A 144,179-nucleotide genomic window follows, 5' to 3' on the forward strand; every position below is an offset into this window, starting at 1 on the left:
CGCCGTCTGTCTTCGTGTCTGGTTGTTAGGCTGTTTGTTCCCATGTGCACTGTGACACGTTCTGTCTTGCCCTTTGCTATACGGTTTATAAAGGTAAAATTCCCTCAAGGAAAAGAAAACACACACACACAACCACACCATCATTATTAAAGTAGCGGAACTTAGATTTGGAATGCAATTGTATGTGGAACATTAGAATATTTTGCTTAAAGACATAAAATATAATCATAATATATATATATATATTTGTTGGTGGTGAAAGGGCAGGGAGGCGTGGAAAGTCTGCAGGACGCAAGGGTTATTTGATGAGAGTCACTGGTGGATATGCCAAATGAGATCTGTTGTAGAAGATCTTAGCAGCCTCAGGCATGGAGGTACAAGCCTCACACAGTATTCTAAGATTTCTGGGTTGGGAAGGTGAAGAAGAAGGTTGTCCTCAACCCTTGGTCACTGTGTTGATTCAACCATCACTGTCTTGATGCTTACCCTGAAGCACTCCCAGCTCTTCCTTTTTCATTGACTTTCACAAAAGAATAAGAAAGTTCTATGTCTTAATTCCTATACCCATGACATCACCACAGAACCCAAAGTCTGTGCATAGTCATTGTAAATACCCTGGTCCATTTCTTTTTTTTTTTTTTCCCCTGGTCCATTTCTTAACCACTGTCTATATCACGAGCTGAAAGAGGCTCTCCTAGTACTAATAGCTCCCATATATTGAGGGCATATCACATGCCAATTGTTGGAGTTCACCCTTTGTGCTGTAACCTGCACAGCAATGCCATGAAAGAGGTATCATCTTCATTTTCTAGATAAGGAAACTGAAGTGTAATGATAATAAATAGCTTCATAAAATGCCCTTATCCAGGGATTCATGTCTATGTGAGGCTCTAAAACCCACACTCTTTTGACTAACACAGTATTTTTGTTTCTGTTTGTTTTTTTCTCCATACTCTATTCATTATGGGAAAAAATTTGGAATAAATTATTTAGTTTCTCTTTCCAAATCTCAGACTAATTTTTTCCTAGTTTTAACGATGACATAACCGTAATAGCCAAGTGATGGGGTTCATAATAAATTTCCTTATCTTCTTTTAAATGCTGCTGAAGTTAAGTAAAAATAGGTGCTTTTTAAAAAAAAAGACATCTTTTAAATATAAAGATCTTTAAGGGTTTATGAAAGCCTAGGATATTCAAGTGAAAGTTATCTGTGTTGAGTTCCTGCTAATGGAATATTTTAAACAGAGTCACTGATCTTGACCTACCATGATTATCTTTAAGACTCTAAAGTCCAGAGTGTGGAACCACAACAGTAGTGACAGACACAAAGTGTATAACACAGAAACACAAAGTTCAGAGACTTTATCAAAATCATAATAAATTTAAACCCAGACAACCTAGAGGAAACTATTACATAAACAAAAAGAGAAATTGCATTGAGAGAACTACCTTTGTGAAAGTGAAGTGAAAGCAGCTGAATTTGTCTTCCTATGGTACAACTGCACACGTAAAACACGTTAAAGTTCAGCCTGAATGCAGTGACCTGGATCAGACCATCCTTAGAGTCAGTTTGTAGCAGCACTTTCTTCTGTCTGTCTGTAGCCATGGATAAATAACTCCAGCAGGAAATGTGCCAGGGATGTCAAATCAACATGGGTCATCCCAGACCCCACCTCTGCAAGCCCCAAGGAAGGGTAAAGCAGATCTGAAATTAAGCCCCAAGCCTAAACCAAGAGCTTAATTGAAAGTAATTTTAAAGACTGGTTTATCTACTTGTGGGGTGAGGGGAGTCCCAAGTTTGACTCAAAGACATATACCAATGTCACTGTTTTAAAAAATGGCTTGTAATTGTCATCCTCCACCTCTTATTAATCCTGAATATTTTTTGCTTTGACAACTGAAAGTCAGTCACATAGATTCTTGTTCTTTCTTAGGGTTTTCTTGGTGAAATATTCTAATTTTTAGTAAAAAACACCTCTAACGTTTGGTGATCTTACTCCTACTTATTTTGATGATCGCAGCATCTCCACCAACTTTACAAGATTTTTCATTAATTCTGATTTTTTTTTGAAGATCATGCTTTAAATTTGCAGCATATATTCCATTCTCAACAAGTTGGTTAGAGTGAAAATTGAATTTTGGGAACTGATGTCTATCTATTCATTTTTTCATTCACTTATTTTTGCCACTCTTCATCAAATTATGGTTTCCTATATTTGACTAATACTGTAAACTCTATTTCTAATTAAGATTTACTTATGGCTATTACATCATAGATAAAATGTATTGATTTTTCATAAATATTTATTTGGGACCTTCTCTCTGAGTAGATTAATGGGTTGAGCAGCTGTAAATAAAACCTGAAAATAATGAAGGAAATATGCATTCTAAGCCATTATATTTATTGATTTTTTTAGTGGAGGTACTAGGGATTGAACTCAGGACCTCCTGCATGCTAAGCATGCACTCTACCACTAAGCTATACCCCCCAAACCATTATATTTATTAAAATTAGCTGGCTATATTAATCAAATGTATGAAAACATTCAATAAAATCATAACTATATATTTTCTTCATAGCAGGAAACAAGTTAATTTTTTGGTGATTAGACTGAAAGGTTCCTTGACTCTTAGCCTAATAGATAGTTGTAAGAATTTTGAGCTCTTATAATAAGAACATCTTGTAATCCGGGATTGCTGACGGAGAAGTTATTTATCTCTAAAGAATATACTTAGCATAAATTTTCAGTTTATTCTCGTATGAACTCTGGTGCATGGCAAAAGATGAGGAAATACACGACTTCTGAGAACTGAGTTTAACTGTAGAAATTCAGGACTCTATAGCAGAATAAGGATATTTCAGGCAAGGGGATACTAGGTAAAGAAAAAAGTGAAAAGGGATTTCATTATAATTATAGAGTTTTAAAACATAGACAAAAGTAAATAGTCTGCATGTTTTTCCCAGTCCATGTTGGGTAACCCTCTCTAAGTCCCCATTTGAAACATTTGCCTCTGCTCTGGTGTTCCCTCTTCGTTAGATGTTTCAAATAATTTCTTCTTAAGAGCACAAACCATATTCTCTGCAGTTAATGACTACACAAAAGTGGCTTACTTTTGAGTTTCTTTATGTCTTTGTATTTTATTTTCTCTGCTAGGTCGTCCAGATAGTAGTTGTTCCAAGAATCTGCTATAAATCAGTCCTCTCGTATGTCAGCCTTGGGAAGATAACCATGGTCTGCTGTTGATGGCCTTGCAAAAGATCTGACCATTACACGTTTTTACTTTTCTTCTTTACTTTTACTTTTATTGGAAAAGTATTTGTGTATTACTTCAAAGGGCAATACAATCTATCGAGCAATAAAATGGGTACTTAATATGATACACAGTGATATGATGAATAATTTCAGATTGTATACAAGCACTAAAAGTGTGCATGAAAGGATGTGGCACAAGGAGGTATGTGGAAATCATGGTCATATCATCATCTGTTAGGATAAAATTTTCTTTGGTTTTGTTTGTTTTTCTTCTTAAGTAATTAATAGTGGAAGAGCGATAGACTCCAGAGTTAAAAAAGAAGTTAGTAGTAGGGTAAATAAACATATTGCTATATTTGAGTACGTTCTATTGAATAAGTTATGAAAATTCACTGGCAATTGAATAAAAAATTGCATGTCCATTATGAAAATTCAAAAGGAATAAACACATAAACATCTCTTCTCACAGCAAGACAAGGCTTTAGAAAGAATAAAAAAGATTTCACTGACCAATAATAGATCTTTAAAATAGTTTCCAGCAAATACATAATGGAATCTGGAAATGAAATGTTATTGATGTATTATACAGTCCTTTGCTGAAATAGGTTTTTCCCTTTAGCATGAGAAACCCATTTAAGCTATCTTAAACAAAGGGTAGACATACCACCACTTAACAACTCACCTATTGGCTCTATCCACTTAATTTCCTGTCATTACAAATAAGAGTTGTAATCAATATTTTTGTACTTATATCCTTATACTGGCTATGAAATAGATTCCCCTGCAGTGAGATTGCTGAGCTGAAAATATATGCATATTTTAATTTAAATTTTAATAGATGCTATTAAAATGCTTTCCAAAAATGTGTTAATAATTTACTTTTTCAAATATAATTTTCCTATATTCTTAGCATTAATATTTTAAAATTTTAGCCTTAAAACAATTTACCCTTGTATAAAAGAGTAAAATGAAATCTATTGAAAAAATAGAATTAAAAAGTGACTATATCAAGACTGCAGAATACAAATTCAATATACAAAAATCAGTTCTGTCTTTCCGTTAGCAGTAAATAAATTGAAAACATACAGATTAAAATAGCATAAAAATCATGAACTACTTAGGGATAAGTTTAAAAACATAAATGCAAGACCTTGTATAATGAAAACTACAAAACAATTTCCCTCAAATCTATAGAGCCAATACAATCCCAAACAAAATATTTCCTTGGTGGATTTAAATTATTAAAAGAAATTTCTCATAATCAGATAATCACAACGTTAAAACGTAATGCTCCATTTGCCCTAGCAGTTAGTAGCCAACTATGAATACCAAACAATCTTTGATACAGTACAACTAAACTGATTGTTCAAAATACCTCAATATTTCTCTTAAAAGTAGGAAGTAGGATGATCTTATGTCCTGGTTAGCCAGAAATAGTTCCTATTTAAATCTTTTGTCCTAGCATAATTAGTAATAATGTCCTCTGCCACTCTCAAAAATACCTTGATTTCGATGATAAATTTTATGGTCATCTTAGTTAATAAATAAGAAATCAGTGGTTCAACTTTACCACAGTAAGCAAAAAAGTTGAGTGAAATTTAATAATTACCTGTTTTTATGTTAAATTGATATAGTCTTCTGTAAGATATTAATTCTCTTGTTTCTTTTATTTTATATATGCATACATATTATATTATATATATACAATTCTTTAGTATGGGTTCCTTTAGTTCTTTAAACATAGGTAATAGTTGATTTAAGTCTTTGTCTAGGCAATCCAATGACTATGTTTTCTCAGGAACAATTTTTATTCACTCCTTTTCCCCTGTGTATGAGCCATACTTTCCTCTTTATCTGTGTCTTGTAATTTTTATGTTGAAATTTGAACATTTGAAATAGCTTAATAAGGCAATTGTGGAGCGCTAGAAATCCAGAGATTTATTGTTTTGTTTATTTAGTGACTTTCCAAGCTAATTCTATAAGGCCTCTTTATTTTGTAGTGTGTAACGACTAAAACCTCCATTTGGGTAGCTTAGTGATCAGTTATGGATTAGTCTGCAGTTTCCTTCTACCCTTTGCTGGGGGGCTGTGTGTGTATGTGTGTGTGTGTGTGTGTGTGTGTGTGTGTGTGTGTGTGTGTGTGTGTGTGTGTTGAGGCACACTTTCAACCTCAGGCAGCCTGTTTTTATTACGCAAAAAAGGAATAATTTTTATACATTTACCTTCTGTGTCTTAAGTTAAAAACAATTTAAACTTTCCTAAAACATTTTTAAACAGAAAAACTCAACACTGCTTCTTTCTAGTCTATCCATTGCTTTTGTTTAAAAAAAAAAAAAGACTGTTTTACTATGCTCAGACATCCCAAGGACCATGTGGCAATGCTTACAAACACCTTCTTTCTGTAGCAAAATACTTGCTGTTCACAGAAATAAATGTGTCAGGCTTACATAGACTGTAAATAATTGAGCAGGCAGAAGTCTTGAACAGATTGTCTGCTTAAATATAATTGTTAGTATACATAGTGTTCTAGAGAAACCACACTCCCAACAATTCACTGTAATACTGCAGTATGCCCTCCCGCATATGGAGGGGCGATGTTTCAGAATGGCCTAAAATGATCTGTTGCATTTGATGTCTTTTTGTGTATACTCCAAAGCATGATTAGACATTTAATGTTCTTTAAATTAATAAAAATCCTGAAGACGCTATGAAAACCATGTATAAAAGCTTACTTCATCTAATTTAAGATTAAAATAAGACTAAAAGGTTCTAAAGGAAACTCATGGTTAGAATTTGGTGGCACAGCTTTCATGTTTCTTTTTTTCATATTTTTAGCACACTGTTATTGCATGGATGCTGCTGACTTTGAGTGTCTTTCTATGAGAGTCTAAGTGGGAGAATGGTTCCCTGAAAAATAAGGCATATTGTAAATATCAAACATGATATTTAACTAGCCTCAATATTTGTGATTTGTGTTTCCCACATTGCACACAACTAGCAATGTCTGCTTTAATTAGCACATGGTAACTGAATCAAAATTTCACACCAGGGGTATGTATTAGCAAGAGGAATTTACAAAGGTTTCTGAATCTCATATAAGAGTTTGGGCTTCAAGCTGAAAACATCAATAGCTATTCAATGAGTGCCTCACTGAGAAATCCAAATGTTACTTCAAAATCTGTTTTACAGTAGAGAATAATGAGGGAAGGATTTAACATCTGTGAAGAACTTTTGAGTTTTGTCTTTAACTCTGTTCCCTATGGGACACGAGCATTTTCTGATTTTTTAGCATCGCAGCAGCATCATTGTGTGCTGAGCACCACCATATGCAATTTAGCTTTTATCATGCCAGTGTGGCACTGTGTTTTTGCAAGAAATTGGGGGGCAGGGCACTTATTCCCTACAGTGTGTGATATACTTTGTCATGTGGAAATCCAAGATGTACCCTTAGTGCCTTGTGGTTTACAATGATCCCAGGGATATGATCTCTTAAGCCTATTTACAGTCTCTCTCTTTTTCCTTTTAGGATTCCAAATTTGTCAAAAAGACCAAGCTAGGAAATGAATGCCATGCTATACTCTTTTTAAAAAAATTTTTCAATTGAAGTATAGTCAGTTTACAATATTGTGTCAGTTTCTGGTGTACAGCATAATAGTTCAGTCATGTATATACATATGTATATTCACTTTCATATTCTTTTTCATTATAGGTTACTACAAGATATTGAATATAGTTCCCTGTGCTATATAGTGTAAAATTGTTGTTTATCTTTTTTATATATAGTAGTTAGCATCTGCATATCTCAAACTCCCAATTTATCCCTTCCCACCCTGTTCCCCACCGATAACCATAACTTTGTTTTCTATGTCTGTGAGTCTGTTTCTATTTTGTAAACAAATTCATTTGTCTTTTTTTTAAGATTCCACATATAAGTGATATTATATGGTGTTTTTCTTTCTCTTTATGGTTTACTTTGCTTAGAATGACAATCTCCAGGTCCATCCATGTTGCTGCAAATGGCATTATTTTATTATTTTCTATGGCTGAGTAGTATTTCATTGTATAAATATACCACAACTTCTTTATCCAGTCATCTGCTGATGAACATTTAGGTTGTTTCCATGTCTTGGCTGTTGTAAAATAGTGCTGCTATGAATACTGGGGTGCAGGTGACATTTTGAAATAGCGTTCCTTCTGGTTATATGCCCAGGAGCGGGATTCCTGGGCCATATGGTAAGTCATTCTGACTGGTGTTAATTTGCATTTCTCTGATAATTAGAGATACTGAGCATTTTTGTCATGTGCATATTGGCCATTTGTATGTCTTCATTGAAGAATTGCTTGTTTAGGTCTTCTGCCCTGTACCCTTTATTCTCCAGTCTTTCTCCCTAGACACTTGATCACTAAAACCTATTTCCTCCTCCTTGAGCCAAAACAAACAAAAAGACAAACAAGCAAACAAACAAATATGTCAACTGATAAACATTAACTTCTCTTAAGCCAGTCTCACAAGTTCAGTAAATATGCTTAGTTATTCCTAAATTACGATAGTGGACATAGTCTAGGTGCAAGCTGAGATTTTTCTTCCCTACATGTTGTCCCAGCTGGAGAGTGCCCCACCCTAAGGGCCAAGTCCCAGTTCTCCATACCTCTTCCTCTAGGTTCCTGAGGTATCAACACCAACCAGGCCTGGCTCCTCCTCAGAGGCTCTGCTGGGTCCTTCCTCAGGCCTCTAGTTTCTGATAACTCACACTTCTTTCTTTTTGCCTTTGTGTGGTGGCTGCTTCCTGGGGTTGCTCATGTCAGTTTTACCTCAGTGCCTCCTTCTGCTTTTTCAGTCCTCTAAACATGTGTTTCATTACATTAACCTGGTGTCGTTTCTGTTTTCCTGACTGCACTGCACCCTGGTTGTATCAGGGCAGGGGCACCACGAGGCGGACAGGAGACAGGAATCATTGCCTCAATCAGGATGAGAGACCTTTGCTAGGACAACACCAACAGAACAAGAAGCAACGGGAAGCAGCAAGTCCTTTCTTCAGCCCCAGCTTTCCTGTCTTCCTCTAACATCTTCCATTGGCTGAGCCCAGCAGGGAGCCAGATGGCAAGGGAGAAATGTGCTTTGCTGAGTCTCGGCCCCAGTATCACAAAACAGGATTAAAAAGTGGGTTTGGAGCTAAAAGATAATCACTTTATAATCATTACACATAATTTTGACCATTTCTTTTAAATGTTAGTGACCTCAGCTGGACTTCTGACAGTATTAGGAAGTCAATGTATGACGTTAGGCACTAGAAAGAGAGGCTTTGTACACAGCATACAAAACACTCATTTTTTAAAAATCTTGAATAAGTATACAGACATGTACCTTGTTATTTCATTACTAACAACTTTTATTTAGTAAAAAAAAATATGTGGATATGTACTCATATTTTCCAAGATAATTTTATGGTTCTAAAATCTAGAAAGCCTATAATCTAGGAATCAGAAAGTAATGAAGACAGAGTTACAGAATTCAGCTGTAACATACTGGAAAGACTTGAAAGTGGGTCTGACTCTGAACAGCAGAAAGTTACAGCACTGAAATCACAATACTATTGTGTTTTAATCTTTGCTTTAAAAATATTGTTTAACTTTACTCAACCTATTTATTACATAAACATACGTTTTCTTTATAAATGTTGAATTGCATCTATTTATTCATTTGTTAATTCATAAGGTATTTACTGAGCATTTGTTATGAGTCTAGGAATGTGCAGGGTATTAAGGATATAGTAGACCCCCAAAAAACCAAAAAACCAAAAACAAAAATAACCCAGGATGTTTCTAGCTTTAATTTCCAAAGATAGATATTAAGCAAGTAATATAATAAAACTGTTGGGTTTTACTATAAGGAAAGATTGTGAGTTTATAGCCCATGTAGCTGACTATGTTGACAGAATTAGAGAAGGTCTTCCTGAAGGGGTGAAGTTTAAGTTGAAACCTGAAGGAGGAATTGGAGTTGAACAAGCAATGGAAAATAGGATGGAGTGAAGGAGGACCATGGGGCAGTGTGCGCGAATTGAGAAGGAATTAAGAGAAAAGGGAGGGGAGAAGAGGATTCTAGGTCTACAATCGTTCATATTCATTGACACTTTTGTTGTCTCTAGACTGGACTCTCCTATAATTTTATATTATTTTTCCTTTTTCAGTTTGTATCTCCAGTTGTCTAATGAAAAGTTTGTCACACAATGGTGTTCAATAAATAAATGAAAAAATGTATGCATGAATGTGTTTTCCCTTTTCCCAAAATATTCAATCTCACTGAGTTTCCTGGTGACCAAGATTCCATGACTAGACACTTCTACCTTCAGGTTTAGGCATGTTGGTTTTAGGAAACCCAGTTTAAAATCCAAAGATCTCACACCCTAAAAAGAAATAATACATTGACTTACACTTGGTCAATAACAGAAACATTTGAGACAATACTAGCATTTGAGGGTTCACAGAACTATTATAAGTTCAGGACCTCAAAGAGGAAATCAAATGTTGTCATGCTTTGGCTTTACCTAAAACACTCAAATATAAAATATCAATATTATCTCATCAGCTCACTAAAATTCAGTCAGAAAACATTGCATCTAATTCATTGAAAGTTTCTATGTTTGCATTTTAAATGGACATAGGAATAGAAAGCTGTCTATTAGTCTGCGTGGGAATTTTTCTAATACTATTCTTAAAGATGTGAGAGGTGAGATGTTATTCTAAATATATAATAATAAAAATAACAGGAGGTTTTTTCACCAGACTATAATCAAATTTCTAATTAGACTAAAGAAATAGGCAAAAACACACAATAACCAACAAAACAAGAAATATTAAAAAGCAAAACAAAACAAGTGTTTTAGTTAAATTCTTAAATTCTTGAGTAGAGTAAGTAACAAGAAAGGGAGGAAGGAGGAAAGGAAGGAAAGGGGAAAAAGGAAGGATAACTTTTATTCCTGCCACCTAGTATGATAGTAAAATGGTAAAATCAAGTCAAGGTCAAGTAGACGTGAGAAGTCAGGTGAGGAGCAATTAATTATCCATATACTAAGTAATGATAGAGATCCGAATTTACTATAATTAAAAATATTTTTGAGTCCCTGAGAATAGCAGAGTACCCTAACCAATACATCAAAGAAAAGTATTCTTGTTTGACTCTGTGTGTGTAGATTTGGTTTCTGAGGTTGGAGGGTGGGGGCTTGCAGAAATAATTAGGCAATGTGGCTTTTCAGGGCTGGACTTTGTAAACTTAAAAATGTTCCCACCTTAGACTTGTTTAATTAGATTTTAGAGGACCAGTTTCTCATGTGAAATTTGTCGTAATTAAATTAGAGTGCCTTATTAAAGTATTAATGCATCTACAGAAAACAATCTTCACATTCAGTTACAGGCTATTGGACTTAGCCAATGGCTTCTACAAGTAAGACTATAATACAATATATTCACAAATAACTAAATAAAGACTCTGGGGCAAGAAAATAGTGGAATCTGGGAAATGGTAGGGAGACAGAGTAAGGAGAGAAGTCTTCCTCCCTACTAGTATGCAAAATTGATTCTAATATTTGAAGCAAAGAAGACTTATATTCCCAATTTTAAACATATCGTTTGAGAATGAGTCACGACAATATGTGTAATCTCAATTTTAAAATAATAGCTAAAGTAAATGAAACCTTTCTTAAGATTTACCAATGTTTCAGGCAAATTGACAGTTTCTCTCTTTGTACTCATGTAATAAAGCCTAAAAACACTTGTTAGACAATTTTTTGTCTGGAGCTTAAAAAAATGTTTCTTCTTTTCATCTTGTGGCTAATGTTTTCCTATTATCAAGACTTTGCATGCTTTTAACACCCACCCAGCCCCATCACATTATTTTTTTTTGGGTGAGCTCTGAGTGACAAGTACATTGATACAACTGAATCATCCTTCTGCAGGCATGTCTTCGTTATCAGATTGGTTTTCAAGTAGATTTGTACATTTTAAAAGTGCATCCGTTGAACAAGATTAGTCTTTGCAAGATACGACATTTATCCTAGCTATGGGTGATAGAACTTTATACTTCAGACACGTGAAGCACTCTAGATAGTAAGCTGACATATTGTTAAGTAGTCCTTTATTTCTGGTTATCAGATTAATCCACCAAAATGAAGCTGAAAGAGTGTTATCATGAAAGTTTGTTAGGGCCAAGTTTCCACCCTCCTGTGATGCCAGGATTTTCCAATAACCAAGCCAAGTTAAGTCTTGCCTTAATATAAAAGAGAATTCAGAAAAGCTGACAACTGAGAGGTGAAGTAAAGAAGCAAGCAGAAGCTGATGTTTTCTTGGATTTCTATGGTGAGTCTAAAAAACATTCTGAGGAGGACTGTGCAAAAGTTGAAAGTTGCTTTCCATCATGAAATTTTCAGAAAGATGCCACCTTGCTATATACGAATAATGATATTAACTTATATTCCCTAATCATGAGGATCCATAAACATATATTACTAACATAATAAAAACATACATTGCTAACATAATAAAGATCCAAAACATTGTTGCTGGGGAAATTGTTAACAACCTAAATTTAAAGAATCTTTTTTGAAGGATATAAAGAATTTGATGACTTTTAAAAAGCTAAGACTCACATTCTACCACGTAGTAAAATGATGTGAACAACTCCAGACATGATTTATTAGCTTTTCAGGAAATGAAGTATGACTTCCCTCAATTAAACAGCAGTGGGTTTAGGTAGGGAGAGAAATTATTTGACTTGGAATTTGACCAGAATGTGGAGATATTAACATACCTTCCTCTTGAAGTAGTGTGTAATCTTTAATAAATACAAATGTGTTAAGGGCTTAGATTTTTACTGATTTTCCAGAAAATAATTCCCTTTTGCTTGATGAGGAAATAAAACCATTATGTATAAATTCTGCAGGCCTTTTGGAAAGTTCTCTCCCTCACCTTTACACAAATTCCTCACATTTCCCTTTCATCCATTTCTCTCAACTTCTCACCTTCTTTCCCATCCACTCCCACATATTCCTTTGGTATATATTGTGCAAAATATATGGTCAAGGATTTAGCCCACATCCTGATCTTCTCCCACCTAAATTACTATATTTACAAAGTCAGTGGGTGCCTGACTTACTTTTAGCACTGAGTCAACAGTCTTCACCCCCACTCCTCTAAAGCATCACAGATTCTCTGATTTGTCTCCTTTCCCTTCCAGTTAATCTGTCATTGTATTTTTGGTTCAAGGCCTCATCATCCTGAAGGTCAAAATGCTTTACTGTATCTGGCTAAATTTCTTTACTGATCTTGTCTTTTCCTGTTCCATACTCTCTTCTGCTTAAACCCCATTAAAATCTCTATTACATTTCCAATGCTTAGCTTTCTTTCAGTCTCTATTATTCGCTTTAAATGTTTTCTTGCCTTAGCTTATTATCTGATTAAAAATTGATCAACAGACCAGAGTTGCATGAGCTTTAGAAAGGACATCTAGTGCAATCTCTTCCCAAATGAAGATACATTCTTAAAATTTTCTCAATAGAATACTTCCCATAATGTGAAATTCACTCTCTCTTAAGGTACTCGGTTCCACTGTTAGAAAACTTTGCTTAAATTGTCCTAGTATTCAACTGAAATTTCTTTGTAAAGCTTACCCTTCTAGGGTAACACAAAATAAATTGATTCTATTATCCACTGGGTAGTTCTTAATATATTTGATAATAACAGTTATATCTTCCTTTGGTCTCCTCTTCTCTAGGCTAATTGATCCTAAGCCTTTCAATCATTTTTCCCTAAAGCATGGTATTCATTCTCTTACACCATCTTGGTCCATAACTCCCTCTCAGTCTTCATGTCCTCTGGATATGATCATCCTATTACCATGGTTCCCTTTTGTTGACTTCCCAGAAAGCATTTATCTCAATATTAACATTTATTTGATTATTTAACATAACTTTTGCATCTTATCTAATGTCCAAACTTGTATATATTGCTTATAAACAAGTTTAGAACAGGGACTATGTTGTTTCTAGCATTGCACTTATATAACATACATTAAAAGACAGAGAAATGGGCAAATTTTTCAATTCTAAAATAATTACCAAGATAGATATCAAGATGAGACATCTCAAACTGACTTCTACACGTGGAAATCAGCATCTGTCATATAGCTTATTATTTGCTATAATCTATACAGAGTTCCTTACAGAGTGATCAGGTCATATCAGCATTTAACATTAAAACTAGAACCTTGCTCCTATTTTCAGAACTGGTAAAGAACACTGTAAATGTACTTTCTTCTTTTACATTCAAAGATGACAGATGCTGATATTGCTGTAATTCAAGAATCAAGGAAATAATAAACTGGGAGGAAACTAACGGGTCATGTAGTACAATCTGTTTAAAAAGAAACAAACAAATGAAGGTAAAATGTGTTACCAGATGACACAGTTACTCTTGATTAGTAAACTAGACAAGAGCCAGAGCTCCTAAATGATAATCAGTTATTCGTTCTCTTACACCAAGTTGCTTCTTAAAAGGAAGCAAAATAAAGGAGTTTTTCCATGTATTTCTTCTTGACAAAGTTTTCTCTAGCCACTTCTTATATTGATAAATGAATTACTGTACTTCGGCTCCCTGAGACACACATTAAATCCCAGAAATGTGCTATGATGTGCATGACTGTGGAGTTTAGTTCTACCACAACTCAGAATGATCTAGATTCTTTCTAAATTCCCCATTTGTGACCTTTCTAGAGTGCCTGTCCTAAGGTATATCAATGATTTAAATATCTCTCCCTCTGAGATACTCTCCCCCTAGACATCAGTCCGACTCCCAAAAGGTTCTTCACCTGAAGTAGAAAGAGCCAGCAAACAGGCAGTCTTTCTGTGGACAAGGAGTTCAGAATTCATCAAGCGAATACCCCTGGGTCCACGGCTGAGAGGAAGAAAGAGGGGCCAATATAAAGGCCAGTCTATATCTGGCTCTTCTTATGTTGGCCAAACTGATTTTTTTTAAAATCATAATTTCCAATATTATTTTCCTCTCAAATTTTTTACTGTTTTCTCTTTCTGATTGACTCTCAATGGCTATGACTTACTTATGCTTACCTATACGTTAAAACAGATGTGTGTTTACCAATATGTTCTGAGTGAGGGAAAAACATTTTCACCTTTTCCATGGTCTAAAATATCTGGAAGGGAACAATTAATTTTTAAGGATTTTACTAAAGTTTTAAAAATGTTCTTATAGAAAATATAGTGTGTTTTATTTAATTTGATGAAGACTGTTTTAGTGACATAGGTCATTATACCTCGCTTGATTTCTTACTCCCTTTCTCTTTTACTACTCAAAAAAATGACTTATGGAGCAAATAGTCCTTAGGAAAAGTCTGAATCAATTATCAGCACAATCAAAACATAATAACATTGTAATAATATTTAAAAGAAATCATAAATGACCCACATTAATATTACTTGGGAAAGGGATATTTTATCAAAAGTTTCTTTGTTGAGTTGTGGTTTTTAAAAAAAGCATAAATCTTTGAATAAAATATTTGTTCCCTAAAACTTTTCAGGCAATTAATGTGTTGGGTAACATGTTAAAGAGTGGAGACTACAGAATTTCATAACATACATTTTCCAGTTAGAAAATCAAGTCCTTGTTACACTAGCTTTCCTGAGTAATTTCAGTATGAAATATCAATGGAATTGAATAAAAAGATCTTTTGTGATTATTCACAGAATACCTAGGAGGCAGTTTTCAGAATTGTGGCTAGTGATCAAAAAAAAAAAAAAAAAAACCCATACCAAAACCTCACTTAAAACAGACTTTCTAAACTTTTATTCTTTGTCATAAAAATGATCATAATAGATAGTGTTGAACATTAACTACCATTAATATTTTTATGAATTATGAGTCTATAGGTACATGGAATTCTTTATTTAAATATGGCAGCATTTATTGCTATCTCCCTTTGAAATATTTTTGGGTTAACAATTATTCTGGTTATCTGTTGCTACCTATCAAATTACCGCCAAATTTATTGGCTTAAAACCAAAAAAACCCATTTATTTTTGTTCATATATCTGTAATATGAGTAGGATTGATCAGGACAGTAGGTTTTCTCTATTCCAAGGCATATGGAAGGCTGGGGTCTGGGATCATCTGAAGCCTCATGGTTGTGGATGCCGGCTATCATCTGGGATCTAAACTAAGGCTGATGCAGGAACATCTACACATGGCCTCTCCGTGTGGCTGTTTGGCTTCTTTACAATACGTGGCTAAGTTCCAAGAATGAGCATCCCAAGAGGATTGGATGGTGGATGGAAGCTGTATCATCTCGTATGGCAGCGTAGAAGATGCATAGTGTTGCTTCCACTGTAGTCACAGATCTACCCGGTTTTAAGTGGGGACATATAACCTCATATCTCTCAGTGGAGGAGTGCCAGCATTGCATAGTAAGGAAAGCACATTGGATAGAATACACTATTGTAGACATCTTAGGAAAATATAACCTACCACAATAGTGATGGGAAATCATTAGGACTAATTGCTGCTCAATGCTCTACTTGAAAAGATTAATGCCTATTCTATTTATCTAAACGCAAACATGGCTATAAACCTTCTAGTCATATCAACCTGATTATTATGTTTCAACCAGAGTCAAAGTAACTCTTGCTTACTTAAATCATACCCTAGAATCACAAATCAGTATGTAAGAAAAGTAAGGAGAATATGACTAATCATATTGAAACTTTTCCTGGTTCAAGTAAAAATGATGAGCCAAAAGTCTCCTAAATTATCTACGGCCCAATCACATAGAAAGTTAATCAGTATCAAGTGGTCACGTCTCAGTGTGATTTTTTTCAAAACTGCTAACAGATTTTATGGGATTGTCTACAAAATCTATGATCCAATATATAGGCAACATTGTTGCATGACTTTCCCATATCCCAGTTTTCCAAGATGATCCAACACCTCCAGCCTTATACACATATCGAGATGAGGAAGAAAAAAGTGCTTCCCTTCTGCTTTTCCCATTTTCCAACTTGTCTCTCTTAAGAAATTCTAAAAAGAGTTATCCCACATGGCTTAAATGGTTTTGATAGAAATTATTTTACTCTTGCCTTCTAAGAGTTTCTCTTGATTTAGTTTCTTAAATAACATATACCTCCATACCCCCTCCTCTGCCTTTTCAAAGAAAACAGAGCATGACAAGGCAAGGAAGGGAAATTCCTCCAACAGCTCACTGTTCTAAATGACTTCTAATGACAGCCTATTTTATCTTTTCAAACTCTACCTTTTATGTTTGTACTTTTCTTGATTTAAATTTGATTTGCAAATTTTCTTTGCTTTGAATTTTCCCTTGGGATTAGAAATGCTTTGCCCTTTGACTTGTTATTAATATTCTGTTGGTGCCTTGGAGCATTTTGTACTGTGAATACACCTCTTTCCCACGGCTAAGGAGCGGTATATGTCCCTCAACTAAATGTACGTAGGCAGCATTCAAGATGATACACACAAATTGACAGTTTACAGAACTAGAAGAAGTTGTGCATATGTTAGCAATGTATGTCCAGCAAGCCTGAATTGAGACCAGGATGGGCAAATAAGCATTTCATCTCTTCACTGAAGTATTCCCACTCAACATTCTCTTATCCAGCTTTCTTCAATTTTCCAATCTGAACTAATACATTTCCCTTGGTCATTCTTTTTCAGACAATACAACAATCAAACCACATGATGTTACTTTTCTTTTTCTTTTAATTCTTATTTTTTATAGAAGTGTAGTTGATTTACAATGTTAGTTTCAGGTGTACAGCAAAGTGATTCAGTTATACATATATATACATGCATATATATATTTCAGTTTCTTTTCCACACAGTTCATTATAAGAAATTGAATATAGTTCCCTGTGCTATACAGTAGATCCTTGATGTTTGTCTATTTTATATATAGCAATGCATGTCTGTTAATTCCAAACTTCTAATCTATCTAACCCCCCCCCCTTACCCCCCTGTTAACCACAGTCTGTTTTCTGTCTGTGAGTCTAGTTCTGGTTTGCAGATAAAATTTGTAGTTTTTTTTAGATTTCACATATAAGTGTCTGACTTACTTCACTTAATATGATAATCTCTAGGTCCATCCATGTTGCTTCAAATGGCATTATTTCATTCATTTTATGACTGAGTAGTATTCATTCATTCATATATATTCATATATATGTGTGTGTGTGTGTATATATATATACCCCACAACTTCTTTATCCAGTCATATGTCAGTGGGCATTTAGATTGTTTCCATGTCTTGGCTATTGTAAATAGTTCTGCTTGTGAACACTGAAGTGTATGTGTCTCTTCAAATTACAGTTTTCTCTGGATATATGCCCAGGAGTGGGATTGCTGGATCATATGGGTAAGTCTTTTTTTAGCTTTTAAGAAACCTCCATACTGTCTTTCACAATGGCTGCACCAATTTACATTCCCACCAACAGTATAGGAGGTTTCCTTTTTCTCCACATCCTCTCCAGCATTTATTATTTGCAAACTTTTTAGTGATGGCCATTCTGACTAGTGGGAGGTGATACCTTATTGCAGTTTTGATTTGCATTTCTCTAATAATTAGTGAAATTGAGTATCTTTTCCTGTGCTTGTTGGCCATCTGGATGTCTTCTTTGGAGAAATGTCTATTTAGGTCTTCTGCCCATTTTTTGTTTGGGCTGCTTGTTTGTTGATATTAAGCTTAATGAGTTGTTTGTATATTTTGGAAACTAGTCTCTTGTTGATTGCATCATTTGCAGATATTTTCTCCCATTCTCTAGGTTGTCTTTTAGTTCTATTGATTGCTTCTTTTGCTGTGCAAAAGCTTTTAAATTTAATTAGGTCCTGTTCCTTTATTTTTGCTTTTATTTCCATTATTCTACCAAGTGGTTCAAAAAAATATTGCTGCAATTTGTGTTGAAGAGTGTCCTGTCTATGTTTTCCTCTAGGAGTTTTAGAGTATCTGGTCTTACATTTAGGTCTTTAATCCATCTTGAGTTTATTTTTCTATATGGTGTTAGAGAATGTTGTAATTTCATTCTTTTACATGTAGCTGTCCAGTTTTCCCAGCCTTCTTTATTGAAGAGATTGTCTTTTCTCTAGTGTGTATTCTAGCCTCCTTTGTTTTAGATTAATTGACCATAAATGTGTGGGTTTATTTTTGGACTATCTATCCTGTTCCATTGATCTGTGTGTCTGTTTTTGTACCAGTACCATACTCTTTTAATTACTGTAGCTTTGAAGTGTAGTCTGAAATCAGGGAGTGTGATTCCCCCAGCTCCGCTCTTCTTTCTCAAGATTGTTTTGGCTATTTGGGTCTTTTGTGTTTCCATACAAATTTTAACATTTTGTTTCAGTTCTGCAAAGTATGTCATTGGTAATTTGATAAAGATTGCATATGAATCTGTATATTGCCTTGGGTAGTACAGCCATTTTAACAATATTAATTCTTCCAATCCACTACCTTTCCATCTGTTTGTATATAATGTTACTCTTCTTATTTGGTATGTTCCCCACCACCTCTATGTTATTCCTTGTCTAAGAAACTGTAGACTTATAAACTGCAACTGCTGATTGATGCTTGATGGAGAGAAGTAAAATGGAAGAAGCTAGCACATTATTTCAGATAATTCATCCTTGATGCCTCTTCTCAAAGTAGATTCAGTTTGATGGGGTCTGTAGCATATTCAGTTTGGACTCCTTTAAAAAGAGAAATATGAAATGATTATAAAATTATTTTGAAAAGTAGATATGTATTTAGATTGAAAAAAAGATCTCAAAAATAACAAATTTATTTGAAAAACTGACGAATACCACAATCATAAAATCCATAAAATAGCATAATACACCTGTGAATTGCCTATCACACTTCTTTAATACTTTTCCCTACATTTTTACCTGCATATGATTTGATCACTTCTTTCCTTCCCATGACAATAATTTTGTGATATTTTCTGTAGAGAGAATAGGAAGATAATTCAATCTTTCTATTTGTGTAAAATTAAAAAAATTTTTAAAAGTCTATTGTGTGCCTGGCATCATGAATTACAAATATGAATTTATAGTTTGGTGAGTTCAGATTTCTTGAAAGCCTACTTTATTATACATATATGTGTGTGTGTGTGTATAATATATGTATATATTTATTGAGGTATAGTCAGTTTACAATGTTGTGTCAATTTCTGGTGTACAGCACAGTTCTTCAGTCATATAGGAATACACATATATTTGTTTTCATATTTCCTTTCACCATAAGTTACTACAAGATATTGAATATAGTCCCCTGTGTTATACAGTATAAACTTGTTGTTTGAAAATTTACTTCAAATTGTGATTTGTTGGCATTTTCAACATTCTTTCAACATGTAACTGTCAAATGCATTTATGCTTTGTGGTGGAATTCTACAGGTCTAATTAAAGGCATCATCCCTGTTAAGAGGCAATGAAGTATACATATTAACTATCAAATATAACTACAAAATAATTTCATATAAAATGTTTGAGTACTAACAGAATAATCATTGTGGAATAAATTTTTATAAAAATCTTGAAGTTGTCTTAAAAAAAGTTGTAGGCGTGGAGTGAAAAAAAGGATTGGGTGTGATGGGAAATAAACAAACAAATAAATACATAAAATACTACAACTATGTTCAATATCTTGTGATAATCTTTAATAAAAAATGAGAAAACAAAAAAAAATACTCCAGAGATAATCTTGTATGAGCCCCTTATATATTTGTGGGAAATTGGGGTCCACAGAAAGCAAGTTACTTGCTCAAGAGTCCATAACCACTACAGATTAAACAACTTCCAGCTGCAGCAAAGAGAAATCAATCATTTATCATGCATTTTAAAGTATCTCCAATGTGATTTGTTAAAACTGAATACTAGCTAGATCAATGACACTGATTGTATAGAGAACCAGTGTATGGAAGGCAGCTAAAGGAACCTATATTATATAGCAGTATGTTAGTTTCAGGTGTACAATGTAACTATTCAATATTTGCATATTTGCAAAATGATCACTACACTAAGTCTAGTTAACATTTGTCACTATACATAATTACAAAATTTCTTTTCTTTTAATGAGAACTTTCAGCAACTTCCAAATATATGATACAGTATAATTAACTGTAGTTGCTGTGCTGTACATTACATCCCCAGGAGTTATTTATTTTATAACTGGAAGTTTGTACCTTCACCCATTCCACCCTGTTCCCAATCAATCTGTTCTCTGTATCTATAAGCTTTTTTTAAAAAAATGTTCCACATATAAGTGAGATAATACAGCATTTGTCTTTCTCTATCTGATTTATTCCACTTAGCATAATGCCCTCAAGATCCATCCACGTCACAAATGGCAAGATTTCATTCTTTTTTATGGCTGAATAATACTCCATTAAATAGCTATATCACATTTTCTTTATCCATTCAACCATTGACGAATATTTAGGTTGCTTCCATGTCTTGGCTATTGTAAATAGTGCTGCTAGGAACATTGGGGTGCATGTATATATATATTTTTAAATCCATTTATCAGTTAATGGACATTTCAGTTGTGCCTACCTTTTGACAACTGTGAATAATATAAAAATGTGAACAACTTTTTGTGTGAACAGGTGTTTCATTTCTTTTGAGTATATATAAAAAAATACTTGTAATCTAGAAATTTCTACCCACAGCCTATATTTCCAAATTATCCACTCTCCTTTCTCCCTTTCTCATTCCTTAAAGTTTCTCTTTCCAAAATCCTATTGATATATGTCTCCAAAGTTATGAAATTCTTCTACATTGCAAATATATTTATTTTATATGTTATAAATTTATTCAACAATTACTCAACAAAATGTATTTTATCTATTCCAGTTTTGTACTAGCCACTATAATGGATGCTGGAGATACAAAATTAGGTAAAGGATGTCCTGCTTTTGAGGAATTTGTATCTAGTTGGGGAGATGGAGAAGGATAGATACAAACATAGACAATTAGAATATTATTAATATGTGTTATAGCAAAGACAACCAGACAGAACTTTGAGTGTCCAGAGTAGGGGTACTTGTTCTGTCAGAGTCAAGGAAGATATCACAAAATGTGTGATGCTACTGGGGATCTCCTGAGTAATATAAGAGGGCATGAACTTTGAAGGGTGTTCTAGGCAGAAGGAATAACATGTGCAAATGTCCTAGGGCAGAAAAAGCATGAAATCCTAAAAGTAGGAACTATGACATACAGTGCCTCAGGTAGGGTGGTGCAGTGGTGGCAGGTAAGGTACAAAACCAGGCAGCAGTGAAATCACAAAGGATGCCGATGTCTTTCTAAGGATTTAAACTTATTTTGTAAGTAATGTGGCTCCATTGAAAGATTTTAAATTGGAGGATTAGTTATTTCTAGAACACTTAGAACAACATGAACCTCGAAAAAGTTAATCTTATAATGAACCCTTGAACCATATTTATTCTTGTATTTCATGACAAAGTGCTTGACAGTCAGATAGCCCAGGATTGGTAGTTGAAAAAAACCTACCTATGTAGGAAGAAGGTTTTGCCCGGGCATTATTGTTTTGCTGGTATTCCCCATTGAATGTAGTTCATATCTAAATATAGAACACTTTGACTTCTATTTTATTCTTGTAGGAAATTATTCTGCCTTATAAAGTTCATGACCCCACCTTTGCTTTTTAAAGTTGTGATATGTTCTGCATTAAGCTTTATAATACCACACAGAAATTAAAAAAAATCACCTACTGAATTTCTTTGAAGATGTGATTCAGCTTCCCTGAACACCTTCTTGTTTGTTTAGTTACACTGTCAATGCTTCTGTCAAACACGGAATCCTTGGATGGCCTCAAGCTTTTTAGGGGCAAAGCCTTGCCTTGATGAGGAATCTATTCACTGGATCTTGCCAATTTTCACTCAGGTAATGTATGCCTTTAAAAAAGAGAGAGAGAGAAGGAAAGAAAGGAAGAAAGAAAGAAAAAGGAAGGAAGGAAGAAAGAAAGAAAAGAAAGAAAGAAAAGAAAAGAAAATAAGAGAAAAGAAAAGAAGAGAAAAGAAGGAAGAAAGAAAGATGGGAGGGAAGTCAGGGGAAATTCCATAGAGGAGAGTAAGAATATCAATAGCTCAGACAGAGGGTTACATAACTAATATAGAAGATCAGGAGGAAAATTAAGTCACTTGTTTATAGATTTTACAGATATTTGATGATAATAATCAAGATGAATAGGAGGAGGGTATAGCTCAGTGGCAGAGTGCATGCCTAGCATGCATAAGATCCTGGGTTCAATACCCAGTATCTTCATTAAATAAATAAATAAACCTAAATATCCCTCCCCTGCAAACCCCAAAAAGATGAGTAGATTTACATTATTAATGTGTAATCATAATCACAGAACTGCAAAGGACCATAAGAGGATTCTTCTACTCACCTATGTCATTTTATAGTTTGGAGTATAGGCCATGCTTTCCTATAATTTAATTAGAAAACTCTAGAACTTTTCTTAAATGCTGTGTCTAATGTCACAATTACAACCATCCACCCTCTCTTCCTTTCTTAACGATTAAAATCAATTCCTTTATTTCTCTTTAGGAATTACAGAGTACAGAAGCCACCATAATGTATTTGCCAAAACGCCTATGAGTATTTAAGTAGCTGCCAAGAGTAGTGGGAATTGATGCTGAAATGGATCCGTACAAACTTACTGAAATATCTCTTATCTTGCACTGGTTTTACAGCCCTTCCTTTGTCCTCTTGTCTCCAGCATACTTTTCCTAGTCACATCCCCACAACTTACAACCCATAGACCAAACCATTTGTCTTGTCTGTGTAAAATCCTTTTTATTATTCACTCCTCTATGAGTTAGATACTATCACTATCTCCACTTTCCAGAAGACAGGCTACAATATAGACATTACCCAAAAGTGTAAAATAAAGAAAGCACTTAAGCCATACAAAATTAGCAGCTATTTTTACATAAAATTTTGTCTTCGAGTTACAGTGAACAGCAATGAGAACAAACATTTGGTAGTCAGACACAAACGTGGATAAATTACATTCCAAGCCACTTACAAATATGAATTGAATTTGTATTATTATTTCTTTCCATTATGGATAATAGAAAGCCAAGTAAACTTTTAATTTATTTCTAGAATTTGATGTAAATTGTCACTTCAAAAAACATAAACTATAACTGAAGTGTAGTTTGTTCAGTATAATAAGGAGGTTGGTTTTTTACATAGCACCATTCACTTTGTGATCAAAGAAATGACATTTAGTAATAGGTTATAGATTTATTCATTAAGAACATTTATCAACATTTAAGGTCATTGCTGTGTCTAAGAAGCAAAGTGATATTCAATACTCTTAGCAAGTTACACATGATTATGTGTTCAGTGAATGCTCAATGAATCCTTCTTTATGTTGCTGCTGCTGATCATTTACATGGCTAAGGGCAGATAGCTGTTTACTAGAGGTATCAATGCAGGATGGAGCAGATACATAAACCATGAATTAGAGGCACAAATGCATGGTGACCTATTGTAGCCAGCTTCTCAACTGAACCATATAAATCCGTTTAAAAAGAGTCCTTTTCCCCTTCTAAAGCTCGGGCTAATTCTTATACCAAACGCATTCAAGGTTATTAATGCCTGTTAGTGCCTAGCGTAGGTCCCAAAGAGGAAAAGTTGTATAAAACAAGGTTCCTCCTCTTACTCAGCACACAGTGAGCTTTTTCACTAGATTATGAGAAATCAAATTTGGAAAATAATCTGGAACGGAGGTAGAGGTCGAGGATCTCTACTCGTAATATTTGCCCCAAACCAACAAACTATAAATAGCGTGATTCCGCTACTTCGAAAGCCCCGTCAGTCAACCTGTCCATGGGCAGGGCCAAGCCGAAACGCACCCACCCATGAGCGTGATTGCGCATGCGTCCTCAGGGAGGCGGATGACCCTGAGATGCTGTTATATGACCCTGAGAGGTTACCGTACTCAGATAAGACGTCGCTCATGCGCAGGAGCTCAGCGCTGAGGCCTGCCGGAAGCCAAGATGGCGTATATGTGTTCTCCAGGCCGCAGTTGGCGCCTTATCAGTATCTGAGCGGGTATTTTGTAAGGGGCTGTGGCGAACGCCCTTTCCGCCGTAATGGCCCGGCATCGGAATGTCCGAGGCTATAACTACGATGAAGGTAGGTGGCAGGGTCATTCCGGGACGTCATTTTCACCGTTCCAGCTGGGATCGCAGCGGTTTGGCGCCCGCTTCGATATGTTAGTTTCTCGTCAGTCGTGCCAGGCTGGAGTTTAGAGGAGGCTCATCTGGAGAAAATAACAGGACGTTTGGGTACTAGCTAATGGCGTTAAGTCGTGATTTTTACCCTCTAGGATTGATTTTATTTAGGGCAGGGGAGGTGCTGCAGGACGTCATATGGGAAGGACATTTGACGAGGTTGGGTTCCGGTGATACTTATGCACAGTAAGCATATCACCTCTCCCATTGTTTTCTCCCAGGTCGGCTACACACTTTCCTAATTCGAGCTCCGCTCCTCTCCTCGACCCTCCTTTTAAAAATGCCCGTGAAGCGTTCTTATTTGTAAAACACGGATTGACTTAAAGCTTACATTCAGCTGTTTTGATGTAACTTTAGATTTACACGGTTAATCTTGTGTGTTTGTTCATACATACTTAGTGCAAAACCTGGCTTGAGTTGGCTGCTTTATTTTCTGTACTTTTAAAGTTAAATTGGAAACTTAGGCGATGGTAGAAAAGATACATATTAAAAAGACCCCAAAAGTAAGTTGATTATATGATCTTGAGGTGAATACTCAGTTCTTGGTTGATCATGCTCAACATAAATGTATTTTTGGGGAAAAAAAAGCAGTATTGGAAAAAAGTGGGTTTCGAAAAGGACTTACTGAATTTAAAGATGATATAAAAGAAAAAAATGTGAATGTTGTCTAGGAGTTTACATTTAGAACAAGCACAACATCTCTATGCAGTGGTTAGTTATAGGCATCAATCACCAAGCATCATACAAACTAAAACTATAAAATGTGAACGAGTGTAGAAGTATAAAGACCTGTCACTATCACTTTGTAAAGTATAGAGCATGAAGCTTGTTTATTATATTGGTGGTTGTTATTGGCACTCCCAGCAGATTATTCTACAACATCAGTATGCTGTAATCATAGTGGAGGGGAGCTAACACCTTTTGCTACATTTACTGACTGTGATCCAGTCAGCCTGGCACATGTTAGGTTCCTGGTGTTGCCTTCAGAATGGAGAACTTTTTAAATATTGCAGTGGATGTTGGTGTTGCATGTGGATCACTATTACCAGAGTAATAACTTTAGCCTGGGAGATATTTTTGCGAATATGATGTAAAAGACATGAGTGGGCCAAATTACTGCTTATTCACTTCTTCAATACAAATTTATCATTTCATCGATCAACATTAATTGAGTGCTTAGAGAACTGTTTGAGCTTTGGGGACCAACAGCGAGGGGTTTGAGGGAGTCTAAAGATAGACATACACAGTAACAGAAGATGATGAAATGCTACCAAAAGTGCTCACAGAGTGCTATGAGAGCTACTTAAGTGAGGACACTGTTCAGAATGAGTTTAAGCAGGATTTCTATGTAAAGGAAGGCATCCTGAAGGAGAGGTGCTTGGCTGGATGGAGTAAGTACTAAATATCTTCTCACCTTGGCAGCCCCAATCAGGGTGTCAAGTTTCTTTGGAATAGCTGATGACATCATAACCAGGCTGTTTCTATAGCATAAGTTCATCCCCTATTCTTGCTTATATGGGTTCTACTTATTTTAAGTGTCCAGTTTATTTCTCTTCTTCCTAGTTAAACTTTCCTTTTTCTCAGATAATAATTTAAAAATTCCCAAAAGTAGTATAACTACATTTCAGAGATTTAGTGCTCCACAACCTATTTGTTCCTTCTCTTAACTCTCATTTTGTTCTTCTCTGTAATTTGGGTAGTATTTTACTTGACTACTTTACCTGCTAATTAATAAAAGTGCCAGGAGTGCAAAGCCCATACTTTATTTTTTTATTTTTTCCAGTAGCCAGCACAATGCTTTCTGTGCAGTAAATACCCCAAATATTGTGGGGGAAAAGAACCGCTTTACAAAAATCCCAGGAAAGAATTCTCTTTATCTTTTGATATTGTGGCACTTTTAGGGTCAATTTTAGTATTGAAAAACTGACCGAGTATGAAAATTCCTGTTGCTTTTAATGTCTAAATACATTTTTTTTTTGTGAATGGTGTCTCTTTTGTTTGCTAATACATTTTTATTAACTTGGGATTGAGCATTAATTTATTGAATGTTACACATTTTTATCCAATAGTAGCATGTATCTAATTTTTCTTTGCCGTAAATATTTGATTTCAGCCTTTGAACATGCTGTTTCTGCTACTGCTACATGAATACCCTCAGAAATCAGTGAACTATCCTTTGGAATTGGTTTAAATATTATATTCCTGGGTATCTTTCCCTAGCCACCTCACTCTTAATTCTGTTTTTGTTGTTCGTATGTGTGTTCCCTAGTCATTCTGTATTTCTCCTGTCTCAAGCACTTGTCGTATGCTTTTGTTATTGCCCATTTTCTTGTCTGTATTCCCTGTTAGATTTTAGGTTTGTAGAGATCTAGAAATATGCCTGTCACTCAGTCTTGTACCCCAAATGTCTTTTATAGTCCCTGGCATAGTCTTAGTATTTGTTGAATGAATAAAATGCATTTATGTAAACATACTTATATTCCTTGTGGATTTTTAGTTATAGTTTGTTTGATTCACTAACTTACAATAAAATAGATATTAATTTATGCCAAACATGTGTCAGGTAGTTGGCTAGACAGTCTTGCTCTGAAGGAGCTTATTGTCTCATGGAGTCAACCAGCTATGGTGATTTGAAGACATTCAATTGGAGGAGTGTGCTGGAGAGTCAAAGTGGTAGTGAGGCTTGCTGCTGTACCCCGAGGGGTCAGGGAAGACTTCTGCAAATAGATAACATTTTGAGCTGAAACCTTAACCAGGAGAAGGAAACAGCCTTAGGAAGATCTAGACACAGAGGATATTCTAGTCAGTAGGAAAAAAGGCCAATTAGCTAGAGTGAGGGAAGTTTAGGATAAGCTGGTTTTTGTACATTACCTAGCTCTACATGAAGAAAAACTGCTTTCATGGTCTAATTGTATACCCTCCACTAGTCAGTTGTGTAGAAAATAAATGCTTTAGTTATAGAAGGCACTTGGTGAAAAAAAAAGGGTGGATGGCTTATTTCAGATTTTTGTCAATCCTGGAAAGACAAGTACTTGGTCTATGGGATTATTCTTTGATCACATGAAGTGAAAACTTGGAAAAGCTTCATAAAACTCAATTAGCTTAAAAACCTAAGAACATGTATATCTTTATAGAAAGTCAGTGCATATCAATTTTGGGTAGAATTTTTAGAATTTTTTTGAAAAGTGGACATTACAAGTTCCTTTCATTTAGATGAACAGTTTATTTTGGAGAGAATTCAGAAGCTTCCTCATTAATAACTGAGAATATGAAAAGAACTTGTAAGTGAATTTATCTCTTGTATTTTTATTTTAGATTTTGAAGATGATGATTTCTATGGCCAGTCTGTAGAGGATGATTATTGTATTTCGCCATCAACAGGTAAATGTTAAAAAATAATTTGATTTTCATTATTTGGGGATTTAAAGATGTTAAGTGTTACTGTCATTCTAGGAGTGTTCCAGAAGGCTATAATATTATGTACTATTTAGAAAGATTCTTATATGTTAACTTTTAAAGGTATGTAAAATAATTTCCTTACTTATGAATAGAATGTACAGTTTTAATTCCATCATTTAGCTTTAAACAATTTGAAGAAAAGTCTAAAAGCTATGGTTTTCCAATATTCTTTGCAGCATGCAGTTAATCTAAGTTGAGTGAAATGGTAATTTAGTCAGTAATGAAAATCTAAAACTTCTGAAGACAGACAGCAGTTAATTTTTTGTCTCCCTGAATTTCTTGGATATTGGAAACATTGAAGTATTATGCATAGACTTCCCTTCATACAGTACTTTAGTTTATCTACTGTTAAACAGTTTGGTAAATAAACGAAATACATGTAGTTCAGACTTCTGATGGAGCTGCAGAGTAATTTAGAGCTCAAATTCCTGTAGGATTCCATATTAGAGCTGCATCTTCTGTCTCATCTACTGAATGATATCTTCTTTGCCATCATATCAAGAAAACATTCCTGTATTCTTTACAGCAAAGACAGAGTCTTTGACCCAGCTGTTCCTCTCATTTCCCTAACAATATATTTGTCTTCAAATTTTAGCCTATTCTATAAACAGTTAGTTAAAATGCTCTGCTAAGTTTTACTATGCCTTAAAAACAGGTGCAGTTAGATATAGTTGTCTACAAAATAAATAGAATTCATGAAACTCATTTCCACAAGTTTAAAGGTTCAATATAGTAATTTAAATTTCCATCAAAGTCTGCTTTGTCTGTAATACCTTATGGTCCGCTGAGCTGTGCTGTATACTTACACCTGCTTTAAGCCTCCTCTTAATCTCTGCAGACCAAATATGTCCCTTCTGACTTTTTAGAATTTCTTTTTCTTTCTAAAGGCATAGGTAGGTGCTCTAGGAGTTGTCTTAGCACCTCTACTCCTCCTGTCATCTTTTTTCCTGTTATTTATTACTCTGAAATGCATCTGGTTCTTTATGTGGACTTCCCTCATTTAGCCTAACTAATCAGGGCCTTCCCTCTCTTCCTTTAATGTTACATTGTTATCATTTACCATCCCAGGTTCCTAGGGGAACAGGTAGACAAGGTTGAATGCAACCTTTTGGAACCTTGTGGAGGAGCTCCTTGGAGCTGGGACTTAGACCTGTGACGAGAGGGTTCTGCTTTGTTGCTATGCCGTTGAGGGACTGTGGAGCTGGGGCTCAGACCTCTGGAAAGGAGGACGCTGCATGGCTCGTTCTGGTATCTCTGAAGAGATACTGAAGCTGGGATTCAGCCTTTTGAAGAGGGAATTCTAGCTAACCGGATGGTCATGGTTGAAGCTGGTTCTGGAAGTTTTGGAAAAACTGCAAACTGATATTCATTGCTGTTACTGGTACAGACGATTTATACAAGATGAAGTGTTGCTGAGGTGATGGTAACCAGTCAGGAAGCAAAAGGTAAAGGAACATGTGTGTTCCTCTTCCAGCCTTCCAGTCTCCCTTTAGCATCTTCCTGGTGGCTGATCCTAAAAGGGAGCCAGCTGTCAAAGAAGAAATATGCTTTGCAGAGACTTCAACCCCAGCATTGCAAAGCAGAGAAAGGAAGGCTGGGTTAGAAGCTGAGGGGTGGCTCACTCAGCATTCCTTTAAAGCTCGTTACTCTGAGATTCAAAAAGACCATATTTTGTAGGGATTGGTGTTTTTCCCAAGGAACCTTCCAAGCACTTGTCATTTGTAGCATGTTAAAAAAAAAAATTATGGGTTAACATTTTTGGGCTCCTGTAATTCATCATCATCAGTTGACTAGGGGACAAAGTGATGTCTGGTAGCACTAACTTCATCACTTGTATTGTAAATGCAGTAGAGAGCATGGCCTGTTTATGAAACTGAAAAGATGATGTGGGTGTAATAATTAGGTTTGAATTTAAAAAATGTCTTATACATAGCAGAGACTGGATTGAAGGTAGTACATAAGTGGATGTATATAGATTAGTTAGGAGACTATTTTAATGATCTAGAGGAGATGAGGATATTTCAGGACTTTTCAAAATGTGGTCCATGTATCATTTGCATCACTTTAGAATTTATTAGAAAAGTAATTCTTGGCCCCACCCCAGAGTTAAAAACTCTGAGGGTGGGTCACAGCTCCACCAGGGTATTGCTGATGTTTGCTTTGAGAACTGTTTGTTTAGGACAGGGGTGATAGCACCGGATTTGGAAATAGATTCAAGAGATGATTACAGGAGCTTAAGTCTACTGGACTTGGAAGTTGGTTAACTGTGGCCTGTACAAGGAAACCTTCATAGAGAGAGGGACAACTGAAAGACATTTTAATGTTGCTGATTAATGCATTCATTTATCTAGGCATATCTAAATAAATCAAGCTGAATCTTGAGTAATGAGCTAAGGGTACACAAGGTCAGGCATTCTGAAGGTGTTTTTCTGAAATTTGCTTTTATGGCCTACCTTCCTTGAGGTCATAGTTTATCCCTTGTCTCTCACATATCTTGATGTGTGTTGTGTGTGATTCATATTTAGGACAGTCTGACTCTGAGAATTACCTTTGTACACACCAGGAAGTCAACCCACTTTATCAAAGCAGGAATTAGTTTAATGGTTTTGAGTTTCTTCTGTGACAAACTTGTATTTTTAACGAAAGCATGTGGTTTTAGATTTTTAAATTTTTCCAAAACATGTATAAAGAAGCAGTCACATCAGATCAGAAACTTACTTCTCCTCTTTAGTGGTATATTTTTCCAAGTGATGTTCAATTAAAAACTGAATAGTTTTAGAAGGATACTTTCTGTTCTTAAAGAAGCAGCAAATGTCATTGAAGAGTTGTGTTATAATCATGGTCTAATGAATTCTGGTAGTTGAGTAACTTTATCAGCTAATAGGAATTTCTCTCTAAAATTCACTATGTATGTTTTTGAAACTCTAGTAAGCACAATTTTCCTGATGGAAAGGTGATTCCTAATGTTATAGCTTTTTTTTTTTTCCCTTTAGAAACATTGACTTTGGTACTGAGTATTGAATATACATTAGGGAGCTGGGGGTAGCAAAAAGAGCCTATGTATAAAACTTTATTTAAACAGTTACAAATTTTGTTTTAACTAATATAATTAGAAGTTTTAAAAGATAAACTGAGGCATATTAAATTTTTAAGAGTTTATCTGAGCAAACATCAGTTTGAATCAGGCAGCTCCAAACTGGAAGTGGTTAGGAGTACTCCACTGACAGGAGCTGGGGCAAGGTTTTTATAGAGAAGACATGAAGCAAAGCACGGAAATTATTTGATTGGCTATAGCTTAAACTGTTACATTATTTGGAAGAGCTCAGGTGGCTTTTTGTGATTGGTTGTTCTTAACTCTGAGGAATTTACAGAAATTGACTCTGGGTTGGCTTTCCCTTTGCTTCCAAGGCCGTAGAGCCACTTCAGTCTAATGGCCTCCTTGTATGATTACTTAAGCAAAAGTTATCCTTATTCAGTCCATTCCAACTCAGAACCTTTATTCAGCATCAGTTAACGTTGGGAAAACCCTATTCTAACTAAGTTATAAATGAGTTTGTGATAAGGCAGCTTGTTAAAAGTTCCATTTAAGCAACAGTATGGAACAGTATGGGGGGTAGAGGGATAGTCCTGCCTGAAGAAGTCTGGAAAGGCTTCTGGAAGGAGGTGGGATTGGGACTGGTACATCTGGGAATGAGAATGGCCTCCTAGCTGAAGGAAACAGTGCTTGAGTAGTCGTGTCTAAGTGAGGTGTCTTTGGGAAGATTCACATGATTGATGCAGTTGCACCAGGAAAGAGGGCTAGGAAAGGAAATAAGAATCAAACTGTGGAAGGCAGTTTTTAATTTTCAGTGTGTAGTGTCAGCTTACTGTCAGCTTACTTGAGTAAGGGGGTAGTATTTTAGGAAGGTAACTGGTGATGGTTTACAAAGTGGACTACAGCTGGGGCAGACGAAAGAGGAGACTTGTAGGCTACTGTTTCCTACCTTAACTGACGATGCCAATCAGTTGGGAGTGATTGTAATAATACAGATTCCTTGCCGCATTCTAGCAGCACGTGACGTGACCAGAATCTCTAGGCAAAGAAGTCTAGAAACCCGTATCTCTGAGTGTCTCACATGATTTTTATTTTAAGATGTTTAGGAAGTAATATTCGGCAGTTTCAAGAGTCAGGTTTTGAATTCTCTGAATTTTTATGTTTGTCAGAATGCTTTAAATTTTGAAAGTCACTGTGGCTGTTCAGTTTTTCAGAGAGCATTTCCATCAAAGTTTATGATTTAGATTTTTAGGAAGAAAGAGCATTTTATATTTATCCTTCTCTCCATTGCTTTTCTTGCACTCTTTTCATCATATTTGTGGCCTTTTGGGCTCTCATTTCACCTTCAAAGATCTGGACTATTTCTTTTTTCCCCAGTAGTGATTTTCCCTGGGGAAGTTTCCTATCCACCCTCCCTCCCCACTCTCTGGCAAATCCAGCCATTATTTACTTCCAAGACAGTGGTCACAGTACAGGTTTTTGAGTTGGATTTGTGTGTGGGACGGGGTAGAAAAAGCCCCCAGGAAGAGTAGGTATTTGGAGATAAAGTGAAATCCTGCTTTGAGAACTTCCTTTTCCCTGTTAATATTTTTTCAGCGAAAATCGTTGACAGAAGTATCTGATTTTTTGCCTCACTTAATTTTTGATATGTCTTAGGTTTTTCCTCAGAGTTCAGAGCTATAAGTTGGGGAAAGTATATTTGTTGCTTTTAGGCTAAACTGAATGGTTTATTACAGCAGGAAAGTGACTTGAAAATCATCAGGCACTAGTTGATGAAAATGGCCCTGTTTACAATTTTTAGTACTACCACATTTTATTGTATCTAAGATGCCACGGGTTGTAAGATGTATCATTTTTTTATATACCACTTAAAAAAAATCAGCTGTCAGTCTGAATATTACATAATACTAAGATGCCATTTGATTGTTAAGACTTGTCCCTCATTCTGCGAAAAAATGAAATGGAAAAAGTGATCATCTTAGAAAATCTGTGAAATGGAATGTTTTTCCTGCTGTTTAACCATTGCTGATTTTATAATGGCAGTATTATATTTTTCTTGCTTGAGGAGGGGGAGGGAATAGGGATATATATATATGTGTGTGTGTATATATATATAAATACACACACACACACACACACACACACAGCATAATATGTCATTCTTGAAAAACCTGTGACCTTCAAAATTGTGTACTAAAAAATAACAAAACCTCTGGGAAAAAATAGGATCATGACAGACCACTCAGCCTGTAAAGTACTTAAAAAAAAAAACCAATAATCATCTAATAAAATGCTTGCACATTTAGAAAGTTACATTAACTTCCTAATAAAGGTATATTCCAGTAAACATAGGACTTTACATTTAACAAAACAGGTGAAAGCTTGATAGAGGTGTAAGGAAGAGTTGAAACCAATGAGTAATGTTGCAAAGACAAAATGCTCACAGGTCTTGGAGAGCCAAGCAAGAAGCATGCACAAAACAGCACATGAGGCTGAACTTAGCCAAGAGGAAGAATGTGGGGCTGGCTGGCATTACAGGACAATTGCAGTTACAGTATAATGTTCTGTCATTGGTGTTATTGGACTTTGCAGCTATTATTTGATGATGTGAAGTATTAAAGTGTTGGGGGAAAAAATCTCATCACTCAAAGCAACTTGAATGCTATACCTCATCATTCCCCCGTTGACTATTTGGTAGAAACTAGTTTGTGTTAAAGAAACATGCATTATAGCAGAATAGAATGGATTCTCTCAACTGCTTTGTGTTTCTTTTATTCTGTTCTCCTGGATCAAGATATCTCCTACCTCTTCTTCAGTTTTTCTGATGTTCTTGCCTTCCTAATTATAACTGCTCCAATCTTTAGTAATTGCTTAAATCTTCTGTGCTTCTGCAGTGCTTGTCATCTGTGTTACTCATTTGACTTTTTAGAATATATCGTTACGTTTTCTTTTTTTTTACCTTCCCTGCTAATCTGTAAGGCCATCAGTGATTTATACTATGAATAGATAACACTTATGCCATGGCCTTTTGAGTATAGGTGTTATGCGTAAGCCATAGTTTTATCCATTGTTTATATATGCATTGTCTATAATTTTGAATGTAGTTAGCTTCCCTTACTTTCATGGATAGTGCCTTCCTGAAAACATGCACAAAAGTCAAATATGGCAATGCTAAGCAATAGACTTCCATGTTATGTGCTCTTCCAGAAAGCTAAATAATATGAAATCCCTGATAACACCTTGCCTTTAGAATACTGTATTGATATTTTTATCCTTCTTAAACTTATTCTTTAATTTTATTCCTTCACAATTGAACACATTCTCCAGGAATTGAGTTTGGTGGTCATCTGGTTGATATGGAAAAGTGAATGCTTTGGGCCTGCATGATGATTTTCTCCTTTGCTCACTTGTATTTCATGTATGATACTCAAGTATGATTTAGAACTTTGATATTTCATTTTGTCTTTTCACCTCTTAATGAAATATATAATGCCCGTTTATGTATTGAGTGATGACACTGCCAGTACTGCAGAGTAGCACAGACTTATGTCTGAAAGTCAGGAGTTAGGTATACAACACTAATACACAGTGTCAGTGTATGACTGAAAGTGTAAGTTGTTTCAGAGTTAAAGCCTATGATTTTGGTCAGCTCTTGGGTTCAGGCAAAATTAGCAGCTCTTGGAAAGTGAAAATAAACCTAGTCTGTTTTCACTATTTTCTTAATTATGCAAATGAGCAAGTTTGATATGAGGTTTAAAATATTTGTACCAAAGAGGAGAAAATTTCAGAGAAGATGGAGTAGTAGGCAAGAATGAGATACTAGGAAAGGTAATTTTTGAAAACTAGAGAAAGTAAGCCCAGTGGAATGGTTTTGGAGATAGGAGGAAAGAAGGAAGATGATTGTAAGAGACTAGTGAATGGTTAGTAAGGACTTTTGAACAGGGTTTGGGGTATGATATGTTTTGTCTTAGTTTCTGTTTTCATCCATTATTATAGAATGTGGGCAAATGACTGTAGGTAGTAGTTCAGAATTTTTAATTTTTACTTTAACTTTTGTAAAAAAAAAAAAGTTAATGGGAAATGGGCAATATTACAGCATTTTTCAATCCTTTTATATTCTAGCTGCTCAGTTTATTTACTCACGACGTGACAAACCGTCTGCTATTGAGCCTCTGGAAGAATATGATTATGAAGACTTGAAAACATCCTCCAATTCTCTTTTGAACCATCAGCTAAGTGAAATTGATGAAGGTATAGTAAAAAAAAAAAATAGTCTGTGTTTTATCTGAAAATGATTAATCAATTTATTGAAATTTATCGGTTTTATTGTGATTGTTCATAATAATGATTGGGTAGTTATGGTTTAGAACATATATCTTATATCTTCAAGGAAAATTTACATCTTATTAATTATATTTTTTGAAAAGTGTATGGTTAATTGTATGTTTGAAAAACTGATCATGTGGCTGTTATTTAGTAACAGATTTTTGATTGGACTCTTCTTAGGAGAGAAACTTAAGTGACGTGTTTTCTTTTAGCAATATTTATTGTTTCATAAGCTCTATGTAGAGCTTATGGATAGATTACAGAAACTCATTTCCTTGCAAAGTGTTAGGTTCCAAAAGTCTGGTTTTAGTTAAAAAAAAAGTCTTTTTAAATCCAGAGTAACACTGTACAAGTGTTCTGATTGGTCATAGCCTTGAAAATTAAATTTCAAGATAGAACTCGTAAATGATAATGACATTGTTCCTGAATTTGCTTCTTTTTGGTTCTCTTAAACATTTTAACAAAGATGTTTTGTATTTTGGCTTTCCTCTTTTATAAATAAATTCCAGGTATGACATTGTTTCAAACATAGTAGTCAAGCCATAGGTTGATAAACAATGTAGTAGAACTAGAATTGCCCGATACAACAGTAATGCCATCTGTTGGTAGTGAGCAGGGCTGAACTGATTTGCTCTTTCTATAGAGTGTGGCTTTGTTCTGTAGATGTTTTTAAATTGGAAATTTATGACAATTTGGAAACAGAAGAAATGTATGAATCTGGGAGCTGATCTTTGGATAAATAGGTAAAATATATATCAGCCACTAACCAAGTAAGAAAAATGGAGAGAAAGCACAGATATATAAAATTAGAAAGCAGAAAGGGAAACAACAGAGAATAAAAAAAAATTCTTTATCGGTTCTGTGAATACATTTGACAATCTGGATAAAAGTTTGTAGAGGAGTTGCTGTATACCCTTAGTAGTCTTAGTATTTTTAAAAAAATGTGTTACAGTTGTCCTTGTAGTGTTAGAGGGCAGAATAGAGTAGAAGTCATACTATTTCTGCTATGCTTCAGAATGATGAAGGAGGTATGAAATTCAAAGATAATGTTTGAGAATAAAACTTAATCTTTCCCACCTGACATATGTAAGTAATTGCATGGTAATAATAATAATAATGATCGTAACTAACCGCTGCTAACTGCTTTCCAAGTATTGTTCGAAGTGCCATTTTAGGTATTAACATATTTAATCTTCATAACAACCTTATGAGGTAGGCCAGCTATTGTCCTCATTTTGCATGGGAGGAAAATGAGACACAGAGAAGTAACTTGGCCAAAGTTGTACCAGCTAATAAGTAGCATTAGGATATGAACCAAGACAGTTTGACTGCGTATCTCTACTCTTTGTGTATATGTAAACAACAGTTGCTATAATTAATTAGAAGAGGCCCTGCTCTAGCTATATGAAATATTCTTTTGCATATTTAGTAATTCATGTATTTATGAAATAAGTGTAATTTTCCATTTCCAGGTTTAGCTTGTTAGCCGAAAATTAATCTTGGACTCAGGTAAAACAGAATTGCCCGATATTTGAGGAAATTATATTTAATAATTTTAAAGGGAGCAGTGGAAAGGGTATTAAATACTTAAAAAAAAGAAAAGGATATTGTCAGTAGATTTCATGTTCAATATGTAAGCATGTAAAATGTCATGTAAAGTGCATTCTGTGAACTGGTTTCATAGAGTAAGGAGTCTGAAAATCTGAGTTCTGTTTTAGTGATTGCTAATTTCATAGTACCATGATTTTCAGTCATCTTATCTTTATGAATTAGAATTTCCCTGATATATCTGTCATAGAGTTATTAAAAGGATTACAAAAGTTATTTATATATATATGTATATATATAAAGTATTTTGAATTTGTCAAGTGCTATTCAAATATAAATTAATATATTCATCTATTTTTATTCAGTGGCCTCTAGGTACCAGGTACCATTTTAGGATCTAGGAATATAAAGCCTTTGCTCTCAATGGAATTTACATCATTAATGATTATTATTAGTAATTGCTTTTTATAATAATATAATCATCAGAAAATAATCATTAAAAATTTTGGACTTTCAGATTTAAATTTTTTATTTTTAAAATGAATGTCCATTCTCTTAATCTACTGAACTTCCTTATTTTTATGGCATTTTTATATCAAGTTATCTTGCCCATTTTTAAAGCATTGTTGAGGATGATTTTATTTGGCTAGGAAAAACTAAAGTTAGCTTAAAAGAAAATTTAAGGTAGTAATGCAGGAAATTTAAGAAATATATTTCGCTAACAAGTTAGAAATATTTTCATAATGAACACTACCTTTCTATACATATGAAAAATAACCAGTACAGACATCACTATCATTGACTGAAGTAGTTATTTCTATATACAGTTTATACTTTCTTCAAACATTAGTCAGTAGTACTTTGGAGACATTTATTATAGTGATTTCTTAATTATTGAAATTGTTCCTCTGATAAGGGGAGATAGGTATATTGTGGTTAAGAATAGAATCATTGTAATTTTTGCCAAAGAAAAACAAGAGTTGAACATCCTACTATTTCATATGCTTTTTTCAGTTTTGAAGATTGAAGTTTCTTTCATGACACCAGTTAGTACAGCTTTTAATTATTGTTGTCTATTCTAGCTCGTCTCTATTCATGCCTTGATCACATGAGAGAGGTACTTGGAGATGCTGTGCCAGATGACACATTGATTGAAGCAGTACTGAGGAACAAGTTTGATGTGCAGAAGGCTTTGTCAGTGGTTCTGGAGCAAGATAAAATGCAGAATTTGAAAGTCAGGAGTGAAGAAGCAGTATCTACAAGAAAGATAGCAAAAGGTATGCTTTTACTTGTTCTCTTTTAGTTGTTTTACAGTTAATACTTTAAAGAGGCTTTGATTTGCTTGAGCTGTTAAAAAAATGGGCAGAAAATTTTGTATGTTATAATAATTCTTGATTATGATGAATTGATTTTCCAATTTATGAATTTTTAAGCTAAGTGCTATGTTCCCTTCACTCTACTAAAGCCTGCTTTTTGGTAATTTCCCTGCTTGTTTTTGTAACTAATGGAATATAAAGGAAATAAAAATAGATAAAAATAAGACAAAACACTTTTTGCTTCTTGTTAGTATCTTACAGATCTTTTTAATTATTGCTGTTGTTTTTTTTAACTCTAATGGGTCAGGAGATGGAAGTAATAGTCAGACAATGTTAGAAAATCCCTTTATGCTTTTAGCATTTAATAAAATATAATTTAATTTTATTTAAATATCATAAGGTATCATAATTCTACCATGCTTCTGTTTCATAGACAGATCTTTAATTTTAAATTTTTAGAATTTGGGGTTAAATTTGGAATTTAGTCCACATGAGAAGGGAACCACTTATATTCATTGGCATGATATTTGTCAGTAGGAGTGTGGTGATTTGTTACCTGGGTTGATATTTCTTAGAACCTGAAGATTAGATTTTTGCCACAACCAAATTGTATGTAGTCTGTTACTATGAAATAGGGGTCATTTTTATTTAAATTAAAAAAAAATTTATTTTGGATTGGGGCAAGATGCACTTTTCACTGACCAGTAATATGAGAATGAGTCTGTAATATGTCATCTATATTAATAGTTTATCCTAGTTCATAGTGGAAATTATAGGGTATATTTGTTTGCTTGTTTTTAATACATAAAAAATACAGAAGACAAACTTTACTCTTTCCATTGGTTTTTTTAGATGTTTTGAATTTGAGACAATCCTGACTATAATTTAAGTATCTTAAAACCTTACATTATAAAATTTGTGAAAATTAGAACATTGACTAACTTGGTAATTACCTTTGTATATATCAGTGAACAAAGTATGAAGGTCACTTAAGATGGTTAAAGGAAGGTAAAATCCTTTATTTTTGTTTTTTAGAATATTTACTTTTTATTAAATAATTAAGTATCACTTTATTCATGTCATAATCAAAAGAAACATTTAGTAATTAAATGCCTCATTTCATGTTTCTTTTTGGTTGCTGTGACTGTCTTCTGCATATGTCAACCTATTCATCTGAAAATTAATGGCTCTTGTAAGGTAAGGAGTCTTATTATCTTCCTCTGAAGTTTCAGCTGATAATGTTCAAAACTCTTGTCCTCAATCTGCAGACCGTCTGGATTGCAGTAGCAAATCCTTTGATTTTTCTGCCCCAGGAGCAAAATATGGATTATGTCATAGTTCCTCCATTGTACCAAGTCGCTATTTACTTTATAAAAAAAAACTTGACAGACCTAAAAGTGAAAAGAAACTAGAATCATGTAAGTTAACAAAAGAGCTGTCACTAGCTGACCTAATTGATTATATGCCAAGAGATTCTTGCAAAAGTCAGCCATCAGTCAGATTATCATCCACAGATAGTCTGGAGAGTCCACCTTCAAAGAGTATAGATGCTGATTTGTTTAGACCTCATGCATCTGAATGTATTTCTAAAGATGATTCTGCGTTCAAAGAAATACCAGATTTAAAATCCTTAATGATAAAAAACACAACACCTAATAACTATCTATTTATTCAAAATAATTCAGTTCCTGATTTGCAAAATATTCCAGTACAAAACAGCTTTGAAAGTTTAAATAATCCTTTGCTCTTAACTAGCTCTTTGGAAAATATGGCTGTTGATAATTTAAATGCTAGTAAAATGGCTGAAGTTGGAAGTGTTTCTTCAGTTGAACAGAGTGCCAAGAATTGCATATTAAGAAATGACAACTTGCAGTTTTCCCAATGTGAAAGTTCATCTTTAGCTGAACTGTTTCAGAAGCACAAAGAAAACAATCCAAGCGAATGCTTTACTTTATCTGATCTTTGTAACCAGCCATCTGCCAGTTTCACAGATCTGAGTTTGGGATCCTTCCCCTTGTCACAACTAGCAAATCGGTATCAGTCTTCAACTGGAATATCAGAATTAACAGGATCTCTGTCATCCTTGGCATTTCGTAAAGCTTCTCCGACAAGAGACCTTGAGAATTTGTCACTTTCTGATTTGATTGCAGAAACAATTGATGTAGACAACTCTAAGATTAAGAAAGAGTCCTGTCCGCTCAGTTTATCTGAAGTGAGGGCACCTGAAATAGATTTGAATATAGATCTCAGTGTCCTCATAAAAGCCCCAGATAATGTTCCAAAACCTGTAGTAGACCAATCCATTGCTCCAACATCAGGAACTAAAGTTCTAAGTTCAAGGTTAGGGAAAGATTCCAATTCTGCTAAGGATAATAAGAAAAACAGTAAAGGCTCTCTGACTAGGAAACCACCTTTTTCTCTCTCTTGGACCAAGGCTCTTGCTGCCCGACCTTCAGCTTTTGCTTCAACACTGTGTCTTCGTTACCCATTGAAAAGCTGCAAACGACGCACCCTTGACCTCTATAAGAGTTTTCTTTATAGCAGACAAGTTCAAGACGTAAAGGACAAAGAAATAAGTCCTCTTATAGCAATAACACCATTTGATTTCAAATCAGCATCTCCTGATGACATTGTAAAAGCTAATCAAAAGAAAGCTTTTACTAGAGAATAGTAACAAAAGGAAAACTTGATAACTTTTGTAGAGCTCTTTCTTTTAAATTAATTTGACGTCTTTATAGCATTGCTTTATATTATGGGATTTAATTTGTGATTTTTATATTAAAATTGTCTTAACATCAGTTGATAGCTTTAGTTGATACATATTTTTGCACTGAATTTTTTTTTTTAACAATCTTCTTTAGTGATAACTGGCTTTAAGTTGATAGCCTATTGAGTGTATGTTTACCAAGTGCATATGGAAATTTGATATTGTGAAATCAAGCCTCAGCTATTTTTGTTTAAAGCATTCAATTTTATAAGTTTTTACAATGAGATGTTTTCTTTTATAAAATATTTTTGTGCTTTGTTCTCAAGTGAGAATGCTATCACTTGGGATTATTATAGTTTAGTGATGAAGATTTTTCTTATATGTAGCATAGCATCGCTGAGACAGTATTATATTTTAAAAAATTAATGATATCATTCCAATTTCATTATTTTCTGCAGGTGAATACTAAGACTTTTCTATTAGAAAATCTTAAAATTCCTGACTTTTAATAATACTGTGGAGGTTGTTGAAATACATTTTTCATGATAATAAAATGAAAATCCTTTTAAGGGGCCATGTACATATTGAAGATGGATTAATACATAAATTATTTTTATACATTTTCAAAACCATTTGTCCTAAATGCACACTTTAAAATAAATATACAGAAAGCCTTTTCAAGTATGGTTGCATGTTCTTTGAATAGATAATCTTATCAGAGCTCTTTAACTTTTTTACTATAAGTGATGAAATGTAGAGTTTTCCCTCTTTGCTGCTGATGGCTTGTATATACTATAATGACATAGTTTCAGCAATGGCAAATCTTTTAGTCAGTAGAACAAATAGGTAATTCAACCCTTAAAGCAGTCATCCTCAACTGGCAGCCAGAATCACTGGGGGAGTTTTTTTCAAAACACAGATACTGTGGCTTCACTCCAGACATGGTGACTCAATCTCTGAGGGGTGACACTTGGGAGTGTGTATTTTCATATTGGTCCCCAGTTGATTCTGATGGGTCACTTCTACTTGGGAATCACTGCCTTAAAGAAATCAATAGAATGATAGAAATTACTAATGCTAAGAATAATATCCAGCCAACTTGAATTTTTAATTTGTATTTTTAGTAATTAGAAATACTAAAGAAAATTGCTAATTAGGAATTAGGTCTTTTGCATAAGAAGATGCTGCTATAATATTATTAGTATTTCTTGCAGAAAAAAATATATAAAATGTTATTTCTTAATAAAAATAAAATAGCTGTATTTTCCCAGTAAAGAAATATTTTTCTCTGACAGCTACTTCACTATGAATTTGATAATTTTTTTTTGTATTTCTTGTATGTTTATTTTCAGGATGACATTCCAGTATTTTTAGCTGTATGTGATTTTTTATATCCAGTGTTTTGGTGGAAAAGTTTATGCCAGCCTTATGGCTTCATTGTTCTTGACCAAACACTTTTTGTGATGTCTTCAGTTCTTGTTTTTAATGGGATATTTGAGTGCATATCATACTGATGCTTAGATCATATAAATTACAGGTTATATTTTAGGATTGATTTTAAAGTTTGAATTACCCACCCCAGCTGCTGATTTTCTTTTTCTAGTCTTGAACCTTAATTAAACATTTTAGTAATTTTGAACTATTAGTCTATGACTCATCAGCTGGATTTATAAATGGTAGGCAGTCTCCAATTTGGAAGCAAATTGTATTCTCAGTGTTTGTTTGGAACTGTCAATAATTCCTGATGGATTAAATGCTACACAGGTGGTTCTTAAACACTGTTTAACCCATGTTGAAGTTGAACAGTGTTACTGTTATTTTATCTTCTTTTATAACTAATTTTCAAGTGGAAATACAGTACTTTTTAAGCCATATAGTAGGTTTTATAGCATGAACTGTATCTCCCTTTGTTGGCTGATGAGGATTGTAACTACCATTTAGAAAATTTTGTTTTTTAGGGGGAAAAATTCTATATTGCAGGGTGATAGGGAAGGTAACAATTTTTAAATAGCTCTCTCTATTTTTGTTGTCATGGCCACTGGTCTGTCAGGTCTGTACCTGACATGCATTTGCCCTGTTGACTAAGGAAGTGTCACAGTCTCTGAGATTCAGAGAGTGGAACCGAGAAGACCCACTGCCCCTTCTACCCTTGGCCACTGGCCCTCGGTAAAGAGACAGGTGCTTGCTCGTTCGTGGATACATTCCTAGTGATGACTGTTGCTTGCACTAAGTGTATATTTGTACCAGCTGCTGTTTATTGACTGACTGCTGTCTTGGTAGCTCAGGTAGGCTAAGTGTTTTTAGTTTATTTTCCAGTTCCAATATCAGTTTTGAAGTGCAATGCCATTTTTATTTGTGTTATGATCAAATGCATTAGTAGTTTACTTTAGGAATAGAAATAATGTGATTATATTCTAAATGATATAAATGCGAAAGACATTTAAAATGACCATTTTTACTCTTCACTTTTTAAAATTTTTAAAAGAGCTGATGTTCATAGATGTTTTTCCCTCTTGCATTCTCAAGTCTTTGGTTGGTTTTTTTGGTTATGGTTCTTGTTACCATTAATTGTCAAGAACCAGGGTTTCAGTTTTGTGCAGAGCACTTTGCTTAGGTTTTCTTTCTTAATTGTTTTATCTTTGTCATGTTTCCAATCTAATGAACTGGTATTCTAACCCTTATTCCTCCCTTTAGCTTTGAATCTTCCTTTCTTAAACTTTTCTTTCACCTGTTCTCTTCTCATATTAACAGTAATACCATTCCCAATGTATTATATTTAATTTTTAGTAGTCAGTGGGAGGTCGTGCAACTAATTGTCACACCAAGAATAAAACTAGTCCAGTGCTTTTCTATATGTGGACCATTGCAAATAAACAAGTATACAGTCATATATTGAGGAAGAACTGTGCATCAAGTTTTCTGTTTTGTGTTCACACAAGTATATATTTGCTTGTAAAATCAGATTTATAGCAGCCTAGAAATTGTTTTCTATTACCTGAATAAACAAAGGTAATACAGACTGGACAGGGAGGGATTGGTATGACTACTTTACTATTATATAAGGCTCAGTGTATGCAGTTGTATATTATAACTTTAATTTTCAAGGTATAAAAAACTTGTCACATTTTGATTGTATATATGCATTTTTGTAAAAGCTACGTTGAAATAAATTATAATTCTGAAGTTTTCTTAAATCAAGTATGAAAACACAATTTATCCATTAGGAGTTTTTACATAAACTTGGCATTTCAGAATGGTATTTTAATAATTTATACTGAAGGTTTCTGTAAACAAATTGAAAAACAAACTACCTGGTTGTGAAGAATTTCTTTGAGCATATTTGTCATTTAGAATTCCTGTTTTCCAAAAGGTAGAATTTTATATTTTTACTTTTTAGAGCTCACATAGAAACACTGTTAGAGTATAGGTTGTGGTGATTATGGGTAATGTGATTGCAAAGATGACAGTGAAAGGTAAAAGAATTGATAAATTGTACATTTCTGATGTTGACATGCCTGGTTTTATTACGTGACTTAAAGGAAAGCATCATTTTAGTTATAGAATGTATCCCAAGATGAACAAAGATGTAGTTCTCAAATGGGAGGGGAAAATGAGTACTTAAAACACATAATTATATTTATTATAGTGTGCATAACGCTCTCTGAGGCTGACATCTTTGTCTTCCTGATCCAAGCTGCCATCGCCCTCTGTTTCCTGTCTTTATTAGCAGTATCGCCATCTTCCAGTTGCTTAAGCCAGAAACTTAGTTAGCATCGTCCTTGATTGCTCTCCCTCGTTTACTTATAATTGATTACCAGTCCTATTACTTCTGCTTTACAGATAAGTAAATATATGTGTGTACATATACAGTTGATTGTTATATCTTATTTATAAAGTCATAAATTAGTGAACATTGAACAAAATGTGCAAACATTTACTTAGTGAATATTGAACCGTTGCTTCTACAGGAAATACAGGGTTAGGTTTCTGTGATCCTCTGGTCACATTTTTGGTCAACCAGTCAATACATAACCTTGTTTTATGTATCTGTTTAAAGAAACTTTATTTAATATAGATTATTTATATGTTATTGATTCACTGACATTAAACTCAAGGCCAGTAGCACTATAACTTAATGCCTGAACAAAGGTTATCTAACATATATCTTTTATTTGTAAGGCATATTGCAGCTGCCTTGTGCTTAGGAACACTAGACAGTGCTTCAGACTACTCTTGGGGACCATTTTAAACAGCAAAATTACCAACTAAAAATCACAATGTGAAAAATGTGGCAGTGAAGATTAGATCATGAAAAGGATACTTCTTTAAAGTATAAGAGCTGAAACAAGAAGGCATCACCTTGTTCAGCCTGAACTGGGAACAGGCATGCTGGGCGACTCAAATACTTTGCTGCTCTGCACCTGTCCTCAGGAGACTGCAAAAGTTCTGCAACTAATAGTTTTGGGGTTACAAATAAATTTTAGCAAGTAGTTGAATTCACAAAGGTGGAATCTTCAAATGAGGATTGACTGTACATTTTTCGACCCACTGCTCTCCATTCTTATTGTTACTTTTTCTCTTAAAGTCCATTAGCTTTGGGTGGAATTATTAAAATATTTAACTAGCTTCTTTACTTCTCAGTTTATTTTCCCCAGAACACTTTCTATAATACAGCCAGAGTAACTTTTCCAGAATATAGCTCTAATAATTTTCTGTTCCCTTTTATAAACCCTTTATTTTATAAGACCTTTCATCAACTGGTTTCTGTTTGTGTAACCCCTTATCTAAATCCACCCAAGAACACCTACCTGAGTTTCCTCTGCTTCCATAGTGCTTTGCTCTTCGCCCTCTGTTTCTCCTTCTGGTAATTAGCTCTTGAGGTTGTAGTTTGTGTATCACTTTACTCCTAATCCTGGAATAGGGGAACCTTCATCTGGACCCATAGTTCAGTGCATTCCTTTTATTGCTACCCCATGTAAAATCATAAGTACCCCCTCACACACCCATACATATAGTCCCTTTCCCTTATTACTCTTTTTTATTCCTAACAACCCTTACATATTTGACATTGTATGTGTATACAGTTTTTATTATCTCCCCATCGCTCCTCACACTCTCTCCTCATGCAGTTTCTATGAATGTAGGGTTTTTATATGTTCATATGCTTATATGCCCCAGCTTAGAATGTATCTGGCACATAAGTGTAGGAAAGGATTTAAAGTAAAAAGTGAGTCTCACTCTTCAATACAGTCCCATATCTTGTTCCCTAGAGGAAGCTGTGAAACAAATCTGTGAAAAAAAAAAAGTTCTTTTATAATCTTCTGAAAACATTGCTTGCATGTTACACACGTCAAGTGTGTGTGTGTGTGTGTGTGTGTGTGTGTGTGTGTGTATGTGTGTGTATAAAGTACCTCTACCCAAATGGGAGGATACTATAACACTGCAATATGTGTATCACTTAGCAAAGTATATCATACATCTTTGCTTACCAGCATATAGAGATTAACCTCATTCTTTTTAACAGCTGTGTAGAATTTCCTAATATATACATTAAAAGCCCCTGTTGATAAACGTTTTAAGTTGTTATCACTAATGACAAAGTGAGCATCCTGCATTTCTAGAAATTGAATTTCTAGGCCAATAAGTATAAACTTAAATTTTTTGATAGATACTGTGTAATTGTCCTTAATAGAGGTTCTGCTAATTTCCTTCCCACAAGTTTATGAGTGTTTCTATTTAAATTCTCACAGATAGGGTTATTACTCTTTTTGGTATTATGCCAACCTGATAATTGGAAAATATTTTTTCATTTATTTATATGTCTTTAATGAGTTAGGCTGACTACTTTGTCATATATTTAAATCTATATATGTTTCTTTTTCTTGGAACTACCGGTTCCTCATCTTTACCCATTTTTCTGCTAGCTGTCTTCCATAATGGCTTCTAGGAATATATATATATATATGTGTGTGTCTGTATTTAATATATTTAATTTTTATATTTAAATTCTAAGAAAATCATTTTATTATATGCATGGAAACTACTTTTTCTAATTCTCAGTTTGTCATTTTTAGAAGACAAATTATTTTATCATATTCAAATGTATTAATCTTTTCTTTCATGGGCTTTTGTTTGAAAGTTCTGCTCTACTACAAGATAATAGATAATTTTTAAAAAATTGTTCATTTCTTCGAATACATTGGACAGGTTTTTGTTTTTGTTTTGCTTTTTTTTTTACATTTAAGTGTTTGGTCCAGCTGCTATTAAGGGGGTAAGGTAAGATTTTTCTACCAATATCTTTTCTCTTTCCAATAGCTGGATTTGTTATAGTTACCTTTGTTGCCTTACAGATCCTTTTTCTTTTTAATCTGATTTGAAATGCCATCTGTGACATACACTAAAGTCTTCTCTCTCCGGTTGTCTTACCTACTTTGGGACTCTACTATTCCCTTTCTTTGTGTTGTTCTATGCCATTATCAAATTTTTAATTACTGCAGCTTTTTATTACTGTCAGTTTTTTAATATTCTGTAGGCTGTCTTGGTTTTTTTCCTCTCCTTTTTCATAGTTTTCCTGAGTTATCTCACGTGGCTCTTTTTTCCACAGGAGCTTTAGAAACAGCTTGTCAGATTACTGGAAAAAACCCAGTTCTGAGTGTTATTGGGATGTTTTTGGAGAAAACAGATTATTTAAATAGATTATTACATTATTTTAGTAGACTTTCTGGTATTGATCTAGTCTTGTAATATTGGAACATTCCTAATTGGTCATGGTGGATTATTCTTTTAATGGAATAGATTTTATTTGATAATATTTTATTTAAAATTGTTCTGTCTATTCATAAAATTGATTCACAATTGTATGTGTATGTTCTTTGTCAGGTTTTGGTTTTTCTTGTGATGGTTTTTTAGAGAACTTACAAAGTTTTTCTTTATCCTTAAATAATTTGAAGACCATTAAAATTACTGGTTTCATGATAGGAATTGTCTTTCTTAATATTATAAGGACAGTTTGGAAGTTTTAATTTTCTGAGAAAATTATCCATTTTGTCCAGGTTGACAAATGTATTTGTTTAGCATTGTAGCAAACATTGTCTTAATTTAAATTCTTCTGTGCTGTAGTTAAATCTCTATTCTTATTTTAAATATTGTTTTCTCTTCTCTACTTTTCCCTTCTGTCAGCTTCTTCCCCCTTTTTTTTTTATCTTATAATTTATTTTTCTTCCCCAAAAGATGGGTTCCTTGATTGATAATTGGTCCTACTGATTTTAATTTGTTGGTTTATGAGTTATGACCTAATCTCTTTTCTGTTTTTAATTTTCTTCCTTTCTAAGTGAACATTTAATTTAAATACATTAAAAATTAATATTAATTTATGAAATTTCAAACAGAAAATGACATTCATGAACCCACCATTTAGTTTCAACAGAAGGTAACATTTTACCACACACAGTTCAGGTCTCTCTCTCTGTTCTAAGAAATAAATTGTTAGATGGGAATCCAAGCTCTACCCTTCCCTCATTCCTCCTCACTGCCTTGAAGTTGATATGTGTTGTTCCCATTCTCTCTTACTTAACTTTTGTCTCTGTAGTTTTTATTTTTCTTATGAATACTATATTTGCTGTGACATGTGGGCTTTTTTAGGTTATTTTTTTCTGGGTTCTGTTAGAGTGACTATTATTTTCTGGATATTTTGCAATTTAATTTTGATTTCCTTTTTAAGCCAAGAATCTAAGTTAAAAAAAAAAATCCCAGGTTGTTGTGGGATTTTTGTTTGCTGTTTTCATTATGATTACTGGTTTCATTGTATTGTTATCAGAGAATGTGGTCTGTGCCTTTTACTTTTTGAAGTTTATTGAGTTTTCCTTTGTGGTCCAATGTAGTTTTATAATGATTTCATAGGTACATGTCAAGGATATGAATTTCATCTGAAGAACAAATTATGATATATTTCTGTTCCTTTTCAAATTTTCATCGAGTTCAGTATTCTTACTTAACTTCTGTTTCCTTGATTGGCAATAGGCAGGGAGGTAAGTTAAAATATGTCATATTACTTATAGATTTCATGCTAAGTTTTATTTGCCCATTCTTTTGCTTGTGTTTTGAGTCACTTTGGTTTGGTTTGGTTTTTTTTCTGTATTTGTGTATGATTGGATTTGTTAGGGACAAATAATTATTTCCCACTTATGGTGTTGATAGAATAGATGTAATACCTTCTGTCACTTAAAAAATATCCTGTTGTCTTTTATATTGATGTATTTTGATATATGGCCTCTGCTTATTTTGACTTTGTATATACCCTTTGATAACTTGGAAATGTTGTAGTTCATCATTATAATATAATAACATTACCATTTAAAAAAAATTACCAACTTTAAACAGTATGTATGTATTGATCTCATTATGAAAGATGAAGAAATTAACATACTTATACTTCACCTCCTCTTTATTTCTCATAATTTTGGTTAATATTTTAAGTTCTTAGGGAAAGTATTTTTATACCTTTTATGATATATTTAAACTCCTATTAATTGAATTATTATCTTTAAACTGTTTTTTAATGAGTCTTGGCTTTAAAAGTTGAACTCATCAGTTATACTTTTTCATAGTTGACCTCTTCTTGCCCTTTATCTCCTGATATTTTTAGTCATATTATTTTTTTGTTGCCAAGATTTGTATAGTATTTTCCTTAGATTCTGTACTCAAAATTTCCTTTATTTTAAACCAGCCATAGTTATCTTAAAATTGCTTGGTTTCATGATTAGGCCTCTGTTTATCTCTTGTTTGACTTTGTCATCTTTTCTACCTCTCACCTTCCCCTCCCCCCCCAAAAATACAGATGTTTGAAATATTTCCCAAACTGCTGAATATACGAAAATGATTCTGTGATCTATGCCTGCATTATAAATGATAGTCCTTGTCCTCTTTCTTTCCTGGAAAGCTTTGTAGACATTGCAGTACTGTTTTCTATTATTGTATGTTGCTAGCTGACCCCATTTTGCTTCCAGTGTGGCTTTTATTTCTGTAAGTAGTTTTTTTTTTTTTTTCCCCTGATGTATATTTCTTGTGAGCTCAGTTGGTCTACTTTTTAACTTTTTCTCCTGTTGTTTTTGTCATCTTTTCTTCTATCCTCTCTGTGTGTTGTGTGTGTATATTTTGGGGGGGGAAGTGGGATAGAAACATCTTTATTTTGTCTCTTTAACTGGATATATGTTTCCAACAGCCCTTGATTAGATTAAATACCCCCATCAGCTGTGAAACTAGATTGAGTTTAGAGGCTTGTGAATAATTTCTTCCTGGGTATGTGGTATGGCAGACCTTGTTCCAAAGGTTTAGATGCTTAGATATAATGATTCCACTGTCCATATTGACCTGACTTTATAATGACATACCACTGAACAGTCTAGGAGAAAACTTCTTTTAGTGTACTTAATTTGGAGAATTTTTCAATATTTTTGTATTTTTAGAATTTGGAATGGGAACTTAATATCTATATGAAAATGTTTTATCATGGTAATAAGTTGGAACTCTTTAATTTCTAAAATAATGTATTAAATGTTTATGTATCTCTTTAACTTAGGTAACATTTTAGTTTATTTTATTAACATATATAATATTGAAAGCAACCAATAGCAAATACAGATAACCTTAGAATGGGTTATCATATAATTTTGTTATACATTTATATGGTTGGACTGCTATAAAGTCTTTATTTACAGAGTAAAATTATGAGACAATCTTTATTTTCTGATGGTATTTTCTTTGCCTAGCAAGGGGAAATATACTCCCAAAATTATAAAACTTAGTAACAAGTTACTCTTGGGTTTTTTTTTCCCCACAAAACAAAATCCATAAATTGAAATACCTATAGTATTATTGTTTGAGAGGAAAATTCTTGGCAGAAAAATCTAATTCATGGTTTAAAATTTTATAATTAGCCAACTTGAAAGAGAAATAGTTTTCAACAAAATGGATATTACTGTCTGAAATAAAGCTTAATTCTTTTGATTGCTGTTGAGGCTTTTTCTAACATTGGGTTTATTGTGACACTTTTAGGAAAAATAGTTGATTAAAAAAAAGTATGCGTTACTTTTGAAAAGAAAAAAGTAGTTGGTTTACAAATATGGAAAAGGAATCATGTAATTTAAATTTAACATTTTATATGGTTCTTAAAATTGATATTTCCATTGCCTCACAAATAAAGTAGCCAATAAATGTTTATATTAACCAGATTATTAAGAAAGTTGCTTAAAAGTATTAGAGGCTTCGGAGAAATACAGGGCAGTTCAGCTCCTCCTTTTGATAAGATTTGTCTTAAGTAGTATTGGTTTGCTCATACTGTTTAGAAACCTGTTATGCATCGTTTTCCTTTCCCTTTGAATTTAATCTAGTTTTCTCTTCAAGTGAAGTTTTCATTTACAAAATAAAGCCTAATTTTACGTAATGAGGATATAGTTATTAGCATTGTTTTGCTAGTTTTGTAGTATTAATAGTCTATTAAACAAATTTCATATAGTGTATCTATATACAGCTATTTGAATATCTGTAAATATAACTTGTACTCAGATCATGATTATCCTGTTCTTGAGTCTGAATGGCAGTTTGTTCCCTAGAGAAGGTACAGGAAATTAAAAAAAAAAAAGATAAAGCAGATCTATAAACAACTGGAACATGATCATTTTTTTTCTACTTGTTTATTGTGCTGTATTGCCTCTTTCTTCAACATTACCCAAGTAACTAAATAGGAGTAATAATGATGTTAGATTTTTAGAAGGAGATGTAACCTCTTTTTTTCTCCCTTCTCAGGTCAAATGTATTATGAGACTTTATCCTTATCCTGGAAATAAAGACTGATTAATTTGAAAAGTCTGTGTTACAAAGAAAAATTATTAATATGAGATCTTATGAACACTTCTAAATCTGCATGAACTTTTCAGTAATATCCTTAAACTATTTATTTTATTTTGCTCTAATCCTTTTATGTAGGGAGTTTAAAATAGGCATATTTAACTAATTTTTGATGTCCGTTTTTAAATGTATTTTTCTTTGAAAATTTTTTCATTAATTTTTCTATCACTTAGTAATTTTATTCACACAGTTAGAAGAATTTTGTACTTGTACAGAAAACTTCAGAATTAAGTGGCTTTCTGCTTTAAAATTATGTGGGCTTTTGAAAGGAAGTGGTTTATTTCAGTGAAAAAGCTTAAGTAGTTCAGAATGTTCTGATATGTCTTAAGATTCTCTTTGTATATACACCTACACTGGAAAAACTGAAGCACTAATTGCTTAATTTAAAAATAATTTGCTATAGACTCTCAAAACAGCTTATTTTCTTCATGAATAGCCAGTAGCTTATAAGAATTGCATGAATGTTAAATGCAGTATTCTTTTAATCCTAATTACTTTGCTTTTTAGTAAACCATAAAAATTATAATTAGATTACATGTATTTGTATATACTTTCTTATTTCATTCCAAGGCAATCATAAATTCTTTTTAATATTTTTTGAGTGCTTGGCATGTGCAAAGAACTGCTGAGTATTTAACAAGGGATTAGAATTAGAGTGGGAGCAGATAAATACAATTCAGGTTAGCCAGCATTTATTACATTTTCTTTTTATCAGAAAAAATGTGGTAGCCTTTGGGAACATAGATTTAAGTCCTAGACTTTTCCCTGGAACTTTATGGTAGCCCCTCAGGAGATGAGGCTGTTTAATAGAAGCACCAAATAAAGCCAAGGTGTTTTCCATGTGGACATGTTGCCTGTTTCTTTTTCTTGGCTATGTGTAAAAGTAGTCTGTTCTGGGAGCTGCTACCTCCTTAGTTAACATAGGGAAGTGAATTAATACATTGAGTGTAACTTTGTGTCAGGCTTTGTATGTATTTTATTTGATTATTATGAAACTGGGAGGTAGGTGGAAGAAACTGAGCTATTTCACACAGCTATTAAGAAGCAAATTGTAACTCAAACTGAGGTCAAACTGAATGCTCTTTTCATTGTTATATATTACTTGCAATAAATTTTTATATTGTAATGACTTTATCTTTGTTTCCTTAAGATACCAACAAACACAGTCCCTTGTTAGGGAAACAAGTTCTGTCAAAGAGACTTTGGCATTCCTATGTAGAGAATTGGTATCAATTTCTAAATTCTTGCAAATTAGTGGTCCTCAGAAATGAAGTCCTTTTCTAGTTAATTTAATTTTAAATTACTATGTTGCCTTTGATTCCTTACTTGAGCAACAGTTCTGTTTCATTTAAAGTCTTAAAGAATTTAATTTTTTAATAGTTAATAGCTTGGTGCATCTTTAAGCACATGCTTTAGTAATGAATAATAGTGTTTATTGAGTAAAGCTATAAAATCCAAATGAGCCGATGGATACCTAAGCCCATTATTCAGAATTTAGAACTAAGAGCAATTTGATGCATTTAAGCAATAATAGTAGGCAATATTAATGAAGACGTACTACACACCGGATATTATACTAAACTCTTTATATCTGCTATCTTATTAAATATTCACAATAATCATATAGAGTAGAAATTATTTTTATCCGGTGTCAACCAGGAAGCTCTGAGGCTGAAAAATGGCTACACACCTTGCCTAAGGTCACAAAACTAGTAAATGGTGGAACCAACATTCAGAATAAGATGCTTCTAATACTAAAGCTCTTCTGTCTTTTATAGTTTGTGTATGTTTCTAAATATAGGGAATGTGCCAGTTCTTTTTTTAAAAAATGAGGCCACACTCCACTTTTTAACCCATTTAACCTAATCATGTGCTACAGACATTAATTTTTTTTTTACTTTGTTAAATTTTATTCTTAATTGTGGTAAAATACACATAACATAAAATTTACCATGTTAACCATTTGTAAGCATACAGTTCAGAAATGTTAAGTATATTCACATTGTTGTGCGCCCAATCTCCAGAACTTTTTCATTTTGTAAAACTGAAACTCAGTACTTATTCAACAATTCTTCCGTTTTCCTCTCCCCTAGTCCCTAGCAACTACTCAAAGCCCTTTTTTTGGTATGCCAATTAATTTAGGCTACATAGTATTGTTATTTTATTTAACTAAATGGCTATTATAGGAACTTAAGTTTTTCAATATATTTTTACAAAAAATGCTTCAGTAAACATGTTTTTACATTTTGTGTGTTTTTTCAATTAAAAAAAAGGATTTTTCTAAAGTAGTATTGCTAGATAAAGTATAGTCATTTTTAAGGGTTTTAGTATGTATTGTGAAGTTACTTTCAGAAAGATTGTACCAGTTTACTTCTAATGTTTAATTGTTAATCATAATAACATTGATAGCATTAATGTATAAGGGATAACTATATTCCACAGAAGGATTTTATATTCATATTGAAGTCTTCATTCATGAATAGATAAGAATCAGAGATGGAATATGCCTTTGGGAGGGAGGGATTGTTGTGATGAGAGTCACCTTTGTGTCCCTGAAAATTGTGTCCATGGTGCATTGTGCATGCTGTTATAGGTTGGCAGTGTCTAAATTATCATTTTTTCATGAGAAAATAGTACCTAACCTAGAAATTTCTATCAGAAGTAAAATAACCCATGGCACAAAAAGAGTGCTCAACAGATGAAGTTAGTTCAAAAAATAAAGTGATCTTTTACTACCACCTAAGGAACAAGTACTGCTAAAAAGTGATTGTGTCAGTCTAATGCATTGAGGTGCTTACATGATTTCCATTGACCTTTTTTTGGTCATTCATGATATTTTTATGTCAGCCCTTTTGGGGAAAATTACCTAGCCTATTTCTCCTCATGTAGCCACTTTTAACAGCCTGGTATAGATTATTCCATGCATTTATTTTCATGTAATTGTATATAAAAATAGACACATACAGGGATTTTTCACTACTATTCTAAAAAAAAAAAGATGTATATTTTCCTTATACTGTCCACTGGAGTATTTCCAATGTATTCTTTGATTATATAATATTCCATGGTGTGGCTGTATTACAGTTTATTCAAGATTTCCCATATTGAAGGACATTCATTGTATTTCCAAATTTTGCTTTTGTGAACTATGCTGTTTATAGAACATCTGTGTCCATAGCCTTAAAACTAGGGCTTTAGAGTCTGTAAGATAGATCCCCTCTGATGGGATTGCTGGGTTGAAAGGTATACTGTTCGATTTAAATAGATGTGGCCCTTGCTTAATGAGAGGTAACGTTCATCCCCCTTCCAGAAGTGTGTCATTACTTATCTTGATTTTGGACATTGCTGCTTTAATTTGCATTTCTGTGACCATTAATGAAGTTGTGTATGTTGTCATATATTAGCTTGCCATTTGAACTTGTTCTATGAATTGCTAAGTATATCTTTTGCCCATTTTTTAATTGAGTTGTCTTTTTCTTATTAACTGGAAGTCTTTTTATATTATAAATATTAATCTTTTATTAGCATATGCATTGTAAGTAATTTCCCCAGTCTTTATTTTCTTTATGATTTCTCTTTCTACAGAAAAATTTAAAACCTTCATGTTACTATATCTTTTTCCACTTGCCAGGTTACAGTCTTGAATTAAAAACAAAAACCCTTAACCTCTTTGTTATACATATTCTAAGTTTTCTTTTGAGAGAATTATATATGATTTTTTTTACATTTAAGACTTTTAATTCCTCTAAAATATATTTCTGTGTAAATGTAAAAAAGGGTCAAAATTTATTTTCTTTCAGATTTTTATTAGAATTTTAAAAAGGCATCAGCTTGTATGCCGTGACCTGCAGCATGTAGTATAAAAGAAGGAGATGGTAGCTTTCAAATTAGATTAATGTTGTTTTGCAACCTAGCTCTTTCGTATGTTATCTGCATGACCTTGGTAAAGTTACTGGATTTCTCTGAGACTTGGTTTTCTTCATTAAAATGGCAATAATATTATCTCAAAATATTATGATAGTATTATGATGATTTATCCTTAATCCAGCTTCTACCATGTAGTAGTCTTTTAAAACAGTGTTTCCCTTTCCTTACCTTTATTAATTGCTTTAAAGTTCATTATATTCGTTACAATGGAGTTATTTCTGGATATGGGATAATATTGCATATTACCAAGTCTTCTTAAGTTATTTAGGAATGACTCTTTGTCCCACATACGAATTCAAGATGATATTTGGAGATAGTGTATGATCTATTGTATATCTTTTTAAAACTTAAATTTATTTGGAATTAGTCAAATACAGTAGCCTCTCCCTGTCTTTACAGTCTTATTGTAGAATATGTCAAAGCAAGCGTTTAGGAAAGAAATTGAAGACTAGGTTGAAATAAGGATTAAGTTGGCCTGTGTATGTGTGTGTATTTTACAGTCACTAAAACAAAATGGTGTAAATGACACCTAAATAATGAGAATATTAATGAAATTTCACGCCTTTTTAATTTGATTATTAATACTGGTTAAATTTTAATTTATCATCTCTGGCTAGTTGGACCCTTTTCTTGAAATTTTCAGCAAGCTTCTTGTAAACGTTTTTTCTTATTTCAGCTCATATGCGTAGTTTGAACCTTTTATTTCCCCTGTGCCTTTTCCTCTACCTAAATGTTTAGTATTTTTCTGATTGTATGACTAGGAGTTGTTGATTCTCACTGCTAGTTTCTACAGTAATTTTGGAAGAGCACAGGTACTTGTATAGGCTGTTTGGATTTATATTCCAGCAGAACCACCTATCTGTTAGCTGTGTGCCCTTAGCAGATTACCTGTGTCACAGTTTTCTCATGTGCAAAATTAGGATAATAATAGTTCTTATTTTTTAGGGTAGTTTTGATGTTAAATGAAGTCTTATATTAAGCCATTGTAGTATTTCTTGGCAAATAGTGGGACCTCATTAAATTTAGATTACTTGATGTTGTTGAGGTATTTCTCAAATATACATTCTTAGCTTTGCCCATAGAAGCATCATAGTGAAGTTTAAGACATGAAGGGTTAACATGATTTGTTAGGGAGTTGCTGGAGGATAGGTAATTCCAGGAATGATGATACAGATGAGATCTCTCAGGGAGAGTTTAGAGTAAGCTAAAACAGGCCTATGGAGGAATGGTGAAGAACACCGATACACTTGTCTAGTTTTCTTTAAAAGAGTTTTTATGTTTACGGTTTCATTCTGTAAAATAAAAAGGCTTTATTTTTTAGGCTGTCGTATTTCTGGTCTAAAAAACAAAATTTTTTATCACAGCAATAATATTTACAAGTGAAATATAAATGGCTTTTTTAAAGGAAAATTACTAGTAACACAGTATTTACTTTATTCCTTTCAACTTTTGAAGTAGCAAGAATTTTTATTAGTCATAATATCATAATTTAAATTAATGGCATATATTAGATTATAAAATTTTGTGGGTACTACTTCAAGGTACTGTTCAGTCTAATAAAAGGTTGAAATCTGTTCATCAAAAGTTTTTTAATTTTTAAGAATTGCTAGCTCAGTGATATTTATAGAAAATTGAGATTTAAAACATTTTTTCTTTTGTGTAATAGGAGACGGATAATGTATAATGAATTTGATGAGGCAGGTTTTTCTATATGAAGGATGTTTTAAAATAATTCATACTGAACAAATCACAGTGTGGCTCTAATATTGAAGGAAGTGGTTTATTCTCTGTAGCCTAGTTGTTGTACTTTCTGAATGTACATCTGATAACTAGAATTTAAATGTGTAGTCAGATTCAGTGAAATGATTTCCTATTTGAAATAGTTTTTCATTGAAAATTTAATGCTAATTTCTTTGAAATTTTGAAAATCTTTTGTGTGTACCTATATTGAAACATTTATAGGAACAAAAATGATTAATGGCAAAAAGTGTATTTACCTGGAAGACCTCATTTTTAAAAAATAATCTTAAATGTTTTTAAACCCTAGGTGTTTTGATCTGAATGACTTTAAATTGTAAACTTGTCTTCTATTTTAACCATTTAATACAAAAAATAATTTCTCCCTTTTGAAGTCTTTCAAATCACCTATTAACTTACTGTTTTCCTTAGTGTAGAAAAAGGAGGAAACGTCACTCATGATTTTCTTACCCAAAGACAAAATCTTGTGTTTTCCCACATTTCCTTTCAGTATTTTTATTCTTTATGTTATTAAGGTTTGTACATAAAAATTATTATACATACAGTTTTGTATCGTGTGTTTTCCCTCTTCATTTTCTATCTACATGCACATATTTTAAAATGTAGAATCAATTTTTATATCCCAGTTTGATTCAGAGAATACTTTTAAAACATTGATTAAAAATTTTGAAAGGCATTTTAAATTTAAAATAAAAATTAGTGTTTCTGTACTAGTGTTTTCACATCTTTGTAGGTACTATTCAAATTTGAAATTATTTAATGCCATCAGCTAAATAAGCTTATTTTTAAAAAATACCCTTGTAATACCTCTCATGTTTAGTTTTGGATTTTATATTGAACAAGCAAACTTTGGCTGTTTTGATGGGATTTAAGAATATTATTTCCTAGAGAACTGTTTTCACTAACTAGTACCCTATTTGATGTGTGTGATAGTATTAAAATGTTCAAAGATTTTACAGTTGATGTCATTTAGATATTTAAAGATACACATATGGGAGTGAGATTCTCACTGAATAGGCTAAGTAGTTACTTTTAAAAATAGGAGGTTGAGGGCAGTAACCTTAAAAGGTCATTTGAACTAATTTCCTGACCTATGGCAGGCCTTCAAGCATCTTTTTAGTTAGAAACCTGAAACCAGTCAACAAGAATAGATAGAATTTGCAAAGAATATTAAACTGGATTGGACAAACTGTTTAATTTACATGAACTTCACTTCTTCATCTATAAAATTAGTTTTATATCAGTTAAGTCTTTCTCAACTGTTTTTTCTGTCCCAGGACATCTGAGATGTAACACTTTCTTATAAGCATCAGTATTTGTTAGTGACAATGATTTTCAAAGGAGGAAGGGTCAAGAATGTACTTGTTTTCTGATCTACCTTCTCCCTCCAAACTGAGAATCACTGACTCAGAGAATATATTGCTTTTTTCCATATATAAAATTGTACAATATTAGTAAATATTTGAGTGCCTAATATGTACCAGGCACTGGACTGGATCTTGTGGAAAGTATTCTAAAAATACCCTTCTGGAGCTCAGAGGTTAGTTGGAGAGGTAAGGCACATACTTTATAATGATATTTTATAACACAGATTGAAAACAACACATGCTACATGAAGATATACAATAAAAGTTTTTTATTTCAAGTCACATCATTTTGGCTGGAGTTATCATTTTCAAGAGTTTGGAATTATTGTGTGTGACCTCAAATTGATGGCATTATGCTATGATGTATGCTTTAGACCCTAAATATCACTTTCCATACCTAAAATTAGCATAAGCAAAAGGTTAAGAATATAGTATCCAGATGTTTGTTATTGCAGGAAGACTAGCAACCCATAGTTTCCCACTGGAAATTAAAATTGTACTAAGCAGAAACTTTTCTTTATTAAGCTGAGAATGATTTAACTGCTAGGCTCTAACTTATATATTCTTAGGAGATTTTGAAGTGCAAATGTTAAATGAAGTCAGAATTATTGATTTATTGATTTTAACATGAACTTATCAGAAGTATCTGAGTAGACACTAAAATCACAAAATCATGATCTGGACAAAGCATTAACATTTTATAGAGGCACTTACTTGAGCAAATTTTTTATACATTTAACTTCAAAATAAACCTGGTTCAGTTATCTTGGGAAATCCACTTCCATGAAGTCCTGAGGAGGTGCAACCAGAAACAGGGTGGAAAGAAGAGGGTGGCTTGGAAACAGCTTGGAGAAAGGAAGCAAACTTCTATTAATTAGGCATGTGATCTTTAGAAATCTACTTAAATTTTCATCTATACAATGATGGACTGCACCAAATGACCTCTAATAATACAACCTTCAAAATTGCATGCTTGTATGAACCTAAATTCCATGGAAGGTCTCTACAAGGAATGTGAACACTTACTTTCTGCCTGCCTCTTTATTAGTCAGAGTTCCTTCATTGACTACCTTCTCACCCTTCATTTTCTGTAAGTTATTTCATCCATTCCCAGGTCTCAGCTTACTTCATGTGTTTTACTGGTGCTTTCATTTCTTCTGCTCTGCAAACTTGATTGTCCAGGTTTCCATCCAGTTTCTATTTGTCTTGAAAGAATCTCAGATCCAATGTGTTCTATGTTCATATCTAATTTACAGTCCTAAGGATTTAGAGCTCTATTTTTTGCCTCCCTAACATTTAATTCATCACCATGTTCTATTAATATACTGTCTCTCATGCTTGTCCTTTATTTCCTGTGCTATGGTACTTGCTCAGCTGTAGTCACAGCACTGTGGTCTCCTGCAAATTTCTTTTAATTTCTTTGTCTATATTTTCGTTCAGTCTTTCTGCATGTCTATCACGTCTAGAATGAAAGCTACCTGAGAATAGAGATTATTACTCATCTTTGTGTCCCCAGTACCAAGAACATGTTGTAATTTAACTTGCAAAACTCAAAAGACCCGAGATAGTATCTAAGCACAAAATATTTGTTGGCGATCTCCATCTGTTTAGGAGGAAGCAGTTCCTCTATGGACTGTTCTAATTTTGCACTTGATGAAGGGACCGTCCAAGAGAAGATCCTGACCAGCAGCCTTCTCTTAGTTCTCTGCAATATATTCTCTATTTGGTAATGGCATAATCATCTACTCTTCCTTGCTAGAAAATTTGGGAACTGTTTTTTCTCTTACTTCCCTACATGCATTCAGGCATGAAGTGTTCCTAATTTTACCTTTGAATATCTTTTAAGTAACCCTTTCTCCAACTCCATTGTTCTTAGGTCAGTTTGTAGAATTTCTTACACATAGTAGTACAACAGTCTTCTAACTGCTCTCTCTCAGTCTTCACATTTTAAAGCACAATATGGTGTGTCACCTCAATGTTAAATTCTTCTAGTGGCTCTTGTATTTAAGAATCAAGTCAAGTACCTGAATGTTATACATGGCCCGAAATGAGTTGCCAGTTTCTCTATCCTTAAGTCTCACCCACTTAAACTCTTTTCCTATATCCCAGCCATGCCTATCTTCTGTCCGTTGCATGCACTGTGACATGTTCCCCCATCCTCTTTTCCTTGTTTTTCCCTCCAAGATTCATTAGGCATCTTTTGAAGGAAACCTTGCCTAATTCTTTTGAGTTTGATGGGTTAGTACCTTTCCTATGTACTGTCACTGTACCTGCATAATAGCAGTTCACATTGTAGTAATGTTTGTGTGGTATCTCTATTAGACTTACGTTTCTTGAGGATAGGAGTCATGTCTTAGTCTTTGATCCGTCTCTTCTAGGACCTAGAACGGAGTCACACAGCTGGCATTTCCCTCCTCCCCCACCATGAATTAGTGATTGTCAGAGAATGATTTGTGTCTGTAGATTCCCTGGTGTCAAATGAGGAAGAGGAAGTTGATACTTCGGTGATATTAGAGGCCCACAGACTTGTTGCTTTCTGTCACTGATGTGAGTCATTGCATACTTAATATATGCCAGGCATGGCTCTAAACACTTTACTTGTGTTAACTCATTAAATTCTCCTAACATACTTGTTAGGTAGGTTCTGTTATTGTTATCATTTTATAGATGAGGAAACTAGGCACAGAAAGAGGTTAAATAATTCACCTGAAGTCACATAACTGAAGTGACAGGGCCTGGATTCAACCCAGGCTATCTGGCAGCAGAGTCTATTAAGTGACTACTTTACCAGACTCTTAAGTGACAGTGAATCGGAGGATTTTGACATGTAGCGGTTATTGGAGTTCCCCTATAGGGTATGTAATATGTATTTAATTCTTTTGCTAATAACTCTCTAGAGCAGTACTCAACTGGAGGTGGTTTTTGCCCCACAAAGGTCATTTGGCTATGTCAATAGATATTTTGGGGATGCTGCTAAACATCCTGCAATACATGGGACACCTCCCCCGCAACAAAGAAATATCCTGCCCAAAATGTCAGCAGTCCTGAGTTTGAGAAATCTTGCTTTAGAAAAGCTGAGGCGTGCAGGATAGATTTTACTATGAGGTTCCCACCCCCTCATAAGAGGTTACATGTTCAAGGAAGTCACATTTATTATTCCCTTTAGTTTTCACCTTCATTACTTTAGGCATTTATTAGAGCACTGAAAGAGCTACCAGAAAATGATTTTGTTTACTTGATTCAGCACTAAGCAAACATATAAATGATGTACAATGTATTAGATATTTATTTTGCAGAAATAGAAATATCCAGAAGATTCAGTTCTTGCCATCAGGAAGCCTCAGAGCCTAAACAAGGGGGTTACTTAACACAAAAGACAAAACTATTTAGAGCATTACTTCCAGCCTTACTAGAGCATTCTGAACGTAACGTTGTCATTGGATGAGTGATTGGATGAACTTTGTTCCTTTGTTTCAAAACATGAAATAAGAAAAATCAGGAGCATCTCTGAGGAATATTATAGAAATAAGTTTTTAGTGTTTTGAAATGTTTTAATATGCTTTTCACTTAAATGTTTTTAATTATAAAAATTGTATGTAGTCATTGTAGCATAGAAGTATGTAAATTTTGAAATGAAAGTCACTTCTCTTTCCTAAGATCACTTTCTAGAAGTAATCACTTTAAAAAGTTCCCTTACATTCCTGTCGACTTTTTAATGTCAGTAACATAGTGGTATAGCATCTTTGCTATATAATATTGCAGTTGCTTTTTCCGTTTAATATGTCATGGTTTTCTATCTGACTTTTATATCTGAAGCAAACTGCTTCATTGTTTGGCTGCATCATAATTAGTTTAACCATTCCCTTATTAAGGTGCATCTACAGTTTTTTCACCATTGCAAACAGCACAATAGTAAACAGTCTTGTTCATATATTATGTTGCACAGTGGTGTTAGTGTTTCTGTAGAACACATTCTCAGAAATACAGTGTATATATATGGTAATTTTTTGATTTTATCAAATTTCTCCCTGCAAAAGGTTGTACCAGACTGTACTCTTGCCAACAGTGTCAGCACTCTTCCCCATGTTCCCTTGCAACTCTGGATGCTAATTTAAAAAAAAAATGTAGAAATCCTTGTACTTACTCCTCTCTTCCCTCTCCCCTTTTGTCATTCCTTGTCCATCATCTCCTCTTTTCAGTCCTTCCTTCCCTCCTCATCCCTCCCTCTCCCTGGATTTCCTCTGTTACACCTTTCTTTGACTTGTGTATTTTGAGCTGGTCTATTTATTGCTCACTTTCTTTTTCTGAGTTGTTTTCTTTTATTGGTTTGTGTGTGTGTGTGTGTATATATATATTATATTTTATATATATGTATTATATCTGTATATATAATATGTAATATCGTGTATATATATATATAATATATTTATTAACCCCTTGTATATACTTCCCCAAATATGTTATATTTGCTTGTGGTATCTTTAATCAGGGAGACATTTTAAAATTTTTATGTAAAGTTTGTCAGGCTTCTTTACCTGAAAATTAAATATATTTTTCTTCTTACTTTACGATCATATCTTTAATCAACAAGGAATTTATATATGGTACATCATAAACATATGATAGAGCCTTTTCTTTGAATAAATAGCCAATATTCCCAATACAGTATTGAATATAACCCATTCTTTCTCTACTGATTTGAAACATCTCTTTACACATACTGAATTTCTAACTACATGTAACATATATATCCTCATATTTTCCATATACTAAATTTTAATTTTATGTATAACTTATAAATATATTCCTATTAATTGGTTCATTTGCAGATGCTCTGTTCTAATTCGTCAAGCTATTTTTATGCCATTACCACATTTTACTGTACTTCAGCTTTACGATGGCTGGTAGTTCCAGTCTCCTGTCATTATCCTAATTTAAAAAGTTTATTGGTCATTCCTACATTTACTTTTCCAGATGAACTTCAGCATCAGGTTAGCATGTTTCCCCCCAAAATAGTCCCATTGGATTTTGTACTACCAGATCATTCTTTTTTTTTTTTTTTGGTATGTACTCTTGTAGAACACTTAAGCAAATTAAAAAAAAAAAAAAAAGACCTACTGGGTTCAAGCCAGCATAAGGTATACTTTTTGTGTAATTGTTTATCTGTGACTAGGTATGTGTTTATTCTAGCACTTTTTGACCCTGTAATTCCTAAAATTACTTTTTAAAAAAGGAGGCTAATGGATGCAGCAGCACCCAGTCAAACTGAAGATAATTGCAGTGAATATGTATTGACCACAAACTTCAGCAATTATTTTTGATTTAGAGGTTTTCTGGCAAGGATAGTTTATGAACAATGATGAGATTATATCATAGAATAAAGGCCTGATTTATTTATTTTTTCAGTTGAGAATTTATTTATTTTTTCAGTTGAGAATACTTTTATGAGTATAGTGTTTATTACAGCATTTTTGTCAAGTACATGATTTAGGTGGTGGTATTCTTATTTTGCATACGGGATAAACTTGGTCTCTGGAGTATTTGATGACTAGATCAAGGCTCAAGTTCGTGAATTTTCTGGTGGCAGAACCTTAGATTTCTAGCCATGCTAGACTAATTAGAATTGATTACTGCAAGGTAGATGATATCACAGAGTTTAAATAGCATCCTAGGACTGAAGAGTCGGGGATACCTCACTAGTAGCTAGGGAAGAGGTAAGGAATTATATAAACTGATGAGACATGGCAGCATGTTTTATGGAGAAATCATTATTACAAGTTTCTATGGTTTTTCTCTTACCTGTTTTTAATTTAGCCTTCCCCATTTCTAATAGTCTCAGTAATTATCCTCCCTAATTTAGAATATTTAATACTACTTGTTTTACTTTCTACTTTTTGAATGAGAAAAATAGTCCTTGAAAGTAAATCTGTAAAAGGTCTGTTTTGTTTTAAAAACATCTTTCCTTCAAAGCTTCAGTTATATAGTCTTAATTTAAAGGTTTATTGATCATTGCCCAGTCTGTTTCAGAAATTTTGCCCCATTAATCCTTAAATATGCTTTTTCTCATGTTATTTTTGCCTCTTCTTTGTTTATTATTCAGGATCAGGTCAAATCTCATTTTGTTAAGTTGTCTCTAATTACTCAGGTACATACTTAGAATTCTCTTCCTTATTGTTTCTACAGCTTATCTCCACAGCGTTTATAATTGTCTGTCAAAATGGTGTATAAACTCCTTGAGAATAGCTACCATGTGATTCATACATACCTTTTTTTTAAATCTAGCTGTGTCACAAGCCAAGGTTGTATAATCTTTGGCAAATTGGCTACTTTGAACCTCAGTTTCTCTGAAGTAAAGTTGGGATGATTATGCCCACTTTGTGTGGTTGTTAGGAAGGTAAAAGAGCATATCAAAACCACCCAGCAGGAAGGCATACAAGAGTGCCCGTAGCCAGTGCCAGATCGGCTTTCTAGAACCCAGATCTCTAAACATCAGGTGGTGGCTGGTGTTAAGTGCAAAAAGTAGAAAGAGAGTGAGTTGAGGTTATTGCCTGAAGAAGAGGTCTAAGATAACTTAAAAACAATAGAGATCAACTCACGGTTTCAGAACTTAAACCCTTAGGGGTTAATCATTACAATCTATTTTTTGAAAGCTTGTTGTGAGCAGAGCACTGTGTCATGTGCTGTGTACTGTGTAGACACAGTTCCTACCCTCAAAGAGCTAGTTGTCTAATACTGATTGTGCTTTAAAGACCAAAGGGATGAGTCAGAAGAGGGAAAATCTTGTGGCTAGATAAGCAAAAATTTCATTAAATTCAGCAAGTTTGATAATTGTATGGTGCTGGGAGATTTAGCTGAATCCTTTACAAAGGAATACACACTGAAAAAAAAGAAAATCTTCAGGACAAGAGACCTGGGTCATTTCATGCTCAGGAGAAAACCCAGATTCTGCTATTTGGATCTTAGCCCCAGGAAGAAAGCACTGGAGTTCTGGAGGAAGCAGCCCAGCAAGGGGTAACCACCAGGGACAGAAGGCTTTGCTTTAGAGGCAGCTGGGGTATGAGAAAGGTGAACTGGACAGGTAGGTGAGCTGGTTAGGTACAGGCCCTGCCACTGAGGCGAAGTCCCTTTGTTCCTTGAGGCTTTTTTTGTCTATAAAATAAGCAAGTTAGACTCAACTGAGTAACTGTTATTTCCATCCAAATGAAAAGTCTTAAGTGATGATCAGTTCTCCACCCTACCGAGACCGAATGCTAATCACTAATATATGGCTCTTTAGAATGTATTTCTTTTTGGTAACCATGATTTGGTGAATGAGTTTTTGTGTGGCTTAGAGGAAGACATTGATAATTTTCCTTTGGAATGGCACATTCTACTTTATCTCCTGGTGGCCTGTTTGATTTAAAGGACATCTTAGTGGTTTGGGAGTCACAGACACATACATTCACAGAACTAGGAATCATTTAATGTACTTCATTCTGTAGATGAGAAAACTGAGGCTAGTGAAATTAAATGAACTATTTAAGTTGTAAGGTAGGTAAAAGTTAATTAGTGGCAGAGTAGGAATTAGAATCCAAGCTCCTTTTTCCCATCCAGTACTCATTCCATGCTGCCATTATTTGGTGACTTTCTGAAAATGTAATACTCAATTTCTTGAGGTTGTTATGCAGTAAGTGAATTTCTAGTTGGTTGGGGAAGATGAGGGAACACAGTAAACATTTTACACTTCTATGTGATGGATTTGAATACTCATAAATGTATCTCTTATTGATCCATGGCTGGTTGTTTTAGTTATTAGTTCATTTCTGAGCTGTGTCAGTAGATTTGACCTGTCATCAGCATACTGCTAGTTGTGAGGGAGACTTTGTAATGTCATTGGATAAGTGAAAGTACATTACATTGCTGTTAACAACAGCTTAGTGCAAAATTTACTGAATGTGTTTCACTGACTATGGATAACATCAAACTGAATTAACATATTTCCAGAATACCGAGTCAAGGTTGTCTCTCAAGGGGAGGGTTCTAGAGTTGGAATTATTGAACCCCTTGAAATAGCATGCAGAATTTTGTGTGTAGTGTATTTTTCTGTCAAGAGTATCCCATTGTTTTCATTAGATTTTTCAAAGGGCTATTTGACCTAAATAAAAAGGTTTAAAAACCACTGCTTTAATGGGTAATATTCAGATCTATATAATACTAGGCTTACTTTTTCTCTAAAAAAGACTCATTATTTAAATAGGTTTAAAGGTTTGAGGTTTGATATCCTGTAGAAAGAAATCACCAGAAATGAAAACTAATATTTACTGTGTACCCAGAAATATTACAGGATCATATTGTGACTTTTCTCTGTGCTTAAAGACCTTTTATTTCCTTTTATGACCCACTTACTTTTTTTTAAATCAAAATTACAGTATTTCAATGTACTAAATGTATAAGTGAGTCAGGAAATTTTTTTACACACAAAATGGTTAGAAGGTATTAAAATGAATCTTAATGGGAAGTGGGACTTAACTGTGTATAGCCTGGATTGAGATACTTTTATGCTTTATGGGTCTTTTTCCCTTTTTTGACAGAGGCCAAAATCCACCATGCCTCTTTTTAGGGTGTTCTCCCCACCTCCACACCTCCCTCCCCCCACCTCCCCCTCCTCATCTTCATCATCGTCACCATGCTCTCAGTTTTCTCCTTCCTTATCTCTCACTCACCTCTCTTTCCTCTCTACTTTTGCTGTAACTTTGGAAATGCTTTTTTTGTGAAACCGAAACCTCTTCATAATTCTCAGTGTTTTCCCAGTGTTTTTTCTACTTTCTTGCCTTATTTCATGTGTATCTTCTCAAACGCTAGGGTCTGGAAGATCAGCTTTATTCTTTTTGCTGCCTCTTCCAACACCATTATTCCTTCATCCTCCACCCCCCTTTTGTCCCCTTAAATCTCTACTCCTTTGAAGTTCCTGTCTTTTGCTTTTTATTAGACTTCACTGTTGTCATCCTCATAGTCACTTTTCCTTATTTGTTAAAGACTTTGACAACTGGCTTACAATTTCTTCTACACTCTAAGGCCTTCATGGTCAAAGCTTACTTGTGCATCGATATGGAAAAACAAGTCCAGCACCCAGGACTTTCAGTTCCTTGACCACCTCATTCCAGTGACCTTTACCTCTCATCAGCTATTCACTGTAACTCCCCCTCCTCCAAAGTCATGCAATCACTTGTTCCATTCTGACACAGCCATCTAGTTGTACTTCTTATATCATGACCTTTTCCTGACCTTTGGACCCATCAGCTTTCTGCCAGCACTTCAGTACTCTTCCTTTGTTTTATTTGTTTAATCCAGTTCAGAGCTCATGAATAACTTTTCCCCTATTTGTTGCCAGTGCCTTCGGCTACCTTGTTTTGGCACCTGTTGGATAGAAACTTAATCCTGAATGAAGCAGTGCCTGTTCCTGAATGGCTGAACATTGCTAGAAAAAGCATATAGAAAATCAGTTTTATCTTCTTTATCAGATGATCCCATATCCCCTTTTGCCACCATTCTACCACATTTCTCCTTTTCCAACCAGATTTTTTTAAAGAGAATCATTTGTCCAGATCTACAGATTGCTTATCTAAAGCCCTTGGGACCAGATTTGATTCAAAAATCAGAATTTTTTGGATTTAGGAAAGTATTAACATCTATGGAGTGATAACCCCAGTGGGATGTGGGGCGCACCCTATAATCATCATGCTGTTATTTCTGCCCTGAGATGTGTGGCTTTTCACTTTGGCCTAGGTCAGGCTTTGCTTCCAAGTAAGTTAAAACAAACCAAGCCTCACTTTTTCAGAGCTCTTGGATTTTGGAATTACGGATAAGATATTGGACATGTACTTGCTGCTTCTGTTTTCTCAACTTTTTTTTTTTTTTTAACCCATTCTGGCTTTCCCTTCCCTCACTTCTCTCAGATGACTCTTGCTAAGTCTACAAATGACCTTTTCCTAAAGGGATCATGTCACTAGTGAGTGTTTTCAGTCATTTCTTTTCACTTGACTGAGCAGCATCCTCGGACTCTGGTGATACCAGGTCCAGCAGACACTCTCTTGCCTTAGCTTCCTTGGCACCATCCTCCCCTGGCCCTCCTCTGTCACTGTTTTGCAAGCTCATTGTCCTCTTTTTTTCTGTCCTCTATCTTGTGACTAACAGTTGAGTTTCTGCCAAGGCTTTGTCCTCCGACCACTTTTTTTCTTACTCAGTATTCTCTCCCTTGGTCATCTCACTTATATCAATGCTTGCAGCAACTAATTATGTGCTGATGAATCATATGCACCAGCCCAGACTTTTCTGAACTTAACCATTTATTTTATCCTCTCCTCTCTTTCCCTTCCCCCTGCTTTCTTACATCATTTTGTTGGCTTCTGTTAGAACAAACATTAGGATCTTTGCTGCGGCTCAGAGGTCCTGCATTGCCTAGCCACTGCCTCCCTCTTCAGCTTCATTTAACTAAACTCCCTCTCCTCTGCTTTTACTCCCTCTGAAGTCCATCCATGCTGCCTCCTACTGCAGGGCCCTTATGCAAGCTACTCTCTGTTCAGAGTGCTCTTCCTGTGTGTGTAGTTAATTCCTACTTATTTTTTGTATCTTCACTCAACTCTCACTTTCCTGTGGAAGCACTCTAATTCGTTTGCCCTGTCACCAAATCTTAAGTGTTATGCCGATTATAACACTAATAACAGTTTTAATTTTACTTTTATTTTTTGTGATCAGTTAATACATTTTCTCCACTAGATTGTAATCTTTCTCAGTACAAGGGTTATGTCTGCTTTTGTTCACCATTATATTTCCAGCATAGTGCTTGGCATATAGTAGCAAATAGCAAACATTTTGAATGAATTATATACATTAATTTCTTATCTAATTTTTTACAGTAATTTCTGTATATATATTTACCAATGTAGCACATGCAATTTCTGTAGTTTTATGTGGACCCAATCCTGATGGTACTCTTACTAAAAATTATAAAGATACATTCTAAAGAATTCCATACATATATTTTTAAGGGATCAAATGCATGAAAGTCTTACTTTGATCTAGCTTATAATTTATTCTCCTTTATGATATGAATTCACTTTTTCTATATTGAGCTCTTCCCTCATATTCTTTATAGATATCAAATATCTTACTAAATCTGGTTTTGTGTGCAAGTAAAATGTATGCAGTGTCTAGCACAATTCAGCAGACTCTCAGCTTGCTGATCAGTTTATAGGTATCACGATTAAAAATAGTTTAGCCATCTGCTAACTGACCAAACAATTTTAGTATCGTGAAAGGGCGTGGTTGGAGAGGGAGCTATAGGGTCTAGGTATAATGTCAGAACAAGGCTCAGTGCAGAAACCACCTTGTGACCTCTTAATACTGAAACTTAAGAGTCAATTCAAAATTAGGAAGAGATTTGGTGGAGGTTAAGCATAACAGAGCCCTGACAGTAGGGGATTTCCCAGAATAGGGTGACAGAAGAATTTCTTTCAACATTTTAATATTTCACTGAATTTTTTAGGGAAAAAATATGTATTTATAAAGATGTGATTCTGTGAAAATTATCATAATATGTATTTAATATGTAATAAATGTTTCTAGGAATCAACTTGAATTAATTAGCCTTTTATATTTTACTCTTTAATTAGGAAAATCAATAGATTCCCAGTCATCTCGCAGTGACTCTGAAATTGTGCCAAAAGTTGCTAAAATGACTGTATCTGGAAAGAAGCAAACTATGGGATTTGAAGTGCCTGGGTAAGGTTTTTTAATGCCTCCCCTCTTTTTTGAAATTAGTATTGTCTGCTTATTAGACTATGAGAAAGAGAATCTGTTTAAATTTTGCATAATATATCATAATCATTGGTGTATGTAATGGATCCTCAGTATGGCATAGTACAAACAGGAGGGGATGAGAAATTAGGCTTGATTCTAGGCTTATCTTGGTGTATTAACCTGTCTCACTGTCAGTTTCCTCATGCAAATTAAATATAGCTACTTTAACGTAAAAAACCTATGATTTTGTGAAATCTAGTATTGGGAGGTAGGGAATCCTTGTGCCACTAGATGGCGTAGGTAAGTAGTGTTTAGGAATTAAATGTAGGTGAATCATGGAATCATTAATTAAAATTTTTTTACTACTATCTTTAAACTTTAAGATTTTCATACTGAATAAAATAGATAAGTATAACAAAGAGATAAATTATAAAATAAAACACACCCAGAATTGCAAGTATCTAGTGAGAAATGATAGTAAGTCATTTTAGTAGTACCTGTTTCACTATCTTTAGAATTCTCTGAAGAGTTTTTATAGACAAGGGCATTGGGTTCCTTGGAACATAACAGCACAGTTTAAAGACATTAACTTTATCTGTTATTTATAAAGTATATTTATTTTGTCTACCAGTTACATAAGTAAGAAACACTATAATCAAATATAAGCAATACAGGGTTGTTTTTTTTTTTTCCAGTTTCAGGAAATACAAATTCAGCAGCCCTATTTTTCCTCCTTTACAATATTCTTTTATGTAAATTAATGGAAGTATCTATGAGTCTTGGCTGGGAAGAATGTTAACAATTACCTAGTTCATTTCTTTGATTTTGTAGAAGCAGCACTTTATTCATTAGATTTTAGGTTTAGTGAGGGAAGGAACTCCATTTCTAGGACATAGCAGGCATTCAGTATATGTCAGTTGAATGACTGAATGAATGAAAAAGTTAATTTTTAATTTGAGTAACTTTAGTTCATTACAATAATTTTGATCTTGATTCAGTAACAGAAAGCTCAATGCATGTCTTTTCTCTCTGAATTGGGGTTGGGTTGCCAGAATTATAAATACCTTTTTTATCCCCATGTCTTAAGTACCATTTAATCCTATTAGGGGATTATTTCCATTGAGAGAAGAAAAAATAAATAGAATACATAATGCCTTGTTCTAAGGATTTTATAATCTTATGTGAAAGGTTTCAGCAGTCTTAGAAAGCAACATGCAAATGAACATAGTACAAAGAGAAGGGAATGAAAAAATAGGCTTGATTCTAAAGTTATCTATGTATGTTTGTCTATACATAGAAGTATATGCATAGTTATCTATGTGAATATTTATAAAAATAATGGAAAATAAATGAGCAAGAAAAAAATAAATAGTAAATATAAGTAAATAATTCTTGCAAACCCACCTCTATGCTTTACAAGTGTAATGCAAGCCTTTCAAAATCTTACAAGATTATATGCTTCATGAGGACAGGGACCATTAATGTTCATCATCCTATTCCTTTCACAGTATAGTTGTTTAAATATTTATTGATCAGAATCCTTGGGAAAATACATTTTATTTTTAAAATAAACTTGTTCATAGTATAAAGGTAAAAAGCAGCCTGTGAGCCAGTATTGTGATGGGGTCCTATGGGAGAAGTCATCAGAATGTGAAAGATCTGCAGGTGCAGATGGAGATACTCAGAAATGCATCATGTTGCTCAAGGACCAAGCTATGTTTACATCAACTACTTTTATAGGATTTTCTGGGAAAATTTATAGTAGGGATAATGCTTGGGCTGTTGTTTTGATTTGGTCTCAAGGAAGCACAGAGAAACATAATTAAACACTTTTGAGTCAAGACTTCAGCATCATAGATTTCTACTTTATATGATTCCCAGTGGCAGCTTATAAAAAAGAATAATGCATTTCTTAGAAGAAAGTGAAACTGCAGATTTTTCTTCACTAGTATTAAAAATAGTAAATACCCTCTAGAAAATGCATGTAAGTAAAAATGGTTAGAACCTTGCATAGAGAACAGATAACTTGGTGGTTAACCTTTTAAGTCTAAGTTAGCTTTTCAGTATCATTTAAATAACTCACAAAGAAAGATTAAGCCTCTATAGTCATGTAGAAATATTCCCACTTTTGGAAAAATGGTTTTAAAAAAAACCAGACCATTTTATAATAATAGGTGAGATTACAAAATTATATCAGAAAGCACCCGAAAATGTATTCAACCAACTTTTTCTTTTGTACCAGTCAGTAATTATAGCCCTTAACCCAGAATGGTCATTTTTAGACATCATCTTGGAGATTTTTCAAAAATCTTAAAACATTGACTTTTGCTTCATAATATGCAGAAGTTTTTAGTAAGTACAGACTTTACCTAGGATGTTCTTCTAATTACTTTGGCCACTCTCCTCTAACCCTGTACAATTTAGTGAACTAATTTGCAGTTTACCTAAAACTTACTTGAAAGGGGGTGTTACCATGATAGCAAGAGAAAAGCAACCTTTCATGTTACTGAATTGTAACTGAGGCGATCAAGTCAGACCCATGCTTTGTGACATGCTTTCTGTTCTGAGCAGGGCTGCCTGGGTTGGTGGGTGAGTGAGCTTCAGGCCTCAACCCACTGTGTCAGCCATAGCTGTTCTGCTTTTATCTGTTTTCTATGTCGTAGTTAGCGTGAGCTTTCCTTTGAAGAAAAGCTTCTGTCACTAACAGCAGGAAGATTTGAAGCCACAGACTGTGATTTCTCCCAGGTCTGATCAGAACCAAGAGTCTGTGTCTAGTCATTCTGGCTGAATACTTTTATAGTAATTTGTAGGGTGTTTTTTTGTTTTTTTTGACTCCTCTAAATGTAGAGTTGTCATGTTTTTTGTTTCAGAACTAGCTGAGGTCATTCAAATAAATGTTTGCAAATTATAGTCTCAGTGTGATATCCTTAATTTAGTCCACTGGAATATTATAAAAGATTGGGAATATTTTCCACATAAATTTTTTCCCTGTAGTTCAAGATGAAGCTATTCTGTCTGAACAGTGTTAAAACCTGAACACCAAAGTTGCTAATTGGAGATTTGCAAAAGCAAAATAAAATGGGAATGGATATGAGGTTTTTAATGAAGTTGCAAATATAAAACTAATGTGGCTCTTTGCTGAAGCATAGTATGAAGGGTTAGTACTGAGCATATTAAAATACCCTGAAAGGGAGCAACAAATCTAGAAGAAAATAGGTTTACTGTTCCCACACATTTCTATTGTGCTGCAGTTCTTAAGTGATTTTTTTAAACTGCTTTTTGCATATAATTCTTCTCTGCCAGCTCCAGATTGAGTTGTAAATAATTGATTTCATTCTTAATAACTAGGAATTTACCCTGTTCTTTGTCCTAACCCTGTTTATCTGTGTCACTGCTTCTTGGCCTTTTGGCTATGATCAAGTATAGTATCTGTTTATCTGTGTCATTGAAGGAAAGGTGAGGCATATCATAGTCTGGTTGATTAGATCACATTCTTTATAGCTATCCATGGGGATAGCCCTGGTACAGTTTCTATGGAGGATAGTCAAAGAGCTAATGAAGAATTAAGATCAGTGTTTACTTTTGGAGGCATTGTTACTGTCAGGGAGAAAATAAATTAAGCTAGATGGTATTGTTTCTATTTTATATATCCCAGTCCCTCACTAGACTGTAAGCTTTTGGAATCAGTTGATAACTTTTTCATTTCTGTGTCATCATTTCTTTTCAACATCAGTGCCAAGTATATGTTACAGTTTTAAGTGAATCAAGTATTTGTTGAATTAATGAATCAAAACTCCTTTGCCAAACTAATAAGAAAATGTAGACATTTAGAGATATCTCCTTTAAGGATAGTGCTTGAGCAGAAAAGATGGTAAGTCTGTGTCCTGTTGGAAGAATGAGTTAGGGTTAAAACTGATTAAACTATTTTTTTTTTAATGCTAATTTATCTCCAGGAGCACGATGGTGCCAATTTTTACAAAACATCTCCTTTATGCCATCTGTTTTGATAGGATTATATGGCTAAGCTATGGGCTTAGACATTGAATTTCAGTTATTTTACGGGATGTTTTCTTCTTATCTTACTTTTTGGTAGTCTGTTTTTCTCCTGGGATCTCCCAAGTCTGTACTTGTGTGGTTTGGGTCTAACTACTTATCATTTCCACCTTAACAGACTCTAGCCACGTAGCGGCTAGAGATCATTTGGGTCTACAAGTGTAAGGAATATGAAGAGACAACTTCTCTGCCCTTCTGACATTATAGGAGGTCAGTCAAGTTGGTTTAAACACTTTATTCCTCTCTCTGCTTTCTGTAGGGTAACTGCTGAAGAAAATGGTCATAGTTTCCACGCGCCTCAAAAAGGACATTCTAGTGAAGATACCAACGTTGTTTCTTCTGATGCACCTGACACTGTTCCTAAACCAGCTCTTCCATCCCACACCATTCAAGTGTCAGAAGAGCAGAGTTCAATACCAACACCAGTGAAAAAGTCTGGCAAACTGAGGCAGCAAATAGATATAAAGGCAGAACTGGAGAGGCGACAAGGAGGGAAGCAACTCCTCAACCTAGTGGTTATTGGTAAATGCCCTTTGTTCCTCTGGGTTGTCAGTCAACTGCTTGAGCCCAATAACTTCCTAGTGGCAGCGTGGAAATTCATTCCACTCTGAGTTTCTGTGTGAGTGTAAATAGACATGAAGCAAGAAGGCCTGGCATCATAATGCCAAGTTACCAAGGGCACTCTGGGTGAAATAATCCCCAGTTACCAAAAGTGTCATTAGATTTGGTTGTATCATTTTCATTTTGTGAACATTTGAAAATGGCATGTCTTGTTGACAATTTTAATTTCCAGAAATCAAGGAAATTTCCCCCCTCTCTAAAGAGACATGTTCTTTTTTTCTCCATTTAGACATTTTAACTGCTATTTGATAAGAATTGGTACTACTCTAAACACTGACACAAACTATCAAATTATCTGTTCATGCAGTGCCTCAATGTGAACAGTGTCTGGAAAATGTACCTAGTATTAATCCTGAATCAATTTTCCTTAGGTCATGTTGATGCTGGGAAAAGTACTCTGATGGGCCATTTGCTTTATCTTCTGGGTAATGTGAACAAAAGAACTATGCATAAGTATGAACAAGAGTCTAAAAAGGCTGGCAAAGCTTCGTTTGCATACGCATGGGTCTTGGATGAGACTGGCGAAGAGAGGGAAAGGTAGTCACTGTTTTTCAACATTTTCATTTTGAAATAATATAAAGTCTTTTAAATAAGTATGTAATATATGTTGAATATCCATGAAACATACCATGAAATATTTGAGACACTTTTTTTAAAGCTTTCAATTATCAGGGAAATATTTTTATTGTAGTCTTCATTATAATCTACATACATTTTTTTATTCTTCCAAATTCTATGAGAATCATTTAAAAGAATGTTTATCAAAAAAATTTAAAAGACACAGAGAAAAAGGCAGTGAAAACCCTTAGCTAATTAATTTTTAGGGAAAAGTTTCAGTTGCCACTTCCCCAAGCATATGTCAAATTGTCTTGGTTTTGGATTAAAATTATGAGTAAGACTTAATTTTATATCAGGTTATAAAGGAAAGGTAACTTCTTGTAGTAAACTGTCTTCTGTCTGGAATCAAAATGACCAGTAAATCCAACTTACCAGACTTAATTCATTTTTATACTTTCTGTACTATGTTTTTATGGGACAGAGTCAACAAATAATTAAACCTATCTCCTACCATATATATCTAATCCAGTCAATTACTCCTATATCTGTTACTGTGTTCAATGCCAACTTTGGAGAGATTCTAGCAGGAGAGTGCAGCTAATCATATACTTCTGGCCAAACTATTTCTTTTGAAGTCTTTTTAGAGTGGTGACATATACCGTGTTAAAACTGTTAGGGATGGGGAAGCCAATAGCATCTTTGTCAGAAAGAAAGAGGGCACCTTAATAATTAAGTGAGGTTGTAGATGTATCAGCTATGTCAAAATAATACTCTACAAGTCCTAAATTGACAAAGAAATTACTCTGTGTTCCCTGATGTCTTCATTCTGAATATGATTAGAGAATATATTTGGATTTTCATACTTTAAAAAAAATGTGTGTTAATTTTCTTGAAATATTGGATAGTCTATCTACATTGTAATATATAAGGTAATTCTCAGTAAAGAGGGTCATAATATTCCTTAGTTATTCTGGTAAATAGAATCTTATATCATAGTGGTTTGGCTTTTTTTTTTTCTACTTGTTAGAAATCTTTTTTATTTCATATAGTACACAAACTTATTTTCCAACCTAGTAAGAAAAATCAGTTGGACAGTTGCAAATTTTTGGAAAATGACTATTGGAAAACTAGAATTTTATATGATATCAGTATTATAAGACTAAATAATTTCCACCTGTCAACTTACCAAGCAGATTATTAAAATATATGGCTTTTTAGTTTTCTTTGTACTATCTATTAGGTAGATAAAGGGATTGAGAAGAACATAATTTAAGGTAGAATGACTTGTTTGAATTTATTTCATGTGTAAATTGACCTGGCAAGTGAACTAATAATCTGTCTCATTCTTTAGAATAAATAGTAATTTTATTGGTTTTTTTTTTTTTTTTTTGATAATACATCTGCTGGATGGCTGTTTTATTTTTGCTTCTGGTAGTTCTCTATTGCTCACTTTTTAGAATATTCCTGAATTCTGTAGATAGCAGGAGAGTCCAGATACATAATGGGAGTTTTAATTCACCACTATACATTCCTTAATAGCATCTCAAAAATACAATGTGTTGATAAATATTTAAAAATCCTCTGTTCTGCTTATGTGTTGAACAGAAATTAGTAACATGAGTGACATTTTCATTTCCTTAGCATTACAAGTGCAGAGCAGAGCTGGGTCAGAAGAGAACGGTCAAAGCAGCCTAGGGAGGAGCTCAGACTCAGTCTTGGTTCAGTACTATTCTCAGGCAGTTATTTGGGGATTATTAAAGAGTCATGAGCATCATTTTCACAAACTCAAATGGCCCATGGTTTCAGTTTCAACTAGAATAACTTGACTCAGGAGACCCACGGTTATCTTACTGCTAGAGTAAACACATGATTTACCATTGTAATTGTTGGGACACTTTGGTAGTAAAAGGAAATGCTTATTCTTTACTCTGGACTATCCTGGGCAAACAAGGATGAATAATTACCTAGTTTATTGTCCACCTGATTTCCCTTTCTAAATTCCAGACATCTAGGAAGACTCAGGACCTCTGTAGACCCTCCCTGGGCTTTCTTGCAATGTGAACCCACGTTTTTGTGCTAAGAAGAGACACTGCATTGATCTCCAAGAATGATGACATGAGATGTGAAACCACTACTGTTTCCCCTCTTTGAATTTTAAAAAATCATGCATCTCCTTTGATATTTTCTGTTTTCTAATTAGTAAAATACTAACTAGCCTCGGAAATGAAAGTTTTATAAGTTTATTTCTATAATTAGTAAGCATAAATGTAAGAGGATGAGGAAAACTACCGTCTAGTATTGGTCATTCTTCATTTTATCTTTTTTCATCTGCAGTATTTACTGCCCCTTCCAGAGTTGTCCCCAGATATCTTTATCTGTTCACAGTTTACACGACTTCTTACCCCAAAAAAGGAAATGGGAAACATCTATCATTTTGATTAAGCACTTACTGCATCCACAACCTTGTTTAAAAGCCATGTCAGTGTAATTCTGTTACAGCAAAAATTCCAGGTAGCCTAATTATTCAAAATAATAGACGTTATATAATAGAATTCCCATTGTTGCTTAAGACTTTAGACTGTCATTTTCGCCTGTATTATTAAATAATTTAATTCATAACACTGATTGTTTCTGTAGTGCATACTAACCATTTTATGTATTCTTTAAGGGGAGTAACAATGGATGTTGGCATGACCAAATTTGAGACCACAACCAAAGTGATTACATTAATGGATGCTCCGGGCCATAAAGATTTCATCCCAAATATGATTACAGGAGCAGCCCAGGTACCAGATATTTCCTTAACCAAAGTACACTAACAATACATAAAATTTGCTGATGCTGAGGTTGTAAATCTAGGATTGTAACTTGTAAAATATTTTTAAATTTAACATTTAAATTTTTTTAAAAATTTGAAAAAATTAGAGAAATATTGCATTTTTCATGATCTCTTGATTGATACTTTATAAAATCTTTTCTAATTTATTACAAGGAGTAGATGTATAAAAGCTATACATTTATAATAAAAATAATAGTCATTTTCTTGATGAAGTGGAGCTTTATATTTCATTTGTTAATAATTTGGGGTGGATGTTCAACATCTGCCTTTTTGCTATATTTATATTCAAGTCCTGTATCTTTTTAAGGAGCTGATTTATTCAGAAATACTGAAGCTTGGCAGTTTTCCCCTTTGGGAAATTTACTTTCTTTATAATATTGAAAAATATTTGCATGATTACATGATTCTTAATGAGGAGATTGAAAAAAATTAAAAGATAATAACTAATTAAAACAATGAAAATAGCACTATACATATAGGACATTGATTTCTTTTATAATAGGTGACTATTAGAAAATATGGAGAGTTCAGAAGTTTGCCTTTGTCACTTGGCAAAAGTGTGACTTCAGCAATTGACCTTTTCTAGATTTTTCCACCCATTTAAAGGGAATGTTAATATGAGCATTTTGTCAATCTAAAAGGGATGCTATATGAATAAGTTAGAACATATTTGAAGATAAATGAAAAAGTATTGGATTCTATTTTAGAAAGTTGATAAATAATTTAAGAATATTAATTTAAGGTCCGTGGACTGATTGAGATCATGATGATGGAAAAGTAATAATTATTACTGTTGACTGAGTACTGAATATGGGCCACTGTACTAGGTGTTTTGTATGCATTTAGTTTAATCCTTATAACAACTCTATGAAGTACATGTTATCCTCATTTTAAATTGATGTACCTCTAATCACATTTACCAAAGAGTATTATATGTTTTTCTCTTTGTTTCCTTCTATGTATATGTGTGTATGTGTTTTCATTCAGTGAATACTTATTGCATGCCTTCTGTGTGCCAGGCACCATGGTAGGAGTGTGGGGATATGATGGACTACAAAGCACATTTTGAGAGGTAAATGGGAGAGGCAGACACCAGAAAATGCTTTTGAATTCTGGAATCTTAGAGTGCAGAGTAATTGTAAGGATCATTTATTCCAAATTCTTATGGTATTAGGGTAGGAAAGGATTTTAGAGATTATCTAATGGAATTCTATATGTGACAAATGAAGAAATAGGCTCAAAAATATATAAAAAAAAAAAGGTAGGCTTTTGAGGATACAAAGAAACATACAAGGCATGCTGCCTCTCCTCAAGGAAGTCACAGTGTAGGAAGGTGAGACAGGTAAAGACAAAAGGCTAACACAAATGTCCTGCAAGAAGAACATGCACAGTATGCATGACAAGGAGAGATGCCTTTTTATGGCTTAAAAGGCTTCTTTGAAAATACATTAGCATTTGAACTCCCAAAGACTGTTGCATAGAAAAAATAGAGAAATTGCCCAGTAATTTTTTGGTGATGATAATAAGAAAGAGGATTAGGAAGAACACTTGCTGCTTTGGGTATCTTCCCAAATCAGTGAATTTTAAATTTTAACCTAAGAAAGTAAATAAAGTTTGACAGTTATTAACAAAACTTGATGAGGAGATTTATAATCATTGGGCCTAGGATTTGTAAAGTCAGGGCTGGGTACTTTATATAAACGACATTTACCCACCAGTGTTTCTGTGAAGTGAGATAGACAATTTGCCTGAGGTGTGAGACCTATTAGTGACAATACGTGAGTGTAAGAGCCAATTTTCAAACTGATTGCTTCAGTTTGTGCTCTTAACCAAGAATCCTTGATCAAAAGAACTGGATTTTATTGAAGAAGTTAAGAGTTTAACAGTATAAATCATGAAGGATTGGAAATTAATGCTACATTTAACAGTAGATACAAAGCATTGGCAAAAATCATCGATGAGAATGAAAATGGAGGAACATCTATGGTTGCACAAACTGTTTTCCTGCAAATTTTCAAAGCTGCATCCACATGATGCAAGTGGAGTCACATAAAGACATATCAATACAAAAGAACAGTGGGAACCTGTTGAACTAGTATCAGTAAAGCTAAAGAAGAAAATGAGCTGGGTCAAGGTTAACTTCCTTTCTTCTTTGTGTGTGTGTGTAAATTGAGTATAAGAGAAGACAAGTCTTTCATCTGATTGTCAAAATGATCCACAGAAGTTAGGAAACTTTGCTATTTAGGTACTTTTTCAGTAGCTGTAGTGCGAGAATATACTATTTTTTGCTAATTCGTTAGAGTACAGCTTTTCATCATTATGAACAATACTCTGACAAATATCTCTGTAAATCCATAATTATTTCCCTAGGATAAATTCCTAGAAGTAGAGTTGTTGGGAAACAAAATATACGTAATTTTAAGGCTCTTGACACTTATTGTGAAAATGCCCTCCAGAAAGGCGGTGGACTCACAGTCCCACAGGCAGTGTTTGTGTCAGTGTCCATCTGCCGGCACCCTTGCTTATAGTAAACAATTTCGTCTTTCAAATCTTTGCCAATGTGATTTGTACAAGTGGTCTAAGGGAAGAATACATTGATGTATTTTTAATGTCCTTTTTTGTTTATTCTAATACATTTGAATTTTTGAATATTTATTGGCCATTTATATGTTTTCTTTAGCAAATTGTTAGCTAGTTTTCTGTAGAGCTGTGTCTTTTTCCTTTTTTGGCAAAGACTTTATATTAAGATTATAACTTTTACCATATGTGTTCTATGTTACAAATATTTGTTTTATTTACTTATGTTTTAATTTTATGTTTTTCTCCTTTGCTTAGTTATTGTGATTGTTATATAACCAAACATGACAATCTTTTATTCATTATGTTGTGTTTTTTTGGCCACATGCTAGTACTTTGTTTTAAAATTTTAATCCATCTTTGTAATTCCTTTGTTTGATTTGCTTTGTGTTTGGTGTCAAGTTAGAGTTGCCTTTAAAATCTGACCAACACAGTTAATTGAATAATCTGTCCATTGAATTAAAATGCTGGGACATTATTTCTAGTTTTGATGATTTTTTTTTCTTCTTTAGGCAGATGTAGCTGTTTTAGTTGTAGATGCCAGCAGAGGAGAGTTTGAGGCTGGATTTGAGACTGGTGGACAAACACGGGAACATGGCCTCTTGGTTCGTTCTCTGGGAGTAACCCAGCTTGCAGTTGCAGTCAATAAAATGGATCAGGTATTTCAAGACTTGAAAATTCATTTTAGATGCTAATTAAGATGATTCTATGCCATATTGATGACCTGAGATATGACGAGTTTACATTTTATTAGTCCAGTTGTCATATTTTAAAAAATAAATGCATGATCCTGATAGTAAATAAATGAGATATTAGTAATTTTAAGCAAGAAGATAAATTCTCATTTTCAGAATTAATTTCTAAATCTTTATTTTTAGTTAAAAAATGCATATTTATTTTAGTATAAAGAAAACCTGAAACAACATGTATTTGCAACTCTCCCCACCCCTAATTTTTAACTTTTCATTTTGTTCATCCATCCAGTGTATTTTAATATATAAAAATCTTTTCTTTATAACATTGGGTACTAATCTGTTTCATTATCTGCTTTTTCAAAAAATTGACAATATTCTTGTTCATGTTTCCAAGTAATTAATAATTTTTATATAGAGTTTGTTTTTATAGCTTTATTCTAGTGTATTTTAAAGATATACTATAATTTATTTAAACAATCCCCTACTTTTGGATATTTCTAGTTTTGTGTGTGTGTACATAGAAATAGTTTATTCTATGGAAATTTCTGGGCCTAAGGACATACACATTTTTAAGACTTACTGTACATGATCGAAATGCCTTTGAGAAAAGCTCTCGTTATTTACTTCTATATGGTATGTTCACTTTCACAAACTTTTATCAACACTGCTGTTATTAAAAGATTGTATTCCAATTTGACATATAAAACATGATTTTTCTTTTTTTAATTTACTCTTCTGTGAATGGTAATAATATTTAAATATATTTTGTATGTTTATTTACCATTTGTATTTTTTCTTTTGGAATTCATATAATTTGGAACTTTAAAAAAAATTTGTAATTTGTAAAGTAATTTATTTATTAAAGATATTAATGTTTACTTTTGATTTATTTCTTTATGCTTAGGTATTTTCATACTGAGATCAGATACATATTCACCTAAGTTTTTCTACATAGTTTTTTTATAGTATCAGTATTATATATATCTTTTATTTTTTCTCAGTATTTTAGTATGAAAATTTTCAAACATAAAGAAAACTTGAAAAAAATTTACAGTAAATACCCACATTATCCATCTTATTTTGACATGAATTTCCATGTAAGTTATAATTTGCAGTCATTGTTCCATTTACCCTTAGATACTATATAGCATGGGTGTGGGTATCTAGAGTTTTTATTACATACACATTCTTAGTCTGTTTGACTTGGGTGCGGGTGGTCAGTAATTTTATTTTATTTCAGCAGTTGGTCTAAGCACAATTTAATAAGTTACTCACTTTTTCTCCCCAAATTTGAAATCCCTTTTAGCACTGAACAAAAAATTCTGTATGTACTGGAGTTTGTTTCTAGACTTTCTGTTGCAGGAAAAGTTACTTTTAGATCGTATTAATAGTAAGATCTGACATTCTAAGCTTTAATTTTAATATATTTCATATTGAATAGATTTTATAATTATATTTTATAGTCTTGATTGTTTATATTTTATTGCAGAAATTTAAATTTTATATAGCATGGTCTGAAGCATAGTTTTAAAAATAAATTGGATCTTTATCAGGTTAATTGGCAACAAGAAAGATTTCAAGAGATTACTGGAAAACTTGGGCACTTTCTTAAGCAAGCAGGTTTTAAGGTAAGATAATTTTAAATTTATTCAGTTACTTTCCTTATGTCTAATTTTACTGATATGAGAGAAAAAACTACTTTGTTGTCTTGTTCAGTATGTTTAATTCTTTTTGTTTTTATGTCCCCTTGGGATTATGTATATCCTATTTTATATTTTTTGGATTACTTCGTTCTAGAAAATTGCATGCATTTTATAAATTGGCTTGGATTTAATATTAGTAAAAGACTTTATCTCCACCTATTAAATTAAATGTGTAGGTTTAGGGAGGTCACAGTGGAAGAGGAAAATTAGTAGAGAGAAATTTCTCCAGCAAAATATGCCTGTGTTACCAGGTAAAAATGCTTGTGTGTTTTGGAACAAACTTGTAAGTTTCCCACAAAATCAAAAAAGTTGAAAACTGTTGGATTAGATAATTTCAGGGCACTAGTTCTGTGATTTCTGTTACTTTTTAAAAAGTACATGGCTGCTTTTGCAAACTTGGTACAGTTATTGTATGGTGTCCCTTTTAACATTTTAAAAACAATGCTGTATTTAGTTTCATATATTCAATCTTTTTTTTAATAGGAAAATGATGTAGCTTTTATCCCTACAAGTGGTCTCAGTGGTGAAAATCTAATCACAAGATCTCAATCAAGTGAACTTACAAAATGGTATAAAGGCCAATGTTTATTAGAACAAATTGGTAAGAATTCTGCCATATTAATTTTATTGCATTGTGAACTTTATTGATTATTTAGAGTTCTTTATGGAGGGAAGAGTGAAGTATGTGAAAAAGCATAGGATTTGTAATCAGAGGAGCTCAGTTACCAGTTTTGAAATTACATGCAATATTCAAACTAATGCTAAATTTTTCTTGTTTAATTAATGAGGCTCATGCCTACCCTACCTACCTCACAGAGTGTTGTGACATTAAATGAGGAAACATGTTGAAAACATTTTATAAACTGCAAAACATTACGTGAATGCCAGCCAATTTGCTATTAGCATTTATTAAAAAGAATATTTTCTAGGAGACATGAGACCATAATGGACTTATGGGAAATGAACCAAAAATTACTTCTGCATTAAATCTTGCTATTTTGCCCCTTTTTTCCAGATTCCTTCAGGCCTCCTCAAAGATCTATTGATAAGCCTTTTAGATTATGTGTATCTGATGTTTTCAAAGGTAAGTGCTACCTCCACTGTGCTTCTTCAGTAGGGACCTTGCCTTTTCATTACCTCTTTTGTTGGACAAAATTCTTATGTCATCTTTAGATTCTCCCTTCTTTATGCCAGTGGTACACAATTCTAGTTATTTAACATCCCTACCCAGAAAAATCTTCAATTTACTTACCATTTCCCCGTCTCATACTTATCCTCCAAGTATGAAAAAAACCCTGATCCTTTGTCTTTCTAGCCGCATAGGTCTTTTTTTTCCCGTTAGTTTCCTTTAGTTTCTATATCCTTCAACCAAACTGGATCATTCACTTAATCACATAGGGTCTTTATTGCCACTATGTCTACCAGTGTTTTACTCTTCTCTCTCTTAATCTAATTTAATGTGTACAGGACCCTACATAGAAAAGTATATAGTAGAAATTGAATAAAAGATCTCAATAAATGAAAGGATATAACATACTTATGTATTGAAATAATCCTTATAGTAAAGATGTCAGCTGTCCCCCAAATCTCCATTATCACAGAGCAGGCAGTGAAGGGTGGATTCAGAACTGAGCAGCAGTAAAGTAGTAACTGGTGAGGCCACCCACACACATACCCCACGATGCCCGTCCATGTTCTCTGTATCCTCCGTCATTGCATTTTTCATGCAGTGTTGTAATTGTTTCTGTGCTGTTTGTCCACTTAGATTGTGAGGTCCTCCAGGGCACATATTGTCACTTCTGTATCTGTATTTTGCAGGACCTAGCTCAGTGCCTGGCACATAACACATACCTAATAAATGAATAAATGAAGGTGCTTCATAAAAATCATTCAGTGAAATTGAAATGTATATTATTATTATTATCTTCCAGCATTCCAGTAGTAGAAAAAATATGATAATGCTATTCAAAATGTCTATTATCTATTTAAAATACAAGAGGTGTTTATTTTCTTTTTGATTAACAATGTTTGCTGACTCTGCCTTTTCACCTCCTGTTCTCTCTTCAGGCTGCTTCTTGGCTTCTGCCTACACTGCTCTCTTCAGCATGTTCCCACTGAGACTACCAAATGACTTCTTGGTTGCCAACGTCAGTACACATTTTTCAGTTCTGTCTTACTTCCATCTTACTTGAATTTGGCATTACTTCTGAGGCTGGCAGCCACATCCACCTTGAAACTTTTCCCCCATGGTTTCTGTGACCCACTTACTCCTGCTCTTCTATCTGTCTCTTTGACCTCTCTGTGGCCTCCTCTTTCACTGTCCCTTAGCTAATGTTCTCTGTTGCTTCACTACTCTTCTTAGTCTACAGGCTCCTTTTGGACCAACATTAATGAGTTCATTTATCTCCTGCGTCTTGATGCATCACAGATTTCCAACCTAAACCTGTTTTCGCTCTCCAGACACATCTGCTAACTGCTGCTGGGCATCTCCACAGGGAGTGTGTCCCCAGGGTACCATGCTCATGGCTTGTGTGCTTGGTGCCCCCTGGAATGTATCTTCTCCACCTGTGTGTCTTGTAGACACCTCAGATTCCCCAAGGCTACCATGGATCTTGTTCCTTGACTTCCTGTCTCACAGTTAATACATCATCATCTCTCAGATTTCTCTGTTTTTGCCTTTATTCCCCACTTACTGTATCACCCTAAATCTGTCATACCTTTTTCTCAAATTCTTGAGTTTACTCCCTTTCTACAGTCAGTGTATGCATTTCAGTCACCCTCCCCTCCTCTCTGACACAGAAATAGCATCATGTCTCTTCTGTGTTCACAATTCTTTACTGGTTTCCCTTTACTTAACTGAGGGTAAAATTCAAGTTCTAAGCGTGATTAATGGGGCCCCTTTATTATTTGTCCTGTGCCCACCTCTTTGCCTCATGCCTTACTTTTCCCTCGTGATTCCATATGGTCCCATATAAATTCCATATAAATGACACATGGGTCTTAGCACGGCCCACATTCAGTTAAGTGTGCCTTTGCTCGTGCACACAAGCTACTTGATAAACCTTCTCCTTCTGAGTGCCCAGCTAAAGTGGAATCATCCCTCCTCATGGATTCTTTGATGCACGTTTTTTTGTTTCCATTGTATATTATAAATAGCATTTGTCTCAGGTCAGTGTGATTGTTTTCATCTTTCTCTTCGCTAATGTGAACCTATATGGTTAGGGGCTTATATTTTCATCTCTCTATTCCCAGAGTTTAGCATGGTACTTAGTAAGCATTCAGTAAATATTTGAAAAAGGAATGAATTTCCACTTTTTCTCATATAAATATTTTTATTTGTAAGAAACTCAAGAGTAGAATGTAGTGTACCATATTTAGTAGATATATTAAAAATTCTGAAATGGTCATTGCTTAGTGTTCATTGAACTACTGGTTTTGTATAACTAGTAGGGAAGTAAGTATTGCTAGCAGTTTAAACATCATATAGCATTGCTGTGTGAGCATTTATTAAGAATTTGGCATGTTTTGCAGATCAAGGATCTGGATTTTGTGTAACTGGTAAAATTGAAGCTGGTTATATCCAAACTGGTGACCGACTACTAGCAATGCCTCCTAATGAAACTTGTACTACAAAAGGTATTCCTCTGCAAGATTCTTTTGTTAAACAGCCCTTAAGTTTGAGACAGCAGATTTTTAAAAGTAGTCTAGTTATTAACTCGAGAGTAGATAACCTCTTAGTGAAATTGTAACTGACTGTCAAAATGATACTAACTGTTAAAGATAAAAATGTGAAAACATTAAACGATTTTTTTCTGTTGTGACTATGTGTGTATAAATGTACATATAACATTCTAACTGTGGTAGCGGTTTTTTTTTTTGTTTTTTTTTTTTTGAGATTGATTCAAAAAGCCTGGGTAGGATTGAACCAGATGTATAGACACCTGTCAGATATATTTAAAGTAGTATTGAGTAGCAGAAATTAAGTCTGACCCCATCCTGGCATTAAATAGTCAATGGCAAAGCAGATTGCTGTAGTCTGTTGTTTTGAAATGTGTATTTCAGAATTACAATAAGTTAACAACGTTGGTCATGTTTATACCAAAAAAAAAAAAATTTTTTTTTTTTTACAGGAAGACCTAAGTAAGAAAATAAGATGCAAATACAGAGAATCCTAATGTCGAGAAGAGAAATTGAGCTAGTTTTAAGTGCCACAGTTACTGCTTTTGCACATAGATTTAGTATATAACCTTTCATAACAGCTGATAACTATTTCTCTCTTCTAAACATCTGACTTTGTGTGTGTGCATGTTCTTCTTTTCTGAATTCTGCTTAAAAGTTTATAATTCTCTATTTACCTTAAGCTAGCTTCCAACTAAGTCTCTGGCTTCAACATAAAACCAAAGATTTGTTTAATACTAGAAAGTAATATGATTTGTAACAGTTTTCAGCTAATGTATAACCTACTGGTAATGTTAAATTTTTTTTTAAATTCAGTACTTTTTCTTCTGTTACTCTTTATGTATAGTTTATATCCAGAGTTGTACTTTATGAATTTGAATGTATATTTTATTTGAATTATTTTACTTATTTAAAAGCTGATTTCTTAAGGATTGTAAGCAATTAATGAATATCTGTTTAGGTAGCAGAGTTAACCTAAATTTAAAGATGAATAAGGGAATGAAAGCCAAAGTTATTTCTATTTTACCTTTTTCTTTCTGCTTGCTTAGGGATCAGGAAAATTCTCTTTGGATCAAAAGTAATGTACACTTTTTAAAAAAGAATCATTTTCCATAGACCTGTTGTTTGCAAGTTTTTATCTCTGCTTTTGTTTTTTTAAAGTTATCAAGAGCTACAATACTTTAGAAATGCTAATTTCTTTATATATTAAAGAGTTTTTTGAGAATAGAAATTTTTATATATATATGATAGATTTATATCTAATATATAAATATGTATATATATAATATAAATATAGTAATAGACATAAATTAAAAACATGATCCTAAACCATGATCAAGGAGCTTACAGACTGGCTTCTTTGTGACCTCCAAAATCCTAATTTCGTCACCTCTGAGAGGTCTACATACTTTCCCTTTTTCCTTCCTGTCCCTACCCCACCAGAAAAACTCCAACCACTTATCTTTAATCCAGTGGTTCTTAAGGGAAGCCACATCAGATGCCCTGCTTCATTCCTTGAGAGCCACCGTTCTAACCCAACCTGGAGATTCTCAGTTTTCAATTTCTCACCCTATTGCTTTTGTTCGATTCACTTGATTGTTGAGTGCACCCTTTGTCTGAACATTTCAGGTGGAACTGTGGCTCAGTAACCAGTAGTATCCTAAAAAAGACAACTGACTAAATCTGCTACCAAAAAATGGAAATTCTAAATTACATTTCACTTTATTAGCATAAGTTCATAAAGTGTTAAAAAAGAACTTCTTTCTCCACTAAAGAAAATCCTTAAGAAGATAAATATCATAAATAGGACAGTGTAACATGTTTAGGGGAAAGAAATCAGATTATATTTATCTTTAGAAAGTTTTATATTATTAATCAAACTTCTAGTGTGAAAGCTCTTCAGAATCCTGAAGCTAAAGGTAATCCCTAGCCTGTGTAAGTAGCTAGCTCCTGACTTCAATTCCACATTTCATACCAAAAATCAGATATGGTCATTTTAAATTCACACTTAAAAACTAAATTTAACTAGTTGAAAATTTAACAAACATCTTAAAATATAGTTGTTAACATTTTTGAGGTCAAGAACCTCTTTGCTCAATTGATGAAAGGTGTGACCCCTCTTCTCAGATTAATAATACAGATGTGCACCTACATGAAATTTTGAATAAAACTTTAGGTGGTCTCAGAGCTCTTAAAGTTTTCGAACTCCCAGAAAGTCTCAAAGAAACTCACTTAAGAATATGCTACATGGGAAAAATAAGTATTTTCAGAAAGATATGGGTGAATTACAATTTACTAAAAACATGTCAATTGAGAACTATTCCCCAGTGGTTGGCCTACATTCTGTCTTCAGCAGAAGACTCAAGGTCCCATGGAAAGGAACTTCCCCCACAGGATTAGCAAAATGAGAAACCCTTTAAAAGCCTTTATTCAAATACCTGAGTATTATTGCCCTTTGCAGTTGTACTCCAGGATTATCCCTAGGTAATAAAGGTATATAGCAACAGCTGGGATCATTTTTAAATTAAAATCTCTCACACTTTTAATCTCTTCCATTTCATATAACCATTTATCATTGTGCATATGTCACTATGGGAAGCCGTTCTTTTGAGCTAGAAATAGTGAAGGGGCCCGCAGAGAGCACATCTGTCTGAGTACTGATGCCCTGCCGTACTCGGAGAACACAGGCCATTGTTTAGGTGGCTGTCTGAGTAAAGCAAAGCTCAGGAGAATAAAATACTACTAGGCATCTTCCCTACCCTTTATGTTATTCAAAGTAATTGGAACTGTGCTATTATACCTGCATCTATTAAAATAAGAGAAGTATTGGAATGGGGCCTGTTTAGTGAATATACCAGTTATGTAAATGAGTTTAAAAATATTGATAAATAAGTAGGAATCAGCCTTTTATGGACAGATGCAAGTCACTTTGTGTTTAGGGTGGTGGTCCAGAAGAGTCAAGTCTAGAGGAAGTGTGTTTTCCTCAACGCTCACAGTTAACACTTCTCACTCTCAATCCATTCATATTGAAAATGATGAGTAGTGACTGATGAGGCACAAATCAGCCAAACTCCCTTGGTTGTTATGGTTTGCTATTGAGGTGTTTCACTGTGTGCTTTGGTTCTTACTCATTTCCAGGAATCACTCTGCATGATGAACCTGTCGACTGGGCGGCAGCAGGCGATCATGTTAGTCTTACGTTGGTTGGGATGGATATCATCAAAATCAAGTGAGTGAGAAAATGAGTTTAAGCGACAATTGTTTTGGATATAGGACCGCAAGAAACGTAGAATTTGCAGTTGGCCAGCTCATATGAAAGAATGTGTATTAATTCTGAATCTCATCTGGCCAAAAATAGGCACTTGTGGAAGTATAAGGATAATAAGCAAAACCTACTTAAAATTGAAATTAATATGCATCAGTGTACGTACCTGACGTGTTCTTTGAAGGAAAGCTGTAATGTATGGAAATAAAACCATGCTTTAACCAAGAAGGGAATATTTAGAAAAAGTCCCTAATTTACTTGATTGTTTTGCTTTGTAAATGGTTTTAGAGGTATTCCTACTGGATGTATATTTAATTATCCCCCCAATTACCTGCTCTCCTTTTTTGTTTGTTTCTGGTTTTTTGTTGTTACAGTGTTGGCTGTGTATTTTGTGGCCCCAAAGAACCCATTAAGGCCTGCACTCGTTTCAGAGCCCGAATCCTCATCTTTAATATTGAAGTTCCTATCACGAAAGGATTTCCTGTAAGTTTCAAAACATTTAATTGTTACTGTTTTTATAAATTCAACATAACTTTATTCTAAAAAATAACAACTCTCTTCACAAGTGATGACGCTATGGTTATTTTCAACTGACATCTTATTACTCTAACCCAGAAAAACATGAAATTAGAATTTGAGAATTTTTTTTTTAATTTTGATCCTTAAGCCTGGGGATTTTTTCAAAGAGGCATTGAGAAGAAATTTCATAATTGATAGGATACAAACTGATGATAATAATAAAATTCATTTAGGGGGAATGATAGATAATTTTTTGCTGTGTTCTGAAGGTTACCTGACCAATCTTCTTAGGTTGGGCTTTTCAGGTTTTGTTTTGTTTTAATATGCTTATTTGTAATTTTTCTGATTATAAAAGTAGTAACATTGTTATAGAAAATTTTGGAAAACACAAAAATAGAGATAATAAGAATTCCTGTAGTTATGTAATCTATAAATGTCTACTCTTTACATTTCAGAGTATTTTTTTGTCTACATTGTGTCCAACTATTGATATTTATGGGTATGTTCTGGGGATGCTTGACATAGGGCAAACTTTAATTGTGCTGAAGCAACACATTCAGACCCTGTATGCTATGAGGTGGGTTTGCAGGTTTTCATTGACTAGCATCATTTGAACACACATATGTATGGGAAGAGAGGGATTTTATAAGATAATTTTACTTATCCAGAAAACATACTCCTTGTGAATAGCATGAATCCTTCGTTTTATGTGTAATTTTTTTTTAGGTATTTGGGCCCCATGCTCTGTTTAGTTGGGTACCTTGCATTTGTCATTTAACAAATGGGCATTTTTTTCCCATTAGACTTGTTTCTTTTCTTGATCAGCTCATATAGCACAGGCTCTGCATGGCAATAAAAAATGTTTCTCAGTGGGATTAAATGGCTTGCCTTTGAAATATAAACTGATCATTTTCACCATTTGATGCATCTTTGAAATAAAACTAAGGCAGTAGTAATGCTAATTGACCTTTAAACTTCATTTAAAGTAGTGATAGTATTTTAAAGGTTAGGAATAAATTTATTTAGTTCATTTAAATTTATTTTATACCTCTGCACCTTTATTTGAGATAACCATGTGATGATTCTTAATAACTTTTCTATGAAAATTTGATCCTATAAAACTAATATTTATAAAATATTTAATGTTTAAGTATTTTAGTTTTATAATTGTATTCCATTTCTCCCATATGCTGAAAAGAAGGGGGCAAAAGGTTCTCTCCAAAAAATACTGTTATTGTTGAAAATACTTAATTTTTAAACATTCAAAATTCATGTGTTGATAGGCAAGAAATTGCTACTGAGCGAATGGCACTCGTTCTTAGAAAGCAGTATGCCCAGTGGGGAGGAGTTGGAGAGGTTGGTTATTGTGTGTTTTCACTCGTGCAGCAGTAACTTTTGCCAGTGGAGAGGTAGAGGGGTCAAGAGGTTAGTAGTTACTCTGAATAGTAATACTGTCTTCCTGTGTACGATAGTTTCTTTTATGAATTAAAAGTTTTTCAGTGCGGCTTTATGAGATTTCACCCGCGTGTATTGATTCACGAATACCAGGATGAAATTTGTTTCAGAAAAAAAATGGTCATGTTTTGTCATTTAATTTACTTCCTGTGGGGAGAAACTTTCACAATTTTTTTTTTTATTTAACTAAGAAAAGGCTTCCTAAGCAGTTAAAATTTCACTATTTAGGGACTAGTTCCTTAATACATAAATATTTTTGTTTCCCTCTGTTCATATGGTTAAATGCTCTATATATTTTAGTAGGAAAAAAAAGAAAAGTGGAGTAGATTTTAATTAAATTCATGTTTTGATTTTTTTACTGTGATAAAATATTTATAATGTAAAATTTACTATTTTAACCATTTTTAAGTGTTCAGTTCAGTGCCATTAAGTACATTCACCTTGTTGTGCAACCATCAACACCACTACCTCCAGAACTTTTTCTTTATCCCAAACTCTGTTCCCATTAAACAAGAACTCCCCCATTACACTTGCCCCGTATTGTCTGGTAACCACAGCTCTACTTTGTTTCTGTATGAATTTTCCTGTTCTATGTCCCTCATGTAAGTGGACTCACACATTTGTCCTTTTGTGTCTGACTTACTTCACTTAGTATAACATTTATGAGGTTTATCCATGTTGTAGCATGTATCAGAGTTTCATTTCTTTTTAAGGCTGAATAATATCCTGTTGATGCATACACCTCATTTTGTTTATCCATTCATCTGTTGATGGATGTTTGGATTGTTTCCATCTTTTTACAATTCTGAATGATGCTTCTGTGAATATTGGCATACAAGTATCTGTCTGAGCCCCTGCTTTCAGTTCTTTTGGGTATATACCTAGGAGTGGGACTGCTTGATCATACAGTAATTCTGTGTTTAACTTTTGAGAATCGCTAAACTGTTTTCCTGGCGCAGCTGTGCCCTTTTTACGTTCCCACCAGCAGTGCGCAGGGGTGCTTATTTCCCCATTTCCTCATCAGCACATGTTATTTTCCTTTCTGGGAGTGTGTGTGGGGAGATGATTTTTTTGTTTGTTCATAATAGGCAAACTAATGGGTTTGAAGGGTGTATCATTGTGGTTTTGATTTCCATTTCCTTAGTAGCTAATGATGTTGAACATCTTTTCATTCCTTTATATATTTTAGGTATTTATTTCTTATCAATACGATTTACATATGTTTTCTTCCATTCTGTTTTCTTTTCAGTCCTAAGTGTCCCTTGATGCACAAAACTTTTAAATTTTGATGAAGCCCAGTTTATCTGCTTTGTCTTTTGTTGCCTTTACTTTTGGTGTCATATGTAAGAAATCATAGCTAGATTCAACATAAGAAGAATCCCACCTCCCACCCCCATTTTCTTCTATAAGTTTCATAGTTTCAGTTCTTTTGTTTAGGGCTTTGACCCATTTTGAGTTAATTTTTGTATATGATACAAGGTGAGGCTTCATCTTCATTCTTTTGCTTGTGTATACCCAGTTTTCCCAGCACTGTTTGTTGAAAAGACTGTCCTTTCCCTATTGAGTCATCTTGGCACCCTTATTGCCACTTAGTCTTTTTGATATTAAATTTCTTTACATATGAAACATGAACAATAATAGCTAATATATAGGGTCACCCGCTAACTTCATGTTTACTGTGTACTAGGCACTACTTTAAAATAACATTATCTGGTTTTCCTCATTTAGTGACTCGGGACCTGAGGCTGGGGACATTGAGGGGAGAAGGGTTGTTACAGGATTTACCTCAGATCACACTCAGGATTTGAACTCAGGTCTGCTTGACTTCAACACCTGTCTAAACTCCCATATAATATTTTATTCTCATTAGCTGGCAATGAATACAGTTAATTACTGCTATCATGTGATTTCCCTTCCCCTTGTTTTTTATGATGAAATAGTTCACATTCGTTGAACATCTTACTGTGCCAAGCATCATCTCTGATCTTATGTTAACTCTCATCATAACCCTGTGAGGAAGGTTATGTCATTTACTCAGGTTTACACAGTAGGTGGTGGGGGAGAAATTGGAACTTCTTCGCATGACCTCTTCCCCTAGTAAATTAAGGGACAACCTGATTAGAGTGGTGGGACTTGGAGGAAGGAACTGGGGAGGCTGACAGACTCTGGGCAGCACTGCTGAGTTTAGTATGATTAAATGTGTATGCTGGAATAAAAGGCCAGAGATGCTGTGGTGAGCAGCTTTTTAGTGTTACAATTTTTTGTTGTAGGTGCTGTTACACTACCAAACTGTCAGTGAACCCGCCGTTATTAAACGATTGATTAGTGTCTTGAACAAAAGCACTGGTGAAGTCACAAAGAAGAAGCCCAAGTGAGTGTTTTAATGCATAAATGATAAGCACAATTTAAGCACATTCTTTACAGATTAATTTGTTTGTACAGTATTTCTCTGTGTGGTGAGGGAAGTCTGTTTCACTTGTTCCAGAAATCATTTTTATTAAGGACTAGACTAAAACACAAAAACAAATATTTAAGCTCCTGTTTTAGGTATGAATGCTAGATACAATTTCTGTTATGTATGGTGGTGATGGGTATAAATAAATATGTAAATATAAGTCTATGTATGAGTATCAAGCCTTAGATACTGATGATACAGAACTGAAGGCATTTAAAAAATTAGTCCTACATTTTTAAAGATGAATTTGATTTATGCCTAGCCACTTGCTCCAAATTCCAGTTGATTATTCTTAACTTTCTTGTCACCTCCTCCTGAGACTCACTCCCTACGCTAAGAATACCCCAGGAAGAGAGCGAACAACACACTTTTTCTCCCACCGGGAAAGTATTCTTTTTTCTGCTTGAAGTCCACCTGGAGCCACCATGGTCACCGCCATGGCAGTCCCCTCTGATTACCATTAATATTTAAGTCTAGGTGTGGACAGCTCCCCTTTGGCTGGGATAGGCTTGGGATTTTTCAAAGGAAGTGCTTCCTGAGAAACTTGTGTTTCTTACTCTAATTCATACAGGCCAACCACAGTTTGGCTTGGCTGCTTCAGCTCTGGGGTTTTCCTCACTTCAGCCCTATGGGGAATCCCACCCAAAATCCCCTTTTTTCAGTCCTTGGGTGTTCCTCCTCATTTGCACCTGTGTAAGAGACCAAAGGTGGTTAGAGGGTTAATTTAGGGTTGGTTGCAAGTGGAAGAGAGACGCTTCAGACTCCTTGAAACTCATGCCTGTTTCTCTGTTAGTTAGAAAAAAGTGGCTACTCAATCTCTCTTTTAAAGATCTTTATTTTTAACTTGAGTCTTGAGCTTCTGGCATGAGTGTCTGCCACAGCGTGCTGAGAAGTGTGATGGAACTAATGGCTGGCATTTCTGGAGGACCATTCTTTTCTAAGCTCTGCCATAAGTGCTTTTGCGTGGTTTATATTCTCAGCAAGCACACAAAGCAGGTAATACTGTTTTCCCCAGTTTTCAGATGAGGAAACTGAGACTTAGAGAGACTGTCTATCATATTCAGGGTCACAAAAGCTAGCAAGTGGCAGAGCCAGAATTCTAACCCAGTCGGTTGGTTCACATAAATTATATATATATATATTTTGGCGGGAGCCAGCCTGTTTAATTTAGGCAAGTGATTTGGAAAATTCTCAACCTGAAATGGGCTCATCAGAACTTCCCCCTCCCTGCTTCTGCTCCTGCTCCAGCCCCTGCCGCACAGTCCTAGCTCAGTAATGCTAGGTCTTAGGACGTTCTCATGTGTGTTTTTCCTGTCACCTTATTTGTAGCTTCATCCTTTTCTCTTACTTTGCACCAAAACCATTTGGCCTTTCCCCTTCATTTCCACTCCAGGCACATCGTAGGCTCAATTGCTTTATATGGGATGGAATCAAACTTTCTAGAACCGAACTTAGATGCAAAATTTGCATGTATTAGATGTTATCCTTCCTAAGGAGTGGAACCTTAAGCTGAAATTCATCCCAGACCAATATTTAGAATTTGGGTAATACTTTTTAGAAACCCTGGCTTATTCTATGTGTCTGTCCCTGAACTAATCTTTCAGGAGTTTATGATTGCTATCCTCTGTCCTTCTAGAACACATCAAAATTGAACTAGAGAACATTTCAGAATGTCCCCTTTGGGTTCTGCCTCTTTCTATAACTCTGGTGGGGCACAGGGTTTTTTATTTGTTTGCTTGTTTGTATGAAGCTGTTTACAGTCTGGGCCAGGCCTCATCCCCCTTCATTTCCTACAAACATCAGACTCTGGAAAAATCTTATGTGATTTTGTCCTGAACCTCTGTTAAAGATCCGCTGTTCCTATGTGAGAAAAAAAAAAAGGAAGGAGAGAGAGAGAGCGATTTAGGGCAGTGTGCTGGCACTGGGAGATTATCCTCTTTAAAGATAACTTTCTAATGCATAGTCTACTAGGTAGGGTTTTACCCGGGAAGACATAGGGCCTTGTGTTCCTCTTTTAAAAAGCAAGCCCGTCACTTTCTTTGTTAGAAAATTAAACCCCTGAGTTCCACGAGGGAAGGAAAGGAAAGGCTTTGGTGGAGGGGTCTTGAGTATTTTAGATTATAGAGCCCTTCAAGGGATACAGTTGAATTTGCAGGATTGTTAAATATATAAATATTATAACTAGCTAATATTTCTTAAATCTAGAATTCTCTCATTTCTTTCAGCTAACCCAGAAACATTTAAAAGCACATATTTTCATTTTTAAGAAAGCCTTGTATTTCTTTTTAAGCTTTTGAAAGACTAAGTTGATTTGTAGATTGAATGTTAAATATTTATTTTTCAGGTTTTAATTACATTTATTTACTCTATTTGGTACCCATTTGTTCCTTTATTTTATTTTTCTTGATAGATTGTTGACCAAAGGCCAGAATGCATTGGTGGAGCTACAGACACAACGGCCAGTGGCTCTTGAGCTGTACAAAGACTTCAAGGAGCTGGGGAGGTTTATGCTGCGGTACGGTGGTTCCACGATAGCTGCCGGGGTCGTCACTGAGGTAATTTAGTGGCTGCCTGTGTGTCCATTAGTTATTATGTCTTTTTTTCCCCCTACTTTTTAAGAATGATTACAGAGATTTTATGGCCTGGCGGGGTACAGTTATGATCTTGTAGTAACATTTAAAAATTTATATTCAAGTAATTAAAAGAATGATAGGAAGAAAGTATTTGGTCTTAGATTTTCCACGCTATCTTCTTCACCAGTATTAGTGCTCAAAATTAAAGGAAACTCATTGAAAAATAGATCTATAAGTATGCAGTCCAAATTATGAGAATATAGACTTGGAGTCAGATGAATTGGGGGTAGTAACTTCATTTAACAGAAGAGCCCTCGTTAAATTTTTTTTTTTAAATAACTGGCTCTCAGTGCATTTGAAATGATTCATTCAAAAAGTTCAGTTAATATACTAGTAATGTTTCTGAAACATACTTATTATATAATGAAAGGTACAATTGAGTTTTGGAGAAGATAATGAGAAATGAACCAGAATCTCAGTAATTTAAATTTTCTATCACACTATCATAGTTAATATAGATCGTATGAATACAGGCGTGCCTCACTTTTTTGAGCCTCACGGATACTGCGTTTCTTTTACAAAATGAAGGTGTGTGGCAACCTTGTGTCGAGCAAGTCTGTGGGCGCCATTTTTCCAACAGCAGTTGCTCACTTTGTGTCTCTGTGTCATATTTTGGTAATTCTTGCAGTATTCCAAACTTTTGTATTATTATTATAGTTGCTATAATTTGCTGTCACTATTACAAAAAGATTATGACTTCCTGAAGGCTCAGATGATGGTTAGCATTTTTTAGCAAAAACGTATTTTTAAGGTATGTGTATTGGTTTTTTTAGACATAATGCTATTGCACTCTTAACAGGCAGTATTAGAATGTAAATATAACTTTTATGTACACTGGGAAATCCAAAAATTCCTGTGACTCGCTTTATTGCGATTCATACTTTATTGCAGCAGTCTGGAACCAAACCCACAATATCTCCGAGGTGTGCCTGTATTATATTTTTAAAGGGGGCTTCATTACTTCATGTGATTGTTTTCTGCCTAAAACTTACTCAGGTCATTTAATTGCAGGGATATTTTGAACATAAGGCTTTAGATTGAATAAATAAATGAATCAAAATTCATTTATTATACATGTATCTTGTAAAAGGCTCTGGAGTTAACCTTAAGTCCAGGTTTGAGTTACTGCTCCATGGGTTCCTAGCAGCAGAAGTACCACATTTCTCCTGCAATTTATTCATCTGTAAAAATGGGGTGAAAGAACCTACCTCCTGGAGTTATGAAATGAAATAATCTGTACAAAGCACTTGGCACAGTGATTGGCATTCAGAAAGCATTCAATAAATGTTAGCTAATGTCATTGTCATCAGCATCACATTTAATCTGTCAAAATGTTCTTTATAAAAGAGCATTCTAAAATAAGATACAGTTTCTTGTGGAAAATAATGGAGCGATTATAGAAAATCTCAAGTAACATGAATAGGGATGGAAAGAAGTTGCAGGAAAAAGAAACTTGATGTAATGTTTATTCCACTACCATTTTCCTCTTGTTGTTCGTATAATGTGATTGGTTGAATTATAGCAAATATTTTTTTTTCCTTTACAGATAAAAGAATGATGGGTCAAAATTTCTACCATGTTTCTTGTTGCAGTGAAATAGCTAACCTCTGTTTTTGAAGAATCCAGTTATTCAGTTAAGGCAACAATGTGCAATTGATATTTTTTAAAATGAGAGAGAAAATTAAAGTTATAATCAGCTACAAAGAAGTATTACTTATCACTCCTACAAAAATTTCAGGTTGCCAACTGGTAAAGAAAGGCTAATACTTTACTTTCATTTAAAAAACTGTCTTTTCCTTTGGAATCTTAGTAAATGGATTTACCTCGCTGAGATCAATGGAAGCTATGAAACACATGTGTCAGAAGACATTGAACCATCATGAGGCAAACTCTACTTTCAGACAAACCTCAAAATGTTTACAGTTCTTTCTTGTGATTTTCAAGTCTACTACATACGTTCTTAAGGAAAAACAACTAAAATTGGCCATTGAGTTAGTTAATATTTGACCTGAGCAGTTTTCTTGGTTAACTCTTAGAAAAGATTAGGCGAAGGTTATGATAAAGGTATTTTGTGTTGCGCCTAAGAATGTTCTTCCTTCACCAAGCAACCATGTGAAAGCTTAGTTTGGAATCAGTGGAAATTGTTCCTTGTAACCAAGATACTATTTAAGGTGTAAAGCCAGCTAATAAAATGTCTTAGTTTGAGCATAACAGCAAAATGTGTTGTGTTTCTTGTGTTGTTGAGATTCTAAGTAGGACTTGGGGGTTTTATAGGATCTTTTCCACCTAAGAGTTTTCTGACTCTTTCACATGAATTCTTGCTTTCTAATAGCAAATTAAATGTAGTCTCATCCATTTCTCACCATAACTTTATTTTTCCCAGTCTCACTGGTACAACCACACGCATGATGACTTTACCTTGTGTGCCTTGTAGACCATAACTCCCCCATGAGTCAAAGTCATGTTTTTCTTTACAGTTTTGCCAAACTCCAAGGCGTATTTCACTGACAAGTGTTTGTTGAACTCCCTCCTAGATACAGTAGCTTTAGAGTAGACTTTGTCCTCAGCTGAGTCCGAGACTCTGAGCTGATGGACCACAGGATGCAGTTTTTTCTTGGGAAACGGTGTGATTTGTGTATTGATGGCTCACCGTATTCAGCAGCATTTCTTCTTAACTGAAGGATAACACTGGCGTGGGGAAGTGTACAGAGCTGGAACGTGCTGCTCAGTGGATGATCAGAGGGAACTCAGTTCCTTACCGAAAGCTGTGTAGTTGTCACTTGAGAGTAACCTTCTAAGGCAAGAAGGTGTTTTATGTATGTATTATATTGATTAACAGGTACATCTGACAGAAGACTAACTTAAAGTGACTTCAGCAAAAAAGAAAGATGAGTGGTAGCATTCAGTTGGTCTAGCCCGCCTAGCCCCCGGTGTCAGCAAGGACTCTGCTGGTCTCTGTCTTTTGCAGGGTTGACTTTGCCCTTAGACTCTGTGCAGAACACCCTGCGATTCCACTCTAGATCCTCAGAGCCTCTGTCCAGGGTGTGAACAGGCTGAAAGAACATGTCTTTTGCAGAAATCCTAAAAAATCTCACCATTGACTATAATGGAGTTTAATTTCTTTCCTTGGGGGCATCTTTTGGAGGGGAAGTGAATATCACCCAAAGCGCATAGCTGAGGACTGTGGATGGGTTGGAAGGAAATTCAGGATACTGTAGGGAAGGGGAAATGGATTGGGGGCGGGGAGAGGAGGCTGCGAAAGCAAGAGACATCCATTCTGCATAGTGTGTATAAGGCCACGATAGAATTGAGAGTTTTAAATAAGAATTTGGCATAAAACAAATAGTAGCAGTAGTAGAAATGAATTTATTTCTTTTTAAATTGGGGTAAAGTGGTCTTTTTATTTACATTGTGTTCACAATTGATTGCTGTTGACGGGGATGGCGCTATAAAGAGGACCCACAGTGGGAGGTCGGGTTTAAGTGACAAGATGTGCAGCAAGTATGTTCCAACTCAGTTTTGGTCTGAAATCCTTTCCCTGAAACTCATCCCCACCAAACAGTACGTCCATTTGGGGTCATTTTGCTTCAGGTACTTTTTGTCTTTGCTTCTTCCCATTTATGATTTCACTGTCTCTTCACACACGTGGCTTGTCCCCTGCCCTCCTCTCTTCATGGGTCTCCACTAGATCAATTATTTCAAGGGTAACTTGGCTGAAAAAAAATTTCAGATCCATGCTTTGACAATAGAGTTTTTCCACATGTTCATTATTTATGACAGTATTTGAGTTTTAGATATTCAAATACTGATTCAGAAAACAATTTCTAGACATAGTGTTTTTTCCTCCCATGAGTATGTGGATCAGTAATAATTCTAACCATTGTTAAAATGTAATTGGTCACTCTAGAAAATTTGGAAAATACAGAAAAGTAGAGGGAGGAATCAAATTCACCCATAGTAATATTGCCTAAATATTACCACCTCTACCATGTTAATGCGTTTCTTTTCTGTCTCTAGTGGATATTTTTTGTAGTTGCGATCATTAGTCAGTGTCTTTTCATTGTGTAATGTAATCAAGATTTTTCGATACAAGTATTAGTAGCTTTTTAAAAAATGATGTAAAATTATAAAATTACAAACTCCGATGTATAGGAATAAGTCAGGATTATTCAGCTAAAAAAAATAGCTGGATAAGAAGGCCCGATAAAAGCTACTACATCATTATTTTTCAGCTTCTCTCTAAAATATCCAACAGAAATGAATAGATAGGAAAACCTTCCTCCCTAATGCGAGACTGCCGTATTCTAGGCCCAGGAGACAGCTCTGGAGCTCAGGCCTTCCTGGGACTGACAGTTCAGCCAGGGGGTTTCTCAGCACCACAAACTACAGATGAGAGTCAACAGTACGAAAGCATTCCAGGAGGATGCAGCCTAAAGACAGCGCACGAGGGGCAAGGTGGGGGTGCGGGACCATTAGTGCTGAAGGAAAATTTTACTTACGTGAAAGACTCTCTTGAGTTAAAGTAATTCAACCTGCAAATTATAATCTACTCCCAATTCAGTGATTAGGGGAGGGAGGGAAGGAGGCAGGTTTTGCACTGGCAAAATCATCCAACAGGTCAGCTTTGGGCCTCTAAACCAGCAACACTTAAAATCCCACCAACAGTAAAAACCATTCTTTAGACCCCACCCACCTCCAGTAAGAACCACACCAATGGGGATCTTGACAGTGGGGCTGCAGCTGACACAAGCCAGCAGAACAAGTGACATGAGGGATGGGTCCAAGAGGCAAGGCGAGAAGCCCGAGAATGACCCCCGTTGAAGGTAACGTAAACCCTTCTGCAGCCGAGGGCTTGGAGTCTTGCCAGCAGAGGAAAAGTAGAATGGATCAAGTAATTTACAATCTGGTTCTTTGAAAATGCCAAAGATAGATTTTTAAAAGGAAAAAAAAAACTGAACACACTAGGGATGAGATGGAGCATAAACTATGCATGATGAAGATTAATTAGAATCCCATGCAGATCATTAGGTTCAGTTCCCCAAGGAACCCTGGCCTCTGACCACTGTAAAGGAAATGGGTTACTGTGTGTTTCTAAGGGACCTTCTCCCTCCTTGGAATACCTTCATGGCTGCAATTTTATATTAACTTGTAGGTTAATTATTGTTTTCTCCTTTCACTAAAACACAAGTCCCAAGAGGACAGAGACTTCTTCTGTTTTACTTATGATTCTTTTTTAGCAACTAGTGTCGTCCCTCACACGTAAGATTGTTAAATGAATGCAAGAATTAAGGCTGGTGGTAGCAGTATGGATGATTTGAATTTCTTTCCGTCTGTATTGTCTGAAAATGACAAGCTTTTGTTTCTATTATAATGCTATGTGTGAAGGGGCTATTTTTTACAGTGAAGGAAAGAGAACTTATTAGAAGCAAACTTTAAAAATGCTTTTAAAAAATGCTTCAGTCTGTCCTTTTGTCTGGTGAACAACAGCCCCATCTTGGGGTCTTTCCTGAACTGAGGTGACCCTCTTGAGCGTGGAAGATTCAAATGTGCTTGCCTTTCAGAAAAGGAACCAGAAATGAGCTGGCTGCCAGGGAGTCTCCCAGCTCTCAGGTGGACTGTGCGACAGCGGGGGGTAGAGGATACCTTGTACTTTCTAATCCTGGGCTTGGATGTATTTCTTTTTACTTAAGGATGGTTAAGAAATACCGTAACAGGCCTGTGGGACAACCTCTAGTACTTCAGCACGTGCAGGCAAAAACCTTTCTGAAATTTCAGGTGTATTGCAGGAAACCAAAGTTTTCTGTAACTGTTGCATGGTATCTGGAAGAGGTACAAGACTGTTGCTTACTTGAGGAGACAACCAAGACAGGTTAGAAGAGCTATGTGGGGACCTAAATCATAAATAGCAAAATTCAAGTATTCATTGAAGGCTGTGAAGTAGATAATCATTGGAGAAGACTGGATGATTATAGAAGTTGTCCTTGGAAACCAATCCTAGAATTCAGATAGGTGAAAATGATGAACAGGAAGACCCGGAGATTGCATGTGAGGAGAGCACACCGTATCTTAGGTCCAACATCCAAAGGACTTACAACCAGATTAAACAAATCTTGGGAACAAAACTCCCCAGAAAATGATCTTCAAAGAAGCAAAAACTGAGCCTCAGTCTTATCAGCAATGCTAAATTCCAAAAGGCAAAGGGATAAAGGAGCTAAATATGTAAAACTTTAAGTTACAGGGATTATAACCCACAAATTCCTTACTCAGCTCTGGCATTGTTTACAGGTGAAGGAAAGAAAGTCTCAAAAGATGCCCTTCTGGGAGAGGAGTGAAGGGATTTAAAATGCTCAGATCATAAAGAGGTAGTTCAAAACTTTAAGATTGGGGACAGCGTGGTAGAAAATTCTGCAGCAAGCATATGTTGAAGCCCATAATTTATTGATGCCATCAAACACCACCGGGACACAACTGAGCTCAAAATTATTTTATTGATGCTTGCTGCAGCCAGAGAGACCACACACCGTGGAGTTGAGGTCTTCTCAAGGTGTAAGAAGGGGCTTGTTAAAGAATTTGAGCACAAGTAGGTAACTATGAGGAGGGCTCAACTGAGCCAGGGTCTCTTCTGGATTGGGTGCTGTTGGAAAGTGGGAGTAATTCTGTTGTTGAGTATCAATTTTCATGTAGGAGGAGGTAGGAGAAACAGAGCAAGGTAAACAGCAGCAGTCACCCATGTTGGCCACAAGAGGGCGATGTTTAGTTATTTTTATTTTAGTCTGTGCTCAGGTGTGGTTCCAGTATCTCATTTCATCAGGATCACGCAATAACCTTGTCTGATGTCAGAGATTTAGGAATTGTCAGTGTTCAATAGGAGAACACCATGGCTTAGCTGCGAGTGCCAAGCCAGCTTTCAGTCTTCAGAAGATCCCTTCTGTCTCACACTGAAACTACTTAAATATGTAGAAGTAAATTAATAGTGTAAAACAAAATAATGAAGTAAATCAATTAAATTATACCTTAAATATGGTGACATGAAGTAGGAGAAGAGAAAGCATTAAGTTATTTATAGTCCATAAAGGAGTTGATTAGTTTGTTAACTGATAATCACATAAAACAAAGTTTTAAGAATGTTTAGGGTACCCACTAATGGAACTAATAAAAGTATTCATATCAATGCAAAAGACAAAAGCAAAGAAACTTAGTCTGTAGAGCAAAAAATAGAAAGGAAACAGCAAAAAAGTTAATCACATGAAGAAAAAGATAGCAATTATTACAATAAATGAAAATAGTTCAGGATTTTCTCATAAAAAGGTACACTGAAACTGCAAAGCAATTGATGTGCTATTTACAAATGATATGCCTAAAATCAAGCTGTAGATTGAAAGAAAAAAAGAGGCACTGATGTATCAGGGAAATAAAAATAATTACCATGGGTTGGGTGTCCACTGTGCCAGGCAGTTTTCACGCAACAGTTCAAACTAATAAATCCATTACAGATCTTGATTATGATTTGAATTTGGATTTAAGATACGAAGTCTCTTTCTGGAAAACTCCTGTTTATGTCACCCCCCAAATCCCACATTTCACAGAGAGACCCCATCTCTGGTTTGTTGTTTGTATCACCTGAAGAGGGTCGTGTCAATTTCTGGCATGTATTCTGCTGAGATCTGGTCCCTCTGTTCAGCTCCATCTCTGCAAATCTCTGCACCTGCGCTTTGTTCTTGATCTCAGGGTCAAGTAGTCAGAAGGAAGATGGGGTCCAGAATGAGGACTTCCTCTGCCTGGAATTACCTACTCCTTTTTGTCTTCTAACTTTCTCTCCATCCTTCCTCATCCTCTTCAAAGTCTCATTCCATGACCTCTTCATTCAGCCTCTGGTGAATGAACTCTCATTCCCTGCCCTGTGTTCTGAGTCCGGTGCACACCCCCAGGGGCGCCCTCGAGCTACTACACTGTGATCTGTGTTCACCGCTCTCTCTTCCCCTGTTCTTCTAGCATCAAGTCTCTCTTTCCCCACGGCCCCTGGAATCTAGGAGATGCTCACTTGACAAACTTGCTGCACTTCCTGGTGGCCCACACAGATGGTTCCAAACTCCAGAAACGCCCTAAAGTTTTTAGAGCTCCTACATCAGGGATTGCCTCACTCCCTTCAAAGGGGCTAACTTTTGTCTAGGAGGGGAAAGCAGTCTATTCTCTTCTGGAGTATTCTAGAACAAGTAGTTCCCTTAGAACTCCAGTATATCTAATACCTCACATCTATAATTCTTGTCAGTTGAGCTCAAAGTCTTGAGTTCTCTATCCTCGCTGTGCAGGACCTGGCACTCAATCTGCCTCTGAGGGATGGTGGGGGCAGATCTGGTTGCTGCTAATGTCAGTAAATACACTGCCGCCTGGGGTAAGAATGATATTCCAGGCCTCAGCAGATCGTGCACTGGAAAGCTGGTGGAGCCGGCCAGGAGAACTCAGGAGCAGGGGATACCCAGGGCACAGTAAGGCAAGTAGAACCACCAAGGAGTAGGGCCTCTTCCCCTAGGCCTGGGTGCGGGATTTTATGTCTTCTTAAGGGAAACAGACAAGCAAAATATTGGTCCCCAGTTTAGAGGGAAGGACTTGAAGGCATGTCAGGGCTCAGGTGTGAGGACTGGGGTCAAAGGAGGTGGCCAGACTCTCAGGGAAGCCACGTGCTCTGTCCTCAGTGGCTGGACCTCTCTCCCTCCTCGGCTGAGCTCTGGCTCCTGCAGGTGGGGATCAATGGTTGTGCTGTGGATGGAAAAGAGATGAGGGGACAGAGGGGGAAGGTTGGGGAAAGGACCACTACGTTAAGCAAAAATGGACCAGGTCTTGGCTGTTGTAAGTAGAGCTGCTGAGAACATTGAGGTTCATGGATCTCGTTGAATTAGAGATTGCTCTGGATGTATGCCCAGGATTACTCAGCCATAAAAAAAGAATGAAATAATGCCATTTGCAGCAACATGGGTGGACCTAGGGATACCATACTAAATGAAGTAAACCAGAAAGACAGAAATACCATATAATATCACTTATATGTGAAATCTAAAATTAAAAAAAAAAAGACACAAATGAACTTTACAAAACAGAAACAAACTTAGATATAGAAAACAAACTTATAGTTACAAGGGGTAAATGTGGAGGAGGGATAAACTGGGAGTCTGGGATAAAATGGATGCAGAACACCCCTTCAGTTTTTCAATAAAAGTTTGAAAATCAGAAAGGACCAGGTCAAGCTTGAACAGCAAATGGCACGTTTCCCCCACGACGAACGCCGGCGCTGCTGGTGGCGGGGCCCGATCCGGGTGGGGAACCGCTTTCTCATAAACATCAAGGACTGTGTCCAGTTCCCCACCCTCTTCTGCTATTATGTGGCAGAAAGCTCCTTCCTGCCTGTGCCATTTCTTTCTTTAAAAAGATTTCTCTTCGATAGCCCTCTAATTATAGTCTTCTGGATTATTAGGAACTGTATAAAAAGAAATTCTTATCGATCAATCAACATGAGACCCAGTTGCTTCAGTCACATAATCAGGTTATGTTTTCTGTGCAGCTTGGGTGAGGTAAATCTCGGTTAAGTGGCTTGAAGAAAAGAAGGGCGATGCATTATTTTTGAGCATGAAGTGCTGGGGGCAAGGTGGGCTTCTAGGAGGTTCTGAAAGGGCCAAGTGGACTAGGAGCCGGGAGTGGGACAACCGGGGAGGGGCGGAAGGGGACAAAAGTCTTTATGCACCAGTGGTGACTTGTCGACTCTCCGTCCCAAGCTCACTCCTCAGGGCTTCGCTCCGGGGTGCCAGGGCTGGGAGCTGCAAACCGTCTGTCTCACAGACACTTGCCAGCCGGCTTTCAGCTCAGGGGAGGCACTAGGAAGAGCCTGGAAAGAGCGGGAGGAAGACACTGCCTCTCCAGCAACAGCCGGCAGCTCCTGCTCCGGCCCCAGCTGCCCCGGCCCTGCCCGCATCAGCCACACCAGGTGCCTCTGAAGCACCCGCCCCATCTGGGGATGGAGGGCGGTGGGGGCTTCTGGTAGCGCCCCCCTCTTCTTGTTCCCAGTCTCAAAAATGCTCCTTGCTTTTTGCAGCCCCTAATGTCTGGGTTATCTCAGCAGACCTGGGGTGCTCTCTCAGCCTCCAACGTATGTGACCATCTCCTGGTATTAAACCTTGAAACGCCTACCGTGGTTTCGGTTTTCCTGAAGGGACTCTGGCAGTATCTAGCATTGTATTTCCTTGCCCGTGTATACATGTGACCAGATTCTAAAATATATCGGAAGAGCCTTTCCAAAGAGGCACATCAATTGGACCGAAAATCATCAACACAAGATTGAAAAAAAATTAACCCGAAAAAGGAAGTGTTAAGAATTTTAATCTGAGAAAAGAAATTTCACCTTTACACTGTTTCCTGCTTCTTTAGTGGGTGGGGAGAGGGAGCCTTGGGAATCTGGCTCTGTTACATGAGTTATGATTCCAAAGTTTCTGCAGAGGCTTGGAGCTGCAAAGGAGAAAAGGTGGGCAAGTCGGTTCTTTGTTCAGTGGGTCCACATAGTAGTTTTAAGATCCACAGAGAGAGGGGCCTGGAGCTTCGCTGACTGGCATTGGAGGGATGATTGCTTGCACTGGTGATTGGCGAGCATCTGGAGCTTATCCAGAGAGAGACCACTTAAAGGTGGAAGCAGGAAGGGCCTAAGGGGCCAGCGAATGTCTCGAAATGACCAATAAATCTAGAATATTGACATTTAACATTCGATTACATTTAAAAAAAATCAACTATGTAATGGATTTCAAAACATTGTTATACTCTAGTTGAGTATACTGTAATATTTACAAATTCTGCATGTCCTCTTCTCTGTTTGACGTGATCCAGATCTCACTTGATCATCTCAGATTCTCTCTACAATCATTTCTGCGTATGATAGTCAAGAATAATTTATTTTTCCTTCCCAAGAATATATATGTGTATAATATGTTTTATAATACATATATTATTTTGTAGTTTGCCAGTTACTTAGTAAAAGACAAGTAGAAATATTTTCCTTTGGCTTCTTATCTACTTTTTTTTTTCCCAGTTTCATTGAAAAATGATAGACATACCTCATTGTATAGGTTTAAGCATGATCAACTAAATTTTAACTATAAAAGTGATGTACTATTACGAGCTCAAGAAATTTAAGACTACATGGCGTAAAAAGAAGAAGAAACCATCCACTCTCCCCTTCGATCCCTCAGTCATATGGGTGTCCAAGGAGATTATATCATATAGATTATTCACCCATTTTCTTTTCCACTTAGCAATATATCCTTTCAGTGCTTAAATGATACTCTTCATTATGGATGTAACAATGAATTATAATATTTACCAGTTAGTGGACATTTCAGTTGTTTTCAATTTAAAAATTTTTTTAATTTTATTTTTTGGGGGATAATTAGGTATTTATTTATATGGAGGTACTGGGGATTTAACCCAGGACCTCGTGCCTGCTAAGTATGTGCTCTACCACTGAGCTATACCTTCCTCCCCTTGATTGTTCTCAATTTTTTAAATTACCATAAAACATGATACTTTATGCCTTATCTCCTTGCACATAAGCAGGTAATTCTGCAGGAGAGAATCCTGGAGAGGGGGAGAATGCCAGACCCAAGAGAGGCAGGTGTAGAGGTTAACACTGCCAAGCTGTCCTTACTGTGTTCTGTGCACCCTCCCAGCAGCCGAGTAGGAAAGCACATTCTGTCCCACATCTGCAGGTGGAGTGGATGTTTCAGATCTTTGAAAACGTTTTCCAGTCTGCTAGGCAACTTGGACATCTTTGCATCTCACATTCCCAGACTGTCAGAGACGCAGAGCATCCTTTCACACATTCATTAGCTCACTGCGTTCCTGCCAAGGTAAAGGGAAACTGGTGAGTGATGGAAAGAGAGAGGCTGTCTTCAGCCATCTCTGAGGATGAGGGCAGTGATGCATCGAGGAAAAAAGCACATGATTTGGAGACAAACAGATTCAGGTTTACCCTTACTAACTATGCAACTTTGGACAAATTCACCTCTCCGGTGCTGTTTTTTTCTACAAAACAGGAGAAGTAATGACATTTACTCTCTATAGGGTTATTGTGTGGAATAAATGAATAAATTCATGTAAAGGACCTGCCTCAGCGGCCTGGCATTTAATCAGCATTTGAGCAATGAATAGTTTATAGGATGAACCCAGTAAAATGATATACACAGGTGCCTTTTGACCATTTCAAAGGGCTATGAACACATAAGTTGATGTGAGTTTAACATACTAGCATCCATTTCTCATGGTGCACTGGACGGCTGTGAAATATTTGGGAACTCTCTTCGTCAGAGCTGGGAGCCTGGAATATTCTTGGAGAATGTCAAGTCACCTCCCACTTTCACTGATTGGCCAGTGAGGACCTTGGGGCTGGAAATGAGGAGGCCAAGTCAAGAGTCAGGAGAGTTGGGGGAGAACCTCACTGAGCACGGGCAGCTGTGGCCTTCACCATGGCTGCATCGAGGGCACTTCTGACGCTGGAAAACTTCATAGGTGGAAAATTTTTACCTTGTAACTCATACCTAGACTCCTACGATCCCTCTACAGGAGAGGTGTACTGCAGAGTGCCAGACAGCGGAAAAGAAGAGGTGAGTGTATTCACTCGGGGAAGATTGAAATGTACTTAGCCTGTGAGAGACTTAATTTCCTGGGATCAAAGGAGATTGAGAAAAGGCGTAGAATTGTTAAACATCAGCAGAAGGAAGAGTTTAGTTCTAGGAAGGTTTACTTTGTAATTGGGTACTTACCACACACGAAACAAATCTCAGATTTGCAGAAGCAAATCATGATCTAGGTAGCTTAACACACCATCACTGTTCTCAGACACGACTTAGTGGTTGCCTGGTAAAAAGCATTATTTGTAAGAATTATCAGTGTTACTACATGCTCCCTTTCCTCTACCAAGTGTTGCCTAAATTTGCCATTATATTCATGGATTCCCCCAAATGTGTTACTTCACTAAAACAAACAACATTTAAAAACCCAGGGATTTATTTTAGATTATCCTCTAATAATTCTTCATGTCTTCAAAATACCTAGTAAAGTAAAACCAGTCATTTAAATGGTGAAATGCAGAATCAAATTCCTATACATTTTTGGAGTTACATTTAACACTATCCTTTTTCTTACTCAGAGTACGTAATGGCACCCACATTAAAATTTTTTTCAGTGATGTAGAATTAATATTATTGAGGAATTTTGTAAAATATTTGAGATATATTTGATTAGTCATCATTATTGCACAGAGAATGTAAATGTATTTGGAATGATAAATGTGGCTGATGGATATATACTCATCTAAAGCCTAACAGATTTTAATTTATTTTTTAAGGCACAAAGAACTAGATTATTTAAAAGCTATCTGTAGCCTTCAAATATAAATATTACATGCATTTTTTTTAAAATAACTAACCTATTATTTCTCTCTTGTTAATAATGTTTTAAATCTGTCTTGCATTAAAAAAAACCTTTAGACTTGTGGATTAAAGTTTGCAAATATTGGCTAATTTGTTGGTTAAACTGTAACCTGAAGTTTTGTTTGCTTCAAATGACCTAGGATAGATGTGGGAAATCCAGTTTTGTATTTTCCAACCCTTCTTGTCTCAGAGTGCTTTCCAGAGTAAAGTTAAAAAAGACAAATATACCAAATTCAGGTGAACTTCTCTGCCGCTCAGGGCTCAGCCCTTTCAGAAGAGAGAATGAGGGATGGAGTTACAGGCTAGGAAAGTAAGAGAGTTTGGATTTCCCAGCAATCCAGCTCTCAAATATTCTGCCTGATCCCCCAAATCCTAGGTTTTTCTGGCTTGAAAAATATGGTTACCATGCAAGCTACATGTCCATTTCTCCAAAAGTCACTCACAGAGTGTCCTGCTGGTGCTGCCAGCGGGGCTCCCATTCGTTCAGCGTTTGCTTTGTGCTGTGCAGTTGCTAAACAGCTTAATGTGAATTGTCCTAAATCTGGGTCGTAACAACCTAGAGGTAAGACTCTATCATCATCCTTATGTGACAGACCATAGTGTGTTAACACTTTCCTCTCTGACACTTAGATCAGTGATCACTCACACACACACGTAGGTGCACACCTGTGTTGGCACCTGCACTGCAGCCCTGCGGTCATAAGCACGGACTGCAGTCCGACTGCCTGGCTTCAAAGGTCAGCGGCTCCACTCACTCCCTGTGGTCTTGACTTAGAGCTGAACCTCCCTGTGCCTCAGTCTCCTCACCTACAAAATGGGGATAATAATAATACCTACTTCATAATGTCCTGAAGATTAAACAGACCAACATGTGTAGAGTCCCCTGTGTCTAGCAAATAGTAAATGCTACGTATTAGCTTTGCTAATAGTATTATACAATATTATATATTATATAGTATACATGTATTATATATAGTAGATTACTATGTATTCTATATTAAGTGGACATAGGACATGTGACATAAGACAACTTAGAAAATATGACTGGACTTGAGTTTTCCACTTTTCAAAAAGCTCAGTGTTTCGTTGCCAGCTGTAGGAAGATTCGATCTGCGCTGCCCCCTGCAGGAAGGCCCCCTCCTCTCGCTGGCCGGCAGCAGGCATCCTGGGGCTGCAGCTCCTGGTGGAGGTCACCAAAGCCCCCATCCCTTCCTTCATTCTGCCTGCAGGCCCACTTTAGAGATCTAGTTTTTGAGGTGAAACCACCAACTTTCCAGAAATTTATCAGCAGGATGAGAATCATTTTCAACTTCACTTCAGCTCAGCAGAAGGTGACTTTGTTCACATGAAGAAGGAGTGTAGATCAGGCCTGGGGTGAGAGGGCAGCTGAACTGTCAGGTCACGTGATACAGGAAAGTTGTGCTGGCTGCCGGGAGCCTGTGGAAAAGGGCTCTGAGACTGAGCCTGGGCCCCGTGGTGGCAGAAAGCTGGGAGTGATAGTGAACGCTTGTCGTGCACGTGGGAGAGGAGGGGGTGGGACACGGGCCCTGGATTTGCCATCTCTGGGAAAGGCATTTGTTAGACATTGCCTCACAGAGGAGGAAGGCAGCAGACAGCCTGAAAGTCATTCTGTCTGCGTGAACTGGCCTGGCCGATACCTCCCCGTGCATTGTTTCCTTTCAGATTAAGCTCTAAAGCCAGGTCGCCGAGGTATGTGTTCAACCACAGAGGACCTCCTCTCCTACAGAGGCCTCTTCCATCAGGCGGAGCCAGGCCGGGGGCAGGCCAGCTGTGGTCTTGGGAGCCACACAGATCTGGGTTTACGTCCTGATTCTGCCACGTGTTAGCTGTGTGACCTCTGGCAAGTGACTTGAGCTCTCTGTGCTTCAGTTTCCTCATCTGTAAAATGGGCATAGCGATACTTATATTATAGAACTTTAAAAGGAATTTAATGAAATAATTTGTATAAAGCATTTAGCACATTCCCTAATATATAAATTAGTCAATAAATAACTAATATGATGAGTCATTTCAAGTGGGAATGACAGTCTGGGATGTGATTTCAAACAAAATTTTAGATTTTATCAGAGATGTCAGGACTGGATTATGGGTTTGGAAATTCTACACACCTTGGCTCAATTTGCTCTCTCATAGCATATTTTAAAAATTAGACATTTTGAAATGATTTAAAATGTATATCTGCTAAATTCAATTAACGTCTTTCTTATTACCTGACTGCCACATCCTGGAGAGCTTGGTGGAAATGAAGCATTTTTCTTTGTTTTTTGTGGTGCCCCTGCTTTGCTGATCACATAAACACCACTTTGTGGGTAACTCTGCACTAGGAAGTGTTGAATGTTTGAAGTTAGGCAGAAAAAAAAGTTAGGCAGATACAGATTTGTGGATTCCAAATTCATCCAACCCCTGGGGAGCAAGACTCTTAGGGCTACACTCTCCCCTCTCTCCCATCTGCTGCTCTAAGATCGAAGCCGCGGTGGAAGCAGCCAGAGCAGCTTTTCCAGGCTGGTCGTCCCGGAGCCCCCAGGAGCGCTCACAGGTGCTGCACCGGCTGGCGGATTTGCTGGAACAGTCCCTGGAGGAGCTGGCTCAGGCTGAATCGAAGGACCAAGGTGAGACGCACTCACTCTTCTCGAGAGCCACCTCTGCCGGCCTCCCCGCCTCCCCAACGCTCGCTGTCTCTAGCAGAGCCAGGAGTGTGCTCCTTCTTTCTGGAAAGTTCACTACCTCATCAGAAGCTGGCCATTCATACCCTCCTTCCAGGTTGTCAGTTGATTTCTTGCCTCTTAACCGTACGGCTGGAATGCAGGACACTTGCTTTATGTCTCCCCTCCTGGGCCCACCTGGCTAAGCCACCCACGTGCTTTTCAAGGAAAACCAGCCCAGGCCTCTGCAGGTCGAGGCTGCAGCTGGCCCACTTCTGCCTCATTCTCATGGTCAAGGCAAGTCAAGGCCGAACCCAAGTCCAGGAGGCCGGGATGTCAATACACTGACTGTTTGGTGGAAGAAATGGCAAAGATGTAGAGCAAAGGCAGGGATATGGGACAAGAGGAAGAGTGAGGGCTGCTCTCGCAATCCTCTACCGATTCTAAGCAGAGAGTTTCAAAGCAAAGGTCATTTGAAGAGCAGTCACACAGTCAGTTACTTAGACTTCCAACATGACGGACACTGTTCCACTCCCAACACAATTTGCCAATTTTTTCGACTCCTTCCCAGAAGTCAGGGTGATGGAGTCAATGTCTGTAAATCTTTGTAATGATATCTGTTAGGAAAGGCCAGCATCTTTTAAAGTCATATATAGGTGTGCTGTCAAGAAGCCTAAAGTTGGGAAGCAGTATGGCTCCAAGTCCTTAAGAAGAAAATGCTCCCTGACACTACAGAGTCTCACTGCCTCACTAAAGATAACTAAGGAACAGTCTGGGTAAGCTCCTATCTAGGACGTGCATTGGGCACGTGATGGGTGAGCAAGGACCACATGGCATCCTGGGCCGGGTTCCCATCACCTGTTCTGCCGCGTGTCCATCTTAATGACTCCATCCTACGTTGGAGGGACAATTCATATCACCCTGTGTTTATCGAAGTGTTTTTTTTTTTGTGATGTGCAAATATAGCTGTCTTTACATCCATTATTCCAACCCCTCTGTAGCAAATGCAGTGATTTTGAATTGAAAGAGCTGGGGTGGACAGAATGGTAGCATCTGGTGAATACATGACGATGGCTGTGAATTGTTCAGTCCACAAAGCGAAGATTATTTGATTCAACTGTAACCCCCTCAACATCATCTTGCAACCTCATACTTAATTGTTTCATAGTTTTATCCAACCATGATCAACACTCCCTGAGGCCAAGGAACACCCATCCCAGGATTCAAAGAACAGAGGCTACTTCTGTGTGTGTTAGGATATGTGTACGGTAGTGTCTCCACTAAGTTCCAGGTGAAGTACACTGACTGGACCTTCTGTTGTTGGCTTCTTACAGGGAAAACCATTACACTGGCAAAAACCATGGACATTCCCAGGTCTGTACAGAACTTCCGGTTCTTTGCCTCCTCCATCCTGCACCACACGTCGGAGTGCACGCAGATGGACCACCTGGGCTGTCTGCACTACACAGTGCGGGCCCCCGTGGGCATTGGTAGGTGCTGTGCTGTGAAAGCCTGGACCACACTTGCACACAGAGATGCTCGGTCAACTCTATAGAGCTGGTCTAAAGGAGCAGACTAAGAAAAAGAGAAATAGAAATTTCTTCTACTTTATCTGAAACTTAATTGGCCTTAAAAATTGAACTCTAGTTTATTTTCTTTGTGTCAAGTTCCATACTCATTCCTGGAAAATGGCTCTTGAGAAATCACAGGGGAAAGAATGATACTGAGAGTAAATTCACAAACCAGGACTTTTTTTCCCTTGTAATTTTATCTTTATACATTTTATGTGGATTAAATAAATTAATAAGCATAGAGCACTTAGAACAGTGCCAGGTATGTGGTGAGTAAGCCTTGAGGTGAGGGAAGAGGGAAGATGATTTTACTTCCCTCGTTCATTTCTCTGCCTCCTGACCTTTAGAGGACATATATGTACCTGCCATGCGTCAAGATGTCCACTGGATGTCACTGTTTCCTCTGAGAAATAAACACCAAGCCTACATATTTTACTAGTTACATTTTATGACAGGATAACAGAAAATACATTAAAAGGAAAGAAAATAGGACATTTTTCTACTTTTGATTATTTGAACCCTTCGGAAATGGTATTTTCAAGGCATTATGAAAAGCTCAGACCTCTTCCGAAGAAGTGTGCTAATAACACATCATGCTGCAAAAATAGTCCATTATCCCCTAACAAGCAGATTTTTTTCAGTGGGAAATTTAATAATATAAAATATGTTAACATTCATAGCTCAGGCTTGAGGGCAGAGTGTAAAATAAGGTGAATCCATTTACTCATAACATGAATCTTATTTTTGCGCCATTTTATGGTCAGAAGCCTGATGGTTTCAGAATATTACATGGAGACACACTGTAGATGTTGGTTCTGCTACTTATCCAGCAAACTTACCTGGTCAGGTTACAGGTGAGAACTTGGAGAGAATTTTTTTACTAAAAAATACTCTGGCTAGCTAAAACAGATCTCACAGCCTCAGAAACTATTTGCTTTTACTTTACAAATAACTCTAAACAGCTTGAGATTTTATGTCTCAATCCACAAGAGTTTAAAAACAGAGATGAAGACATTTAGAAGAAATAGTGGTGGACTGTTTAATAATGAGAAGGGTTGTTTACACAATGTAAAGATCAGTCTGTAAATCTCAAAACTGATCACTTTCTGGAACTGTTTGGGGACCAGCAACAGCCTTTTAGTCCCAGAACTTATACTGCTATCATTCGTAAATATAATTGTAAGTCATCAAGAAAGGGGTAAACGCCATTGATTGTAACTTTAAAAGGTACAGATGCTTGTAATACATTTTAGAGTTGTTTCCCTGAAGTTGGCTACAAGTTTGGGGTTTGGGAAGAGTCAGCTGAAGTTTCGTGTAGCATAAGGAGATTTTGATGAAGAAACCCCACCTGGCACGTCTGCTTGGAGGGGCATGTCATTGCTGGCAGTGCTTCCCTTCTCCTCTGTTAGCGGGTCTGATCAGTCCCTGGAATTTGCCACTCTACTTGCTGACCTGGAAGATCGCTCCGGCGATCGCTGCTGGCAACACTGTGATAGCCAAGCCCAGCGAGCTGACTTCAGTGACCACGTGGATGATGTGTAGACTCCTGGAGAAAGCAGGTAATAAGTGTCAGGGTTTGGCGGGGGCACAGGATTGGCTTTGGGGCTGTATGTTTGGTAGGCTTCAGACACTTAAGGTCACTCATTGACATTTGAACCGTTTTTTTTTTTAACTTATTTTTTGGGGGTAGATAATAAGGTTTATTTATTTAAAAAATGTTTTTAATGGAGGTACTGGGGATGGAACTAATGCTTGCTAATTAAGCACTCTACACTGAGCTATACCCCATCCCCCTTGAAAAGTTGTTTTGGATAAAAGTCTGCTCACCAGCAAAACAGATTCCAGGGACACCATTGGTTTCTGTCTCCTTGATCCTTTTCTAAGAAATCTCCTTCATCTGTGGGGTTCACCACCACTGCTTCCTTTATCCATCCCCAGAACTGAGCTACTGCAGGACAGTTCCTCCCTGCAGGGGGCTCCATAGGCAGTACCATGAGCACAGGATAGCATTGCAGGAACCGGCTTAACGAGCTGATCAGATCCGACACCAGCCTGCTCCAGAGAGTGTCTTCAACATCAATCTTATGATTGAACCACAAGTAAATCTTGATGAAAAGAAGACTATTGCTGGGTGCCCCGCTTGTTTGCCCAGCTACAGAATACCATTGAAACAGCCCATTTTCAAGAGAATGGAATACACATAGCTCCATTTTCCCTAAGTTTGGAACCACTGCCAGTGGTTATACTACGCTGTTGTACAGTGGCTGCTTGTCTTTCTTCTGCTGACGGTGGAATGGCCACAGCCAGGGCGTATTCCCAGTTTCCTTCTGGAGTGTTCAGCTGACACTGTACCAAGGTTGTAAGGTAGCGGGCAGGAGGCTCCACCTTGTAACCTATGAGGAAGCCCCTCATTGCTAGATCCTCAGCCCCTGTCTCTGCCCAGCCTGGGTGGGGATGATGGGCAGGTGATGGGGGACAGGCTATCTTCCTGGCTCCGTCCATCTCTGCCTTGCTGGCTTCCTTCAAGCCCACTGAGGAAGCCTCCTTCAAGCCCACTGAGGAAGCCTCCGGGCTCACTCAGAACCGCAGACAGGGTGGTTGGTAAGAGTGCGTCTCTCTCCCTGGATGCCTTTTCTCTCAAAGCAAAAACATACACGTTGGCTTCCAGGAAAGCTGAACCCATTCTTTATCCAGGGTTTAGATGACATCTTAAATCATTCCTGTTTAGGGAGAGCATTGGGCCTGTGACCCTACCTTAGCCGCCCATCCCCTTGTGTCCCACGGAGGAGTGAGGCCTCCCAGCCGAGGTCTTTGGGATGATGTCGATGGATGCCCTCGGCCTCTGGACAGTGGAGGATATGAACTGGCCTACCCTCTTGAGTCCCAGAATGTGCCACCCTCCCTTATAGCAGTGATCACGTTCTAGTCCATTCTTTGCCAAGTTGAATCTCTAGTATCTGCGAAGGCCCAGGGCATCTCTTCCCTGCCTGTTGACAGCAGGTTCCCTGGTGTGAGAAAGAAGCAGGCTTACGCTCAGCCTTGATGGATCCCGTGTCAGGGAAGATGCACAAGGGGGTGGGGAGGGCACCACAGAGCCGTGTTCCAGAGACCTTCTCTTTTCTAACTGCTCTCCCCTTACACATAACCCGGAATCTGGTCTGCGTGAGAGCTCTATGTTTCTGTTTATTTACACAGCATTGCTCTTATTTCTTATGAATGAATAAATTTATTAGGCCAAGATGGTCCCTCCCTCCCTGGGCTGGCTTTGCCAAACTTTCCTGCACTGAGAATCACTGAGAGTGTGATGGTCAAATTGCACATGATTTAAACCCTCAGTTTCTCCACTGGGATTGGGCGGGGGTGGTGGTGTGTGGATCACATCTACACAGCCCTGCTTTAGAGCACTGTAAGGGAAACTTTTAATAGTGTCAGGAAAGAAAGCTAAAACAACTTGCTAATGCATAATGGATATTTCAAAAGTCAGTTCCTTTAGTCCTGAGCGTTCATGCAGTCTTAGCAGATGAACTTCTTTTGAAATAAAATCATTTAAGATTTATTTAAGCACACCATGAATACCTCTTGGGCAGTTCTAGAATATTTGTTTCTTTCTTGGAGGCACCAAATGTTTGCCCTCATTCCTGGAGTGTCCACTGATGGCAGGTTTCTTCCTATTAATTTTTGTTCTGCTCTATTTAAGCTTAACATTCTCCTTGTTGCCACATGGCCACATCCTGGCATTGGAGCCACCTCCTTCCCTTTGCTGCCTCTTAGCCACCTCCTCTGAGTTCTCCCCGATTGTTATCTGTCAATTAAACTGTCTTCCTTCTCTTATAAGCAGAACCTCTTTAAGGGCAGAGGGTGAATGTCTCTAGAAAAAGTCCATTAACATCTGTATCAAATGGCAAAATGGTACTGGGAAATACTGGCCAGTAGATAGCTCTTAAATTAACAGCCGGGCTCAAGGAAACACAATCAAAATGTTAATTCCATTGTGTGGAAGACACTGCCTGCTGCAACAAGCTCATTTTGCTAGGGTGATAAATATGAGGTGTTTCTATGTTTCCTCTCACCCTTTGTTAAAATGGTGCTGTAAACATTAGAAATGATTGGAGCCATTTTTTGCCAGAATTTTTTGTCAGGATTTATAAAGTCCAATGGTCCACGTTCTCTGGGCCCCCAATCCCCTGCTTAAAAAGATGCATGACCCATCCTGCAAATAATGGGAAACTTGTTCTTGTTTCTCCCCTCATCAATGGCTGGGAGGGTCTTTTCCCCGAGCCTCTTCTTTGCCCCAACCCAGATGCCAGCTGCTCTCACACGGTGTCTGGCCCTGGGCCTGCCCTCCTCTGGCAATGACCTGTGTCCAGGACCCACCTAAGCGGGATTTCAGCAAGTGTGTGCTCTGAGTGCAGAGGTGGGGCTCTGCTAGACACCTTTCTCCTTAGGTGCTCACCTGAGTGGGCCCTCAAGGTGATCGGGCTGAGGCTCTGCTCAGTGGGAAGCTCTTCTGGATGATAGCGGATCATCAATGAGAACTTACTACTTACACCTTAAAAATGTATTCTTGAAGAGATGATTTGAATCTAAGAGAGTATGTTTCCTTTGAGAAGAGAGTGTCTAACCTGGAGCAAGGGAAACTAGGAGCAGGGAAGTGATTACTTTCCAAACCAGAGGATTTCTGCACCTACTCCAGCTCAAGCCTGAAGAAGCAGAGGGAGTAAACTCAGCTACCTCCAGGCAAATCCTAAGAGCTTCCTGGTCACGAAACAACTGCACACAGATTTTTTTCTGAACGTGTAAATCTTCCCAAAGTCAAGAACCTTTTCTTCTTCTTCTTTCTTTTTTATAGGATTATTTATTACTGCTGATTTTTTTCTGTTTTTTTTTCTTTTGGGGGGGTGTAATTAGTTTTATTTATTTACTTTTTTAATGAAGTTACTGGGGATTGAACCCAGGATCTTGTGCGTGCTAAACATGCACTCTATCACTAAGCTATACCCTCCCCCAAGAACCTTTTCTTAACTGAAAATGTACACCAAGCATTCATTCATTCATTGATTTAACAATGACTTATTAACCTACACCCAGTTTTGCCTTTTACTGGTTGTTGCTTAAACTTGCTTTGCTTCAGTTTTCTGATAGGTGAAGTGAGGATGTTACTATTTGGGAAATCTGAAGGGTGTAACCCAGTTACAGCAATGTCTGACCCACAGTAAGCACCTAATAAATGTGAGCATTTACTGGTGTTTATTCTTTAACATTTTTATTTTTATTTTTTATTCTCCTTAAAATTATTGTAATAGCATATATATACATATGTAGCATTATATCTTCTTTTTCCATTCATTTATTTTAAATGTGACGCATTAGTTTTTTTAAACTGATACTCATTCTATAAGGCAAAGTAGGCGGTGGCACGGGGGATACCACGGAGGCAGAACACAGATCCCACTTCTGCCCTCAGCTAGCTACCTCCTAGTTGTCGGTAGGTAATGAGCAAGTAAATCCATAAAACATGTAAATGGATACGTGCAGATTGAGAGCAGTAGGGTTTGTGATAGAAAAGATTGGGACCCCTATTTGGGGTGTTCTTGGTCAGTCAGTCCTAAAGGGTAATGGTGCATCCATCTCTTGGGTAACAGGACCTTCAACTCAAATCTCACCTTCCTGGGGGAGCCCTCCGTCATGCCCTGCGGCCCGGTAGTCAGTCTCTTCTCTGGCTTCTGCAGCATTTACACTCCCCTCTACTTAACATTTGCACACTGAACTGTGACCCCTGGACGCCAGCTCAGAGCAGGGCTCTCCTCCCTCACAGGGTCTGACCTGCCTGGGGATATGGCTGCATCCTCTTGAAGCCTAGTTAATACCCTGGAATGAATTATGTAGAATAGTCAACCCCCAGTTTTCTAGGGCAAAGCGCCTGGAGAAATCCCACCCAGGTGCACTATAGGCAGAGGTGATGCTGTAGTCTTTGCTCTTAAGCCAGAGAGAGCCATCCATATTGACCCTCAACCCCATTCAAGCTATTGGACTTTGAAGAGGAATCTCCATGTGGCCTGAAGTCTTTAACACACTGAGCAGAATGACTGTAACTGATGCTGCTTCCCATGCAGGTGTTCCAGCAGGCGTGGTCAACATTGTGTTTGGAACAGGGCCCCAGGTGGGTGAAGCCTTGGTGTCCCATCCGGAGGTGCCCCTCATCTCCTTCACGGGGAGCCAGCCCACAGCTGAGCGCATCATGCAGCTGAGTGCTCCCCACTGCAAGAAGCTCTCGCTGGAGCTGGGGGGCAAGAATCCTGCCCTCATCTTTGAAGACGCCAACCTGGAAGAGTGCATTCCCACCACCGTCAGGTCCAGCTTTGCCAACCAGGTAGTGCTCTGGTTTTTTTTTTTCCCTTTGTTTATTTGTTTCAACTCTGTAGTTGACATAGTGCTGTCAAGCTGCATCTGTTGCACCACAGTGCAAAGCCAGCGGGGAAGCAGGTCAATGTCACTGAAGGGAGACTTGTTACACTGTGTTATTCCATTGACTAGCTGGTCAATCCTTTTTTTTTAAAAGAGAGAAATTTCTGTCTTATTTTTCTTTTCTTTTCTTTTTTCCTCCGGCTTTTTAAATTTTTTAATTTTTTGGTGGGGGGGGATTGGGTTTGTTTGTTTGTTCATTTGTTTGTTTATTTTAATAGAGATACTGGGGATCGAACCCAGGACCCTGTGCATGCTAAGCATGTGCACTGCCACTGAGCTCTACCCTCCCCGCTATCTGTTTAATCTTAATGCAGTTGGAGGTCTTGCAGCATCACAGCTCCTGTTCAGCGAGCTCCTTTTCCTGAGTTACACAACTTTTATCAGGTACCAGCCCTGGGCCAAATGATTGCTTTTTTGCTTCTCTAAGCTTCTCCGTTCCTTTATTTACAGTTTTCTTAATCTTTTCTTGCTAAATGTCCTAGCTCCAAGAAACCTTATTCTCTTCCCCAAAAGCATCCCCAGTGCATTCTTACTTAGAAATAAACACCTGAGCCAATCTCAGCAGGTTTCTTACCTTAGAGTCATAGACAAGCCTCAGGGCAATCTTCACATCTCTTGAAATTGTGTAACATGTTTTTTCTGGGGCCCGTAATTTTCCTCAGATTCTTCAAGGCCGTGCCACCCCAAAGGGTCAAGGACACTGGATCAGACATTCTAGACTGTTGCAGCATCACAGCTCCTGTTCAGCAAGCCTCATAAGGGGGGCAACTGTGGCTGCTTCCATGCAGCACTTTGTCTTCAACACCAGGATAGTGTCTGGGACGGAGCAGGGTGCATAAGTATGGGATGGTTTTCTCCAAAGGGTATGTGCTTTACAAATTTTAGCAGAGAACAAAGGCTTGAGCCAAGAGTTAGAGAGATGTGTGGAAGGAGACATATATTTACCTAACTTAAATAAGATGCATACCTTTCAGACCCGCATTCCTTTATCTGTAAAATCATGGAAGTAATAATAATGATGCCTTCCAATAGGGATTTTGTGAGTGTAGAATGAAAAACATTCTTTACAATGATTATTTCATGATCATGTTTCTTTCACAGTAATTCCTAAAGAAAGTAGCTTAGAAATATATCTATATCTGTATCTATCTATCTGTCTGTCTATCTATCTATCTAAATATATACATACAGAGAGATTTTCCTGGATCAATAAGCCAATTTTAAATTTTAGAAAATAAACAACAATTTTTATGATACTATTGGTTTAATCATCAAAATAAACCAGTATTGAAGTGAACAATTAAATCAGGCAGGGAAGAGACTACCATCTGCTCTGCGGCTCAGGCCAAAAGTCTGGGACACATCCTTGCTCTTACCTTCTCTTTTCCTTACACCTCAATAACCTGTCAACAGGTCCTGTTGGTTCTGTCTTTAAAATATACCCGAATCTCATCACTCCTCCAGAGCATCTATGTCAGTTTCCTTATGCTTTGGGGGTCCCATGACCCTGTAAGAATCTCTTGACCTTGGTGGACTCCTATCTTTATTTTCATCTCCATCAGTCCTGCCCTGATCCAAGCCACCTCCACTTACCTGGACGTCTGGAAAGCTCTCAGCTCTCCTCTGTTCTCACTCCTGTTTTCTCCAGTTCTATTCTCCACACAGCTACTAGAATGATCATTTAAAAATGTAAATTCAGTCACATCATTTTGCTTCTGAAAGCCTCCCGCGATCCTTTCATGATACTGAGGATAAAATGCAAGCTTCTTGTGAGCCTGTGAGATGCTGTGTGATGTTGCCTTGTATTCTTCACATCCTGCCTTCATCTCCTACATCCCTGTGAGCCATGTCCCTGCCTCCACCGCCCCTCTCCACCCACCTCACCTGGCTGCCTTTCCTCACAGACTCCAAGCTCATTCCCGCGGTAGGTCCTCTGTACTTACTGCTCAGAATCGTCTTCTCCAGATCTTTGTCCATCTAGCTCCTTCGTGTCTATCAAGGGTCAATTCAAATACCCCTGTTCACAAGGGCCTTCCGGAGCTCCCTTTAATAAAAGAGAGTAAAAGCTGCGCCCTCCATTAGGTCTCTATTCTTATCTTCTGCTTGGTTTTCTTGTATTGCTCTGGCCGCAACCTGAAGTTGTATTATACACTGAGCTATACTTGTGCTATTTATTGCTTGTCTTCCCCACAAGACAGTGTGTTGCATGTGGTGAAACTGCCTCTGGTTTACCACTGGCCCCCATTGTTTAGACCAGTAATGATACACGACAGGCACTCGGAAGTGCAGGGTGACCTCTCCATGAAGAAGGGAGTCCTCTTGTCTTGTCATCGTTCTCACGTGTCATTCTTGGCAGGGAGAAATCTGTCTCTGCACCAGCAGGATCTTTGTCCAGAAGAGCATCTATAATGAATTTTTAAAGAGGTTTGTGGAAGCTACCAGAATGTGGAAAGTTGGCGTTCCCTCCGACCCATCGGCCAACATGGGCGCTCTGATCAGTAAAGCTCATTTGGAGAAAGTAAGTAAACCCCTGCATGTAAGTGACAGAAAGAGTTCTTATTTGGAGAGAAGCTCAGAGCCAGGCATAGCAGCATCCATGCTTTGAAATACTGTTCATGACTACCCTATTAAAAAAAATATGACCTGTGGGAAATTGTCTCTGGATACAGACTCTGAAAGTGTTAGAGAGAAATACAAAATGCAGTCCAGGTTAAAGCAGCATCTACATGAAATGGACTGGAGACGTCAGCATGGAGATACCACTAGTAAAACGAGGAAGGCTGCGTTCAAAGTACAAAGCTCAGCTGATGAAAATGACGTGGACCTGGGGGAGAGAGTATAGCTCAGTGGCAGAGCGCATGCTTAGCATACACAAGGTCCTGGGTTCAATCCCCAGTAGCTCCATTAAGAAATAAATAAATAAACCTAATTACCTCCCACCACCAAAGAAAAAAAGAGAAAGAAAGAAAGAAAAACAAGTGAACTGAGAGTGGCGGGGATTTCCGTAGGTAAATGTTCCCAGTCAGTTCCCAGACAGTAAGGTTCCATCTCTGGCTTACAGCAGGTGGGATTCTGGAAGCACGAACACACACAATTCAAACTACGTGGTCTTGAGTTGGTGGGGTGACTAGTGGAGGCCTCTGAGGGAGATGCTGTTGATGTTCTCTGGGTGGTTTACAGAATTTAGGTCTTTAGGGTCATTTTAATTCATTGCCTGATGTGACTCCCATTATGAGTCATAGAATTTTGGAGTTAGAAGGACCTCTTGTTCAGCTGCAGTGACTAAGACCCACCAAGGATAATGGAAACATGCCCCCATCAGTTAGCCAATGAAAGATACAGCCTTCAATCAGGTTTGAAGAACTCTGACAGTGCACAGACTTGGCAGATTTACTGCATTTTCACTTTGACCTTCGCTATATTGTGAAGCACAGATGCCTGTAGGTGGGGTGGTGTAGCTGCTTGCTGGTCTCTTATTTCTCCTGTTTTCTCAGTGACAGAGGCAGCAGGGTGAGGAGGCGAGGTGGTGCTGAAGGTTTCAGGAAGGAGGAGAAGGTATGCGATCGTCTTGCAGGAGATCAGGAGAGAGAACGGACTTTGATGTGACTGTGTTGTTGGCAGGGCAGCTCCAAGGGCTCACCTGAGGCTTGAGGTCATTTATTTAAAGTGAGGCTGACTGGCACTGCTGTGCTTTCCTCTGGTCAAATTCACTGGCAAGATTGTAGACGCACAGGCAGCAGCCCCCAGAGCGCCCACGGGGGACCTGTGGTTCTGGATGTCCTCTGCCTGGAGCGAGGCATCACCATGTGCAAGAAGCTCCCTTGTCCCCTCTCGTCCGGCTGTTTCTAGACACCAGGCCTCCAAGTCTACCTGCCCCCATATGCCGATAAATAGTGAAAAATAAATTCTGCACATTCCCAAATACTTCCTTTGTAGCAAAGTTAACTTCCCAGAAGCATAGTCCAGTAAGCTCGGGGCATGGTGCCATCTCAGGTCCCCTCTGCAATTCACCACTCAGCCAAGACTCAAAGTTCTCTTCATCCGCTCAGCAGAGAAACTATTTTCCTATCATAGGCACTGTCATAATAGCTATTTGCTATCCAGTGAGGGGAGATGTATTAGTGAGGCAAATCAAAACGTTTGACTTTTCTGTATCAGCTGAATGATTTGGATCCCCTGTATGCGTGTGCACATGGGTACACACACACACACACACACACACACAGAGTCTTGTGTGTGTGAGAGAGCTCTGGGCTTGTAAGGAAGCCCTGGGTGTCTCTGCCCTTTGAGAGGGAGCCAATGGAAGCGGCTAGAGAAGGCTACGTGTGTCCTTTCCAGGCTGTGACTCTTTTCAGCTCTGTGTGTCAAACCTTGATCTGGGATCAAGGAGGCAGTGGACATGCTCCACTGGCAGTCATCCTTCCTCACCTCTCACCAGAAAGCTTTGGGGGCTGCAAGCCAAAGAAGGGCCGGCTGCCACCTTTGCATTCCAACTCTCTTCTTCTGTATCTTCTCCAGATCAAATTAGCCACACAGAGTCTTTGTGTCCCTCCTACTTCTGTGTGCTTGTCACGACAGATGGTGATGCAGTGACAGAAGAATCCAATGAGAGAGTGCAGAAGCTGTTCTGTCATGGCAAAGGGCTCCCAGGTGGAGGTGTGAATTCCCGGGCTCCCAGGGACTGCGGGGGAGGCACGGGAAATTACCTGTTTCACAGGGTTGCTTTTGGTCTTCTTTTTACTCTCCTGAATCCTTCCCGCTTGAGTGTCTGGAGAATCTGGCTCCAGGCCAGTCTTCCCAAAGATGCTAGAGAGAGAGGATTCTCAAGCGTTTCCAAGGAGGCTGGAGGAAACCCAGAGGAAGTTCACGGGTATATCCCCCAATAAGGCAGGGCTTCAGGCCGAAGGTCCAGTCTTGTAGTCTTTTGTCCTCCCCTGTCAGGTATAAAAACTGACATACCAGGGAGGGGGGCATCCCTGAAGTCTCCTAGCTCGTGTCTGATCTTGCATTACATCACCATCTTCACCATCATCATCATTGTCACCATCAACAAAACAACACCGCTGACCTTCGGAAGACTTACTATATGTCAGTAGTACAGGAAGTAGTTTGCATATATTATTTCATTTAATCCTCTCAAGACCCTGTGAATAGGTGGCCCAGTCAATCCCATCTTTCTGATGAGGAAACTGAGGAATAGAGCATTTAAAGTCTCTGCTGGTAAGTGGAGGAACTGGGATTTGAGCAGTGCTGAGCTCCCGAGCCCACTCTTCGAACTTCAGTGCTTTGATTTTATGGTCAAAACGACTAAGGACTAACGACACTCTGCTCTCTTCTCCTAAGAAAAGGTTTTATAAGAATCTGTCACTGAATTTTATGGCATGTTCCTAGTCGCAAGGTTGTTCTCTAGAGCTGCAAGTGTAGATAGAATTGTCATGTCATCCCTAGAAAATAAATTCAGTGTAGTGTGAGTCACCTTATACGTTCAATAATTTGGTAAGTTCACAATTTGAAAACTGACACTTTCTTTCATATTTTATTATGCTAAGAGCTTCCAGAGATAATCATGTAATTTTGCCTAAACGTGATCATCCACAGCCAGAGCGCCCCTTGTGCTATTTGAATCACTGATAAAAGTCCCAGCTCTGCATCCGGGAGACTCACCTGCACTTGCCGTGTTCACACAGGATGCTGCCTCCGGCATCTTTTAATTAATGTTGGTGGGTTGTTTCAAAAGGAGCAAGACTGTAGGGGAAAGAGAAGTCCCAATCCATTGGAGGCTCTACCCACAAACTAGACCGGGGCTTTGAGATGATTGTGTGTACAGGAGGAGGAGGAATAGTGGAGTGGAATGGAAAGCGGTCCCAAATGTTCTATATTTTCAAACATCTTTGACTTCGTGGTGTATGAAGTGTTCTACAAATTGAAGCAAAATTAATAACAAAACATTACCTTTTGATTTTTACATGGCCAACATATAGCTCTACCCTGACTAGAGTTTCACAATGGAGTACTACCCTAATACTGGGGTAGGATAGATGATAAAGGATATAAGTAGGATTCCAAAACATCATTCCAAAATTTACCCTGCCTTTGATGTATTACTTGACTGTTGTTTTACACTTTTAATTTGGGGGAAGACTTTTCTACTTCTTTTATGCTTGTAATGCTCCTCAAGGGTGGAATAATGTATTATTGTGACTTCAACATTTCCAAACATAAATATATATACCATTATTGTGAGTCATTTCTATAATCATTATTAATGAACCTCTATCATTATCTCTGAGCCACTGAGTCGACTCATTGCATAATTTATTTCCCATTATTATGAGCTTTACTATATTACCTAGACATGTTTTTCCCAATATAATCAGTAAATGAGACAAGAAATTAGAAATTATTTGTTTTGGAGGCTCAGTTATTGAAGGGCGTCCTGGCCTTTCATTAAGTCTCATACACCGTTCGGCTTCCTATTTTCTGCAATGGATGTAGCCTCCCCAAAAGTGAGAGAACATTTTGTGTATTTAACAGATATCCGAGTGTGAATCCTAGCTCTCCTGTTTATTAGCTATATGAACCATCTACTCTTTTTTGAGGCTCAATTATTCAACAGCAAATTGGAGATAATAATACATAGCTAATAGAGTTCTGAGCAAATTCAACGAGAATGTGTAAAAAGTGCCTGGCACTTAGTCATGAAATAAATGAAAGACTTTCCTCCCCTTACGCATGAGGACTGAATACCCAGCTAAGTGCCCAAAGCACTTCTGTCCTCAGGCTCAGCATCTGACTGAATAGAATCAAGCTTAGATTTGTTTTGGGAAGGGCAATGACCTTTTACATCTCCCTTAGATGCTTCAGAAATACTGTATTTTCTGCTTGGTGTGAAGACAAATGATAGATTGTCCAGTTTTTTTCTTCAGGGGGCAAATTTCTGAGAGGTGAGGGAGTGGATTGAACCTCCCCCAGGAACCAGACAGGGTATTTCATGCTTGGGTTCTCGGGTGTTGTTTTTGGGTTTAGAGAGTCTGCTGCATGAAGAAGAGATATTTGGTCCAGTGACGTGTGTTGTCCCCTTTGATAGCGAAGAGGAAGTGATTCAAAGAGCCAACAGCGTTAAATACGGGCTGGCCGCGACGGTGTTGGTCAAGCAACGTGGGGCGTGTCCACCGGGGGCAAAGAGGTTTACAGGCAGGCTTGGTCTGGACAGAAGTTAATGTATGTGGGATGGAGGAGAGCTGAACCTGCCTTTCGGGGGGATGAAGAGTTCTGGGGTGGGCAGAGAAGGAGTCAAAGACTCTTACGAATTCTTTACTGAAATCAAAACCATCACGGTTAAACACTGACCTTGGCCAATGCACAAGCTGTTACAGTTGATGCCTGGCTGCAGAGAATCAGTCGTCCAATGCGGTGAACAGAAATCCTGGCATAAACTCCAGCCACATCTTGACTCAGCAGAAGCTTATCTCTCTAGCTTATCTCCGTAGTTAGTAGTTTTACCCGCAGGTGAAGAGAGACTGTCTCTCTTCAATGAGGATGCAAAGAGGAGAAGACTTCCGAATAGGAAGGCACAACAAGGAATCCAAGCAAACAGCAGGCTCTTCCTAGGCTGTGTTTTCATACTATTTTTTCCATCATTTTGATTCAATTCTTGGAAATTCACATTTCCAAGATAACCACAATTTTTTTTTTCATTTGCAAGTATATGGTTAAAAAAAATCTACGAATCACTATAATTTCCTACTTTGGAGAGATTGTCAAGATGATCTCCCTCTCCATCAGCCACTATAGCTAATTGGTAATTGAAGAGGCTGCACCTCCTTATCCAAGGGGCCCATGAATGTTGACGATAAATGTTATGTGAATTTGTGGGAGAAGATATTTATGGTAGGTCCTACTGAATAACTCTGTATAAGGACAAATTAAAATAAAATAGCTACCACTTTTGGAGGAAACTTAGAACAAGGAGAGCTTGATCTAGTCCTACTGTGGAGTCTAATCAATTCTAATTCTTCATGTATGCATCTCATGAAACTTAAAATTTACTAACCCTAAAGGAAGCAATAAATGTTAAGCAATTTTAGTAACCAGTATGACATACACCCTCTTCATGAGTTGTCCTTTATTCTTCCTTATCTTCACCCTCTTAGGAGCATGGACTTTTTACCAAGTAACAGTGGTATTTCTAGCACTTTTTTTCCCTGAATCTCCCAATGATCAAAGGAGAAATCTGAGGTTTATAGAGATTAAGTAGCAAGCTCAAGGTCATAAAAATGGTGTGGGGGCAGAGGAAGGATTTAAATCCAGGGCTCTCAGACTCCACACTCCACAATCTCTGACCATTCCACACTTGCCTTGGGTTATGCTTCAGAAGTGAAGTCCTTAGGGTTCATGGACCACATTACATTGGGTCTCCCCTCTGTATCTCCTTCTGTTTTGCCTCTCCCCTCCTCTGTCCTGCCTCACTCCACCCAGCCATGCAACCCAATCCATGCAGCCAGGAACACCTCTAATACAGCCCTTTCCACACGAACTGAAATGACCTGTTTGCATGTCTCACTTCCTGATGGGACAGGAGTTGACGAAGTCCAGGGCAGGTGTTACTCTTCTTTGAAGTCTTGGTTCACAGCACAGTGCCTGGGCACAGAAGGTGCTCAAAATGAGTTCTGGGATGGAACAAAGTCCTCCTGGGGCTCCGGGGTATTTGTTGCATGGTGTACAGATGGGGCTGGTTCAGGGTGTGCGGAATAATCTTTATAATTTTGTGTAGGATTTGACATATGTTGGCTGGTTTACAAATGCTGAAAAATATTTCCCTTTGAGATCAAGTGATGGTGTCAGGTCATACCTGGCTCTTAGCTTCTACCTCCTCTCCCCTCTCCTTTCCTCGCTCTCCCTCTTCCCTAGCTGAGGTCCCTTGACTTTGACCAGTTAAGTCTAGGAGCAGTTCTGAGTGTCCGCAGGAAGAATTTCAGTAGCTCCAGTCTCTAATAATCTGCATCCTCACTCTTGTATTGGTCTGGCCTGACCTCATCCTTATTTCTAAGACCTAAGCCCTATCCTGATTCCAAATTCTGGCAACGGAACCTCTTAGCTCCCTGTGCCTGAATACCATCTCCCACCGCACTGGTTTTCTGCATAAGAGACTGCTCCTTCTGGGACTTGGAGCCTGCCCTCCTCTGGTCACTTCTCATCTGGGCCCTGGATCCCGCCTTATGGAAGGGCCTGCTGCCTGCTGGCAGACATTCTGGATGCCATCTCCCTGCTTCTGTGTCCCTTGGGGTCCCTGGAAGCTCCCCTTCTGCTCACACGTCAGTCCCACTGGTGCATATTTGACCAGATGGTGTTCTCCTTCACCCCACACTGTCCCATTTCTCAGGGACATCAGCTATAATGTCTTAGTTAGACCTTGCCTCATCTGCTCTATCCAAAGTGGGTGAGTTCAGCTCTAAGGCCTTACTTCTCCCTGGCCATCTCATGCAGACTCAGGCCTCACATCAGCTAAGGGCGCTGTCTGGGTCTGTGCCTGCCCCACGGCTGAGTCCCACAGATCTGTGCATTTGTGGCTACAGGACTGTTGGGGGCCCTGCCATGTTGTGCTCAGAACTAAAATAAAGAAAATCAGGGGAAATGGTCACAAGGATTTAAATCCTATATGTAACATTTCATTTTTTAGCTGGATGTTGGGTGCTTGGATGTTTCCTGTACAATTTCATAAGTAGGGAATACTTATATACCACAGGGAGGGTGGCTGATAGTGAAGGACAATCCTGAGCATGTGCAGGAGAACGCTGACAGGAGGTGGCACAGCTTCAACCTCCAGGCTCCAGGCTCCAGCGTCAGGGACGGAGAGGCAGGAACAAGGACCTTGTGGAGCAGCGCTTCTCAGACTTTGATGTGCTTCCGAATTGTGGAGGAGTCTTGTTAAAATGCAGATTCAGAAGCTGTAGGTCTGGGGTAGGACCTGATTGCACTTTGAGGGTGGAAGGACTTAGAAGAAACTTTGGAAACTGCCGGCTGGGGTGCCCCCTCCCCACTTCCTAGGTCTCTGGAGCAGCTGGAGGTAGCATCAGCTCCTGCTGGAGACAAAGGAAGTGCTCAAACACCGAGAGTAGACGGCCCTCCCCAGGAGGCCTTACAGACTGCAAAGAATAACTTTGCCAAATACTTAAAATAATCAACCAATGTGCTTTTTATTTTAAAATATTACTGATCAACCAAGGATCATCAAATATTTGGTAGAAGAGAAATACCAAGATATGTGACGGAGCAGCTGACCACCAGAGAAACATAAAAGAAAGAAGACAACAAAAACTGAATTAGCATCCTCAGAGAGGTTTCAGAGGATAGTGGATTCACACACAAGTAGAGGCTACTATGAAAAAAGAGCAAGCACAGAACATGAAAGAAGCCATGAAAAATTAAACACTGGTTCCCCAAATACATTTTAAAAATCAGTAGAATTGAATCACTGGTGTGACTGAAAACTCAATTAGTAATCTGGAAGATAAAGTTGAGAAAATAGCTCAGGATGTAGAGAATGACAGAGGGGAAAATATACAAAAGTTGAGATGGAGGATAGACCTAGAAAGCTGTTAATATGTAACTAATCCAAGATCAGAGAACAAAGATGAATAATCAACCAAATAAAAAAAGATAATTTCCCTGAACTAAAAACAGATTTTCAGATGGAAAATATTCACCATGTGCCAAGAATTGTTCTGTTGAAATTTTGAAATTCCTGGTATAAAGCTTGCAGAGAGAATTACCAGGATACTTACAAAAAACTAAAGAACCAAAATACACATACATAGAAACAAAAAAACCCAGAAGATTGTCATCCCATTTTGCATTAACAATTTTGATGCTAGAAGACAGTAGAGTAAGAATTCAAAGTTCTCAGGGAAAATTATTTTGAACCTAACTTAAAGCCAGCAAACTGTTACTCAAGAATTAAGGCAAAATAAGATACCCAGAGAGTTTCTCCTATTTACTCTTCCTAGAATAACTGGGGATGTAATGCAGGAAAAGGAAAGCTGAATCCAAGGAACAGAAGAACTGTCTGAGGAATAAAATGAAAAGAAGTTTCAAGTTGTCCCAAATAGATGGAAAGATATACTGTGTTCTTGGATTGGAAGAATCAGTATTTGTTAAAATGACCATACTACCCAAGGCAATACAGATTCATTGCAATCCCTATCAAATTACCAATGGCATTTTTCACCAAACTGGAACAAAATTTTTTAAAATTTGTGTGGAAACACAAAGGACCCAGAATAGCCAAAGCAATCTTGAGAAAGAAGAACGGAGCTGGGGAAGTCACGTGCCTTGACTTCAGACTATAGTACAAAGCTACAGTAATCAAAATAGTATCACACAAAAACAGACACATCGATCAATGGAACAAGATAGAAAGCCCAGAAATAAAAATGTGCACTTATGGTCAATAAATCTATGACACAAGGGAGGTAAAAATATACAATGGAGAAAAGACAGTCTCTTCAATAAGTGGTGCTGGGAAAACTGGACAGCTACATGTAAAGGATGAAATTAGAACAATCTCTAATACCACATATAAAAATAAACTCAAAGTGGATTAAAGACCTAAATGTAAGACTGGATACTATAAAATTCCTAGAGGAAAACATAGGCAGAACACTCTTTGACATAAATTGCAGCAATATTTTTTTGGAATCGTCTCCTAGAGTAATGGAAATAAAAGCAAAAATAAAAAAATGGGACCTAATTAAACTTAAAAACTTCTGCACAGCAAAGGAAGCCTTCAACAAAATGAATAGACAACCTATGGAATGGGAGAAAATATTTGCAAATGATACCACTGACAAAGGATTAAGTTCCAAAATACACAAACAGCTCAGACATCTTAATATCAAAACCAAACCAAACAAAAACAAAAACAAACATCTAATCAAATTGTCAGCTGCTAATCAGGCCTAGAAAGGAACTGGCCCAAACTAGAGCAGGGAAGACAGGAGGTAGTGATTGAAGAATATTGATTAAAAAAACAAGCCTATTTTTAATAATATGGAAGACCTTAGGTATGTAAAAGATACACATGTGGCAATTCTATCCATTAGAATAAAGGAAACAAAAAACTATTCAGAAATCATGATAAGATGAAGCAAAGTGAAATGTGACCCAACTTGGAAAATTAGAAGGAGTGGAAGTGAAAAAGAATCCATTTTCCCATCATTTTTTGTATGGCTATTTTTGGTAACATAAAGTAACATTTCTATCATTAAGGGCCTTACATACTACTTGATACTGCAATTAATATTTATATATTTTGAATATCTGAATATCTGTCACTGATTTTCAGCTTCCAAAGTCAAACTATTTTGGAAATGTCACTAAATTAATCTTGGAAGATGCCCCCAGTGCCCTGGGCGCTGCCAGTCTGCCCAGCAGGAGGCTCTAGAGGGGCTGACCCTGGAGAACCCTCCTCCCACCTCACTTGTTCTTTCCTTCCTGCCCAGACAGGGAGGGTGACAGGCCCTTCTGGGATAGCTCACCCGCCTCAGGCCACCCCCACTGGATGTTTCCCTAAGCTTGAACCCCCACAGTTAAAAGAAATCTCCAAAGCCTGTGGTCCTTCTTTGCTTTGGATTTGTGTTTCTCCTGGAAATTTCTGGTGTCCTTTTCTGGGGGGTGCCTGAAGCTTCCTGCAACCTCCATCCAGTTGGGTGGATCTGCCTCTAAGATATCCCAGCAGTGAGCCCCTCACATCAGACTTAGCAGATGAGGGCTTCAGGGTGTACTTTTAGGAAGACATTTTGCTCATGGGTATCAGAAGCAAGCCTTCTGGAATACGTCCTGGTGTTCTCTTGTCTAACAGTCCCAAGCATTCATGTTGTCAGTCTCTGTTGCCACGCTTGTCAGTGCCCCAGTCAGTGCTGACTCATCCCAGGCTTGTGCAAACCATCAGCGTCACTATTCTGAGGCTTCTGCCAAACAAATGAGGGGTAGCTCTTCTGGGAAGAGTCATATTTCTGATTGCAGCTGGCCATTTGTCAAGCATCGGAATTTGTCTAATCTTGTCTGTCGGCCAGGATATGCCATCTCCATGCTCTGATTAAGCCTTCCCATCCCACACCCCATGGCATGCCTCATCCACATTCCTCAGTCCAATCTTATTTCAGGAGATACCGTTATACTCCAGTCTCATATAATTGCCATTCCAGTGTGACTCAACGATTTCCAACAAAGCATTGAAAAATACTCCTTGGAATAATAAGGGATGGTGGAGTCATTGAATCATAACAAGGTGGAGTTGCCAGAGATCTTGAGATCAGCCTATGTAGCTCCCTTGCACTCCCACACAGACAACTGAGGCATAGAGATTAACTGACTTGTCAAAGATCTGACAGCAAATAGTGCCTCTAAGTGGAACTGGATGTACAGAAATATACAAGTATCAAAGAGGTAGAGGTATTCTGAGGACAATGGAAATAATTGCAAAGTCTGCTAAGTATTTTGGAATTCCCTCCCACAGACAGTAAGCAGCTGGGCTCTGTCTCCATGGAGGATAAGATATGGGGGTGGGAGGGTTCTTAACAGCAGTTTGAGTTTTTTATGTAAAAGAAGTACTAACTTTGAGTGTTTCAGTCTCAGAAATAATGCGTGGTAGGAAAGGGTGGGAACCCCTTTCTGGAGGACTCTAAGCATGGGTGGTGCCCCTGTCCCAGGTGGTTGACCTGCAGGAGTGCGGGTGGCGAGCACTCTCTGATATTGTGTGATTTATGTGATGGCACCAGCTGCGGGCCCCACTGCACCAGGTGTGGGCTGCGCCCTGTGGGAGCGGATTGCTGCGCGGGCATCAAATGCTCTCAGCGCAGCATCTCATCAAGGTGTCCGCATAGCAGGTCACAAGGTCTGCCACTGGGAAATGAGCAGCAGGAGTTCATGCATTTCTAAGTAGGAGAAATCTGATTTTCATGCAACATCCTTGAGAAATCAAAGTATGTGAGAATCATCAAGATAGGTTAAAAACTTGAAGATTGGCTTTTTTCCCCCCTCTCTCTTCAGAGAGATTTTTGAACTATTTCTCTGATGTTTAAAATTGAGCAAAATACATGCTTCTCGAGTCCTTTTTTGCATTCCCTCCAGGTATCTTCAGGGAAATGCACTCTCCCACTTAGCAGTAATAAATCACCAGAAGGCAGTGCTGAGGGGTTATTTATAACTCCCTGGATTCCCATGGCCACTGGCTGGGGCTTGAGCTGAGTTAGTGGTCTTCGGTCAGACTGAATTCTATCACCAGGATGGATAGGGCTCTGTTCTTGGTGGAAGAGATATGAAGCTCTTAGGAAGGACTTACTCAAGCTGTGACCTGACTCTCCTCCCAAGTCCTGCCCTTCCTCTGACAGCCTAAATAAAGGGAGAGAGTTCACCTCTCCGGGACAGTGGTCACAGAGAATGCACTGCACCCTTTCCTCAGGATGTACTCAGTGCATCCTATTCTTGAGAAAGCTCACTCCCTGAACTTTAAGGTTAGAAATAATTAGACAAGAAAATCCCTTCCCTTGATTTCTTGTAACTGTCAAAAATGATGAGTAGTAAAAACATTGCCTCAGGCCAGACTTCTCACTCTCCGTGAACCTTTGCACCATATTGTTTATAAAAAGAATATGACACCCCCTGGCATGATAAGGTGAGCGTTGCTATTTCTGCCTTTTGACTGTTTTTTTGTGCTTTGTTTTCTATGACAAGCACCCAGATGGCTCCAGGACCCTCAGTAAATACCGTGATGACTCGGGACTGTTCAACACGCTCTCCCACTTTTTCATCTTTCCTTCATTACAGGAAACACCTCCTTTTGTCTTAACCAGCCCATTTCAGAAAAATTATTTAACTCATTTCTTTTGTTTGACAACAAAAAAAAGCTTTGTATATCCTACTTTGATTGCCTTAGAGGTCAACCATCCAGAAAACAACATTTCATTTTCAAGCGTTGAAGAATCTTAAGGTGGTCTGGCTCTGCTTTCCTATTTTTTATGATATATATGTATATATAGAAACGTATGTAAGTATCGTCTCTAGGCTTCACACGCAGTGCTCTGAAGATGAGTTTCAACACCCTTCCATTCTCCACAGAGTGCGAACTCCTGAAAGGCAGGGCTCTTGTTTTACATTAGGTACATGTCAGGATTTCTTTTTTCCCCACAGATCCTAGATCAGTGCTTTTGACAGAGTGGAGACTGAATACAAGTTTACTGTACTGAATTTAATAAAAATAAAAATCACGGTATTGAGACGGGAAGGAAGGAGACAGGGCACAGCCTTTCAAGAAATAACACAGCAATTAACACCAAGGTGGCGGAAAATTCAACTCCCAACAGGCCTTGAGGCCCAAGATGGCCAGAGATTTGACTTCCAGGAGACCTTGAGCTTTCTTATGCGCTCATTGTAATATACTTACATGCTAAGTGGCACTCCCACAGGCGCTATGACAGTTCCCAGGCTGGCCATAAAAGATCAGAAAGTGGGTGGTGGCCCAGTTCCTGAAAATCCCGGTCCCTTTCCCAAAACATGTGAAATTACTGAGCCCCTGAAAACCAACAGCCCCGCACCTGGTGGCTGCTCTCCCTTCTGAGTAAGACAACCCGCACTCTAGCGACAGTGTGTCACTACTTTTACTTTAAACTCAGCACCCAACCCTCGCACCTCGTGGCCTTTCTCTTGCCGTCTGAGACAGCCTGCACTCTATGGAGTATGTATCTCTCTATAAATCTACCTTTACTCAATTGTGGCTCACTCTTCTGTTCTTTCCTGTGTGAAGCCAATTACACACATTTGGCAGGACAGGTCCCAGGGGCTCAACCGCGACCTGGGACATAGCCATCTTCTCGCCCCACGTTCATTTTCCTGTATCAGTATGACTATATGAACGGTCTTGTGTTCTGGAGAAAGAACACACTATCTGTGATGAGGCTGAATGAAACCAAGTTGTAATGATTAAGTTCGTCTTTAGTGATTTCTGGGCAGGCTTATTTATCTCACAAACAAGAACACAGAGGCCAGGCACCCTGGCCCCTCAGACGGTACAAAATGCTGGGTGCTTGTTTCTTGGCAGAGGGTTGTAGGCCAAGCAGTGGGGAACGGAGCCAGGACCCTCAGACCACTCAGGCAGGTGTGGCCTGGCCCAGCCCATTGTTCAAGTGTACTGTATTCAGAGAGTTCATTAAATGTGACACCCCTGACCCCCCTTCAAGGGCCTAGGCTCCATTGTGTGGCTGAAAGGCAGTGGTTGGGCCAGCACTGCCTTAGTTCTCCGAGAATGAATCACAGAATTTCTGTAATGCTCTCCAAAGTGTGTGCCTGGGTTCTGGAGGAGAAAGAAACACTTTGTACTTGAAAATTTGAGAGTGTAGGTATTAATAAATCAACCTAATAACAAAAAAGTCAAGTTGGCAGCATGAACTAACATTTTTGTGGGAATTTAAAATCAGAAATGCATTGACTCCAGTGTTCCAGACTAAATTAACTAAAGCAATAAATTCATACCTTATAAAATGGAGCCTTCTAGTGGGATGACCTGGCTATTCAACAGAAGGTGACCTCATGGGCCAGAAAAGTCCCTGGGGCCAGAGCTTGGACGTGTCATTCTCAGTTTCAACTTTCAGCTCCTAAAGCCATTTTCCCCCCTTTCCCCACCCTTTATTTCTGTAATAGTTCTGTTAGCACGGCAAATAGAAAGTTCTGAATTCAGTCCATGCCTGCAAAACAAAAACTTTCATCTTATTTCTGTAGGAGAGAAAAAACTTTTCCTCTGTCTTCATAGGTTTGTGCCCGGAGCCTGTAAATTAAACTAACCAAAGAGCAACAAGAAAAAAGGCATAACAATTATATTTTTAATTTATTGTGTATGGGGACTCCAGAGAAAGGAAATAAAACCCCCCAAAGCAGCTATATTTGGGGAAAGGGGCTTATATACCATTTTAACAAAGGGCAATAAATTACGGAGAAGTGACCAAGCGAAGGAAAAGGGTTAGGGCTTTCTAGGGATGGTAAGTTGTGGGCAGGTAAACACATGGGGGAAACCAGTGATGGATAAGGGTATTTGTTTACTCAGACTCATCTGCGTGCTGCTTCCACCTCTAGTGATAAAGGCGGTCCTCTTCCTGGTGTGGGAGAAGGCAGGGGCCCCTCACAAGGGGAATTTATGCCCTGCTTTTTGATAGGTATTTTGTTTTTTGTTCAAAATAATAATTATGCCAAAATGGTGTATTTGAGGATGGCATATACCAATATATACTGATCCCCTTAGTTTCATGTATTTCCCACCTTTTAAAGAAAAAAATGCCCACGATGGTCTAAGTGAAGAAATATTTGGATGTTATGCTTGGATGAGAATGCTCTGGGAAACATGCTCGGGTGGAGGGCAAGTAATGTGGATGCTGCGAGTAACTGGGATTTTTAAACACAGGGTTTTCAAGACCCTTTGTTCTCAGAGAGCAGCATGTGAACCAGGATAAAATGCAGGTGCCAGTACAAATTCTGGGTTCCAGGCTTATTCTAGAACAGACATGAAAAAGGTGAGCTCCAGTGGGTAGAATCATCATTCTCAGAAGGTCTGTTAAAAAGAAAGAGTTGAACTAAACCACAAGGACTTTACCAAGTTTCACTTTTATTAGTCTGTTGTGGTAAAGTGGACAGGAAGTCCTGGTCATAAGTGTGGACTGGAAGTGGGCATTTTTCATATTTTTCTCAAGCTTTAGTGTCTGAAAGGAATCTTTTCAGTAATAACTTAGAACAGAAGTTTCTATTTTTATTTTTGCTTTTGCTTTTTGGGAGGAGAGGGAGGTAATTAGGTTTATGTATTTCATTACTTTTGGAGGCAGTACTGGGGATTGAGCCTAGGACCTTGTGTATGATAAGCATATGCTCTACCACTTGAGTTATACCCTCCCCTCAAGAGTTATGTTTTTAATGTGTGGTACTTTCAATACTCAATGGGAATGTGTTGAAGCCCCTGTTTATTTATAGGATCATACAGCGGAACAGAAAAAGGAGAGCAGATTCTGAGTCCATTGCTTCCCAGAGCTTCTCAGTGAGGGAGAATGGAAAAAAATGACTAAGGAATAGAAATAACATTAATAAAACAAGCTCATGTAAATCAATAAAATATAATGCAAGATGGAAATTATCACAAGGCGGTATTTTCCTCCTGAGAAACCGTCAGGAAGGTCTGGATAAGCATAGCGTTTAGCTGATGGGTGGGACACTGGAATGTTAGAAAAGGAAATGAATTTACAAGCCTGGGGACAGTTTGAGTAAAACATTATTGTGATCATGTTACCCTTTTCTAGAGGATGATTCCATTCTTCAGGAATTGGTGAGTTTTGTGGCTTTTGCAAAAGAGGATTGCTTCTAAACAGACACCTCATCTATTTCTTTGCCTAGCTGGAGGTAACTGTGAGTGAATTGTGTCCAGTGCGAGTTTCCTTAAAGAAGCCGGGCCCTCTGAGGGAGGATAACTAAAGAAATGCATTCTGGTCCGTGGCGTCTCTCTTTAATCTGGGGACACTCACTGTCTTCTGGGGAGGTATTTGGTTCACGATGAATTTCACAGACTCATTTCATGTCCTCCAGGAATTTCTGATCCCCTGTTAACCTTTGCTTTGCCTGTTAGATATTTATTTTATAGTATCCCCACTTGGATATTTATTCTTGACCAGATTTTTTTAACTGAATGTAGATTTCCTGAATTAAATAATCATGACCTGGAAGCATATGTTTTGTAAGGAAAACTTCCTTGCTTTTAACAACTCCTCTAGTCTTTTATAGCCTGAGTGTGTGAACAGTTACATTTCTCTAGCAGGGTTTACTTTAAAAATGTTAGCATGTGATTTTAAAATGCAAATGTGTCTATACCTACCAAATGGTATTGAAGCTGTGAAATGATGTCCATATTGGAACTGGCCAGATTCAAGGGCAAACCACGCCTCAATCCTATTTAACCTTATTCAGTTGATTCCCGCTTGGCTCTTTCTGATTATGGTGGATGGAAAATACCAACGCTGAGAGGCTCCCTGCAGACCTGTGACCGGCTGGGAGGGGGTTCATTTACCATGCTGAGGGGATTGGCAAGTGGCTTTAAACTAAGGGGAAGAGACTCCAGAGGTGGACTAGTTCTCCACAATCCTAAATCCTCATTGGGAATAACATCAATGAACTGCGTCTCACAACTGCCATGGGAGGGCGGGACGTGGGATGGGGGTGGGGGCATCGGGACCACAGCGCTCACCTTCGTTTGCTTTCAGAGCCTCAATGTATTGGGACAAAATTGTCCGTTTTCCCATCCTGGTGACATCTGTCCACTAAAGTTGAGGAGGCAGGGATTGCTTCTCTGACAAACATCATTAAACCCTCTCTATAGGATCAGACAGGGGTTTGCCGTGTTAACTGCCTTGGAGTGTGTGACGCCTGTGTGGCCTCCTCAACTGGGAGTGCGGATGTGAACACCTTGTTCTTTTTTACATTTTATTTTGGTTACAGAGTAATTTTATTTGTGTGCCAGTCTCTGGAATTTTTTTTAAATATCTGCATCATTAAACATTCTCCACCCCCTCCAACTCCCCCACCCTTAGGTATTTCTCAGATACGGTCGGAACAGCCTGTGCTCAGAGCTCAAATCATGGGGCTACCCGGTGATCTGCGCACGCATTTCTGTCACTGAGTATTGCTAAATAAGATGAAGTGTTAAGATTATGGGGATTTGTATTAGGTTACAGATTCTTGAGACATCATGTGAGGTGGCGTGACAACGAATGTTCCCTGGTACATTTTTCTGCAACCTGTGCAGTTTTCAAGGAAACAGCTGAGTGGTTTTGTTCTGGTCGAGTGGCAGGGAATGGGGACAGATAAGGAGACACATCTTATCTCCAAATTGTGCCAAAGAGGAGGAACAGAGAAAAAGAAAAGTGCAGCCTGGCTAGTTGCCCTTGGCATTAGCCTTGTGTTTGAGCTGTTGTACTCTGAGGTCCCCTTCTGCTATGGCAGGATGCTGGGGAAATATGGGCTTCTTTTGAGCTGGCTGTTTTCCTGCACAGGGCTGCTCTGTATTGGGAAAAGTTGATGCTTTTCATTTCTCTACTGCCTTGAGGGCCCTGGGGTGGGAGAGCCCTGAGGTGGGAGTGTCTTGGGGTGGAGACCTGGGTGAGAATTGCACCCATTTGTAGCCTTTCCCCACAGGAATCCTGGCGGACCTCAGGGAAGGGAAGTGAGTGAGATCTGGTGGTATCTGTTTGTATACCCTGATCTAATTATCACGGATCCCAACCATTTGATTTATGACTCATGGTCTCTGTCAACCTGTGCACAATGTGAGGTTCATCAGGCTGAAGATGGCTTCGTTATGAATGTTTCTTCACCAGTGGAGGAAGTACACACTGAGGATGACAGTGCTCCTTAAGTAATGAAAAGAAAATCCCTCTCTAATCATGAGTTATTCTTTACATCTGAATCAGAATTCACAAACCCAATTAACACGGTTAGATTTATGTACTAGTTATAGGAGTTGGATGGAGTGAGAAGAGTCCTGGCTCTGAGGGTAAGAAGAGGTGGCTCTGCTGTATAGTTCAGCCTAGGGTCTGGTGCGGCTGCCACATGGCCTGATTAATTGTTGAAGACTAGAAGACCCTGCCCTGGATGTCCCCAAAGGGGTGGAGCAGGTACTGAAGGGCTAGATGCCTAGCAGAGGTGGGGTAGGAAATGAGAGCACAATTGTTGGCCACTAGGGGGCAGTCACTGCAAACAGCTGGAAGCCGAAGGGCGCCTGTCCTACCAGGGGCAGACATCACAATGGCAAGTACAGAGCAGCAGAGGTTACCAAACTCTGGCAAGCAGAGCTGGCCTCAGGAAATGTGGCTGTAGACAGAAAGGCTCTGCTGGACTTCAGGGCTGGGCTCTGATTCCCAGAAGGGAGACAGGAAAATGCAAGCCAGAACCCTAATGCTAGACAGTAACACCAGCACCAGGAAGGTTAACCAGAGGAGGAGCTGTCGCTAGTGCCGCATTAGGGACTTGGTTGTGAGAACTGAGGCAGAAGGTCGGGGTTAAGCCAGCTTCCACGTTGGCTTGAGCCTGGTGCTTTCTTGACCCCTTCTTTCCCAGCCCAGAGGATGCTCAGCCCAGTGGAGCTGAACCTGTGTGTGAAGTTCAAGTGGATGGTGTGTGTGTGGAAGAAGGAAAGGAAGTGGACCGAGAAACAGACGCAGACGCTGGGACCGAGCCCAAACCTGAGTGTTCTCGGTCTAGCAGAGCTGTTGTGAGTTCTGCCAAACCCCTTTCTCCCTCAGCCAACTGGTTCACTTAAGTAACTCCTACCTTGTCTACTTTTCTTTTAAAACTCATTGCAATCATCCTTTCTAGGGGATTGAAGCCTTTTCTGTATCCCTGGCTGGGTGACCTCCTCCTTCAAAGTTGCTCAGAGCACTTAGCTGAGTTAGAATTTTACATAATTTTGCCTGATTATTTAATTACTTTGGGTCTTTCCCCCAGGAAAGTAAGTTTCATGAGGACAGAGAGCGTGTCTGTCCTGTTGGCTGCTGGGTGTCTAGAAGCTACACAAGTTCTTGGTGTATTTCAGGTGTTTAATAATTATTTGTGGACTGAATGAATATCTTGAGAGAAAAGGGACTTATTTTTGTGGGTGAAAGGAGGGTGACTGTCGGCATTTGGTACTGCAGAGAGCTTATGAGAATAGATCATTCTGCAAACACATTTCAAAGACCACCAACACATTTGGGGAGACCAGATGGGAGGGAGTTATAAAGCCTCTGAATGCTGACAATTAAGTCCTTATACAGTAGGTCCAGGTTTAACATAAAAATAAGCAAAAGTGAAGATGAGTAGGTTCTTTAAGGAAATTCAAGTTCACTTCAGAGCAACTAGATGCCAACAAACTTCAATTTTTCCCTCTCCCTACCCACTGCATGCTGGATCCTGTCCAGACATATCTATACAGATAAATAATATAAAAATAGACATTGAATACATTCTTTAAGGAGGCCATATGACATGCTTGTAACTAGAACACAGGCTGTGGAAGTGGGGTTCCACATTCATCAAACCCCTCATTTGGTTTTGATGAATGTTAGAGTTCTTTGGTTTCTAGTAACAGAACCTACTATTGGCTATGGTGTGAGTCACATAATCAAAGGGAAGGCTGGGAGACCAGGCTTGGGAATTAATAAAAACTGGAACATCTCTATATATCCCAAACTAC

At 37.0% G+C, this 144,179-nt stretch overlaps 2 protein-coding genes across 4 annotated transcripts; both read left to right on the plus strand.

Annotated features, from left to right (window-relative positions):
• The first annotated feature begins 24,286 nt into the window (after positions 1 to 24,286).
• On the plus strand, positions 24,287 to 99,981 carry HBS1L (HBS1 like translational GTPase). 3 transcript variants are annotated; one of them, XM_010983660.3, is made up of 18 exons: positions 24,307 to 24,488; positions 27,902 to 27,967; positions 35,202 to 35,330; positions 38,036 to 38,230; positions 70,585 to 70,693; positions 75,024 to 75,286; positions 75,757 to 75,922; positions 78,612 to 78,729; positions 81,872 to 82,018; positions 83,608 to 83,682; positions 84,241 to 84,358; positions 84,773 to 84,841; positions 87,289 to 87,393; positions 90,574 to 90,664; positions 91,075 to 91,183; positions 94,945 to 95,045; positions 97,540 to 97,684; positions 99,309 to 99,981. In XM_010983660.3, the coding sequence occupies exons 1-18, from the start codon at positions 24,446 to 24,448 to the stop codon at positions 99,318 to 99,320; spliced, it is 2,061 nt and encodes a 686-aa protein (XP_010981962.1). In that variant the 5' UTR covers positions 24,307 to 24,445; the 3' UTR covers positions 99,321 to 99,981. The 3 variants fall into 3 exon arrangements, with proteins under 3 accessions (XP_031312236.1, XP_010981962.1, XP_010981964.1); XM_010983662.3 differs by having other exon boundaries at positions 70,597 to 70,693; XM_031456376.2 differs by lacking the exons at positions 70,585 to 70,693; positions 75,024 to 75,286; positions 75,757 to 75,922; ... (9 more) ...; positions 97,540 to 97,684; positions 99,309 to 99,981 and adding an exon at positions 39,472 to 44,170 and having other exon boundaries at positions 24,287 to 24,488.
• A 10,232-nt stretch (positions 99,982 to 110,213) lies between these two features.
• Positions 110,214 to 130,028, plus strand: ALDH8A1 (aldehyde dehydrogenase 8 family member A1). The gene is given in 11 exon segments (XM_064486669.1): positions 110,214 to 110,400; positions 113,711 to 113,858; positions 115,226 to 115,381; positions 116,872 to 117,021; positions 121,576 to 121,832; positions 124,284 to 124,449; positions 126,243 to 126,250; positions 128,832 to 128,921; positions 128,923 to 129,072; positions 129,074 to 129,142; positions 129,145 to 130,028. Coding segments are annotated over 11 exon segments (1,464 nt in total). The 5' UTR covers positions 110,214 to 110,262; the 3' UTR covers positions 129,277 to 130,028.
• Positions 130,029 to 144,179: the final 14,151 nt, after the last annotated feature.

The sequence above is a fragment of the Camelus dromedarius genome, chromosome 6 (genome assembly GCF_036321535.1).
Source record: "Camelus dromedarius isolate mCamDro1 chromosome 6, mCamDro1.pat, whole genome shotgun sequence".
NCBI lineage: Eukaryota > Metazoa > Chordata > Mammalia > Artiodactyla > Camelidae > Camelus > Camelus dromedarius.

Bases quoted from the DNA above. Each gene is read 5' to 3' on its own strand.
- HBS1L (XM_010983660.3), top strand. From the start codon at position 24,446: ATGGCCCGGCATCGGAATGTCCGAGGCTATAACTACGATGAAG. The intron at 38,231-70,584 runs GTATGCTTTTAC...CTCTTTAATTAG, and splicing joins TACAAGAAAGATAGCAAAAG to GAAAATCAATAGATTCCCAG. The intron at 87,394-90,573 runs GTATTCCTCTGC...ACTCATTTCCAG, and splicing joins TGAAACTTGTACTACAAAAG to GAATCACTCTGCATGATGAA.